The sequence below is a fragment of the Piliocolobus tephrosceles genome, chromosome 3 (assembly GCF_002776525.5).
Source record: "Piliocolobus tephrosceles isolate RC106 chromosome 3, ASM277652v3, whole genome shotgun sequence".
In the NCBI taxonomy this organism is placed as follows: Eukaryota; Metazoa; Chordata; class Mammalia; order Primates; family Cercopithecidae; genus Piliocolobus; species Piliocolobus tephrosceles.
This window is the reverse complement of record NC_045436.1, coordinates 60,812,371-60,956,549: the sequence shown is the minus strand read 5'-3', so window position 1 is coordinate 60,956,549 and position 144,179 is coordinate 60,812,371. Positions and strand designations below refer to the sequence as shown.

Genomic DNA, 144,179 nt, shown 5'->3' with positions numbered 1-144,179 from the left:
GGGCTATGATTGTACCATTGCACACCAGCCAGGGTGACAGAGTGAGACCCTAATTCTGAAACAACAACAACAAAAAATCATTTTGAATTGAACGGCTGGGTTTTGCCCTCTCATTTTGGATCTCATTCTTTTCTTCACTGAATATTTATTGACTGCCTATTATTTGCCAGTTCTGCTAAGTGCTGAGGACATTAAGATGATAAGGCACTGGCCCTTTCCTTCTAGGAGCTATCATGTGGATAGTAAGGGAGACAGACCTTGGGAAAAAGGATAATCAGACCACAACATCCTCCATGCCATCATTGAGGTATGAAGAGAATGCAGGGGGACCCAGAAGATGGAGTGACTAACTTGTCCTAGGAAAGTCAGGGAGGAGGGAACCCTGGGGCTGAGATTTAAGCATAAGGAGTTTACTCATGTACTGAAATTTTGTTTCCCAGATTTTAGTTTGATCACACTACCTCATAAATATTAGAAAACATCTTCTGGCCAAATATGGTCTCAGCATTTGTTCTTTTGGTTCTGCAATTAGTGACAGACCGTAGTAGCATCTCTGGAATGTTCTTCTGAGCCGAAGAATTTAAAAGATGTCATATATAATCAGAGATAAACTGCATCCTTGAGGCTTAGCAGATAAATGCTCCCATTTGTTAAGGAGTTTTATGGGAGACTTTTACTTCGGCCACCCAGTATTTACTTCCTGTGGCAATAATGCTATGTTAAATAAATTATGAATGGGAAAGATGATCATTCTGAAATGGGAATGTAGAAGCTCTAGGTCTGGGCCAGATGGATAGAAGCTGCTGTCACTTGGTGTTGGGAATGATCTAGACTCTGCACACACAGTTGGGATTCCCTTCAAGGTTATTGGACTACCTTAGACCAGAGGTTTGGCTTGATGGTGATGTCACCATCACCAGCGGGAAGGGCAGCATGGTGGCAGTGTCTCTCAGTGGCCTTCCCGAGCCCTCCAGTGTGGTTTCTGTTCATTTTTAAAGAAATAAAGTCTGATTTAGAGCTTTGTATTTCTTTCTTAGTGTTTGTTATAAAAGTGACCATTAAATACGAGGTTTTAGTGACTAAAACAGTTGGAGGCTACAGTTGGGCTGACAGCTTTAGCGCAGAGTTTATTTTCTTTCTTTTTTTCCCTCCTGCCTGGCTTCAGCTTTAAATTAGATTGTAATAATCATAACAAAGCTTCTCCCTGTCCTTAGTTGAAAGCACATTGCAGACCTGAACTCTTTCTGAGTATTTATGACAGAATCCCACACCATTTTAGAGCTTTCATCTTCCATGTGCTCAGCATTTTATGGGTCTCCGTTTTCTATAGCATTTCTGAAACTATGGTTCAAAACCATGTGAATTCTCTCAGGCACCAGAAAGATCTAGGAAGAGTGTATCCCGCTCTCCTCATTGTTTGCATAGATATGTTGACACTGTCATTGTGTTAACACTGGAATACACAGTAAAATGGGTTAGTTAAGGCTTTAACTAACTTTAACTAATATGGCTTTGCAGTCTTATTTTCTGGGTATATTCCCAACTTAGGTACTTACTAGCTGTGTGACCTTAGATACCTTAGCAAACATTTCTGTATTACATCTTCTTAGCTGTGAAGAGAGAACAATGGTAGCACTCACCTCCAAGAGTGGTTGCGAGGATTAAACTAGTACTTTCAGCACTTGGAACAATTCCTTGCAGCAGTAAGTGCTTAACAAATGTGAGTTGTTGGTATTATCCCAGAAGTTCATGAAGTTACATAACATAATTGATGAAACTGGATGGTCGTGTAGTCATAAAATAATCCCACTTTACTTGGTCTGCCTGTTTGTGCTTGCTAATGGTATGGTTAGAGGATTTTAAAAGTTAGGCAACCACAGTCAATTGGTGGCTACATTGAATTATCATTTCCTGGAGACAGCAGGAGGCAGTGTAGTTTAGCTATTAAGAGCATTGAGTTTGAAATCAGAAAGCGTAGTTGAACAGCAGTTCTGTTACTTACTTGGCCTCTTGGTGGCTCAGTTCCCTCATCTGTAAAATGGAGCTAATTCCTCACAAGACCTTTTGTAAGAACAATGTATGTGAATGTCTGGAGCACACATTAAATACTCAAAAAAGTTTTCAAGGGTGAGGGAAGGAGTGAGGAGAAGAGAGATTGATTTAAGGTTAGATCTGTTTATTTATCATGAGTTCCCTGGTAACAAGCAATGGAGATGGGAGTTTGCTCAGAGCAGTCAGCATCCAGCTGTGAAAGGGAAACACTCAGGCTCTTTTAACTTTAAGAATGTTGAAAGAAATTACAAAACCAAGAAGGACAAATGGCAATTTGCTGCTGTCAGTATTATAAACATCAGTGTGAGGGTGGACAGTTTAGCTCAGATGAGTCATTCTGGGTCTGTCCTGTCTTGTCCGGAAGCTTCACTTGCATAAGATGGGGTGCCATTGGCAGAGGAAAGAAGCGAGCTGAGGACCCAGTCTGTCTTCTTACTACTGGAAATAGTGGTAGTGGCTGGGCTGTCCCAGGGTTTATTCACTGTTAAAAGGTTCTGAAACTTTAGGGGTATAAAACTCAAGTAGGGAACTTGTTAAAAGGGCACCTTCCAAAGCCTCATTCACAAACATTTCAATTCAGTAGGTTGTTGGTAGTGCCCAGGAATCTGCTTGTTTTTGGGCTCTCTAGGTGCTTCTAACACAGGTGCTTAGAAACTACATGTTGAGAAAGACAATTGCGGTGAGATTGGGCAGAGTAAAGTTTCCGGTAGAAGGAGCTTCCTCCACCAGCCTTTTCCCTAGCATTATGGTTTGCTTCTAAAAAGGAAACAAATAAGCAGAAAATGAAACAAAAAATCCAAATTTGCTTTATTTTGAGGCAAAGCACTACTTAATAACTTGTGTCAATTGTTTCTCACAACACCGCATGAAAGACTTAATATTAATTCCATTCGACATTAGAGGAGTCAGGGACTTTTGGTGCAAGCTTGAATTACAGGCAAACATTGCACAGGTTCTTCAGTTTGTCTCCAGCCATCTGGGTATTGCTAAACACATCTGTTTCTTCTCTTGGAGAGGATGCTCCAGTGTTGTCACATGGTTTAAATTATGTCAAGAGTGGAGGTTCCGTTTGTCCACTTCCCTGGTTTGCAGGGATGGCTCGGGGGAGCCTTGGTTTGCCGTGATTGGCATTCATCCAGGGCCCGGGCATTTAACTCTGAATTTTGATTTGGGCATTTGCCTGGTGTGATATTCTGCCAGGGCCTTCCCAGTCTGTTCTCTGCTGTTTTGCTCCTAAAGATTTATGGCTAATGAAGGGATAAAGAAAGGTCGCGGCGAGAGGCGGCAGCATGTGGTGGTGACTCATGGTCTGGGCCTGGTGTGGAGCCAGTTTGGGTGGAACGTTCCACTGGCTGCTGCGCCTGTTTTCATGTGGCTGTTTGCCACAGCCCTGCAGGAGGCAGTTTCTTGCCTGTCTCTGGCCAGAGAGGCCTGGTGATTCTGCCTGTCCCCTGCTGTTATGGACTCAGGTCAGGGCACTAAAGCCTGGTGGCCTTTTGACAAACAATCTCACAAATGGGGGCTCAGGAAACAGTGGGATGGGCCAGTCCTGGGAAGGGTCAGGTTTTCCCCCAAAGCCACTCCAACTTGGGGGACACAGTAGCAACATGGGCCGAAGGAAGTCAAGTGAAGCTACTAGTAGGACAGGGTTTCTCAGCCTCAGCGCTGTTGACATTTTGGACGAGATAATTCTTTATTACGGGGCTGCACTGTGCATTGTAGGATGGTGAGCGGCATCCCTGGCCTCTGTTCACTAGATGTTAGTAGCCCCACAGCCCCTGTCAGTTAATGCAACCAGCAAAATCACCCCTGGTTGAGAACCACTGTGGTAGCTTGGGTTCCAGGCATGTGGCCAGGGTTAAGAAGATCCATCCTCCATCCTGTTTTTATTGGGCACTTACCACGTGGCAGGCATTCTTTGCATTCATTATCTCATTTAATCCTCATAACGACCCTAAGATGAAGGAACTCTATTGCTCCCATTTTCTGGATAAGAAAACTGAAGTTTACAAAAGTAACTTGCCCAAGGTCACATAGTGTGGGGCTCACATACCTGTCAGATGCCCCTTCCTCACCCTGTGGCCGTATGTAATGGAGCCATAATATGGAAGTCTGGGAGAAAGCTGCAATGCATGACAATAGCTGGCATGTAGTGTAAGGGGGGCTGCCTATTGAGCTCCAGGGCTGGGATTGAGGAGTCTAATTACAAACCCTGTGGAGATAGTTAAGGGCTTATGTGAACTTGAATACCAGGTGGATGATTCAAATAGAGATGCAGCTACTGGAAATGCCATGTAGGTTGGGTGTTGGTTGCAGGTAAACTTTTACCTATGCCCAACTGTTGTCCCTCACCTGTTCCTGACACTGGATTCCCTGAGATATGACTCTTGATGTGAGCCCAAATGTGCTTTTTCCACTTCAAATACTGCTCATTGGACTGGGGTCTCTCAACCCAACCTCCATTCCTTCCTTAGGGACCAGCCCTTCTCTTGCTTGAATCTTAGCCTCTTCCACTGACACCCCGCTGCCTTGGGTTGGGGCGTGCCTGAGCTATGACTTGTACGTTGAAATGACTAGCCGACGCGAGGTTGCTGGTCACCTCTGGCACAGTACCTGACAACTGAAGCTGGTGTGATCTCCAGTGCATGTAAAATACTTGTAGTTTATAGGAACTGATGATTCTGAATTGAATGCCAATCCTTGGGAAGGTTTGTCCATCAATAATTGCATTTTTAAAAGGAAAGATCAGAGTTTCTGATATTGTGGTTTCCTCAATATCAAAGGCACCAGGTGGAGGTGAGAAAGATGTTACCTGAAACCCAGGTGAGCTTCTTCAATGGGGTTTTTGGGAGTGCATGATTACTTTGTAGTCTGGCTGATACCTAGAACCAAATGGGCTTCAATTTGAAAAATGACATTAGCAGATAGCATTAGCTTGAATTACATGGATTTCTCCTCTATTTACACTCAATTAATTAGCACTTAAACACATGTGCAATGTGAAGACTGGGAATACCTTTGCAAAAAGGAAAGTTTTAACTGAGTTGCAAAGCCTGCGTGGGACCTGCAATTGTTTGGGGGGTCCTACTGCTCATGGACCTGATAGACGCTAATGTCCCACAGAGCCTTCTCAGTGTGACATTTTGCTCAGTACAGTCACTATGCAAGTTTTAGCATTTCTGCAAGACTGTGAAATCATCTCTGTGATTCCCCTATGTTCTTAATCCCTTTTGCACTTCTGTGGTGGTCTTGCCCTTTCTCAAGAATATTATCGTTGGTACTTGTTGGTTCAAGGGGGTGTCATTTGAAGGAACATCATAAAATAGCAAGACTGCTCTCTGGAAATTTTTTGCTTTTGCTCACTCTGTTTCTATCCTTAACTTATTTTAAATACTAGAAAAATAATATATGTTTATGGAAGATAAATTAGAAAACATAATCAACAAAAAAAGAGGAAAAAATTATCTTATAATTGTGCAACTCAGAGATAGCCACTGTTAACATTTTGGTTATGTACTTGTGTTTTTGTTTCACTTTTAACAAAAGGAGGGGATAGAAGAAATTATCAGAACACATGTGGCATTTTTTTTTTTTTTAGTAGAATTTAAAAAATGCTTCAAAAAACCTTTTGATTTATTGGCAAATAGGTCCTGATCACTGTGAATGATGTACACAGTTTTGGAAATATACTAAGAAATGCCATTATTTGTCTCCTTGCTGATAAAGGGTATATCTATAAGTGTGTGTGTGTGTGTGTGTGTGTGTGTGTGTGTGTGTGTGTGTATGTAAATGAACTGTCTGTGGCTCCTGAAAAAGAAATTCTGTTGCTGGATTTGGTGACTCACTGCCAAGCTCTGCTGCAGGCAGGGAGCAGATTCTAAGTTATTCAAGCCAAACATTTTGGCCCTCACGGTTTATTGGCTACTGTGACAGACTTCTCCTCACACCTCACCTCCTCACTGGCACGTGGACATATCAGGCATTTTGTTCATTTTGCTTCTCGATTTCCCCCTATTTCAGTCACTCCTTAGCATTTCTCGAATTTATACCAGTACCACCCCAACTCCCTAATATACAATGTTAGAAATACCCAGACACTTCCTTCTTGAGGTCACTGCAGGAATCCACCATGTCCCTCTAAGACTTTGTCTGTTCATGTGTGAGCCTCCTTAGGGCTCCTAAGCTGTCCTGAGGGAGCAGCTTCTCTCAGGGAGGGAGCACCACTCACCTTCATTCATTCACAGTCACTCAGAATAACACTGTTTCCTTTCCATGCCAACGTGAGATCAGGGTATATGACTGAACTCAAGGTTCATCACACCCCGAGGGGACAGGCTTGGGGAGATGAGGGAGAGTGAAGAACTGTGCTGCTTCAGTGGAGAACTCCTCACTCTACTGGGTAAAAGAGAATTTTGTACAGAGTGTCATGACCGGTAAGTTATTGCTGAGAAGATGCAACCTGGGATCATAGTTTTAAAAAGTTAAAAAAAGAAGTATTTAGCTCCAGTTGGCAAAAAACTAGAAACAGGAAAAGATAGTGTAGCCTGCTTTAAAGGATCACAGAGTGTGCCTGGATGGGTAAGGGCTTTATATGAAGAGCTTGCTTTCCAGCTCCATGGTGTTTCCCTCCTTCTGCTTTCAGTGTTTTTGGTGTGTTGTTTGAAATGTTTTGAAATGATCCTAAGTCAAAATGAGGCTAACAGTAATTGCTTTCTAAGTTCCAAGCGCTGTTGTAAGCACTGATCACGTAGTCACTAATTTAAATCCTACAACAACCTCAGGGGAGGACCCATCACCACTGTTTTACAGACATGAAAATGTAGTACAGGCTTCAAGAAACCTACCCAAGGTCACACAGCTGGTAAGCTGCAGAGCTAGGATTCCGGCCAGGAAACCACACTCTCTGCTCTGCCTCCTCTTGCAGTGAAAGTGGCCATAGGACTCTGAGTTCCGGTCAGAGCTCTGCTAATAATTTGCTGTGTTATATCTTTGGGCCTCAGTTTCATTATTTAGCTAAAAAATTATACAATCCTATAGATATGTTAATGCTATCCCCCTCTTGAATACATCTAGAGAGATAAATGCAATTTGCCTCAAAGGAAGTTCAGATTGAATTTTGCATCTAGCTCCTTCCTCTTTTGGTCTTAATTCCACTTTCTCTGCAGGAGAGAATTGCTGTACTGCAGTCAAGTCTCTGTTATAAGCAGAGACAGTTTCCTTGGAGCAGCTGACCTCATTGGGCCAGTCCTATTCAGTAATAAAGAGGGGTTAGTTATAGCTTTCCCATGAAAAGATTTAAGAGGGGGCAATCCAGAGAAATGGAAACATTCTTAATTAGCAAGCACATCATCTCAAGTTTCCAAGATTTTTTAATCCATAGAGCAGAGACATATTTAAAAGGAGAGACAATATGGTTTGAAGGACTAAGCACCAAACTGACTGAGGGAAATGCCTTTATCCTACTGATTCGCCACATGTTCCCAACAAGTCATTTGGCCATTTAGGCTTCTGTTTCCTTGGTGAGGTTGCTATGGTAAGGCCTGAAGAATCAGCTGTAAAACTCGCTGCAAATATTGACTTCTGATGATCTTGTTCAACCTTGGGAGGTGAAGTTTCTCAGCATCTCATCTGTTTGTATGTCTCCTGGAAGCCTTGTAGCCCTGACCCTACTGATAGAGCCCAGCTGTTGTCTGTTACCTGTTCATGACACCCACCTTCCTTGTTCTGTCTGATGATAGGCTCAACGGAGACTGAGGTGTTTGTAACAAGGGTGATAGCAAACATGGAGCATGGGACAATTGTGGTGACTTTGTACTGACTCATCGTCACCAACAAAATAACTTACTTCATGAGGAACTCTGCATATATTTCCTAACACCTAGTTCTGTTCTAGGGGTTATCATAAACTTGGGACCAACTTTCTAATTTTTTTTTTATCTCTCAAGGCGAAATGCATCCCTTTCTTCTTTATCCCATGCATAGGTAAACATTACCCATAGTCATATTCTAGCTTTTAGAAAAAAAAATAATTCGAGTCTGAATTTTCTCTCCCATTCTTTAACAGTGTCTTTGTTTTCTGGTTTTTGCTCCCTGTATTCCACAATTCACTCTTGTCTCTGCTTCTGACCTTTATTGATGCTGCCTCAAGACTCAGTTTCCATAAAGTGAGATCATTTGTTCCATATTTAACTGAATATTAAAAAGACAATAGGCCTAGGAGAAGAACAACTCTTTGCCGTAACATCAGAGAAGCTGACCACAAATATGGTGCTCAGGTGGAGGGGTAGGGGATGATGCCAGAAGGGAAAATCGGAATCAGACTGCAAAAAGTTCCCTATGTCACATTGAGGAGTTTCAATTTTAAGTTTCAAACAACCAGAAATTCATAGAAAACATATGTGTATATATATATGTGTGTGTGTGTGTGTATTCACATGAAATCAGATCTCTTGTTTAATGAGGTTCAGTTTGTAGTTCAACAGAAATGTTTGATAAGCACCAATTTTGTGTCAGGGTCTATGGTAGGTGCTTGGAATACAAAGATGGGTAAAGCATGCTCTTACTCTCAAGGAGGAGATGGAACTACAACATGACAAATAATAGTACATGAGGAGTTAAGAATAATTGCTCAGTCTTTATGCTAACAGAAGGTTTTAGGCAGAAGAAGGACAATGTTTAAAAGTTAAAGAAAAATAGCTCTGCTGGCTGGGCACAGTAGCTTACACCTGTAACCTCAGCATTTTGGGAGGCCAAGGTGGGAAGATCACATAAGTCCAGGAATTTGAGACCAGCCTGGGCAATATAGTGAGACCCTATCCTTATATTATTAAAATGATAATTTTTAAAAAAGTTCTATTGTCAGTGTGGAGGGTAAACTAGACAGTAAAAACAGGGAAAGTGTTGACTGTAAGTTTCCATTCAGTGTTAGTTGTCTTCATTATAATAATGATTATCATCAACTTTTGTCCTTTTGACATGTGAAATCATACTCTGGGGACTCTTACCTAATATATTTCTTTCTAAAATTTAGTAACTGGCACCCATTTGGACAGATAAAACACAATGATGGTACCAAGACAGCAAGTCAGTTGGTGAAGGCCAGATTTGCTTTACATACCAAGAGTTCTTGCCTGTTTCCAAATGTTTTAGGTGGATGTAGATTCTTTGGAAATTGTCCAGCTAAGGCTTCTTATGAATACAAAATATTGCTCTAATTAAAATTGTTCAGGCCCAAGTTACCTTTTTCCAATAATTCACTGTGATTTATAATTGGAGACATATACAATATCAAATTACCTAAGTGGGGAGGGGGAGGGAGGAAAAGAAAACTAAGCTCTGTTGTAAGAATCAGTTGTCAGAATACTGCTGACTTCATAAACGAAACCACTCAGGCTTTCTCCCAGGCAGCAGTTGATATATTTATAGCCTTGTAATTTGGTTACTTATCACTTAGCTTATAAGTGAGTCACCCATGAAATACATGCACAGAGACCAAACGTGCTAATTACAAAGGTAGAGTGCAGATGGGAGGGCCCTGTTAGGACCCCTGTTTAACAGCAGTGGCAAACTGTTGGGAAAGGATCATTTATCATGAAATGACATGAAGACTCAAATGGCAGAGCCTTCGAGTCTGGCTTTAAAGAGCTGTTCAGCTTTGCTGCTGTCAAGTGGGGCTCCCTGTCTCATCATCACTGCCTTCCAGTTTGATGTGCTCTGTTTGTTTCACAGAGGGGTAATGGGCGGACAGCAGAGAGGGAGAGCGGTGGGAAGGATGGTAAGGGAGGCTCAGGGCAGGGAATAGCTGAGCTATTTGAGAGAAAGCATTTGTGTTAACTTACTTTTTACTTCAGAAATGACATTCTGACAGACCTGTCAGAAATTACATTTATTTTTAAATTTCCACATTATTTTTTTCCTGAAATGATTTCCCATTCCAGACTCTACCTGGTGAAATCTTGTTCATCTCTCAAAACTCATTTCAAAAACGACTTCCTCCATGGGAACTCAAAGGCCTTAAATTTTCTTTCACGCATATTCCTAGCATATTACATTTAAATGGAAAGTGCTACATTTAGGTGTAAGAAAAATTTCAAGTTATCAGCCAACACATTGTCCTATATCAAACAAAGGTATATTTAAGGTTATTTCATCAATTATTTCCAAAGCTTTCTTTGTGACTAAAATTGTGGGTTCACCTAGCATTAAAAAGAATGAATCAGGCTGGGCATAGTGGCTCATGCCTGTAATCCCAGTACTTCGGGAGGCCGAGGTGGTTGGATCACCTGAGGTCAGGAGTTCAAGACCAGCCTGGCCAACGTGGCGAAACTGCACGTCTACTAAAAATACAAAAAGTAGCCTGTAATCTCAACTACTTGGGAGTCTGAGGCAGGAGAATCGCTTGAACCCAGGAGGCGGAGGTTACAGTGAGCTGAGCTGAGATTGCACTACTGCACTCCAGCCTGGGTAACAGCGAAATCCATCACAAACAAACAAATAAATAATCAAACAAACAAACAAACCTGAACAAAACCCAAGAAGAATTAATCAGTTACTTTCAGGACCAATGGCATTCTTTCCTCCCCCCAACCTGGTCCTTATTAAAAAAAAAAAAAAAAAAAAGAACCAAATATTGGGGAATTTTCTTAAGCAAAGTTATGTATTCAAAAACCAGCTAGACCTGGAAAATTAATTCACTCTGCTCTGAATTTGGATGCACTGTTTTATCTCTCGACTTAACTCTCTGAGTGGTCCATTTTATCTATGGAAATCTAGTTTCAAGATGTTCTGGCAGCAAAGAAACTCAAAGCCAGATTAGTTGCTAAATTACAAACAAGAAGCCACAGTACTTAAAAGCAAGCTTCACACAAAATAATGTTTTCATGTTGTTTAAAAGATATACTCCAAGTCTCCTTTTGGAGGTTGGATGGTTTAATAGATCCTAACACGTACAGAGGGAAAACTACCCGTCAGTACTTGGATGCTCTTGTGAAGCTAGAGTCATATCTGGGCACAGGGAGGATGACGTCTCTGTGGCCAGTGCTGAGCGTGGTTGCTGGCAGGTTTTGGTAACAGTGATTCAGAGGCTGCTGTTGATCACTGGGAGAGATCTAGAATTACCGCCAGTGCCTGACTTCAGGGCTCTTGGATTGGAAAGACTAAGGCACATCCAAAAAACTCACCCCACTGTACCCTCCTCCACCCACATTCCTTCATTGCACAAACAAAGACATCATTTGAGACTTAGGCTGACATTGAGATGTCATTTCTTCATTTATTAATTCATTCAAGAGATAGTTGTTGGATGTATATTGTATTCTGAATACTGTGTGAGGTGGAGAAAAAGAAAGATCTATTTCCACAAAGCTCCTCTCCTATCCAGGCTAGTGTAGCATGAATTATTCTTGGTGAGCATATAAGGGGTCTAGAGATAAATAGCAACTTTTTCTGAACTACTCATGTATCATTTGAAAAATGATGTTTTTTTGAATTTAAGTAATTCATAAACATGGTTTAAAGCATCATGTACTGCGGAAGGGCTTATATTGAAAAGAATCATTATTCTGTCCTACTCCTCCCTTCTCAGAAATCCTCACCTTTAACCAGTTCTACTTTTAATGCTTTTGGTAGTAATGCCTATACCTCTAAAAACATGCTTACTATGAATTCTTGGTTCATCCATTGTAGAAACTATTATAGATGAGAAGTTTGCTCATCTCTCTTCTTTTTTGTAATATCACTGTTTTTAGTTCTTCTAAAGTTAACTTTTGTAACTCAGAATAATGTACTTAAACCCTTCTTTTTTGTTCAATCAGCTATGAACATAATCTCTTGACCATCCACTTTGTAGGATAAGGGCATTCATATTCCTATCCTTTCTGCCAATTTTTATATGCCTCGTCACCTTCTCTTTTTTCTCAGCTGTAATTTTGCCTTCACTGTGTCAAGTTGATAATGTTTATGCTTTGTCTGTAACATAATTATTTTCAAAAGTCATATAAAATTATCCATTGTAGAATTTTCTGAGGACTTATGTCAAGCGCAGTGGATCATTATTTCTGGAAAGAGCAACTCTGAAAATTGGAGCAGTATTCTGGCCTTTCTTCTACAGATTGTGGTTCCTCACAAGGTTATTAATGATAGTCTGAGCTCAAACCTGGAAGTCTTTTTATTTCCTCGCATTAGAAATGTGTCTGGCTTAGAGTTTTGAGTTAAAGTTGCTTGATGATCTTTGCTATTTTCTCACCCAATCTTCTTAGACCTCATTTTCCTCCTAATATTTCCATACTTCAGACCATCCTTGGTGGAGAGGAAAGTTGCCAACTCCTTTTACCATCTTCTACTTCTGTTATAGTGATAACACTCTAACACTACCTCTGTTATAATGATAACACTGTGCCATATTCCCCAGAGGTACCCTTCCCTTCCTTACTCATCTTGTCCAAACACAACTTTTATTTTTTATTTGCTTTTTAAAAAATTGATCCAAATACTCGTTTTTGATTTTTGAGTTTAGGTTCATGGGGTACATGCACAGGTTCATTATAAGGGTATATTGTGTGATGCTAGGGTTTGGGCTTCTAATGATCTTTTTGCCCAAATAGTGAACATAGTACCTGATCGGTACTGTTTCAACCCTTTTTCCCCCCATCCCACTTTTGAGTTCCCAATGTCTATTGTTCCTGTTGTTATGTCTGAGTATACCCAATGCTTATCTACCACATATGAATGAGATCATGTGGTATTTGGTTTTCTGCTTATATGTTACTTCACTTAGGATAGTGGCCTCCAGCTGCATTCATGTTGCTGCAAAAAACATGATTTCATTCTTTTTATGTCTGTGGAGTAGTCCATGGTGTGTATGTACCACATTTTCTTTATCCCACTATTGATGGGCACCTGGGTTAATTCTGTGTCTTTGCTATTGTGAATAGTGCTGTAATGAACGTATGAGTGCGGGTGTCTTTTTGGTAGAATGATTTATTTTTCTTTTCGTGCATACCCGGTAATGGGATTGCTGGGTTGAATGGTAATTCTGTTTTTAGTTTTTGAGGAATCTCCAAATGCTTTCTACAGTGGCTGAACAGATTTACAGTCCCACCAACAGTATATAAGTGTTTCCTTTTCTCCATCACCTTGCCAACATCAGGGTTTTTTTAAATTTCAGTAGGTTTTTGGGGAACAGGTGGTGTTTTGTTACATGGATAAATTCTTTAGTGGTGATTTCTGAGATTTTGGAGCACCCATGACCTGAGCAGTGTATACTGTACCCAATGTGTAGTCTTTTATGCCTCACCACCCCCGCCACACTTCCTCCCGAATCCCCAAAGTCCGTTGCATCATTCTTATGCCTTTGCATCCTTATAGCTTAGCTCCCACTTATAAGTGAGAACATACAATATTTGGTTTTCCATTCTTGACTTACTTCACTTATAATAATAATGGTCTCCAATTCCATCCAGGTTGCTGCAAATGCCATTATTTTGTTCCTTTTTATGGCTGAGTAGTATTCCATGGTGTGTGTGTGTGTGTGTGTGTATATATATATGTATATATATATCACATTTTCTTCATCCACTCATTGATTGATGGGCATTTAGGTTGGTTCCGTATTTTTGCAATTACAAATTGTGCTGCTATAAACATGCATGTGCAAGTATCTTTTTCATATAACGACTTCTTTTCCTCTGGGTAGATACCTAGTAGTGGGATTGCTGAATCAAATCATGGGTCGTTCTTTAAGCAATCTCCATACTGTTTTCCATAGTGGTTGTATTAGTTTGCATTCCCATCAGCAGTGTAAAAGTGTTCCCTTCTCACCACATCCACACCAACATCTATTATTTTTTTATTTTTAAACTATTGCCATTCTTGGAGGAGTAAGATGGTATCTCATTGTGGTTTTGATTTGCATTTCCCTGATCATTAGTGATGTTGAGCATTTTTTTTTTATGTTTGTTGGCCATTTATATATCCTCTTTTGAGAAAGTTTCTTCATGTCCTTAGCCCACTCTTTTATGAGATTATTTGTTTTTCTTGCTGATTTCCTTATATGAGTTCCTTGTAGATTTTGGATATTAGTCCTTTGTCAGATGAATAGTTTGTGAAGATTTTCTCCCACTGTGGATTTTCTGTTTTTTAAAAACAATTTATTATTATTTTATTTTTCCATAAGTTGTTGGGGTACAGGTGGTATTTGGTTACATGAGTAAGTTCTTTAGTGGTGATTTGTGAGATTTTGGTGCACCCATCGCCCGAGCAGTATATACTGCACCATATTTGTAGTCTTTTATCCCTCACGCACATCCCATACTTCCCCCCAAGTCCCCAAAGTCCATTGTGTCATTCTTATGCCTTTCTGTCCTCATAGCTTAGCATCCACATATCAGTGAGAATATATGATGTTTGGGTTTCCATTCCTGAGTTACTTCACTTAGAATAAGAGTCTCCAGTCTCATCCAGGTCACTGCAAATGCTGTTAATTTATTCCTTTTTATGGTATAGTATTCTGTGTGTGTGTGTGTGTGTGTGTGTATATATACACCACAATTTCTTTATCCCCTTGTTGATTGATAGGCATTTGGGTTGGTTCCACGATTTTGCAATTATGAATTGTGTTGCTATAAACATGTGTGTGCAAGTATCTTTTTGGAATAATGACTTCTTTTCCTCTGGGTAGATACCCAGTAGTAGGATTGCTGGATCAAATGGTAGTTCTACTTTTAGTTCTTTGAGGAATCTCCACACTGTTTTCCATAGTGGCTGTACTAGTTTACATTCCCACCAGCCCTGTAGAAATGTTCCCTGTTCACTGCATCCATGCCAGCATCTACTGTTTTTTTATTTTGATTATGGTCATTCTTGCAGGAGAGGTGGTATTGCATTGTGGGTTTGATTTGCATTTCCCTGATCATTAGTGATGTTGAGCATTTTTTCATATGTTTGTTGGCCATTTGTATATCTTCTTTTGAGAATTGTCTATTCATGTCCTTAGCTCACTTTTTGATGGAATTGCTTGTTTTTTTTCTTACTGATTTGTTTAGTTCATTGTAGATTCTGGAGATTAGTCGTTTGTCAGATGTATAGATTGTGAAAAATTTTTCCCACTCTGTGGATTGTCTGTTTACTCTGCTAACTGTCCCTTTTGCTATGTAAAACTCTTTAGTTTAATTAGGTGCCATCTATCTACCTTTGTTTTTATTGCATTTGCTTCTGGGTTCTTGATCATGAAATCCTTGCCTAAGCCAACGTCTAGAAGGGTTTTTCCAATGTTATCTTCTAGAATTTTTATAGTTTCAGGTCTTAGGTTTAAGTCCTTAATTCATCTTGAGTTGACTTTTGTATAAGGTGAGAGATGAGGATCCAGTTTCATTCTCCTACATGTGGCTAACCAATTATCCCAGCACCATTTATTGCAAAGGGTATCCTTTCCCCATTTTATGTTTTTGTTTGCTTTGTTGAAGATCAGTTTGCTATAAGTATTTGGGTTTATTTCTGGGTTCTCTATTCTGTTCCATTGGTCTATGTGCCTATTTTAATACCAGTACCATACTGTTTTGGTTAATATGGCCTTATAGTATAGTTTGAAATTAGGTAGTGTAATGTCTCCAGATTTGTTCTTTTTGCTTAGCGTTGCTTTGGCTATGTGGGCTCTTTTTTGGTTCCATATGAATTTTAGAATTGTGTTTTCTAATTCTGTGAAGAGTGATGGTGGTATTTTGATGGGGATCGTGTTGAATTTGTAGATTGCTTTTGGCAGTATGGTCATTTTCACAATATTGATTCTACCCATTCGTATACATAGGATGTGTATCCATTTGTTTGTGTTGTCTAAGATTTATTTCAGCAGTATTTTGTAGTTTTCCTTGTAGAGGTCTTTCAACTCCTCCGTGGTTAGGTATATTCATAAGTATTTGTTTTTTCAGCTATTTTAAAAGTGGTTGAATTCTTTTTTTTTTTTTTTTTTTTTTTGAGACGGAGGCTCGCTCTGTCGCCCAGGCTGGAGTGCAGTGGCCGGATCTCAGCTCACTGCAAGCTCTGCCTCCCGGGTTTATGCCATTCTCCTGCCTCAGCCTCCCGAGTAGCTGGGACTACAGGCGCCCACCACCTCGCCCAGCTAGTTTTTTGTATTTTTTAGTAGAGACGGGGTTTCACCATGTTAGCCAGGATGGTCTCGATCTCCTGACCTCGTGATCCGCCCGTCTCAGCCTCCCAAAGTGCTGGGATTACAGGCTTGAGCCACCGCGCCCGGCTGAATTCTTGATTTAATTCTCTGCTTGGTCACTGTTGGTGTGTAGAAGAGCTACTGATTTATGTATATTAATCTTGTATCTGGAAACTTTGCTGAATTCTTTGATCAGTTTTAGGAGTTTTCTGGAGGAGTCTTTGGGGTTTTCAAGGTAAATGATCATATCGCCCTCAAACAGTGACAGTCTGACTTCCTCTTTACCTATTTGCCCTAAAGTTCTTTCTCTTATCTGATTGCTTCTGCCTAGGACTTCCAGTACTATGTTGAAGAGGAGTGGTTAGAGTGGGCATCCTTGTCTTGTTCCAGTTCTCAGAGGGAATGCTTTCAACTTTTCACCATTCAGTATTATGTTGGCTGTGGGTTTCTCATAGATGGCTTTTATTACATTAAAGTATGTCCCTTGTATTATGCTGATTTTACTGAGAGTTTTAATCATAATGGATATTGGATTTTGTTGAATGCTTTTTCTGCATCTGCTGAGATGATCATGTGATTTTTGTTTTGAATTTTGCTTATGTGGTGTATCCCATTTATTGACTTGAATATGTTAAACTATCCCTGCATCCCTTGTATGAAACCCACTTGATCATGGTGGATTATCTTTTTTATTATGTTGTTGGATTTGGTTAGCTAGTATTTTGTTAAGGATTTTAGCATCTATGTTCACCAAGGATATCAACCTGTAGTTTTCTTTTTTTGTTATGTCCTTTCCTGGTTTTGGTATTAGGGTGATGCTGGCTTCACAGAATATATTAGGGAGGGTTCCTTCTTTCTCTATCTTGTGAAATAGTGTCAAAAGGATTGGTACCAATTCTTTGGATGTCTGGTAGAATTCTGCTGTGAATACCTCTGGTCCTGCACTATTTTTTGTTGGTAATTTTAAAATTACCATTTCAATCTTGCAGCTTGTTATTGGTCTGTTCAGGGTATCTAATTCTTCCCAATTTAAGCTAGGAGGGTTGTATTTTCTCAGGAATTTATCCATCTTTTCTAGATTTTCTAGTTTATGTGAGTAAAGATATTCATAGTAGCCTTGAATGATCTTTTTTATTTCAGTGGTGTCAGCTGTAATGTCTCCTGTTTCATTTCTTAGTGAGGTTATTTGGATTTTCTCTCCTCTTTTCTTAGTTAATCTTGCAAATGGTCTATCAATTTTATTTATTCTTTCAAAGAACCCGGTTTTTGTTTAATTTATCTTCTGTATTTTTTTGTTTGTTTGTTTCAATTTCATTTAGTTCTGCTCTGATCTTGGTTATTTCCTTTCTTCTGCTGGGTTTGTGTTTGATTTGTTCTTGTTTCTCTAGTTCCTTGAGGTGTAACCTTAGAATGTGCTCTTTCAGTCTTTTTGATGTAGGTGTTTAGGACTATGAACTTTCCTCTTAACACCACCTTTGCTATATCCCGGAGGTTTTGTAGATTGTGTCATTATTGTCATTCGGTTCAAAGAATTTTTAATTTCCATCTTGATTTCATTTTTGACCCAATGCTCATTCAGGAGCAGGTTATTTAGTTTCCATGGTTTTGAAGGTTCCTTTTGGAGTTGATATCCAGTTTTATTCCACTGTAGTCTGAGAGAGTGCTTGATATAATTTCAATTTTCTTAAATTTATTGAGGCTCATTTTATGGCCTATCATATGGTCTATCTTGGAGAATGTTCCATGCACTGTTGAATAGAATGTATATTCTGCAGTTGTTGGATGAAATGTTCTATATATATCTGTTAAGTCCATTTGTTCCAAGGCATAGTTTAAATCCATTGTTTCTTTGTTGACTTTCTGTCTTGATGACCTGTCTAGTGCTGTCAGTAGTGTATTGAAGTTCCCCACTATTATTGTGTTGCTGTCTATCTCATTTTTTAGTAATTGTTTTATAAATTTGGGAGTCCAGTGTTAGGTGCCTATATGTTTAAGATTGTGATGTTTTCCTGTGGGACAAGGCCTTTTACCGTTATATAATGTCCCTTTTTGTCACTTTTAACTGCTCTTGCTTTAAAGTTTGTTTTGTCTGATATAAGAATAGTTATCCCTGTTCACTTTTGGTGTCCATTCGCCTGAAATGCCTTTTTCCATTCCTTTAAGTTTATGTGAGTCCTTATGTGTTGGGTGAGTCTCCTGAGGCAGCAGATTGGTTGGTGAATTCTTGTCCATTCTGTGGTTCTGCGTCTTTTAAGTGGAGCGTTTAGGCCGTTACATTCAATATTAGTATTGAAATGTGAGGTACCATTGCATTTATCATGTTCTTTGTTGCCTGTGTGGTTTGGTTTTTTTGTTTTTTGTTTTTGCTTTTTAACTTGTACTTTTGTTTTATAGGTCCTGTGTGATTTGTGCTTTAAAGAGGCTCTGTTTTGTTGTGTTTCCAGATTTAGAGCTCCTTTTAGCAGTTCTTGTAGTGGTGTTGGTAATGGTGAATTCTTTCAGCATTTGTTTGTCTGAAAATGACTATATTTTTCCTTCATATATGATGCTTCATTTTGCTAGATACAAAATCCTTGGCTGATAATTGTTTTGTTTGAGGAGGCTGAAGATAGAGACCCAATCCCTCCCAGCTTCTAAGGTTTCTGCTGAGGAATCTGCTGTTAATCTGATAGTTTTGTCAGGTTACCTGGTGCTTCTGTCTCACAGCTCTTAACAGTTTCCTTTGTCTTAACTTTGGTTAACATGATGACAATGTACCTAGGTGATGATCTTTTTGTGACTAATTTCCCAGGTGTTCTTTGTGCTTCTTGTATTTGAATGTCTAGGTCTCTAGCAAGGCTGGGGAAGTTTTCCTCGATTTTTCCCCCAAGTATATTTTCCAAGCTTTTTGAAGTCTCTTCTTCCTCAGGAACACCAATTATTCCTAGGTTTGATCATTTAACATAATCCCGGACTTCTTGGAGGCTTTGTTCATATTTTCTTATTCTTTTTTCTTTGTCTTCATTGGACTGGGTTAATTTGAAGACTTTTTCTTTGAGCTCTGAATTTCTTTCTTCTACTTGTTCAATTCTATTGCTGAGACTTTCCAGAGCATTTCACATTTCTAAAAGTGTCCAAAGTTTCCTGAAATTTTTATTGTTTTTTCTTTAAGCTATCTATTTCCATGAATATTGCTCCCTTCACTTCTTGTATCATTTTTTTGGATTTCCTTGCATTGGGCTTTGCCTTTTTCTCTAGTGCCTCCCTGATTAGTTTAATAACTAAACTGAATTCTTTTCCAGTAAATCATGGGTTTCTTCTTGGTTTGGATCCATTGCTGGTGAACTAGTGTGATTTTTTCAGGGTGTTGAAGAGCCTTGTTTTGTTATATTACCAGGGTTGGTTTTCTGGATCCTTCTCACTTGGGTAGTCTCTGTCAGAGGGAAGGTCTAGGGCTGAAGGCTGTTGTTCAGATTTTTTTGTCCCATGGGGTGTTCCCTTGATGTAGCACTCTCCCCGTTTTCCTATGGTTGTGGCTTCCTGTAAGTTGAACTGCAGTGATTGTTGTCTCTCTTCTGGGTCTAGCCACCCAACGAGTCTACCTGGCTCCGGGCTGGCACTGGGGGTTATAGAGGGACTGGCAGTGGGTGGGGTCCTAAAACTCCCAAGATTATATGCCTTTTGTCTTCTGCTACTAGGGTGGGTAGGGAAGGACCATCAGGTGCGGGCTGGGCTAGGCATATCTGAGCTGAGACTCTCCTTGGGTAGATCTTGCTGCTGCTGCTGCTGTTGGGGATGGAGGTGAGATTCCCAGGTCCCTGGAGTTGTGTACCTAGAAGGATTATGGCTGCCTCTGCGGAGTCATGCAGGTTGTCAGGAAAGTGGGGGAAAGCCAGCAGTCACAGGTCTCACCCAGCTCCCACTCAAACTGAAGGGCCAGTCTCACTCCAACTATGCCCCCACCCCCACAACAGCCCACAGCCCATTTCTAGGCAGTGAGGGAGAGGGGCTTGAAAGCTTGCCCCAGGCTACCTGCCTCCCAGATGGGGTTGGTTCTTCCCCCAGCTGTGAAATCTGCACACGGGATTCATGCCCTCTCCCGAGTTCTGGCCAGCAGGCTTCTTGCCCCATTCAAATTGTTACAAAGTTCAACTAGAGATTTCCTTGTCCCTATGGAATTTTACTCCCTGCTCCTCTGGCCGCCCTCCTGATGAATCCCTGTGTTGCTAGCAGGAATGGCCTGCTTGGGGACCCAGTGAGCTCTCAGGTCCTTTCTGCTGCTTCCTGTACCCCTGTATTTCACTCTACTCTCCAAATTGACTCAGCTCCAGGTAAAGTCAGAAACTTTTCCTGCAAACAGACTTTCAGTTTCTCTAGTGGGGGTGTGTATTTGGGAGAGGTGGGTCTCCCTTTCTCACTTCTGCAGTTGGGGCACTCACAGTATTTGGGGTGTCTCCTGGGTCCTGCAGGATCAGTCTGCTTCCTTCAGAGGGTATGTGTGTCCTCTCGGGTATGATGCTTTATTCTTGCAGTTAATTTGAAGCTAAAATTCACAGTGTGAGCCTCCTCACACTTATCTGTACAGAGCTGCAATCTAGCCCTGCCTCCCATCTGTCTTGATGATCAATATCTGGTTGTTTACTCTGCTGATTATTTCTTTTGCTGTGAAGAAGCTTTTTAGTTTAAGTTCCATCTATTTATCATTGCTTTTGTTGCATTTGCTTTTGGGTTCTTGGTCATGAAGTCTTTGCCTAAGCCAATGTCTAAAAGAGTTTTTCTGGATGTTGTCTTCTAGAATTTTTATGGCTTCAAGTCTTACGTTTAAGTCTTTGATCTATCTTGAATTGATTTTTGTGTAAGGTGAGAGATGAGGATCTAGTTCCATTCTTCTATTAAGTTGGTGCAAACATAATTGTGGTTTTTGCCAGTACTTTTTAATGGCAACAACTGCAATTACATTTGCACCAACCTAATACATGTGGCTTGCCAATTATCCCAGCACTATTTGTTGTATAGGGTATACTTTCCCCATTTTATGTTTCTGTTTGCTTTGTCAAAGATCAGTTGGCTGTAAGCATTTGGGTTCATTTCTGGGTTCTCTATTCTGTTCCATTGGTCTATGTGTGTATTTTTATATCACTACCATGCTGTTTTGGTGACTGTAGCCTTATAGTATAGTTTGAAGTCAGGAAATGTGATGCCTCCAGATTTGTTATTTTTCTTAGTCTTGCATTGGCTCTGCAGGTTCTTTTTTGGTTCCATATAAATTTTAGGATTGCTTTTCTAGTTCTGTGAAGAATGATGATGGTATAATATTTTGATGGGAATTGCATTGAATCAGAGATTGCCTTTGGCAGTATGGTCATTTTCACAATATTGATTCTACCCATCCATGAGCATGGGTTGTGTTTCCATTTGTTTGTGTCGTCTGTGATTTCCTTCAGCAGTGTTTTGTAGTTTTTCTTGTAGAATTATTTCACCTGCTTGTTAGGTATATTTCTAAGTATTTTATTTTTATTTTTATTTTTATTTTTGCAGCTATTGTAAAAGTGGTTGAGTTCTTGATTTGATTCTCAGTTTGGTCACTGTTGGTGTATAGCAGTGCTATGGATTTGTATACATTGATTTTGTGTTCTGAAACTTTAGTCAATTTATTTATCAGATCTAGGAGCTTTTTGGATAAGTTTTTAGGATTTTCTAGGTATATGATCATATCATCAGTGAACAGTGACAGTTTGACTTCCTCTTTACCAATTTGGATGCCCTTTATTTCTTTTTCTTGTCTGATTGCTTTGGCTAGGACTTCCAGTACTATGTTCAATAGAAGTGGTGAAAGTGGGAACCTTGTCTTGTTCCAGTTCTCAGGGGGAATGCTTTAAACTTTTCCCTATTCAGTATAATGTTGGTTTTGGATTTATTATAGATGGCTTTTATTAAGTTAAGATACATCCCTTCTATGCCAATTTTGCTGAGGGTTTTAATCACAAAGTGCTGTTGGATTTTGTCAAATGTTTTTTCTGCATCTATTGAGATGATCATGTGATTTGTTTTAAATTCTGTTTATTTGGTGTATCACATTTATTAACTTGTGTATGTTAAACTATCCCTGCACCCCTGGTATGAAACCCACTTGATCATGCTGGATTATCTTTTTGATATGCTGTTAGATTCAGTTAGCTAGTATTTTGTTGAGGATTTCTGTGTCTATGTTCATGAGGGATATCAGTCTGTAGTTTTCTTTTTTTGTTATGTCCTTTCCTGGTTTTGGTATTAGGGTGATACTGGCTTCATGAAACAATTTATCTTCTTTCTCTATTTTTTGGAGTAGTTTCAATACAATTGGTACCAATTGATCTTTGAATGTCTAATAGAATTCAGCTATGTATCCATCTGGTCCTGGACTTTTTTTTGTTGGTGATTTTTTTGTTACCATTTCAATCTTGCTGCTTGTTATTGGTCTGTTCAGAGTTTCTATTTCTTCCTGGTTTAATCTAGGAGGGTTGTATATTTCCAGGAATTTATCCATCTCTTCTAAGTTTTCTAGTTTGTGCATGTAAAGGTGTCTATGTAGCCTTGAATGATCTTTTGTATTTCTGTGGTATCGGTTGTAATATCTCCCATTTCGTTTCTAATTGAGCTTATTTTGATATTCTCTCTTGTTTGTTAATCTCACTAGTGGTCTATCAATTTTGTTTATCTTTTCAAATAACCAGCTTTTTGTTTCATTTATCTTTTGTATTTTCTTGTTTCAATTTCGTTAGTTCTGGTCTGATCTTGATTATTTTGTTTCTTCTGCTGGGTTTGGGTTTTGTTTGTTCTTGTTTCTCTAGTTCCTTGGGATATGACCTTAGATTGTCTGTTTGTGTTTGTTCAGACCTGTTGATGTAGGCATTTAATGATACCAGCTTTCCTCTTAGCACTGCTTTTTCTGTATTCCAGAGGTTTTGATAGGTTGTGTCACTGTTATCATTCAGTTCAAAGCATTTTATTTATTTATTTATTTTGAGACAGAGTCTTGCTGCGTCACCCAGGCTGGAGTGCAGTTGTGCTATCTCGGCTCACTGCAGGCTCTGCCTCCCAGATTCATAGCATTCTCCTGCCTCCTGAGTAGCTGAGACTACAGGTGCCTGCTGCCATGCCTGGCTAATTTTTTGTATTTTTAGTAGAGATGGGATTTCACCATGTTAGCCAGGATGGTTTCAATCTCCTGACCTTGTGATCTGCCTGCCTTGGCCTCCCAAAGTGCTGGGATTACAGGTGTGAGCCACCGTGCCTGGCCTCAAAGCATTTTTAAACTTCTATCTTGATTTCATTGTTAACTCAACTATCATTCAGGAATAGCTTACTTAATTTTCATGTATTTTCATGGTCTTGAGGGGTCCTTTTGGAGTTGATTTCCAATTTTATTCCACTGTGGTTTGGAGGAGTACTTGATATAATTTTGATTTTCTTAAATTTGTTAAAACTTGTTTTGTGGCTATCTTGGAGAATATTCCATGTGCTGATGAATAGAATGTATATCTTGTAGTTGTTGGGTAGAATGTCCTATAAATATTTGGTAAGTTCATTTGTTCTAGGGTATAGTTTAAGTCCGTTGTTTCTTTGTTGACTTTCTGTCTTGATGACCTGTCTAGTGCTGTCAGTTGAGTATTAAAGTCCCCCACTATTATTGTGTGGCCATCTATCTCATTTCTTAGGTCTAGTAGTAATTATTTTATAAATTTGGGAGCTCCAATGTTAGGTACATATATATTTAGGATTGTAATATTTTCCTGTTGTGCTAGTTCCTTTATCATTATATAATATCCCTCTTTGTCTTTTTCAACTGTTGTTGCTTTAAGGTCTGTTTGGTCTGATATAAGAATAGCTACCCCTGCTTGCTTTTGGTGTCCATTTGCATAGAATATCTTTTTCCACCCCTTTACCTTAAGTTTATATGAGTCTTTGTGTGTTAGGTGAGTCTCTTGAAGACAGCAGATACCTGGTTGGTGAGTTCTTACCCACTCTGCCATTCTGTGTGTTTTAAATGGAGCATTTAGGCCATTTACATTCAACATTAGTATTGAGATGTGAGGTACTATTCTATTCATTGTGCTAGTTGTTGCCTAAATACCTTTTTTTTCATTGTGTTATTGTTTGATAGGCCCTGTGAGATTTATGCTTTAAGGTTTTATTTTGGTGTATTTTGAAGTTTTATTTAGCAGCTCTTTTAGTGCTGGCTTGGTAGTGGCGAATTCTCTCAGCATTTGTTTGTCTGAAAAAGACTATCTTTCCTTAGTTTATGAAACTTAGTTTAACTGGATACAAAATTCGTGGCTGATAATTATTTTGTTTCATGAGGCTAAAGATAGGACCCCAATCCCTTATAACTTGTAGGGTTTCTGTTGATAAATCTGCTGTTGGTGTGATAGGTTTTCTTTTATAGGTTACCTGGTGCTTTTGCCTCACAGCTCTTAAGATTCTTTCCTTCATCTTGACTTTAGATAACCTGATGACTATGCACTTAAATGATGATCTTTTGCAGTATATTTCCTGGGTATTCTTTGAGTTTCTTGTATTTGGATGTCTAGATCTTTAGCAAGGCCAGGGAAGTTTTCCTTGATTAGTCTCTCAAATAAGTTTTCCAAACTTTTAGATTTCTCTTCTTCCTCAGGAACACCAATTATTCTGAGGTTCCGTTGTTGAACATAATCTCACACTTCTTGGCAGCTTCATTCATGTTTTAAAAATTCTTTTCTCTGTGTCATTGTCAGATTGGGTTATTTCAAAAGCCTTGCCTTTGAGCTCTAAAGTACTTTCTTCTATTGTTGAAACTTTCCATTGTACTTTGCATTTCCCTAAGTGTGTCTTTCATTTTCAGAAGTTGTAATTTTTTTCCTTATGCTATCTATTTCTTTTGAGATTTTTTTTCTTTCATATCATGTATTATTTTTTAAGTTTCTTTTTTCTTTTTTTGAAATGGAGTCTCGCTCTGTGGCCCAGGCTGGAGTGCAGTGGCCAGATCTCAGCTCACTGCAAGCTCTGCCTCCCGGGTTCACGCCATTCTCCTGCCTCAGCCTCCCGAGTAGCTGGGACTACAGGTGACTGCCACCTCGCCCGGCTAGTTTTTTGTATTTTTTAGTAGAGACGGGGTTTCACCATGTTAGCCAGGATGGTCTCGATCTCCTGACCTCGTGATCCGCCTGCCTTGGCCTCCCAAAGTGCTGGGATTACAGGCTTGAGCCACCACGCCCGGCCTTAAGTTTCTTTAAGTTGGTTTTCATCTTTCTTTGGTGCCTCCTTCAGTAGTTTAATAATCAATCTTCTAAATTCTTTATCTGGTAATTCAGAGATTGCTTCTTGGTTTGGATTTGCTGGTGAGCTAATGTAATCTTTTGGGAATGTTAAAGAACCTTGCTTTTTAATATTACCAGAATTATTTTACTGGTTCCTTCTCATTTGGGTAGACTATATCAGAGGAAAGATCTGGGGCTCAAAGGCTGCTATTCAGATTCTTTTGTCTCATAGGTTGATCCCTTGATGTGGTACTCTCCCCTTTCCCCCTAGGGATGGGGCTTCCTGAGAGCTGGACTGCAGTGGTTGTTATTGATCTTCTGGGTCTAGCCACCCAGCAGAACTACCAGGCTCTGGGCATGTACTGGGGAATGTCTGCAGAGTACTGTAATGTGATCAGCTTTCAGGTCTCTTAGCCATGGATACCATCACCTGCTCCAGTGTAGGTAGCAGGGGAGTGAAGCAGACTCTGTGTGGGTCCTTGGTTGTAGTTTTGTTTAGTATACTGGTTTTCCTGAATGCTGGTTGTGCTAGGAGTGAAGTTGTCCCGTGGGCAGACTCAGGACCTCTGGTTTGCCAGGATGCTATAGCCAGTGGAATTAGCTCTTGTTTTCTCCTTTCTTGGAACAGGGTTGCTCTTTTATGAGTTGCTGTAATGGCTTAAGTTGGTTGACTTCCAGTCAGAAAGTGGTGCTTTCAAGAGAGCATCAGCTGTAGTAGTATAGTGGGGATACAATTTTGCCCTGAGGTTGCCTGGATAAGTATTTAGGTTTTGGCTGGGCATGGTGACTCACACCTATAATCCCAGCACTTTGGGAGGCTGAGGCAGGCAGATCACCTGAGGTCGGGAGTTTGCGACCAGCCTGACCAACATGGAGAAACCCCGTCTCTACTAAAAATACAAAACTAGTCAGGTGTGGTGGTGAATGCCTGTAATCCCAGCTACTCAGGATGCTGAGGCAGGATCATTGCTTGAACCTGGGAGGCGGAAGTTGTGGTGAGCCGAGATTGCGCCATTGAACTCCTGCCTGGGCAACAAGAGGGAAACTCCATCTCAAAAAAAAAAACAAAACAAACAAACAAACAAAAAAGCCAGGTTTCTCAGGTAATGGGCAGGGCCATAGAACTTCCAAGAGATTATTTCTTTTGTCTTCAGCTACCAGGGTAGGTAGAGAAAGACCATCAAGTGGGGGCAGGGGTAGGCATGTCTGAGCTCTGACTCACCTTGCTGTGGCTCTCAGTGGGGGATGGGGTGTGGTTCTCAGGCCAATGGAGCTATGTTCCCAGGGGGATTATGTCTGCCTCTGCTGTAACATACAGGTCAACAGGAAAGTTGGAAAAAGCCAGCAGTGACAGGCCTTACCCAGCTCCCATGCAACCAGCTAGGACAGCCTCACCCCCACCATGCCCCACTAACAGTTTATATTCACGCAGCTCGTGAGTAGGGCTGATATCTTGCCCCAGGCTACAAGCCTCCCCACTGAAGAAGAAAGCAGGGCTTTCAGGACTCAGCTTCTGTTGCGGGAAGTCAGGGACCCCAAACGGAGGGACCGGCTGAAGCCACAGCAGAAGAACATAAATTGTGAAGATTTCATGGACATTTATTAGTTCCCCAAATTAATACTTTTATAATTTCTTACACCTGTCTTTACTGTAATCTCTGAACATAAATTGTGAAGATTTCGTGGACATTTATCACTTCCCCAATCAATACTCTTACAATTTCCTGTTCCTGTCTTTACTTTAATCTCTTAATCCCATCATCTTCATAAGCTGAGGATGTGTGTCGCCTCAGGACCCTGTGATGTTTGCCTTATCTGTGCAAATTGTTTGTAAAACATGTGTGTGTGAACAATATGAAATTTGGGCATCCTCAAAGAACAGGATAACAGCGATTTTCAGGGAACAAGGGAGATAGCCATAAGGTCTGACTGCCTGTGGGACCAGGCAGAACAGAGTCATATTTCCCTTGTTGCAAAAGCGAATAGGAGAAATATCACTGAATTCTTTTTCTCAGCAAGGAATAGTCCTGGGAAAAGAATGCATTCCAGGGGGAGGTCTCTAAAATGGCCTCTCTGGGAATGTCTGTCTTATGCAGTTGAAGATAAGGGATGAAATATGCCTTGGTCTCCTGCAGCACCATCAGGCTTGCTAGGATTAGGAAATTCCAGCCTGGCGAATTCTAGTCAGACCAGTTGTCTGCTCTCGAACTCTGTTTCCTGTTAAGATGTTTATCAATGACAGTGCGTGCACAGTGGGACATGAGCCTGAATCAACGTATTTTACAAATTGGCTTTGAGGGTTTCAGAAACAGGAAGTGACCAGCTTTTTTGAAATTAGAATGTTTGTCAGGTCGTACATTCTGTGTGCAGATGAGAATAATGTATATTCTGTGGTTGTTGGGTAGAGTATTCTGTAGAGTGTTCTCACTATTATGTCTGATTGTTCCAGTTTATATTTAAGTCCAGAATTTCTTTTTTAGTTTTCTGCCTCAATAATCTGTCTAATGCTGCTGGTGGAGTGTTGAAGTCCCTCACTATTATTGTGTGGCTGTGAAAGTCTTTTCTTAGGTCGAGAAGTAATTGTTTTTTAAATCTGGGTGCTTTAATGTTGGGTGCATACATATCTAGGATAGTTAAGTCTTCTTATTGAATTGAACCCTTTATTATTATGCAATGCCTTCTTTGTCCTTTTTTACTGTTGTTGGTTTAGGGTCTATTTTATCTGATACAAGAATAGTGATTTCTGCTCTTTTTTGTTTTCCGTTTGCATGATAGAAATTTCTCCATCTTTGACCTTATGGGTGTCATTACACCTGAGATAGCTCTCTTGAAGACAGTAGAAAGATAGAAAGATGGGTCTTATTTTTTAAATCCAATTTTCTACTCTGTGTCTTTTAAGTGGAGCATGTAGCCCATTTATGTTCAAGGTTAATATAGATATGTGAGTTTTTATTTTCCCTGTCATAGTATTGTTAGCTAGTGCTTTGTAGTCTTGATTGTGTAGTTGTTTTGTGGAGTTAATGGGCTATCTGCTTGTGTGTGCTTTTGAGGTGGCAAGTATCATTCTTTAATTTCCATGTTTAGAACTCCCTAAGCACCTCTTGTAGGGCCGGTCTGGTGGTGATGAATTTCCTTAGCAATTGCTTGTCTGGGAAATACTTTATTTATTTGTTGTTGTTTATGAAGCTTAGTTTGGCAGGATATAAAATTCTGTGCTGGCATGTCTTTTCTTTAAGAATACTAAAATAGAGCCCCCTATCTCTTCTGGCTTGTAATGTTTCTGATGAGAAGTCTGCTCTTTGTCTGATGGGTTTCCCTTTACAGGTAATATCAGCCTATATTATCCTTTTCTCCAGCTGCCTTTAAGATTTTTTTCTTTCATATTGACCTTGGACAGTCTGATGGCTATCTGCCTTGGAGGTTGTCATCTATAATATCTCACAGAAGTTCTCTGGATTTCTTGTATCTGCATGCTAACCTCTCTAGCAAGATTGGGGAAATTTTCTTGAGTTATATCCTCAAATACTTTTTCTAAGTTGCTCACTTTCTCTTCTTCTCTCTCAGGAATGCCAATACATCATAGATTTGATCACTTTATATAATCCCATGGTTATTGAAGGCTTTGTTTATATTTTGATTACTTTTAAACAAATTTTTGCCTGACTGGGTCAATTCAAAGGACCAGTCTTCAAGCTCTGAAATTTTTTCTTCACCTTGGTCTAGTCTGTTGTTAATGCTTCTAACTATGTTTTAAAATTCCTGAAGCAACATTTTCAATTCCATAAGATTCTGCTTGGTTCTTTCATAACATAGCTATGTTGTCTTCTAAATCTTGGATTATTTTTCTGTCTTCTTTGTGGTATATTTCAACTTTATCTCAGATCTCATTGAGTTTCTTTGCCGTCCACATTCTGAGTTCTGTATCTGTCATTTCAGACATTTCATTCTGGTTGGGACCCATTGCTTGGGAGCTAGTGGGATCCTTTGGAGATGTTAAAATACTCTGGCTGTTTTTATTGTCCGAGTACTTGCACTGATTCCTTCTCATCTGAGACAGCAGATGCTGCTGCTGCTGCTGCTCCTGCTGCTGCTCCCCCTCCATCTCCTTCTCCATCTCTGTCTCCGTCTCCATCTCTTTCTCCTTCTCCTTCTCCTTCTCCTCCTCCTCCTCCTGCTCCTTGTCCTTCTTTTTGAATTTGCTATTGTTTGGATTGGGCTCCTTGATTTTTTAATCTTTTTTATCCGTTGGGTGTATAGCTGTAGTATTTATTTTATATATATATATATAATTGATTGGCTGCATTTCTGGGTGCTTTAAGGGTCCTAGCTCTGTACAGGTTTCTTGGTTGCAGAGAGGTTCATACTGTGGCTTACTCAGATGTGGCTTGTTGTAGCAATGCAATTTTCTTTGGTGATGTAATTCAGGCTGCAGTCTAGTAGATGGAGCTTAAGAGTAAGGGCCAGCAGGTAAAGGTGGGAGCAGAGGAAACAGAGAAGCACAAAAAGTACTCACTACGAGTGCATATTAGCCTTCAGTGGAGTTGGAGCTACTAGAAAAGCCTGGGAAGCAGACTCTTTCAGCTCATGCTCCCTAGGCCCTGATGGGAATAGTTGCTGCTGAGTCTGTGACAGTGCACTGAGGAAGGTAGGGTGAGAGAAGATTCCTCTCCACATCTGTTTTTGGGCTATGGTGGTGCTGCCTCCAGTGTCTGGTGCTATGCTTATGTTTCTTTTGACCCAAGGGGGTGTTTGGTGGGCTGTGCTCTCTCACCCCTTAGGGGTAGTCTGTGCTAAGGATTAGATTTCCTCGGGAGTGGGATCTGTCTCCCTCCTGCTCCTTGTAGCTGGTAGGGCCCTGTCCCCCAAATGACCAAGGGAGCAGGTGGGGGAACCCAGCAGTGACACACTCAGACTGCTTGCAGATCACAAAGCTGTCTCCGATGCAAGTCTTGCAGGCTGGGAGAAACCTAGACTTCAGCAACTCTCCTCCCATTCCTGTCCTGCAACAGGAGAAAGCCTAATTCAGTGCCTACTGCTGGGGCACTCTCCACACTTGCCACTTAATTCTGGCTCTGTGGGTCCTTCCCCAGTTCCAGAGCAAGCGCTGGAAACTCTGGCACAAGACTACAGTGAATCTTGTGGCCACCACTGCCAGGTTGCCAAACAACATCTCTAAACTCCCCAGATGGTTCCAGGTGTGGACTTGTGACTAAAGACGGTGGGACCTCTCTCAGGTGAGCAGCATGGGCAGGAAGCTGTGCAGTCCACTAAATTCTCAGTCTCACAGCAGCCTATAGCAAGGCATTGGGTATTTTCCTAGATATATATAGGGGAGCCTGGCTTGCCTGCCCCTCCTTGGCTGGGTGGTGGCTGCATCCTCGTCGGCCTGAGCTCAGGTTGAGTGTAGGGTGCAGCCCAGGATTAAACTCTCAAAATGGCACCCGGGACCTGGGACTGGAGAGGGTGGGGAACCATCCAGACAGGCAGCATGAGCAAGAAGCTGAGGGGATTGTGGTCTGCTTGCATCTCAGTCTCAACAGCAGCTCACAGCAGGGTGGCAAGTACCCTTCCCGGGGCGCAAGGAGGTACCTGTCCTCTGGTCTCCCTCCTTGGAGCAGTGCAGTGGCTGTAGCTACATCTGTAAATCCCTGGTATCTAGGCTCAAATCAAAATGCCTCCCGGCTGAGGCTGCTCCAGGCTTGGATGCCTATAGGATTCTGTGTGGGTTCTCTTCCTGGAGCAACATCTCCGTGCAGTCTTTAGGCAGCTGTGTATGTATGTTAGGCACAAGGGCCTAGTGGGCAGAGGATTTCTCTCAGAGCCAAGGTCATAAAAGCCTGTTACAGAGCTCTGGAATTTCTCTTTTACTGTTTCCCCATGTCCAGGAGCCTCTCCCGGCTGTCAGTCAGTTCCTGGCTTGGCAAGCTGCCTCAGACTTTTTCCTAACTTGCTTCTGGCACTTCCTATCTCTTCTCTGATGAATTCAAGCATTCTCTACTAGATGTTATGTTTGAAAGGTGAGTATCATGCGGTGTTTGGTTTTCTCTTCTTGTGATAGTTTGCTAAGAATGATGGTTTCCAGCTGCATCCATGTCCCTACAAAGGACGCAAACTCATCCTTTTTTATGGCTGCATAGTATTCCATGGTGTATATGTGCCACATTTTCTTAATCCAGTCTGTCACTGATGGACATTTGGGTTGATTCCAAGTCTTTGCTATTGTGAATAGTGCTGCAATAAACATATGTGTGCATGTGTCTTTGTAGTAGAATAATTTATAATCCTTTGGGTATATACCCAGTAGTGGGATGGCTGAGTCATATGGTACATCTAGTTCTAGATCCTTGAGGAATTGCCATACTGTTTTCCATAATGGTTGAACTAGTTTACAATCCCACCAACAGTGTAAAAGTGTTCCTATTTCTCCACATCCTCTCCAACACCTGTTGTTTCCTGATTTTTTAATGATTGCCATTCTAACTGGTGTGAGATGGTATCTCATTGTGGTTTTGATTTGCATTTCTCTGATGGTGAGTGATGATGAGCATTTTTTCATGTGTCTGTTGGCTGTATGAATGTCTTCTTTTGAGAAATGTCTGTTCATATCCTTTCCCCACTTTTGGATGGGGTTGTTTGTTTTTTTCTTGTATATTTGCTTGAGTTCTTTGTAGATTCTGGAAATTAGCCCTTTGTCAGATGAGTAGATTGTAAAAATTTTCTCCCATTCTGTAGGTTGCCTGTTCACTCTGATGGTAGTTTCTTTTGCTGTGCAGAAGCTCTTTAGTTTAATGAGATCCCATTTGTCAATTTTGGCTTTTGCTGCCGTTGCTTTTGGTGTTTTAGACATGAAGTCCTTGCCCATGCCTATGTCCTGAATGGTACTAACTAGATTTTCTTCTAGGGTTTTTATGGTAATAGGTCTAACATTTAAGTCTCTAATCCATCTTGAATTAATCTTCGTATAAGGAGTAAGGAAAGGATCCAGTTTCAGCTTTCTACTTATGGCTAATAGGTGGGAACTGAACAATGAGTTCACTTGGACTCGGGAAGGGGAACATCACACACTGGGGCCTATCATGGGGAGGGGGGAGGGGGGAGGGATTGCACTGGGGAGTTATACCTGATATAAATGATGAATTGATGGGTGCTGATGAGTTGATGGGTGCAGCACACCAACATGGCACAGGTATACATATGTAACAAACCTGCATGTTATGCACATGTACCCTAGAACTTAAAGTATAATAAAAAAAAAAAAAAAAAGAAAGGTGAGTATCTACTTACTATTTTGGCTTTTATCCATGGAGCAGACATATGCTACCTGTGTCCCCTCCCATGAACACTTCAAACACAACTTAACATCCCTCATCTCAGGCCTTGGTTCTTTCCTGGTGAAAGTGAAGGCTCAGGGCAATTGTGTGTCAATAATGAGAAATTTGGGTTTGGGATTTTTATCTTGCTGGATTCATATGATGAAAATAACACTGTTAAAAAAATACTTGTTGATACAAAGTATTTTTCCTATACTATCTTATTTAAATCATACAACACTTGAGTACAGAGAGGTCAAGTAGCTTGAATAAGATTGCAGCTAATATGTGATAAAGCCAACCCAGCTCCTCAGACTTGGGACCTGACCCTACTCCCTTCTACTTGAACCTGCTATTTGTATAAGTTCTCATCACCAGGAACCTTTTGTAAGAAACCCAAATCCCACTTGCTGTAATATGAACCTATTTATTTTTGTTCTATCCTCAGTGAATTTAAAAAAGAATACTCAATCACCCCAAATTAGAGGTTTATTCCAAAGTGGTAGGTTTACCTCATATAGTATTAGGATAATAAGGCCCTAAGTAGAAAACATTGAAAGAGACCAACAAGTTTTAAAAGAGGCTTTACTCATGTGGTCACATTTCTCATTTCCAAGCCAAGTTGTGCACATGTGAGTGTTTGAGGCTGACATGATAGCCCTGTGATTGTCCCTTCTTCCACTTCTCTCCAACATGTAGAACATTTTCAATCTAAATTATAAAACTATAGTGAAGGATGTAAAAGTGCAAACCTGGGTGCTCACAGGTATCATAAGCTCCTGGAAGAAATATCATATATTTTCTATTTCTGTTCTGCTCGTGGATCACCCGCATGTCACCTTTTCTCCACTCTGTCCTTCATGATATGTGCTTTCTTGGGCTGAGCTCTGAGAATGAGGTGTGTGGGTTGAAATTGTACTGGGACTCTGGCCTGGCCTAGAAGAAAGTGCAGGAGTGAGTGTCAGTGTTGTGGTTTGGACTCAGTCTGAATGGAGAGTAAATAGTTGACTAATGGAAGGAGGCAAAGGCAAATCCTGAAACAGGCAGGCTTGGGAAGCAGGGAGGCCCTTAACCCAGAGGTAGGAGAGAAAAATCTTGATTTAAATGTTCGAAAAATGGACTGAAAATAAATCAGTCTCTTTTATTAGTATACAGCCTAAATTTACACTTCTAATGTCACCACCAAAGAATAACCCATTTGTTCTAAAAGGCTGAGGTCTTTAGTTGGCTTGGTTATCCAGTGAGGGAGATGTCTTTTCTGGGCAGACATCCTTGGTACATTGTCTGTGGATAATGCTGCACCTTCCAAGTGGGTTTACATCTTTTTGAGGAGCTCAGGTTTTCATTTCACCTTAACTTGGAGCAGGTAGATTATTTGGGGCTTGTGATTCTCTTCATTGTGGTTTTTGTCTTTGGGAATTTTGCAGTTCCTGGACTGGAAAGGGATTGGTTTTGCCAGGCTACTCTATGGAGAAAATATGACATGCCTTGATGCTCATTTCTCTGAGCCTGAATCAACGTATTTTACAAATTGGCTGTGAAGGTTTCAGAAACAGGAAGTGACCAACTTTTTTGAAATTAGAATGTTTGTCAGGTCATACCTGGTGAAGAAAATATCAGAAATATGAACACTAAAATGTAGAAATTACTTCAGAGTGAATGTTGGTTGATGGAGTCATTCATTGCATTAAACAGATATTGGTCTGTATCTCTGTTTTGGTACCAGTACCATGCTGTTTTGGTTACTGTAGCCTTGTAATATAGTTTGAAGTCAGGTAGCGTGATGCCTCCAGCTTTGTTCTTTTGACTTAGGATTGTCTTGGCAATGCGGGCTCTTTTTTGGTTCCATATGAACTTTAAAGCAGTCTTTTCCAATTCTGTGAAGAAAGTCATTGGTAGCTTGATGGGGATGGCATTGAATCTATAAATAACCTTGGGCAGTATGGCCATTTTCACGATATTGATTCTTCCTATCCATGAGCATGGTATGTTCTTCCATTTGTTTGTGTCCTCTTTTATTTCACTGAGCAGTGGTTTGTAGTTCTCCTTGAAGAGGTCCTTTACATCCTTTGTAAGCTGGATTCCTAGGTATTTTATTCTCTTTGAAGCAATTGTGAATGGAAGTTCATTCATGACTTGGCTCTCTGTTTGTCTGTTACTGGTGTATAAGAATGCTTGTGATTTTTGCACATTAATTTTGTATCCTGAGACTTTGCTGAAGTTGCTTATCAGCTTAAGCAGATTTTGGGCTGAGACAATTAGGGGTTTTCTAAATATACAATCATGTCATCTGCAAACAGGGACAATTTGACTTCTTCTTTTCCTAACTGGATACCCTTTATTTCTTTCTCTTGCCTGATTGCCGTAGCCAGAACTTCCAACACTATGTTGAATAGGCGTGGTGAGAGAGGGCATCCCTGTCTTGTGCCAGTTTTCAAAGGGAATTTTTCCAGTTTTTGCCCATTCAGTATGATATTGGCTGTGGGTTTGTCATAAATAGCTCTTATTATTTTGAGGTACGTTCCATCAATACCGAATTTATTGAGCGTTTTTAGCGTGAAGGGCTGTTGAATTTTGTCAAAAGCCTTTTCTGCATCTATTGAGATAATCATGTGGTTCTTGTCTTTGGTTCTGTTTATATGCTGGATTACATTTATTGATTTGCGAGTGTTGAACCAGCCTTGCATCCCAGGGATGAAGCCCACTTGATCATGGTGGATAAGCTTTTTGATGTGCTGCTGAATCCGGTTTGCCAGTATTTTATTGAGGATTTTTGCATCGATGTTCATCAGGGATATTGGTCTAAAATTTTCTTTTTTTGTTGTGTCTCTGCCAGGCTTTGGTATCAGGATGATGTTGGCCTCATAAAATGAGTTAGGGAGGATTCCCTCTTTTTCTATTGATTGGAATAGTTTCAGAAGGAATAGTACCAGCTCCTCCTTGTACCTCTGGTAGAATTGAGCTGTGAATCCATCTGGTCCTGGACTTTTTTTGGTTGGTAGGCTATTAATTATTGCCTCAATTTCAGAGCCTGCTATTGGTCTATTCAGGGATTCAACTTCTTCCTGGTTTAGTCTTGGAAGAGTGTAAGTGTCCAGGAAATTATCCATTTCTTCTAGATTTTCTAGTTGATTTGCGTAGAGGTGTTTATAGTACTCTCTGATGGTAGTTTGTATTTCTGTGGGGTCGGTGGTGATATCCCCTTTATTATTTTTTATTGCGTCTATTTGATTCTTCTCTCTTTTTTTCTTTGTTAGTCTTGCTAGCAGTCTGTCAATTTTGTTGATTTTTTCAAAAAACCAACTCCTGGATTCATTGATTTTTTGGAGGGTTTTTTGTGTCTCTATCTCCTTCAGTTCTTCTCTGATCTTAGTTATTTCTTGCCTTCTGCTAGCTTTTGAATGTGTTTGCTCTTGCCTCTCTAGTTCTTTTAATTGTGATGTTAGAGTGTCAATTTTAGATCTTTCCAGCTTTCTCTTGTGGGCATTTAGTGCTATAAATTTCTAGATGTACCATATGACCCAGCCATCCCACTACTGGGTATATACCCAAGGGTTATAAATCATGCTGCTATAAAGACACATGCACACGTATGTTTATTGCGGCACTATTCACAATAGCAAAGACTTGGAATCAACCCAAATGTCCATCTGTGACAGACTGGATTAAGAAATTGTGGCACATATACACCATGGAATATTATGCAGCCATAAAAAAGGATGAGTTTGCGTCCTTTGTAGGGACATGGATGCAGCTGGAAACCATCATTCTTAGCAAACTATCACAAGAACAGAAAACCAAACACTGCATGTTCTCACTCATAGGTGGGAACTGAACAATGAGATCACTTGGACTCGGGAAGGGGAACATCACACATCGGGGCCTATCACGGGGAGGGGGGAGGGGGGAAGGATTGCATTGGGAGTTATACCTGATATAAATGATGAATTGATGGGTGCTGACAAGTTGATGGGTGCAGTACACCAACATGGCACAAGTATACCTATGTAACAAACCTGCACGTTATGCACATGTACCCTAGAACTTAAAGTATAATAAAAACAAAACAAAACAAAACAAAACAAAAAACAGATATTTATTGAATGCCTGATACTGGGAACTGAATAATAAGAAAAAATAAGATGTTTTCTGTTTTCTTAAGAGGCCCACAGGAACTGAGGAGGCAGCCAGTTACTTGCAGAAAGCATGATAGGTACTATGGACCTTTTGCTTTGCGTTAGGAATTTCAGTACAAGGCTGCAGCCAAAGGTCTCTCTAACCAATATTGTCCTCTAAACAGGAGTATTTTTCATGAGCAATCTGATACGTTAGCCAAGGTTATGTTTGTTCCTTTAGGTCACCCATTTCACAGAGTGTAGTTGTTTTGATCTATGTCAAAAACAACCTACGTGCCCTATATCCCAAAAGACATTAAAACGGCTTGGCCTGTTTTCCCCACACAGGCCTTAGAGGCACCACAAATACTGTATATTGTTAAGTTTGAAATGCTAAAGAGAAAATTTTCAGTATAGAATTTAATCCACCAAACTTAATTTCTTCTGGAAGAGCTAAATATATAAGCTATTGTACAGTTTTAGATTTCTTTTCTGGGAAAAATAAAACCTTACTTTTTATTAATTAGCATGATAATTTTTTCAAAAGTGACCAGACAATTGTGTTAGGATAGCTCCTATTTAATATAGTTTCCAGGGGGAATATTTTCTCTGAGATGTGAGAGCTTCCTGTTTCTTACTGCAAGCCCAAATGAGAATTCAAAGTATGTATGTGTGTGATAGTGATGGTGGAGGCACCCATTACTTTCCAATACATCAGTATAACTTCTTATTCTTATTCATTATTATTCACTTGATTCCTCTTACAATATGAATAGAAGGATAAAAACATTTATAGATTACTTAAAACATTTTATGAGAAGAAAGGGAACAAATTAGCCCATTTGAATCACTAGCTTTGCAGAGGAGAATGGGCAAAAGATATATTTAATCTTTCATCAAACGCTTTATTCGAAATTACTAATACACAGTTCCACTCAGAACAGCGCTAAATGAGTTATTAGGACATTTGAACAAGATCATCTTTGTTTTTATTAGCAGTGTTATTCCTTACTCTTTTTGTTAGAAAAACACCCTGCAGTGTGTGCAGATCTGTTTAATTGCAATGCTTTTACATTTTCTTTCAAATGTAGTTGACTTATTTTATAAATATTTCAAGTACATAATTGCTATTTTGCTTTAATGAAATTACAAATGTATTTAGATAATCTAAGACATTAGAATACATTGCTGCTATGTCAGATTTGTAGAAGAGGTAAGAATGACTTATTGACTTTATTGACTATGATCCTGAGTGAGAGAGTCTTTCACCCTTATGATTCCCTTTGTAGTAAACATCTGTGGCATCGGATACACCTGGGCTTCAAGCCCAGTTCTTTAACTTACTAGTTAGTGTGATCTTAGGTGAGTTCTTTATCTTCTTTGAGCTTCCAGAATGTTCTGTAGATTTTATTGAGTATAATAATATGAACTTGCCAGACTGGTATGAGGATAAATAGATCATAAAGTACCTAAGAGAGGGCCAGGCAAATAGTAAGTACTCAATAAATGTTAATTTCTTTCCTTGTTACCTCCTTTTGATTAATAGAGGAGACTTGCTAAAGAGATTCTTGAGATTCTGATCCCAGTTGTCAGTAGAGATCCATCTTCTTTATTACTGAAGTTAAAAACTCTAGATTTAATCCAGGACCATCCCTTCTATGTGCTGTGCCAAAAAAAAAAAAAAAAAAAAAAAAAAAGCATGTCTTAGTCATTTCCATACTGTCTTTGTGGTTCAACAGTGATCACAATAGCAAACGTGAAGATACCGTGCTGATCTGGAATACAGGAAAGTGGAACAGATGTAGAATTTGGGGCTTGGCTAAGGCTGCTGGGAAATTTGCATTAGGTGGCCTAGCTGGGAATCCAGAAAAGCAGGTGTTTTTGCAAGGATATGGCCTGGGGTGGTGATGGTGGTAGCAGCATGGAGTGGTCCAGGAGGCCACAGGGCACAGGGCCTCTGCCCCCCTTTTACTGGGGCAGAGGCAGCTACCTACATCTACAAAGAATCCATTCCACAGCCAGTGATCACTGTTTACTCCTAGAAAATATCTAGAAAATTATCCATGTTCTTATCACTTAACCCTGCAACTCTGAGTCCACACAATGCTCACTGACACATTGAAATGAAACTGGTTGCTTCAGTTAATGATGCAATCCGGTCACTTCCCTTACAGGCACATCTTTCTTAAGGCCTCATGCTGGAGAAGATGGGTTGTCATGATCTTGTGGCTTTCATGTGATGCTGTCCTCCAGTGGGGCACAGGAATAACCTCGCCTTGAATGTATGACCTTGAAAATGTGTGATGTACAATGCATTTCCTGGTACTGCTGCCCAGAGAATGAGAAGAAAGTACTTAATGTGGTTGTTATTTGTCCCATGCTACTTCGCTGGGCACATTTCTGTTCTACCTTAGAGGTATGGTGGAAACAGAGGCAGCAAGGCCAAATCTTGACTGTCCATCAGTTGTTTCTGAGATTTGGAGCAACCAAAGACTGCCAAAGACTGACCTGGGCATTTCTGCTCATTCCAGGGTGAGCTTAGAGAATCACCAGGCCTTCCTGAGAATGGAAGTCTTTTCTGTACTTCTCACAGAGCCCAGAGTGTCATCTGTACCACAAAATAGTTGCTCACTATGGATGAACTTATTGGATGAATAAAAGTTTTCTGAGATAAGCCCTTTTTAGATTTGCCACTTATACTTGTGGACAGCTATGCTTTCCATTGTCATCATCATCAATATCGTTGTAATTTTCATTAAAAGGAAACATCTGCAAAGCAATATCCAAGGTGTTATGCAAAAAAGAATGAGAGACACAATCTAAATAGAACTTTCGAGGGCAATGACCAAGTCTTTTTTTGTTAACTTTTATTTTAAGTTCAGGGGTACACGTGCAAGATGTGCAGGTTTGTTACATAGGTAAATGTGTGTTATGGGGCTTCATTATTTCATCACTCAGGTATTAAGCTTAGTATTGGTTAGTGTTTTTCCTGACTCTTACCCTCCACTCTCCAATAGGCCCCAGTGTGTGTTGTTCCCATCTATATGTCCATGTGTTCTCATCATTTATCTCCCACTTATAACCGAGAACATGTGGTATTTGGTTTTCTGTTCTTGTGTTAGTTTGCTAAAGATAATAGCCTCCACCTCCATCCATGTCCCTGCAAAAGACATGATCTTGTTCTTTTCTGTGGCTGCGTAGTGTTCCATGGTGTATATGTACCACATTTTCTTTGTTCAGCTCTATCACTGATGGGCATTTGGATTGATTCCATGTCTTTGCTATTATGAATAGTGCTACAATGAACATACACATGCATGTATCTTTATAATAAAACAATTTATGTTCCTTTGTGTATATACCTAATAATGGGATTGCTGGGTCAAATGGTATTTCTCTCTTTAGGTGTTTGAGGAATCACCACACTGTCTAACACAGTGGTTGAACTAATTTACACTCCCACTAACAGTGTATATGCGTCCCTTTTTCTCCACAGTCTCTCCAGCATCTATTACTTTTTGACTCTTTACTAATAGCCATTCTGACTGGTGTGAGATGGTATCTCACTGTAGGTTTGATTTGCAGTTTTCTTTTCCTTTTTTGAGACAGAGTCTCGTTCTGTCGCCCAGGCTGGAGTACAGTGGCGCGATCTTGGCTCACTGAAATCTCTGCCTCCCAGGTTCAAGTGATTCTCTGCCTCAGCCTCCTGAATAGCTGGGATTACAGGCGTGTGCCACCACACCTGGCTAATTTGTGTAGTTTTAGTAGAGATGGGGTTTCACCATGTTAATCAGGCTGGTCTCGAACTCCTGACCTTGTGATCCACCCACCTTGACCTCCCAAAGTGCTGGGATTACAGACGTGAGCCACCGAGCCGGGCCCTTGATTTGCATTTTTCTAATGATCAATGATGTTGAGCTTTATTTCATATGCTTATTTGTCAAATGTATGTCTTCTTTTGAGAAGTGCCTGTTCATGTTCTTTGCCCCCTTTTTAATGGGGTTGTTTGCTTTTTGCTTATACATTTGTTTAGGTTCCTTATAGATGCTGGATAATAGAACTTTGTCAGATGGATACTTTGCAAAATTTTTCATCCATTCTGTAGGTTGTCTGTTTACTCTGTTGATAGTTTCTTTTGCTGTGCAGAAGCTCTTCAGTATAATTAGATTCCATTTGTCAATTTTTGCATTTCTTGCAATTGCTTTTGGCATCTTCATCATGAAATCTGCCTGTGCCTATGTCCTGAATGGTATTACCTAGGTTGTCTTTCAGAGTTTTTATAATTTTGGGTTTTACACTGAAGTTTTTAATCCATCTTGAGTTAATTTTTCTATAGACCAAATCTTAAATGACTTTTTATTTCTAGAGCTTAGCTCAGTGCCGGTTGCATAGTACTGGCACAATAAGTTGTTGAATGATGATACTTGAAAAAGTGAATGTGTGTGATAACAACAGATCGATAAAAGCTACAATAGCTGAAGAGCTATATCTTATACCCCATTTTCCCTTTTTTTAATCAAACCACCTCCCCAGCACCTCCCACCCCACATCTGAAATAACTCTTTTTCTTTCATTTGAGAAAGGACTGTATATTGTATCTCAGTGCTGTTACTTGGATCTATTAAGGGAAGCACAGGCTATAGTGCTGCTGTAATGCTAGGATTTTGGCTGCCTTGAAATTTAAGAGAATAATTCTTTCTAATACTAGAAATAGATCAATATCAAGCTCCTGCTTTTTCTTTGTGCCCAGAACACCCACTGAAGTCAGGAGGACCTGGAAGTGTGTGGGAACAGTGGAGTGGGGGCCTTTCTCTGTTAATTTGAGTTTCATTCTTCATTTCACTCCAAAGGTGATTCTGAAAAATAAATGCACTTATAAGGCTATTAATAACCATATTTTCCTCTTGATCATTATGATTAAGTCATTGGTACTGCCAGGTGCCTGCTGCTCCCGTCACAAAGCCCTGAACAATTTTGCTTTACCGTTTGACTACATTAAGTTACTCTATGTCGGAGGAGTTGCTGTTGAATTTTTCCTTCTCCTGTCAGTTGATTTAAATTCACACTGGAAATAGAGAATAAAGTTTAAAATAATATTCTAAATCATAGAAGTCATTCTTCAGTTAAGGAACAATAAGTCAGCTTTCCTTTTATTAGACTATTCCCAAGAAAGGTTTTATGGTGAAAATGTCACAGTTGGGTTTTTTCCACAATTTTTCTTCTTCCATCCTGAGTGTCTCATGATCCAGTCGTTCATGGAAGCCTGCAATCCCTGAATAAATATTCCCCTCATTGTATCTACTGCAAAAATGTTCCACATCTCCATGAATTTACTCCCCCCGACCTCAATATTCCAGTTCATGCTTTGCAGTGTCATGGAGAAGATCAGAGTACACACCCTGCCGAAAGATGCCCAGTTTTGAGCCCCAGCTCTGCCCATCTACTCGCTGTGAGATTACCAGCCTCACCAAGCCTTCGTTTCTTCTTATGAAAATTAGAATCATAATACTACCTACCTCCTCAGTTGGTGATGAAGAGTAAAACTTTCCTGGAATACTGACAGTGCTCAATAGGTGGTAGTTTTATTATTGTGAGAATGAGAAAAGCAGTTCCCAACATCCAGAAGCTGGATGGACAGCAAGAGTTCTTGGTGTTCTCCTGCTGAAATAAATATTTTCACAAAATATCAACATTAGACAAGGCCACTCTGTGATCATGAAGGATAAAGAAAAAAACCAAGACCATTGTGTAATTATGTTTTGACACAGATAAATTGTGGACATTTTCCAAGACACAAAACTGACCAAACATCCCTTTATTCTGGCTAATATGAGTGACTGCTGATTTTTTAAAACCAATTATGGCTTTAGCCTGGCTCTATTCATCCCTCTTTACACATAAGATTTATTATGATACTTAGTCATAGATGTACTCTTGATTCCTGACAGTATCCAATCAACAGCAAAGTTCACTTCCTTAAACCCTCCCCAAAAGTCACCTAGCAGGACCAACATTCTATACTAAATCCTTTCTAATACTTTCTTACTGAGACACCCCATGGTTCCTCACCGTGTGTGTTCTCTCTTGCCACAGCACATAATTCAACTACATGTGTATTTCTGGTAGTCTCTGTCTGCAGGGCATTGACAACTACTACTTTTGATAACCACAAGTCACAGGATTTAAAGTCATATAGCATGGAAAGGACATTTTGTGACCTTGAGTAAGTTATTTAATGTCTCTGTTGATTTTCCCACTTGTTAAAATTAGGGGACTGGGCTGGTGCATTCTATGATCCTTTTTAGCATTAACATGCTATGGGTATCTGTGTCAGACACTTACCAACATTAGGAGTGCTGTGGAACGGAAATATTTAACGCAGGAATGTCCTCAGATTCTGATCTTCCCTAGACTGCCAAAGAAAATCCCGTAATTCCAAATTCAATTTCTCCCCTCCTCCCACCTCTTTATGAAAAGGAGCTCTTTTTTTTGGGAGATAGGCTAATATGCTGAGAGTAGAGGAAGGAGAAGAAGGAAAGAAAACCATGCAGGCTGGGAATTGAGAAGGAGGTTTTCTGGGGATCACAGAGACTGGTAGAGACATAGAAACACCAGAGAGAAGTGGCTGAGAGGAAACAGGAACACAAAGCATTGTGTACATCATGTATTTGTATCCCTTTTATTGCCTTTAAAAAGTAGCAAGCAAATAATAGGATTGATTATTGAGTAATTTGGGTTGTTGAATAGTGTGTCCTGAAGAGAACACTAATCAATAATTGAATGTGAGTTTATAGGTTTTGGGGAATACATTTGTTATATAGTCAGAACACTCATCAAAGAAGGCCTGTTTCTCCTGGAGAGCTTGCCACTTTATAGTTAATAAAGGGAAGGAGAAGCTTCTTTTTCGAACATTTTCAGGATTTAACCATTCACAGCTTCTCCTGATCTCCACTCGGAAGGACCCATAGAGTCCAGCCCTCGTGTGGGCGATAATAAGAATGTGTTTACATGGAGCTGGGTGAAAGAGGCAAAAATCAGTGTCACTAGTTTAAAGATTCATAAGGCTTAATTAAAGCTTCTAATTTGCATGGGAACCCAAAGAAGCTAACCTTTGTCAGATCCAAACAGTAAGATGACTAGCCATTCTGGTTTTCCCATGATGATGAGGTTTCCTGAGATGGAGAGCTTGCAGTGCTAAAACCAGGACATTCCTAAGCAAACTGAGATCAACTTAGCATTCCTCTTCCTCACAGACTCAAGTTTTCTTCCATTTAAAATTCTGTTACAGACTGAGTGTTTCTTTCTGACATGTTCCCTGTGCATCAGATCTCTGCTAAATAATGGAGTCTTAGAACTGGAAGGGATGCTTAGATGTCATGAAGTCATCCACTGCCTTCCAGCAGGTTTCATTCAGCTGGGCTGTTTAGATCATCTGCTCCTAAAAAACGATGTGCTGGGAAAGAGAGTCCACAGATAGTGTAGAGTCTGATACTCAGTCCATCATTTTATAATCCTTACTATTTGCTATTTGAATTTCTTTCATCTTATGTGGTTTCTTTCTTTTTTCTTACACGTTATTATAGGATTGAGAGGTGTGGCTGCCCGTTTTTGCAGAGGAATTATGGAGGTTGAGTTTAGAAGTTCATGGTTCTAGCGATAGCCGCGGTTTGGGGGGGTAAATTACTGCTTTGTATTGGCAAATGTAAATATAAGTTTTCAGGAAATATGTGCCTAAATTTAGAGTTCAGTGTTTAGAGGGTTCCCCCAAACTGCTGTTAAAACTATACAGAGATTGGCTTGTCTCACTGATAAAGAAGAAAGTTGCTGATATTTTATTTCCTGGTTGTTTTGTTAATTCTTTATATTTGATATTCTCTTATATCCTTCTCAAATATGTGTATAGATCTCAATAATTCTAAAAGTTCAGGGAATGGAATTTATTTTTTTTGGTAAATATATTGCCCTTTTCTATCTCATTAGGGTAGACAATTTGTCTATCTCAATTGGCCAAACTGCTATTGAGTAGCAGTTACCTTAGCTTGGGTAAACTATAAAGAACTGGTTCACATACTCTATATGGAACTCTGTCTGTCAAATTCTGATTCCCAAACCTTGGCTCAGTTTAAGACTTCAAGACTTACACATAAATGTAAATAATTAATTAAAAGGATGTATATTTATTGTTGTCATTGTTATTGTTAGATTGTTTTGTCCCAAAGGTATAACCAGTATGTGGTCACTATAGTAAATATATAAATTACAGAAAAAGAATAGGAAGAAGAAGAAAATTACTCCGATTCCACCTAAAGATAGTGACTGATTTGGGGGTATTTCTTTTTGCTCTTTATTTCTATGTAGTGTTGTTTGTTTCACATATTATAATACTGCATCCTACCTTTTTCACTTATAAGCATTTTTTCCATTTCACCATGAACTCTTTTTAAATAACGTGTGTAATGCTTGCACAACATTCCATGGCGTGCTATAGCATTTCAGATAGAACATTGCTTGGTGGAGGAGACAACAGTATACACGTAGAGTAAGATTAGATTATGTTCTCAAATTAGTTAGGCAAGAATGTAAAATCTGATAGGCAGCAAGGTGTCCTCAGAGAGGGGGAGCAGATGCAGAATAAATCGGCATGGCTTCTCTTACTCTGTGCTGATCCTCATGAGGCAAGTGGCTGTAGCTGATATCCTTCATAGCAGGTTTCTGGATCTGGAAAGCTCCACAATCCTTTCACCACCCTTTTATATCCTTCTTGGAAGAATTTACACCAAAAAACTATGCATTTTTGTTGAAGATAATTATTACAGCATTGAACTTTTCTGGAACCAAATTCAGCAAAGAATAGGTGATGTTCTCATCTTGAAGGATGTATAGGGTATCAATTTATTGCCTCACAGCTACAAATTCACTCTTCATTGCCTGCTCTGAGAAAATGGATATGGGCCCTTTAAATATTTTTCTTTGCCAGATGGCACCATGTTTATCTTTGTCGGTAGAGGGTGCATGAGAGACATGATAGAAGGAAAGTGCTTTGCTTCCTGGTCTGACCTTTTTTATATACAAGCTCCTGGAATGCCTGTGGTTTCTCCAGCACCTGGGTCCTGCCAGCAACCAGCAGCACCCGGTGGCCAGCAGCATACTCTTTCACCTTTTCTTGGTTGACTTTGTGGAATGCTCCAAGGTGACGTCTCCCTGTGAACACCTTTCCTGACACCCTAAAAAGTGTCGGGAATTTCCAGCAAGTTCCAGAGAGCAGGTTTCCAGCAAGTTTGGTCAGTATGACACCACAGCAATTTCTCTGTCATTCATTGAACCTGGATTCTTCCCTCTTCAGTGAGGTGTGGATTTCAACCCTGGATTGGGAAGTGACTGGGGAGCCTTCCATGGGCACTGTATCCCAGCCCTGGGGGCAGTGACTGCTTCATATTCCCATATCCATTAGTGTTCTCTTCTTTTTTTTTTTTCAACTTTTATTTTAGGTTCAGGGGTACATGTGCAGGTTCGTTACGTGGGTAGACTGTGTGTGATGGGGGTTTGGTGTACAGATTATTTCATCACCCAGGTAATAACCATAGTACTTGACAGGTAGTTTTTCAGTCCTCACCCTCCTCTCACCCTCCACCCTCAAGTAGGCCCAGGTATTTATTGTTTCCTTCTTTCTGTCCATGTGTATTCAGTGTTTAGCTCCTACTTATAAGTGAGAATTTGAAGTATTTATTTTCTATTCTTTTGTTCATTTATTTAGGATACTGACCTCTAGCTCTATTCATGTTGCTGAAAAGGACAGCATTTCACTGTTTTTTTATGGTTGCATAGTATTCTGTGGTGTATATATACCACATGCTCATTATCCAGTCTCACATTGACAGGCATCTAAGTGGATTCCATGTCTTTGCTATTGTGAATAGTGCTGTGATGAACATATGCATGCATGTCTTTATGGTAGAATTATTTATGTTCCTTTGTGTATATACCCAGTAATGGGATTGCTGGGTCAAATGGCAGTTCTGTCTTAAATTCTTTGAGAAATCTCCAGACTGCTTTCCACAGTGGCTGAACTAATTTATGTTCCTAACAGCAGTGTATATGCATTCCCTTTGCTCCACAACCTCACCAGCATCTGTTATTTTTTGACTTTCTAGTAATAGCCATTCTGACTGGTGTGAGATGGTATCTCATTGTGGTTTTGATTTGCATTTCTGTAATGATTAGTGATATTGAGCTTTTTTTCATAGGCTTGTTGACTGCATGTATGTCTTCTTTTGAGAAGTGTCCGTTCATGTCCTTTGCCCATTTTTTAATGGCGTTGTTTGTTTTTTGCTTGTTAATTTATTTAAGTTCATTATAGATTCTGCATAGTAGACCTTTGGTGTATGGTTTGCAAATATTTTCTCCCATTCTGTAGGTTGTCTGTTTACTCTGTTGATAATTTCCTTTGCTGTGCAGAAGCTCTTTAGTTTAATTAGATCCCACTTGTCAATATTTGTTTTTGTTGCAATTGCTTTTGAAGTCTTTGTCATGAAATTTTTGCCAGGGTCTATGTCCAGAGGGTACTTACTACGTTTTCTTCTAGGGTTTTCATAGTTTTAGGTTTTACATTTAAGTATGTAATCCATCTTAATTTTTGTATATGGTATAAGGAAGGGGTCTAGTTTCCATTTTCTACATGTGGCTAGCCAGTTATTCTAGCACCATTTATAAAATAGAGAATCTTTTCCCCATTGCTTGTTTTCATTGACTTTGTTGATGATCAGTTGTAGGTTTCTGGCTTTATTTCTGAGTTCTCTAACTTGTTCCATTGGTCTATGTGTCTGTTTTTGTATCAGTATCATACTGTTTTGATTACTGTGGCCTTGTAGTATAGTTTGAAGTTAGGTAGTGTGATGCCTCCAGCTTTATACTTTTTGCTTAGGATTTCTTTGGCTATTTGGGCACTTTTCTGGTTCCATATGAGTTTTAGAATAGTTTTTCTAATTCTGTAAAAATTGTCATTGGTAGCTTGATAGGAATAGCATTGAATATATAAGTTTCTTTGGGCAGTATGGCCATTTTAACAATATTGATTCTTCCTATCCACGAGCATGGAATATTTTTCCATTTCTTTGTGTCATCTCTGATTTCTTTCAGCAGTATTTTGTAATTCTTGTTGTAGGGATCTTTTACCTCCCTGGTTAGCTCTATTGCTACGTATTTCTTTGTGTTGCTATTGTGAATGGGATTGCATTTAAAAAAATAATTTTAAAAATTTTGGGGGGTACATATTAGGTGTACATATTTATGAGGTACATGAGATGCTTTGGTATAGGTATGTAATACATAATAATCATGTCATACAAAATTGGCTATTTATCCCCTCAAGTATTTATCCTTTGTATTACTATTTTAGTTATTTTAAAATAACTAAAATTATACTCTTTTAGTTATTTTAAAATAACTAAAATTATACTCTTTTAGTTATTTTTAAATGTACAATTAAATCATTATTGACTATAGTCCCCCTATTATGCTGTCAAATACTAGGTCTTATTCTTTCTTTCTATTTTATTTTGTATCCATTAACCAACCCCACTTCTTCCCTGCCCTCCCACTACCCTTCCCAGCCTCTGGTAACTATCCTATTCTCTATCTCCATGAGTTCAATTGTTTTGATTTTTAGATTCCACAAATAAGTGAGAACATATGATGTTTGTCTTTATCTGCCTAGCTTATTTCATTTAACATAATGACAGCCAGTTCCATCCATATTGTTGCAAGTAACAGAATCTCATTCTTTTTTTATGGCTGAATAGTACTCCATTGTGTATAAGTGTGACATTTTCTTTATCCATTCTTCTGTTGATGGACACTTAGGTTGCTTCTAATCTTGGCTATTGTTAACAGTGATACAACAAACATGATAGTGCAGATATCTCTTCAATATACTGATTTTTTTTCTTTTGGTACATATCCAGAAGTGGGATTGCTGGATCATATAATAGCTCTATTTTTAGTCTTTCAAGGAACCTCCAAACTGTTTTCCATAGTGGTTGTACTAATTTACATTCCCACCAACAGTATATGAAGGTTCCCTTTTCTCCACATCCTTACCAGCCTTTGTTTTTGTCTGACTTTTGGATAAAAGCCATTTTAACCGGAGTGAGATGATATCTCATTATAATTTTGATTTGCATTTCTCTGATGATCAATGACGTTGAGCACTTTTTCATATGCCTGTTTGCCATTTGCATGTCTTCTTTTGAGAAATGTCTATTCAAATATTTTGCCCATTTTTAAATCAGATTATTAGATTTTTTTCGTATAGGGTTGTTTGAGCTCTTTATATATTCTGCTTATTAATCCCTTGTCAGATGGGTGTTGCAGATATTTTCACCCATTCTGTGGGTTGTCTCTTCACTTTGTTGATTGTTTCTTTTGCTGTGCAGAAGCTTTTTAACTTGATGTGATCCCATTTGTCCATTTTTTCTTTGGTTGCCTGGGCTTGTGGGGTACTACTCAAGAAATTTTTGCCCAGACCAATGTCCTGGAGAGTTTCCTCAATGTTTTCTTGTAGCAGTTTCATAATTTCAGGTCTTAGATTTAAGTCTTTAATCCATTTTTATTTGATTTTTATATAAGGCGAGAGATAGGGATCAGGTTTCACTCTTCTGCATATGGATATCCAGTTTTCCCAGCATCATTTATTGAAGAGACTGTCTTTTCCCCAGTGTGTGTTCTTGGCACCTTTGTTGAAACTGAGTTCATTGTAGGTGTGTGGATTTGTTTCTGGGTTCTGTACTGGTCTATGTGTCTGTCTTTATGCCAGTACCATGCTGTTTTGGTTACTCTAGCTCTGTAGTATAATTTAAAGTCAGGTAATGTGATTTTCCAGCTTTGTTTGTTATTGTTGTTGTTCAGAATAGCTTTGGCTATTCTGGGTCTTTTGTGATTCCATATAAGTTTTATGATTTTTTTTTCTATTTCTATGAAAATTTCATTGGTATTTTGATAGGGATTGCATTGAATCTGTAGATTGCTCATGGTAGTATGGACATTTTAGGAATATTGTTTTTTCCAGTCCACGAACATGGAATATCTTTTCATCTTTCTGTGTCCATTTCTTCCATCAGCGTTTTATACTGTTCATTGATTTACAATTTTCATTGTAGAGGTCTTTCATTTCTTTGGTTAATTCCTAGATATTTGGAATTGCATTTGTGATTTGGCGTTCAGCTTGAATGTTATTGGTATACAGAAATGCTACTGATTTTTGTACATTGTTTTTGTATCTTGAAGTTTTACTGGAGTTGTCTACCAGAACTAGAAGCTTTTGGGCGGAGACTATGGGGTTTTCTAGGATTAAATAATATCATCTGTGAAGAGAGATAGTTTGACTTCCTCTGTTTCTACTTGGATGCCTTTTAATTCTTTCTCTTGACTAATTGCTCTGGCTAGGACTTCCAGTATGCATTTAATATGAGTGGTGAGAGTTGGCATCCTTGTCTTGTTCTGGTTCTTAAGGGGAACACATTCAGCTTTTGCCTGTTCAGTATGATGTTGGCTGTGGGTTTGTCATAGATGGCTCTTATATTTTATGCATAATTTGTTGAGGATTTATAACATGAAGAGATGTTGGATTTTATTGATAGCCTTTTCTTTGTCTATCGAAATGATGATGTGGTTTTTATTTTTACTTCTCTTTATGTGATGAATCACATTTATTAATTTGTGTATGTTGAATCAACCTTGCATCCCAGGAATAAAGCCGACTTTATTATGGTGGATTAGCTTTTTGATGTGCTGCTGGATTCGATTTGATAGTATTTAGTTGAGGATTTTTGCATCTGTGTTCATCAGGGATATTGGCCTGATGTTTTGTGTCTGTGTGTATCTGCTAGGTTTTGATATCAGAATGGTGCTGACCTCAAAGAGTGAGTCAGGGAGGAGTCCTTTCTCTTCAATTTTTGGGAATAGTTTCAGTAGAATTGGTACTGGCTCTTCATTATACGTCTGGTAGAATTCAGCTGTGTAGCCATATGGGTCAGGGCTTTTTCTGATTGGTAGGTTTCTTATGACTGATTCAATTTTCGAACTCATTATTGGTCTGTTCAGGATTTTAATTTCTTCCTGGTTTAATCTGGGAGGTTGTATGTTTTCAGTATTTATTCATTTCTTCTAGGTTTTCTGGTATGTGTACATAGAGGTGTTTATAATAGTATCTGAGAAGTTTTTCTATTTCTGTGTGGTCAGTGCTAATTCCCCCTTTGTCCTTTCTGATTGTGCTTTTTTGAGTCTTCTCTCTTTTTTTCTATTAATTCTAACTAGTGGTCTATCAATCTTATTTATTATTTCAAATACCAACTTTAGGTTTTTTGACCTTTTGCATGTTTTTTCACATCTCAGTTTTATTCAGTTCAGCTCTGATTTTGTTTGTTTGTTTGTTTTTCTTTTGCTAGCTTTTTTTCTTCTTCTTGTTTTTCTGGTTCCTCTAAATGTGATGTTAGGTTGTTAATCTGAGATCTTTCTAACTTTCTGATGTGGTCATTTAGCACTATAAACTATCCTCTTAACACTTCTTCAGTTGTGTCCCAGAGATTCTGGTATGTTGTATCTTTGTTTTCATAAGTTTCATATAATTTTTTTATTTCTGCCTTAATTTCACTGTTTGCCCAAAAGTCATCTATGAGACAGTTGTTTAGTTTTCACATAATTGTATTGTTTTGAGAGATATTATTAGTATTGATTTCTATTTTTATTTTGCTGTCTTCCAAAGTCTTGGTTGGTATGATTTTGATTTTTCTTAATGTGTTAAGAATTGTTTTATGGCCAAGCATGTGGTTGATTTTAGAGTATGTGCCATGTGCAGATGAGAAGAATGTATATTTTGTTGTTGTTGGATGGAGTGTTTTGTAGATGTCTGTTAGGTCTATTTGGTCATGTTGTGTTTAGGTCCTAAATATTTTTGTTAGTTTTCTACCTCGATGTTCTATTACTGTCAGTGGGGTACTGTATTAGTCTGTTCTCACACTGCTGTAAAAAACTACCTGAGACTCGGTAATTTATGAAAAAAGGAGGTTAAATTGACTCACAGTTTGTAGGTTGTACAGGATGCATGACTGGGAGGGCTCAGAAATCTTATAATCATGGCAAAGGCAAAGGGGAAGCAAGCACATCTTACCATGGCAGAGCAGGAGAGAGAGAGAGAAGAGGAAAGTGCTACACACTTTCAAACAACCAGGTTTCTTGATAATTCACTCATGATCATGAGAATAGCAAGGGGGAAGTTTGCCCCTCGTGATACAATCACCTCCCACCAGGCCCCTCTTTCAACACTGTTAATTACAATTTGATATGAGACTTGGGTGGGGACACAGTGTCAAACCATATCTTTCCACCCCTAGCCCCTCACAAATCCCATTTCCTTCTCCCATTTCAAAGTACAATCATGCTTTCCCAACAGTCCCGCAAAGTCATAAATAATTCCAGCATTAACTCAAAAGTCCAAGTCCAAAGTCTCATCTGAGACAAGGCAAGTCCCTTCTGCCTCTGAGCCTTTAAAATCAAAAGCAAGTTAGTTACTTTCAATATATAATGGGGGTATAGGAATTTGGTCAATAGATGTGTTCTAAGAGGGAGAAATCAGCCAAAACAAGGAGGCTACAAGTCTAAAACCCAGCAGGGCAGTCATTAAATCTTAAAGTTCTAAAATAATCTCCTTTGACTCTATGTCTCACATCCAGGCCACACTGATGCAAGGGGTAGACTCCCAAGGCCATGGACAGTTCTGTCCCTGTGGCTCTGCAGTTCCCACAGCTGCTTTCATGGGCTGGCATTGAGTGCATGCAGCTTTTCCAGGCACATGGTGCAAGTTGTTGGTGGGCCTGCCATTCTGGGGTCTGGAGGATGGTGGCCATCTTCTCACCGCTCCATTAAGCAGAGCCCCAGTGGTGACTCTGTGCTGCCCTAGTTGAGGTTCTCCATGAGGGCTCTGCACCACAGCAGACTTCTGCCTAGACATCCAGGCATTTCCATACATCCTCTAAAACCTAGGCAGAGACTCCAAAACCTCAACTCTTAGCTTCTGCACACCTGCAGGCTCAGCACCACATGGAAGCCATCAAGGCTTCGAGCTTTCACCCTCTGAAGTAATGGCCTGAGCTGCACATTGGTCCCTTTTAGCCATGGCTGAACCTGGAGGGGCTCAGATGCAGGGCACCATGTTCTGAGGCTGCACAGAGCAGCAAGACCCTGGGCCTGACCTATGAAACAATTTTTTCCTCCTAGGTCTTCAGGCCTGTGATAAGAGGGGCTACCATGAAGGTCTCTGAAATGCCCTGGAGACATTTTCCCCATTGTCTTGGCAGTTAACATTCAGCTCCTCTTTACTTATGCAAATTTCTGCAGCCTTGAATTTCTTTTCTGAAAATGGGTTTCTTTTTATACTGCGTGGTTGGGCTGCAAAGTTTCCAAACTTTTTTTTTTTTTTTTTGAGACAGAGTCTCACTCTGTTGCCCAGGATGGAGTGCAGTGGTGAGATCTTGGCTCACTGCAATTTCTACCTCCTACATTCAAGTGATTCTCGTGCTTCAGCCTCCTGAGTAGCTGGGATTACAGGCATGCACCAACACACCTGGCTATTTTTATATTTTTAGTAGAAATGGAGTTTTGCCATGTTGGCCAGGCTGGACTCAAACTCCTAGCCTCAAATGATCTTCTGGACTTAGCCTCCCAAAGTGCTGGGATTATAGGCATAAGTCACCACACCCAGCCCAAATTTTCGAAACTTTTATGCTTGCTTCCATTTTAAATATAAGCTCTAGTTTTAGGTCATTTCTTTCTTTATGCAAATAAGCCTAGGCTTTTAGAAGCAGCCAGGTCATACCTGGAACACTTTCCTGCTTAGAAATTTCTTCCATCAGAAGAAATTTCATCTCTCTCAAGTCCAAAGTTCCACAGATCTCTAGGGCAGGGGCACAATGCCACTAGTCTTTTTGCTAAAGCATAGCAAGAGTGAAAAATAATTACTCCAGTTTCTAGTAAATTCCTCATCTCCATCAGAGACCACCTCAGCCTGGACTTCACTGTCCATATCACTATCTGCATTCAGGGCACAATTACTCAACAATCTCTAGGAAGTTCCAAACTTTCCCTCATCTTCCTGTCTTCTTCTGAGCCCTCCAAACTGTTCCAACCTCTGCCCATTACCCAGTTCCAAAGTCACTTCCACATTTTTGTGTATCTTTACAGTAATGCCCCACTTCTCTGGTACCAGTGGTGGAATGGCTTTTTGAAATCACAATCACAACACCAACTAGGTGTGACAATACTTTACAAGGCTGGGGCAAATTTCTCCACAAGGCTGTGTGTGCTCTGAATCAGCATCCAATATGTGGTACTGTTTTCCCCAGGATTCACGGGTTCAGGAATCAAGGGGTGGAAGTGGAAGTAGCACCATTCACCATCACCCCTAGTGACCCACTAGCAAAATTTTTACTTCCTTTTCCCATGACATTATCTTCTACTTCTAGAAGTCTTATTTCCAAAGGAAGGAATGCTGCCACCGGGAGACACAACAGTGATTCCATTAAACTGGAAGTTAAGATTGCCACCTGGCCACTCTGGCCTCCTCTTGCCTCTAAGTCAACAGGCTAAGAAGGGAGTTACAGTGCTGGCTGAAGTGATTGACCCAGACTATCAAGATGAAATAAGACTACTACTCTACAATGGAAGTAAGGAAAAGTATTTCTGGAATACAGGAGATCCCTTAGGGCGTGTCTTAGTATTACCATGCCCTGTGATTAAGGTCAATGGAAACTACCACAACCCAATTCAGGCAGGACTGCAACTGGCCAAGACCCCTCAGGAATGAAGGTTTTGGTCACTCTACTAGGTAAAAAAGCATGACCAGCCAAGGTGCTTGCTGAAGGCAAAGGGAATACAGAATGGGTAGTAGAAGAAGGTAGTTATGAATACCAGCTATGATCACATGACCAGTTACAGAAATGAGGATTGTAATTGTCATGACTATTTCCTCCTTATTTTGTTATAAATATGTTTGTGCATGCATACACCTGCACTGAGAAAATGTCTTCATTTTATTTCTCTTCTTTTGCCTTTATCATGTAATGTAAGACTTATTGACGTCATATCAGCATTTAAGTGTTTTTAACTGTATGTAATAGCATTTAGGTTGATTAGTGTGCTTCTTGTTGTATGAAGGATACTTTGTATTATGTTAGGCATAATTATAACCTGTTATTGTCTTTACTTGGAGATTAAGTATGAATTCAGGAGATGTGTATGAGTGCCAAGTTGACAAGGGGTTGACTTGTGGTGGTCAATATGAGGTGACAACTTGATTGGATTGAAGAATGCCTAGATATCTGGTAAAGTATTGTTTCTGGGTGTGTATGTGAGGATGTTGCCAGAGGAGACTGACATTTGAGTCAATGGACTAGAAGAGGAAGACCCACCCTCAATGTTCAGTGGGCACCATCCAGTTGGCTGCCAGTGCAGTTAGAATAAAAGCAGGAGGAAGAAGGTGGGATAAGTTGGCTTGCTGTGTCTTCTGGCTTTCATTTCTTTCCTGTGGTGGATACTTCCTTTTGTTTCTCCTGCCCTTGGCCATCAGACTCCAGGTTCTTTTTTTTTTTTTTGAGATGGAGTCTTGCTCATCACCCAGGCTGGAGTGCAGTGGCGTGATCTCAGCTCACTGCAAGCTCCGCCTCCCGGGTTCACGCCATTCTCCTGTCTCAGCCTCCCAAGTAGCTGGGACGATAGGCTCCTGCCAACGCGCCCGGCTAATTTTTTGTATTTTTAGCAGAGACAGGGTTTCACCGTCTTAGCCAGGTTGGTCTCGATCTCCTGACCTTGTGATCCACCCGCCTCGGCCTCCCAAAGTGCTGGGATTACAGGCGTGAGCCACCACGCCCGGCCTGGACTCCAGGTTCTTAAGCCTTTTGACTCTTAGACTTCTGCCAGTGGTTTGTGAGGAGCTCTTGGGCCTTCAACCACAGACTGAAGGCTGCACTGTTGACTTTCTTGCTTTTGAGGCTTTTGGACTCAGACTGAGCCACTACTGGCCTCTTTGAGCCAATTCTCCCTAATAAACTTCCTTTCATACATACATATATCCTGTTAGTTCTGTCCCTCTGGAGAACCCTGACTAATACAGGTACTGATGTCTTCCACTATTATTTTGTGGTTATCTGAGTCTCTTCCTAGGTCTTTTAAAATTTGTTTTATGGATCTGGGTTCTCCAGTGTTGGGTGCAAATATACTTAGGATAGTTAAGTCTTTTTGAATTGAACCCTTAATCATTATGTAATGCCTTTCTTTGTCCTTTTTGTCTTTTGTCAGTTTAAAGACTGTTTTGTCTGAAATTACAGTGGCAACCCCTGCTCTTTTTTCTTTTCCATTTGCTTGGTTGATTTTTTTTTCCAGCCCTTTACTTTGAGCCTAAGGATATCATTGTAGATGAGATGGATCTCTTGAAGGCAGCATACAGTTGGGTCTTACTTCTTTATTTAACTTGCCATTCTTTACCTTTTAAGTGGGGTGTTTGGCCCATTTATGTTCAAGTTTAATATTGATATGTACAGATTTGATTCTATCATTGTGTTCTTAGTTGGTTGTTATGCAGACTTGATTGTATAGTTGCTTTATGGTGTCAATTGTCTATGTACTGAAGTGTGTTTTTGTGATTGCTAGTAACAGTTTTTTGTTTCCATATTTAGCACTCCCTTAAGGACCTCTTATAAGGCAGGTCTGGTGGTAATGCATTCCCTTAGCATTTGCTTGTCTGAAAAGGATTTTTTTTTTTTCATTTATGAAGCTTAGTTTCACTGGGTATGAAATTCTTGGTTGGAATTTTTTTCCTTTGAGAATGCTAAATATAAGCCCCCAGTCTCTTCTGGCTTGTAGCATTTCTGCTGAAAGGCCCACTGTTAGCCTGATAGGGTCCCCTATGTCGGTGACCTATCCATTCTCTCTAACTACCTTTAATATTTTTTCTTTTACTTTGGCCTTGGGAATCTGATGACTATGAGTCTTGGGGATGGTAATCTTATATAGTATTTCACAGAAGTTCTCTGAATTTCCTGAATTTGAATGTTTACCTCTCTAGTAATGTTGGGGGAGTTTTCATGGACAATATCCTCAAATATGTTTTCCAAGTTGCTTGTTCCCACTCCCTCTTTTTCAGGGATGCCAGTGAGTCATAAGTTTAGTCTCTTTACATAATATCATATTTCTCAGAGGTGTTTTTTTTCTTTATTTTGTCTGACTAAATTTTTTTTAAGAACCAGTCTTTGATCTCTGAGATTCTTACCTCAGCTTGGTCTATTCTGCTGTTAATACTTTTGATTTTATTATGAAATTCTTGAAGTGAGTTTTTCAGATCTATCAGATAAGTTTGGTTCTTTCTTAAAATGTCTATTTTGTCTTTTAGATCTTGTATCATTTTATTGGATTTCTTGGATTGGGTTTTGGCTTTCTCCTGAATCTTGATGATCTTGTCTGCTATCCAGATTCTGAATTCCTTGTCTGTCATTTCAGTCATTTCAGTATGGTTAAAAACCATTGCTGGGGAGCAAGTGAAGTCATATGAAAGTAAGAAGACACTTTGGTTTTGTGAGTTGCCAGAGTTCTTGCACTGGTTCTTTCTCATCTATATGGGCTGATGTTCCTTTAATCTTTGAAGTTACTGTCGTTTGGATGGGGCTTTTTGCTTTCTTTGATGCTTTGAGGGTTGACTGTGGTATAAATTGGATTCAGTTAACTGGTTTCATTGCTGGAAGATTTCAGGGGGCCACAACTCAGTTCAGCACAACTGGGCTGTGTGCTATAATCCTAGGCAGCTGGTAGCAGATCCACAGCTTTATTCTTTGGTACTTCAAGGTTAAGCACCTACTGCACTAGAGGGGCTGAAGTGTTCCCGGCCTGTTGGCAACAACAATCTGATGAGGGATGCTGGCAAAAGTGCTTCGTTGGAGCATGGCAGCAAGGTCCTTGCATGTATGTGTGCACTGGTAGGGGCAGGGCAGCAGAGTCTGTGCACACATGCTTGTGTCAGCAGCAGCAGGGCAGTGGAGTGTGCATGCACATGCATGGGCAGGGTCTGTCTCACAGGGTTATTGTGAGAGTTAAAAAGAGATAATACGTATAAACTGAAACCGTGCCTGGCACATCATAAGTATTCAATAAATATTATGTTATTATAAGTTAATCTGAGTGGATCTGACATTGAGTTTGGTTGGAGGGCCACAAATACAAACATAGTGCCTGACAGGAGCATATGCTACAGTTTACTTTGCCATTCCTGCATGGCAGACATTTTGTTGCTTTTGATGTTTTACTGTAATAAACAATGCTATGATTAACATCTTTGTGTGCAAAACCCATGTACTTGGGAACTTTATTTATAGGGGGGAATGGAAAGTCATTTGTCTTTAAGGAGGTGCTTCATTAACCGACATAGGTTTTTGGCCTCACCCAATATGGCAAGTAGAATTATCATAAAGTATAGAATAAATCATGTTGAGGATCTCAGTGACTCAAATTTTGCCAACTTCTCAAGAACCTCTTCCTAACTGCTTCTTAACATGTGACAAAGCAAAGTTTTTCTTTTGAGGAAATAATAATATTCAATACACAGTAAGTAATCTTATTATAATTTTTAGAATGTTCTTTGGCTCTAAGTTAGGCACCTTGAAAATGCCCATTCTGAGTTAATTAGTTAATTAAGTTAATCAATACTTATTCAAATGTCAAATGGTTTAGAAATTAAACAATTTTGGGATGGGACTTCAGGAATGACTTAATAGTTATATGACCTTTGGCAAGTTATTTTAACCTCTTTGCGTTAAGCAATTATTTTGGCCTCTCTGAGACTCAATTTCCTCATAAGTATAATAAAAATAATAATGCTTATGTTAATTAATTATTTATGCAACAATTATATATTGAGTTTCTATTACATGACAAGTACTTTTCTAGGTGCTTGGGATGCATCAGTTAAAAATATCTCCCTGTTCCAAAGGACCTTACATTATAGTGGTAGCGAGAACAGATGATAAATGATAAACATAATACTTAAATAAATTATATAGCATGTTAGAAAATGGTAAATGCAATGGAAATGGAAAACATAGAGTTGGATAAGAAGGATCAGGAGTGCATGGAAGGATCACCATTTTTAAAAGTCCTGTTATGGTAGGTCTCACTGGGGTAATATTTGAATAAAGATTTGAAAGAGGTAAGGCAGTCAGCCATGCAGCTATGTGAGGGAGAAGTATTCCAGGTAGAGAGAAGCAAGTAGAAGACCCTTATGTGGGAGCATGACAGGCATATTTTAGGAATAGTAAGGACAGTGTGGCTGAAGCAGAGTGTGTGAGGGGGAAGATGGTTGGAGACAAAGTTAGTGAGGTAACAAGTCCCAGATCATGTTGGACCTTCTAGGCATTGTCAGAGCTTCAGATTTTGCTCTGAGTGAAATGGAAAGTCATGGAGGGTTCTGAACAGAGGAACAATTGAACTTATATTTTATCAGAATCATTCTGACTTCTGAGTGAGGATAAACTCTGAGGGTACAGCTGATATTGTCACTCCTCCTTCCTGTGCCCCTTCCCATGGAGGATACAGCCTGGCAGCTGAAAATGTGAGGCAGTGACGGAGTTTGGGCAGCCATGCAGGGGCATAGGCTGGGGTTGGGGAGCTGCAGGCTGTGGATCAGCAGCTGAGGGAGTGGTGTGGAGGTGGTAGGTGGAAGACACAACCAGCATGGCGGGTGGTAGAGCGGGGAGAGGGAGTTGGTTACATTGAGCAAATTAGTAAATTGATGGTGAATGTAAGAATAATGGGAGCCAAGTTTTTCACTGCTGGAGAAGGAATTTATAAACAGAAATGAGGAAGGCTAGAAGGAACTCTAAAGTTGGACTGGAATTGGAGGTATCAGTATGAACATATGATTGTCTGTCTAGCAAACTAATTATAGATGTTTAAATGTGTGCCGTGTATATACACAACATGTCCAAGCTCTGTTCATCGAGAGGGCTTAGTAGCAATAACACCTTAGCAACAATTAGTACAATGAGTACCCAGACATTGGTTTCTAAAAACCATCTTTCACTGGAAGATGCCAAGGCTCTTTGGAGTAATGGCTGATTCCAGGTTGGTTGGGGTGGGGAGACTTGGAAAGTGTAAGATGAGCCTGCAGCATCTTGTACTGGACAATAAGGAAAGGCTCAGTGAATGGTGGGAACATTTCAAAAGGACACATGGGCTCCTATTGGTCAAATCAGGGAGAATTTTTGCATTAAAGAATAATAATGGATTACAACTCATTGAATAAAATAGAAATCCGTGAATCCATTCTGATACAAATGAATAAATGAATGAAAAGGGAAAGCTTGACTTTACTATAAAGTGCCAACTAATAAATGTATAAAGAATAATGGAAATAGTAAGTCAGTGTTTAGCAGTTTTCACAGATGTAGTTGCTTTGGGCTAAAGTCATCAATGAAGTCTGACAGAGGATGGATGCTAAGGCTGAAAGGTGAAGGTTTCACGAGGAACAGGATATTTTGACATATTCTGAGAATACCTTCCCCTAACATATAAATCAATTACAAAGGAAAAATGGTGAATTTAAGTGGGGAAAGCTGGCAGACATCAACATGACCAGGAGACCAAGGTAAGATAGGTTGACATTGTGTCACTTCTGCTGTGATGCACTGAAAAGAGAATGGCACTGTTTCTGTGGAATTCTTGCCCTGGTGAAGTGCCTGAGTCTGATCATAAGGAACTATCATCCTACAGGGGGTGATCCTACAGAATGTAACACTTCCTACTGTGCCAAGTGCATGGAAGATGGTGAAAGACTGAGACACTTCCAGATCAAAGGATTCTGAAGAGATATAACAGCTAACTGTGATGTGTTCTTGAAAAACACCTGAACCACAGAGGGAAAAGAGACATTTTAGGGACAATTAGCAACATTTGAATGGAATTTGATGGTAGTGTATCGATGTTGATTTCCTGATTCAAAGGGTTGTATGCTGATTATATAGGAGAGTGTTGTTGCTTTTGGAAAATTCACACTGAAGAGTACTTTTGGGGTGACAGAACATACCCTCAAAAGTTTCTGATTATGTAGTTAAAATTATTTTAAAATACTTATATTTTTAAAAGAAGGCTGTTGGAAGTAGAGATGATGATGATTTAGATCAGGGAGGTGACGTGGCAGTGGTGGGAAATGGTCAGACTTGGGATATATTTTGAAGATAGAACCAATAGAACTTCCTGATGAATTGGATATAGGTTATGAAAGAAAAATAGGAGGCAAGAATGATTCCAAGGTTTTGGCCTGAGCATCTGGAATGATATGTAAACTGTGGGTGAGACAGGTTTTTGGAGGGGGTATCAAGAGTACCGTATTGGATGAGTTGAGTCTGAGACACTCATTAGACATCCTCCTGATGAACATGTCGAGGCAGTTAGAGACCAGAATTGGAAGTTCAGGAAGGGATTTATGCTGGAGATAGAAATTTGGGAGTTGTCAGAAAGCAGATGGTATTTAAAGTCATGAGGGGATGAGATCACCAGAAGAGGAAATGTAGAGAAGAGGGCATTCTCAGGACTGCTTGGCAGGGGTATTTTCAGCCTAGGTAAACTCTGAAAATTTACTGAAAAATGTCCAACTTTGTAAAAATCCATGGCTAAAGTCTTCAAAGAGGTAACAGTTTGACATATGCAAAGAGGATTAACAACATAAAAAACAAGATTATTATAAACATTAAAGTTTACGTTGTGTTTACTATGTGTCAGGCACAATGTTGCTTTATATAGATTATCACATTTAGTCTTCATCTCAATCTTGTGAGGGGTAATATCATTTCTATTTTTCATGTGAGGAAACTGAGGCTTAAAGGATTTAAATAATTTGTTAAAGGTCTTACAGCTAGTAAATAGTGAGCCTGGGATTCATATCCTTGTGATCTGCCTACACTGCCTTCCGTTCTAATGGCTGCACTATCCTGCCTCAAGTACTGGACGAGGACAGAAAGAAGCCAGAAAGAAGCCTGTTATGGGGCTCTAGATCCCTCTTAACTGCCCAAAACAACCACATCAAAGCAACATTTTCACACACACCACACCACACACACACACGCACACACATGCACACACAATCAAGAGCCGAAGCCTTAGAAGATGTAAGAACATTCCATCTTTCAGGCTGACTGCCCCTCACTTACTGCCATGTCAGCTCCCTGAGAGAAGTCCTAGAAACTTTGGTGTGATTGGGGAAGGACTTACAGTGGAGGAAACCCATGTTTCCAAGGACCATGGTCCAACAATAGGCAATGGAAAGAGTACCCCAGGCTCCAAAGAGCAACATCAGCATCTGGGTTATGAACACAACCAACCCTGTGTTTTTAAGAGCTCTGTCTTTCCTGAAATATCCTTCTTTTGGCTTGCTGTTATTTGCCACTTTTACAAGCTACTGAGCCACATCACTGGTGTGAACAGTTTCAAAGCTTACATATTTCTTCTTGTAATCAGTTTAGTCGATCTTGTAACTATAAAGAGTGAAATGGTAAATCCTGAGCTCTCATTCTGAGTCAGAATTTGTGACAAGAACAACGTGCTTGTGCCCAAACAGAACCATGCATGTATGGTAATACAGCACTTGAAATTTATGTACTTCCTTTTATCCAAGGAACAGAAAGTGCTTCTATAAAATGGATTAAGAGCCAACTGTCTACAGCAGGCAATGGGAACAGTTCAAAAAAGGACTGCTGAGAGAATCATTTAATTTCTGCAAGGCCAGGGTTTGCACTAGACAACCATGTGTCCCAGTGTTTCACAGAAATGGTTCCAGGAGACCACTGCCATTTCAACCCCTCCTCAACAGGGATGAATTCAACTGCATCTTTGCCCACCAGTTGTATATGAAGACATTCTTTCATCCCTGCGGTTTAGTGCTGGTTGCTGCACAGGACTAGCCCCTGGTATTAGCTGAGGAGATCACCAGCAGAATGGATCCTGTCATTCCTTTCCACTGACTAACTGGTTGGCTCTTCTCCTTAGTAAGGGAGAGCCTTTATGATTCACTGTGCTAGCATGAAAAAACTCTAGTCTTGTAGATAAGGCCACTATAATTTATAACCCCACTATAAAATAGGATGGCTTCTCTATATCACACACTTTAAAATGTACATGCTGCAGTCGGTCCTTGTATTAGTTACCTATCGCTACATAACAAATTATTCAGAACTTAGTGCCTTAAAACGTTTATTATGTCCCAGTGTCTGTGGGTCAGGAATCCTGGCATGGCTTGACTGAGTCTTCTGCTTCAAGGCCTCTCTCAAGATCTTAGCCAGGGCTGTAGTCATCTCCAGGCTAGACTAGGGGAGGATTTGCTTCCAATAATGAGGTATTTGGCATGATTCAATTCTTTGAGGGCTATGAGACTAAGGCCCCAGTTTCTCACAGGCTGTTGGTTGGAGGTCTTCTTCATTCCCAAGAGAGAGCACCAGCACGAATGAAGTCACAGTCTTTTGTAACCTAATCACAGAAGTGACATCTCATCACCTTTGCCATATTCTATTTGTAGAAGCATGTCACCAGTTCACATTTAAGGGGAGGGACTTACCCAGGGCATGAAAACCAGAAGGCAAGGATCACTGGGAGCCACTTTGGAAGCTGCCTACCACTGTCCGACGTACATTGTCACACTTGTCCTTATAATGATCCTCCAATGCATTGTTAGTCCTCTCATTTCACAGATAGGGCAAGTTCTCAGACTTCAGTACTTGCACCTACTGACACTGACATTTATCTTTAGTGACTCATAGTGTTCATTCATGTATGCATTTATTCCATGACTATGATGTGAAAGTACAAAATATTAGGTATGCTACTGTACTAGGTGCCAGTAAGTTTTTATTCTTGGTAAAATATAGGTGTGTACAGCATCCTAGTAGTTCTTCAATGAATATTTCTTGAGAGTAAGAACTGTTCATAATATATATATATATATATGTATATAATAGTGCCTAATTTATTGTGTTACACCAATAGTAGGTGGTAGTAGTAATTGGTATTTATATTATTAGATATAAAAATTATATCATATATTATTACAAGAATATAATAATTCTCATGAGTTGTTAATCTATTTTTATAGTTTTGACATATATAACTGGGAGTCCTTTTCTGGTTTTTGAGGGTCTAGGATTCAATAACTTCTATTTCAGAGATGAATAAATACAGTTGAATAGTGGTTACGATATAGACGACACCCCAGAAACTGAAATGGAAAATTTCATTCTAGTCCTATTTATAGCCCAAACTCTATGTACAAACTACATGGGAAAAGCTCACATGTAACTTGAGTCAGCTCCACGTTAAACACACATTGAGTACCTGCCATAGGCATTAGCAAGGCTCATCATTGTATTGCTGGTGAGATCATGTACAAAAATAATTTTGCAAATTGAAAAGTACACATAAATATAAAAGAATTTTTTAAATTGTTTGTGCTGCTTCCTTAACTCAGGGAAGCCTACAAGGTGCCAAGTGCTGTGGTAAGTGCTTCTTAAAATGTTACTTAATCCTTCTTACAGCTGCTCTGAAAGGTAAGGTCAGAGCTCCTGGTTGCTGGTAGTTCAAAAAGGGTTCATTTCTGTCTGCTGAGAGGGCTCTGTGATCTGTGAGTCCGTGGTGGCCAAACACAGGGAGACTTCCAAGTGAAACCCTCCTTGATGACATAGTGAAACTGCGAGTTTATTGAAGTAGGAATACGCCCCCTCCTAACTTACCCCACACAGAAATAGATCTGTGCAAACATGCTTGTCCTTTTTAGGATGATACAATAACTTTTGAGATAATAGAAGATACTCTGGAATCTTGTGAGTCAGTGAGAGGAACTACTGGCATAGTAGTTCTTGACTAACAGAAAGGCAGGAGTTCTCACAGACTAGGTGTAGCCTAGAGACAGAGATTTGGCCATCTCTGACCTATGCAATTACTCAGGGGCCAAAAGGAAAGACAAGCCCAGTTTAATAAAACCCAACAGCAGGGATGTAGAGAATCAATAAATGTTGGTTGATGTCCACAGGGCAGCTTGGAAGCAACTGGAAGACCTTTTGCAGCTGGTTATTTTTGAACAACAATCTAAGATGTGTAAAAGCAGAAATAAAAATAACCGAAGAAAGGAGCCCTGACTTGCTGCCTTGAAATCTTGAGTGTGCTGTGGTTGATTTGTAGCTTTTTGCAGTATGGTCAAGATGATCCCTGACTCAATACCTCCTTTTCCTACCACCTGCCTCCCTGGGTAGGGGAGGGGAAAACCGTGCTAAAATATTCTATAGAACCAGTACTCTAAGAAGCAGCCTCTATAGCAACCAAGCAGGTAGGAGGTAGCTGCTGTAGTTTCTGTCTTTTACCTTTTTCCTCCAAATATCCAGATTTCTAAGGGGTGAGAAAACACAAACACCAAAAACATCATTAGAATTTTGGATTAAGCTATCTGCCTTGTCTCATTTGTGATACACCAGCTGATAATTGGGCTATATCTGAGTCTAAAAATAACACATAGTACATTAAAATAATATTCCTTGGCTACATTTCCAAAGTGGTATTCTGGGATTTCTGTGCATTAATCCTGTAACAATAACAGGATTTGGGCTTTTAACTCCCCTGGTGTAGCTTCGAAAATCTAGCCTAAAGCAGCTAATGTTGCCGTTTAAATCATCCTCTCACTATCCTTAGGGAAATGTGAAGATTAAAAAAATGACAGCCCAACTACTCAAATGACCTATACCTGGGAGAATAAGAGAAACAACCTATTTCCTCTCAGGAACTGGGCCGATCAATAGAAATATTTCAAAAGGACCATCATGCAATAAAGGCCTTGGAATTTGTATCCTACATCAGAGCACCCTAGATATTTCCAACATAGACCTATCAGGTTTTCCACGAGGGAGGGAGACACTGTAACAGTTGAATAACTGGAACTGAACTGGGTTGCACGTGTGTGAGCCTCTGTGTGTGTGTGTGTGTTTGTGTGTTTAGGAAAGGAAGGGAAAGGAGGCCATTATTATTGTGTATGTTTCTGGTAAACATTCTTTTTTCCCCACTGGAACTTGGGCGTATCTCAGAAATTAGGTGCTATTAATTGTTAATCGTGTCAGCTAAAAAAAAAAAAAAAAAAAAAAAGCATGTTCTAAAATATGCACACAGTTCTAAATTGAAGCTCTAAATAGCTCCAAATTGAAGTGGCAGGAATTTTTCAATGATACCATTAATTGCATTTCATTAATTGGGAAAAAGAGCTTTTGTGTAGCTGTGGTTATGATGGGCTGGATTTAATCAGCGTAGGTACCACTAACAGGCTGGCACTGCTTTTGGCCTGCAATGCCTTTGAAATTCTAAAACGGAAAAGGAGGCCAACACACTGAGCAATTATTTCAGAACAGATTGCCCGTTAACATTTCATAATATCACCGAAATACATCCTTTCTGGGACAGAGACTTGCTTTGGCTATGAACATCCAAGAGGTGGCAGCACCCCATGCTCCGTCGGCTTTCTGCATCCCTCCAGATGAGAGCTCACCGCAGAGGTCTCATCATTGCGTCACCTGAAAGCCAGTTTGGAGGACGGAGGTGGGGGGAGGTGATGGAGGCAAGATGTAGCATTTTGTATTTCAGTTCTTCTGGAAGAGTTCAGGAAACAGCTGCATGGATTGTTTTAAATGGACTTGAAAAGGTTTTTCTTTTCTTTTCCTCCCTGAAATCTACTGCCCTGTGCAATATCTTCCTATGAAGGCCACATGAGTGTACTTACGTGTTCTCTGGTTCACTCCCTGAGGGAGGAAGGAAGAGTTTCAATTGCCTGGGATCCCCTGAGACTCATTTTCGATTCCCTGCACTTGTCTTTTATAAACACAGGAAGGTGGGATGAAGATGGCATTACTGACAATTATTTTTTGAGCATGTATGTGTGCAGGGCACTGAACACATCATCAAGAATGTGATACAGTTGCCTGCTAGGATACTTCTCTTCTTCCCTAACCGTTCCTCCAGGTCCCCCCATACACACAGAAATCCCATGCTAAAAATATTTTACACAACAAATAGCTGTTGAGATGACATCAAACCCTGAACAATAAGGAGCAGTATAACCTTACGTGCTAGGTGTCATGTGCCTGATAGGAAAAGCATCTGGTGACACGGGTGAAGGAGCATCAGAGCTGGTCTAGCCTGGCCAGTGTCCAACTATCTGTGGAAACTGGCCCTCGTCATGCTAGGAAGCATGAGGGCAAGAGCTGGAATACACTGAGGCAACCTTGCTGTTGGGGGTGATTGGCAGCTATTGGGGGTTAGAGACAGGACTATCATGGGAAAGTAGTGTGCAAAATGCCACAGGAGGCTGGAGCTGGGCTCAGCAACAGTCTGGGGTCCAGCACAGCTCAGCCGTGGGCCTACCGCCATCCTATCCAGCATAGGGACTTTGCCTCTGTGTACACCACTACTACTGCTTGGCCTCACCTTCAACTCTGTGTACCTTTTCCTTAACTCATTTCTTCAGCTTAGTCTTGACCTTGACACCCTCGTACCCTCTGTCCCGTAGCTTTCCTACATGGCACCTGCTCTCTGGGTACATCTTTTTAGCTTCTGGTCCCACTAACAATTCAGTGACTATTTTCCCTGTATTTCCTGGTTAATTTTGAGGGAAGCGTGGAGGGGGAAGGGAAGGAGGAAGGGAAGAGAGACTCATTGGCTGAGTTAATTGCATTCTCCCTGTCTGAAAAGAGCTTTGGAGGCCAGGCCACCTCCCAGGGGATGAGTTAGGCTCTGCTTGACCACCTTTGAGTCACTTTGAGACCTGTGCAGGGCTGTTCCCCAGCCTGGGCTGTGGGCATGGTTGTTCCCTTCAGGGGGACTGTGGATGTGGTGGACGCCAGTTTTGACGTATTGCCCCTTTCTCCATACAAAGGAAGGCTCAACGATGCTGGATATCCTGGTGTCAGGGTACTACCCTAGGTACTCTAGGTACTTCCTAGAGTTGCTCAGATTCTAGGAAGAGAGAAAGAAACCTCTTTTCTTCTTTACAAGAAAGCAGTCATGAAGCTTGGAGAATACACTTGAGAGTGATAATTTACACTCAATCTTCAATGATTCCAGAAACTTGGGGAAAGAGATACAGATGCTTCATTTGAACAATGATGCCATGTATTTTGTATAGCACAGCTTGGTTTGGACTAGGCTGAGGGAGGGGAGTGGCTGAATTAGATACCAGTCTCCTTGTTATAGTCAAGTCTTCCTTAATAAGGTCTCAAGCTTGCATTTTAATCCAAAGACAGATTCGCGAGTGCTACCTCTTGGTGCTACTTCTAGGCGCCATGACATATGCAGCAATGAGCTCCTCACCTGTTGCCCAGTGCATTGGCAGCATCCCTGGTTGATGCAGCCAAGCCATCTGGAGCAGGGCAAGGAGGGGCACACAGAGTATGACAGCCAGATAGCTGCCAGATGCTGCATTTTCTTGGCCTTCCTCTAGTCCTTTCACTGTTATGCTGAGGGCATGTGGCAAAACAAGGCAGGCCCCATGAGGCAGCTTATTTGCTTTTGGCTACCTCCAATTGAACCACCAAGAACTTGAGGAGCTTTTTCTTCTTCAGCTATTTTTCTCGAGAGCCTGAACATCCCCTCCATCTCTTCCACTTGTAGCACTTGTAGTCAGTCTCAGCCATAAGCCACTGACAAGAGTGTATTAACTGCAGCAGGTGTGAGGATGAAGCAAGGGGGAAACCACGGTTAGTATTCAGAGGCGACTGAGCCCCTTCAACACATAGATAGGGATTTCTATATATGGTGAATTTTGTCACTAAGTGCTCTATTTTATGGCATCCTATTTATCAGTATTTGAAGCTTTTATTTAACAATTTTATTATGTGGTCCTCTCTGGTGTTGAGTTTTGAGCTCACTAATTAGATCATTAATTTCCTTGAAAGAAAGACAGGGCTTCTATACTCCTAAGCATTTCCTGCAATGTGTAGCACAGTGTTGTCATTTTATAAGGAATTGGCACTCAGTGGGTATTTGTTAAATTGATTTGACCCAATCTCAATTTCATGTTCAGCTCCGGAGATTTCTTATTAAGCTCCAAGGAGTCTAGATCCTTTCTGGTCATCTATACATGAAGGTATAAATTCATTCTGACCAATTTTCCAACTTTAACTTTCTACTCCACACTTCAGGAAGAACAGCACCCGAGACATGACTTCTTCAGGGACTTGGAATTCCAGATTTCCCATGGGATTCAAGGCATCTGGGAGTTTGACTTCCTAATTTTTACTTTTCATCTCTGTCCCCTTGAAGTTAAGCATGGTCATGTGACTTACTTTGGCTAATGAAATATCAGATGTAATGTGTGATAACCTCCTTTGCCAAACTAATCTCTTTTCCCAGAAGGATAGGTGAAGTTATGCAGTGGTAACAACAGCTTCCAAAACTTAGTCGAGATTCTGTTTGACAGAGTGGCTCGGGGACCCAACTGACAGTCTGTCCTCTCAGTGTGTGCTGTCGGGATCACTGTGGCAGGGGAAGCTGGCATGGATAATCGTTCACCAACTCTTCACTAACTCTTCCACCCTGAAGTGACACACATTACAACAGATAGTTCATTAGCCAAAGTAAGCCACATGGCCATGCTTAACTTCAAGAGGATGGAGAAGTGCAGTCCTTCCCTGGCTCTGGAAAAAACCCAAAACCAAAACTACTGGTGACCTCTGTAGAACTGACCACACCTCCTCAGAGAGCCCAGAAGTTGCTGTCTTTCAATTCATTCTTTAATAAGGCATGGGATGACCCTTGGGAATAATATAAATACTTTATCTTTTGAGGTTCACAGGAGTTATGAAACAAACCCGTAGTAAAGATGATTTATGTATTAATAATTAAAAATTAGATTTTTAAATATTATGTAAATATCAGGCTTTTTTTCCCCAAATCAGTGATCAGCGGTAATCAGTTGTAGCGCTCTCCAAATGCCATCTAAACAGATGGCTGATGGAAGTGATTGGAGGTGTTTAGAGTTGCCAGCCCTTCTTATGCTTCTGATGCATCTTACTCCTCACAGTCACTCAAAGGCCCAGTAGCTCAGACTTTCTCCATCATCAGAGCCACTTCAGACTCCTGGGCTCTGGGGATCTGATCTTTATTCCCTGCCCTGTGATTGACTCTGTCAGTCACAAAGCAAGGCTCCAGGTTCTTCAAAAGCAAGCAGGGAGTCATCCAGACTCACTCAGTCGTCCTGTGTTCTACACTCACTCCATAACTTCCCTCCTTCCAAAGATACAATTCTAGGCCAGGTTCAGTGGTTCATGCCTATAATCCCAGCCAGGGCAGGGGAGTCATTTGAGGTCAGGAGTTTGAGACCAGCCTGGCCCACATGGTGATACCTGTCTCTACTAAAGATATAAAAATTAGCCAGGCGTGGTAGTGCATGTCTGTAGTCCCAGCTACTTGGGAGGCTGAGGTGCGAGAATTGCCTGAACCCAGGAGGTGGTGGTTGCAGTGAGCCAAGATCGCGTCACTGGGCGACAGAGTAAGACTCTCTCAAAAACAAACAAACAAAAAACCAAAAACAAAGATACAATTCTAACCATAAGAACCAGGAGTATATTCACAAGTGTAATGAATTTGGTAGCCAATGCTCTTTTAACCCAAGTCAATGGACTATTACTCTGACATGCCAAGAGCCAACCATGATATGATTGAAAGAGCTTTTGCATTATAATATAAAGACTGGTTCAACTCCCAGCTCTGCCATGTTCTAGCTGTGTTACCTTGGAAAAATCACTTGGCCTCTCTAAATCTTCATTGGTAAAATTAGGATAATTACACTTACCTTCTAGGATGGAGTTTCCTATTGATAAAATGTAAATTATAATGCCTACCTCTTGGGGTCATGGAGATTTAAATTATTTTGACAAAGAGAATTTATGGGAAAAATATATACGTATAAGTATGTATATCCCAAGCTGGGAACTTCTTCCCTCCTTTTTTGCTTGCTAATTAAGAGTCATAAATAAAATGCTGATGAGCTGCAGTCTGCCGTCTGTGCTGTAGCTGGAGGGCTGTTTTGACTTAGCCTGACAAATGGCTAACCAGCCGCTCCCACTATGCCCAACTCAAGTGTTCAGCACTGAGAAATCCAGCTACTGCCAACAGCATCTTATAAACTTGTCACTATTTACTTACTTGGTGACAGTGTTTTTGTTCAGTGATCATCCCTGAGATTTTACTCGTCAGGGTGTGTCTGTTTCTCTCAAAATGCCAAAATGCCATTTAAATATAATGCTTTCTCAAACCACATGAAAATAGTGAAGGTCTCTAAATGAGATTTGATGCCCTTGTAGTTCATCCCCATTGCAGTGCAGTTGGGATGGGATGTTGTCTTTACAAAGCAGTAGCTGCATGTGCACAGGGCTTTATTAAATGGACACAAACTTCAGAGCTGCTTCGATAAGCTACTAGTCGGGATTTCCAGGTAACCTGTTGAGTGGTGTGCTAGAGACAGCTCATACAAGCTTGGAAGAACTGATAGTTACATTTTCAGGAATTTTGCAAGGTGGTTGAAATCATGTTGGTAGAGTGAAATTGGCCATGGTGAGAGTGTTTACACCATGGAAATTAGCAAACACTACAAAATCAGGCATTTTCTCCCAGAGGGCTGGTTGCTAAACATTTATCAGCTCAGCACTCTACAGTATAACCAAATCTTTGTGCACCTGGGTAAAATGCAGATGTGACTGAGAATGGGAGAAGGGGCATCCCAAATCAGAAGTATAAATAAAACCATGATGCAGGACTCACTTTTCTTGAGTCCCTGCTGTGTGCCAGGTTCTATGCTAGCCTAGATTGAGACTGACATATATCAGGAGGTACCTAGCAAATTAACGATGTGGGGCCTACCAAAAATGTATTCATATGAAGGACAGAGAGCCTCCTAGGAGTTTGACTGCAATTTGGTCATGGGAAGGAGGGAATAATGCTAGTTATAACATGGTACTTGTCACTCAGGTTTAGAGCTAGGCCTAGCTGAGATTTGTAGAGGAAGGGTTGGGGAAAGCTTTAAGTAAAAAACAGAAAAGGTTGCTTTGGGAAAACTCTGTAGGACAAGATGGCATTATTTGGATTTGGCATCTTGTTTGTTCCAGGACCTCAGCTGCAGTAGTTTTGGGACAGCAGAGGCTTGGCTGACCCACAGAGTGCAGTGGGGTGGGCTCCCTTGCGAGCTCTTTTGCAAGAGCACTTTGTGGAGGACACAGTGTGAATAAAGAGGGGGAAAAGGACAGTAGAATTTATTTTGATGACCCCATATGTACTGGTAAGGCAAAGGGGTAACTGGTTGCACATACATTTTGTCAACTTATCCTCACGACACCCTTACGAGAAAAGCATTATCATATCCTCTTTGTAGGCGAAGAAACTGAGGCTTGGAGGGTCCGAATAACTTGCTCAGTATCACAGAAAGTAAGTGGCAGAGCTGGGATTCACACATGGGGCTGACTGCAAACCCTTCATGGAGCCTCTGTGACCACCCTGAATTCATGTCTGCATGTTCATTTATCTTTTTCTTCTAATTTTTGGGGAAGAAGTCTCTCTCTTCTTTCCAAGGTCAACCTTTCCACTCCTGCCTGTACCTGCCTGAATTCTGTACCTTCCTAATTCCTGCTCCAGAGTCTTTGTAAAGCACCCATTTGCTCTATTGTGCATCGTTAGCTTTTCTTCTGTCAGTTTATTCATTAATCTTTGCCATCTATTAACAGAAATGAGTGACTGTATGGGGACTTTCTTAGCCTTCTCTGTTAGCCTTTCTGTTGTACTGAACACAGAACACATTCTCCTTTATTCTTGAAACTCTCTACTTTCCAGCTTCTGTGATTGGTTTTTCTCTTCCTTCTCTGGTTATTCTTCTGATCACTTCTGGCTCTTCTCCCTTTCCCAACTCATGAAATGGAAGCATTACTCCAAGAGTCTGGTGTTGGCTGTCTTCTCCTTCTTGTGGTCCCCATGACCTCAGCACTTTATGCAGACAAATATATGAATATATCTACAGCTCTAGTTAGGAAATGAGCAGAAGTAATCCAACTGGGTCCCCAGGACCAAGAGCAGTCTCTGGCGTGCAGTGGGTACTCAATAAACAGTAGGGATTTCAGGTGAAGAGAACATTGTGAACAGAGGCTGTGCATGTATGTATTGATTTATTTGGAGGATACCCCTTTCAGGCTGTTGAACTCCTCAAACTCAGGAACTGTGCCTTTTCCTGATTTTTAATTTCCTGATCCAGCATAGTACATAGTAGCTGTTCAATAAATGTTTGCTGAATGAATGAATGAGTCCAAGGTTGAAGATAAATTGATGCAAAATTGCGGCAGTCCTTATATAGGAATTTATGCTTTACTGTATGTGCAGTGGGCTTGCAGCCATGCAAGGCTTTTTCTCATTTGAGTAACTCAGTTGAAGCTGAGCTTCAGGATCTGGCTGCCATCAGCATTGAAACCTTGTGCCATCTTCCTCCCTTGCCCTTGCTGTTCCATCTCTAATCAGTGGCCCAATCTTGTTGATTTTACTTCCACGTGTGGCTTTATGGCTTGCATTTGTGTTTTTGTTTCTGTTCTCACGGCCACCTCCCAAGGTCAGCTCTAATTACCTCTTGTCTGGATGTCAGCATAGGTCACTCCCAACTCTGGTCGCTGTTGATCCCTTTTCTGTAAGCCACGGGCTTGGCTATGCTACTGATGACTGGCTCTGTTTGAAAAAAAGAAAACAGAACAAAGCAGAATTGGTTCTGGGAAAGCAAGGATAAAGAGGGCTAAAGTAACACTCCATTATCTGCCTCTAATCCCACAGGCCCTTAAAGCTGTTGCCTGCTTTGGGTTTTACCCTTGAGTTGCTTGAGTGGGCTTATCCCCTCATTGCTCCTTATAACAAAGAGTAGGATCCATTCTCACAATAAAGTTAAATTGTAGGGAAAGAAAGCAGACCAATGGGAAGCTTGTGCTTGACTATGTTGTTGAAAAGAGGCAAAGGAAATGGAAGAACAATCCTTTAGAGAAGGGAGAACAAGAGAAGGGAAAATGTAAAAGAGGAGACAGGAGAAGGCCATTAAGATAATAATTCTAGAGGGAAGGAAGAAAAAAAGGAGAGAAGACCAGAGCTGAGCTCCTGCCATTTTTCATAGCTAATTATGATTAAATGGGCCGTTTCTGAAAATGCTCAATAAATGTGCACTATTACCTTAAGGTTTGCTCTATTGCTGTGCATTGCATGGGCATTGCATGAACTTTATCAGGCCAGAATTTTACCTAATAAAGCAGTGAGCTAATGGACTTTAGGGGGCCTCTCTGGGGACTCTTGAGCTTAAGCAATTTAGGTCAGTGTTATGCAAAGTGTGATCTGCCTTCTGCAAGGAGGTAAGTACAGAAATCCACAGTCTGTATTTAGAAAGTTTATAGCATTGCACATTGCTACAATGATGTGCAGGAGGTGGGTGGTACCAGTTGAGAGAGCCAGAGCCAGAGAGATCGTGGGCATTTCTTCCCATTTTTGCAGCTCAGTAACTTCACTGTGGTAGCTTGAAATCAGCCATAATGGGAGGTATTTTTATCATGCAAATTGACAAATGCTACAAATCAGGACTCCTCCCACCCTTAAGAACCGGGTGCTAAACATTTGCGGCACGCCACTGCTTGGCTGAGAAGTCCAAGCATCTGATGAGGAAATACTATGGAACGGCATGTTGTTCCACTTTCTTGGTGAGTTACTTGTGACTGGAGCTGCCTACCCAGACATGCAAGGTAGGATCACCTGTCTGTCAACAAAGGAATAGAGGAAATTGGTCCTTCACCATAGGGAGTTTGAAATGCACTGCCCTAGATCACCTTCAGCTTGTTCTGAGATACAACAGAGTATTTCAACAGAGGTCTTCATGATAACCAAATGGAATAGCCCACTGGTTTAGAAACCTCCTACTCCAGATTTTGAGTCCTATAAGACAGTTAGGATCAAGGGTAGCTGTGGCAGACCCAGATGGGGCAGAGAAGCCAAATGTGAAATAGCAGAAGGTATGTGTATTAGTCTGTTAGGGCTGCCATGAAAAATACCAAAGAATTGGTGGTATAAACAACAGAACTTTTTTTTTTTTTTTTTTTTTTTTTTCACAGCTCTGGAGGCTGTAAGTCCAAGATCAAGGTGATGGCAGACTTAGTTTCTCTTGAGGCCACTCTCCTTGCTCTGCAGATGGCCGCCTTCTTGCTGTGTCCTCACATGGTCTTTTCTCATTTGCATGCAAATATAGAAACCCTGGTGTCTCCTCCTCTTCTTACAAGGATACCAATCCTCACCCTTATTACCTCATTTAACTACAATGATCACTTAAAGGCTCTATCTTGAAATACAGTCACCTTGGGGGTTGGGACTTTATACAAAATTTGGGAGGACACAACCCAGTCTGTGTCAGTGTGTCCCTGTGCTTTACCTGTCAGAGCTCACTCTGCATTCCAATGAAGCACAGTGTAGTGGGTCACAAGACTGGAGACAAGGAAGCTTGACCTGACTCCAAGGTCTGCCTTCCCATTGGCTGTGTGTCTTCGGGCACCCTAATCTTTCTTATCCTGCATTATTCATCTGTAAGATGAATATAATACAAGGGCTTCCCTCACAGTGTCGTTATGAAGATCAAGTGAAGTCACGGAGGTAAGCTTTTAGCACAGTGTCTGGCCCATGATAGGTGCTTAATAAATGTATACTTTTAATTTATGGTTTTGCTCTATTGCTGTGCATTTCATATGCAGTATATTTTTAGGTCACAGAGGAGGTCTAGGTGTGGAGAGCTGATGCAAAGAGTCTTCTGTCTTATTTTTAGATCCCCAATCTATGGTCCTTATCTTCAGTATCACGGGTAAGAAAAGGCCAAGGTTTTTCTGACACCCCCTGTTTTACACATTCCCTCTGAACTTGCTAAGGCCGACTTTGGGTGGAGAGCCACGATTTCTTGAAGATCAGTAATGCCAAAGAATCCAAAGGCATCACTTGTAAACCAATGCCCTAGTGGCCTGGCCTGCAGTGGGGTGAGAGGCATCAGAAAACACACAGGAACTGAGAGTCAATGCACTGGGAAGAGAACCAGCTCCCTCGAAGGGGCTAATTTTCCCAGCATGTGAATAAATTATGTAAATAAATATCTGTACATATTTATAAACTCTGCTTCTGAAAGATCCACCTAGGTGAATTTATTTGACTTTTACCCACTAGAAGAAGTTTGTTTAAACAGTATTACCAAGAAAAATCATGTAGTCAAATTGTTAGACTTTAAAGACAAAATGGGCAATTTTATACATGAGGAAACTAATATGTTTTAAAAAATCTCCTGGTGTATTAATTTGAAGACGAAAAGTTTTAAATTAAAAACACAAAAATAAGATTCTTAGATGAAAAATAAAGTATATTATACCTCGTTCAATATTCTTTTGGATAATTCAAATTTTGGTGATCAGAAAAAAAGATGCATAGGCTTTTACTGCATAAGAGCTTGCCAACATGCTATACCCTTTACTGCCTGGCATTGATTTTCCCTCTCACCCACTCCAGGCATTCTCACTTCTGTTGGATGCCCCTTCCACTTTCTAGCAATCTCCAGCCTCATGAAGGGCTATCCCTCTTTCAGTTCCCACCTGAAGTCCTGTCTCTCTGATCTTGTCTTCCCTGACTACTCCTGCTTGGAAAGAAATCTTCCTCACCCGAATCACTCTAGCACGTTTACTAGGTATTGTTAATTTGCCAACTAATCTCATCCACGTTTGCAATGCCTTTCATGATATCACCTTGAATTGCATGGTTTTAGGGCTTGTCTATCTTTTTAAGCTGCAGGTACCCTGAGAAAGGGACCTCATCTTACTCTTTGACACTCCTCCCCCGTTTAGTGATAATTAGCTGTGTGCCTTTTATAGAGTAGGATGTCACTGAATGTCACAGAGTTGATCTGCTTTTTCCTGAAATGGTTAAGATCATTTATGTTAATAAGTGTGTGTCTAGTCAAACTTGTATCAGGAAGCACTGAGGCTTTTTCCTTTTTTAATTGTAGATACCAAGCTGGAATTCTCTAGTAAATGCTCCTGGAATGTAATCTGGGGGTGCCATTGTTCCAGTGAGTTACAGTAATTTTTAAATCTAACTCTGGTGTGAAAGAGACCTGGGTTGAATTCTAGTTTTCTTGGTTACCAGCTCTCTCACCTTGGGTAAATTACTACCTCTCTGTGATGGTTAATTTTAGGTGTCAACTTAACTAGGTTAAGGGATTCCCAGAAAGTTGGTAAAGCATTATTTCTGGGTAAGTCTGTGAAGTGGTTTCTGGGAGAGATTGACATTTGAGTCAGTGGACTGAGAAAGGAAGATCTGCTCTCACCCAGTGTGGATGGGCACCATTAAATCAGCTGAGGGCCTGGAGAGAACCAAAAGGCAGGGAAAAGGGGAATTTGCTCTCTCTTCCGGAGCTTCTCCTGCCTTGTACATGAGGACTTCAGGGTCTCTGGCCTTCAGACTCTGGGACTTTTGAACAGGCAGCCCCGAGGTTCTCAGGCCTTTGGCCTCTGACCAAGAGTTACATCAGTGTCTTCACTGGTTCTGAGGCCTTGCGACTTGGACTGAGCTATACCACTGACTCCTCTGGTTCTCCAGCTTGCAGACTACCTATCATGGGCTTCTCAGCACATGAGCCAGTTTCCATAATAACCCTGCTCTTGTCTGTCTGTCTGTCTATCTATCTATCTATCTATCTATCTATCTATCTATCTATCTATCCCTTCTATTGGTTCTGTTTCTCTGGAGAACTTTGACTAATATACTCTCTGAAGCCCAGTTTCTTCATCTGTTAAGTGTGAGTAATAATAACACCTTATCTCATAAGGTGGTGGCAAAGGAGTAAAATAGAAATAGTAGCACTCAATGAATATTAGATTTTTTATCATTAATATTACTGTGATACACAGAGATCAAAAAGTAGAAAATGTACCCATGGCTGTCAGTCTCCATTCATCTGAACCAAGGGTAAAGAGTAAGACCGGGCCGGGCGTGGTGGCTCATGCCTGTAATCCCAGCACTTTGGGAGGCTGAGACAGGTGGACCACAGGGTGAAGAGATCGAGACCATCCTGGCCAGCATGGTGAAACGTCATCTCTACTAAAAATACAAAAAATAATAATAATAATAATTAGCTGGGCATGGTAGTGCATGCCTGTAGTTTCAACTACTCTGGAGGCTGAGTCAGGAGAATTGCTCGAACCCTTGAACCCAGGAGGCAGAGGTTGCAGTTAGCTGGGATCATGCCACTGCACTCTAGCCTGGCAATGGAGCGAGACTCCATCTCAAAAAAAAAAAAAAAAAAAAGGTAAGACTGGCACACCATTGGCGAGTTGGCCATGCTGGAGCTGGGTCTTCGCTTTCCTGTGCCCAGGGCTGCTGGATAAGGAATATAATATTTCCTGTGCAGAATTCAGAAGGAAGACTTTCCCGTCTAGGAAGAGTTGAATTGTGAACCACCTTTGACCTCATGCTGTCATCACCTCCCCACATCCCACTTCCCTTTGTAAAGCATAAAACATTTTAATACCTACAAAACACTGTATTTTGTGTTGTTACTCTGGAGTTGGGCAGGTTGCACTGTCAGTATAATCTTATTCATTAAAGATAAGTCAGCAGGACATTTGGCCTGGAATAAATGATGGAACAAAGTCAAACCATATTCAGTGTTTTCTCAGAGATGTTCAAGAAAAACAACAACTTTAGTAGAAGAAGAAGACAGGAGCCCAGGTCCTGTGTTTCACCAGGACAGCCGTGCAAAGCAGAGGCTGCCAAAAAGGTGCAAAGTGGTTTGTCAGCTCTTCTGCATGTTCTAACAAATTAGACATGCATCCCAAAAGGTATACTACAATATTAAAGCTTATTTATACACACTGTAAAGTTTGCCCTGAGTGTCCTGGTAGGCACGTGCACGGCTGGGCAGTATCCGTGGACTGATTCCTTTGTGAATTACATGGAGCTGACAGGGCTGAAACCCACAGCTGACTTGGAGGAGGATGGAAGCTTGTGCTGGGCGAGGGACTAGGCCCCTCTGTGTAAGTCATATTAATCTCCTCTGAGCAGAGTGGTACAAAATTACTAAAGCTGCTTCTTGAAGACACTTCTAATGCAGTACCTAATGAAAATGTCAGGTGTGATGAGTTATTAGCTGCTGCACTGCTGTTCTGAAGTCCCAGGTATTTCTCTACCTGTTATCTGTGAACGTGAGTTTTGTGGGGAAGGCAGTCACAGGCTGAGGAAAGCATCAGCAGTTGTGTGTGTTGACAGGCCTGTAAAGTGAGTAAGGACAATGAAGCTGGTTGAAGTGCCCCAGGAAATGGCCAGACTTCCACAGTGGAGGTGAGGTGAAGAAGTGAGCCCTGGCAGAGGTGTGTGGGGAGAAGAAGCTGCCTGGTGTATGATGCTGAGTAATGATATAACCCAAATCATCTGACTCTGCAGATTTGAAAGTTGCTATTATTATTAAGAATTCAGATGGGAAAATAAATATGGTTTGGGTTATTTCCGTAGTCATTCCAGAAATCCAGGCTCAGTTTGGCATTTATTGACATAACTGTTTATTTTGGATCCGTGTGGAAGTTTGTGTCTTTCTGACTTGCGTGATACTTCAGCCTTTCCTTGGAGTCTCTGCAGCTTTTCTTCCTCCCTTGCTCACGTTCAGTCATTGTCAAATGGTTCTGTGCAAGTTAGTCTTTCTCGACCTCCATTTTTTTGGATCCTGCCTTTGTTCGATCTCGTTTCTCTTTGCCGCCCTCCTTGCCTGTACTCTGTCCAGTCCAGGCCCTCTGGACCTCTTGCCTGGACCTCCAAGCTCTCCCTCCTCCCATCTCTTCCCTTTCAATCTTCCTACCCAGAACACAGCAGTAGTAACAGCTAACACCATTTAATAGGAACCCTTTCTATGCCAGGCGCTGGGGTTGCTATGTCACATACGTTATTTGTAATGTTTGCAATAACCCTGGAAATGGCATTATTACCTCCATTGTACAGTTTAGAAGGCACCAAAAGGAGGTGAATAATGTGCCCACATTCATGCCAGCTAATGAGGGGCAAAACTGGAATGAGAACCCAGGGCCGCTGGGTCCCTCAGTTCCTGCTATTCCCTAACCACGCTGCTCTCTCCACTCAGAATCCTTCAGTGGCTCCCATTGCCTAATAGATCAAGTCTGGGCTCCTTATCTTGGCTTCCAGATCCTCTAAAATGTAGACTGCTAGGTTTCCAGGCTTTCCTCTCCACCCCTCACACATCCTGCTCTTTAGCCAAGAAAACAGACAAAAGCCCCAAAACAAAAAAACCATTTTTATTATACACATGCTTTCCTTCCTAAGTGCTTTTATATGTGCTATTTCTCCTGCCGGGAGCAGAGACTGTCACGCTTTCCTCTGCATAAGTAAATGTTGCCCAAGAAAACATTGAACAGAGTTGGGCTAGAGATCCATTTATTTTCTGGTTCACAAAGGGCATATTGGATCTTTATTAAATAGTCTAAAATGTCCTTTCAATAGTGTTTTTCTTTAATATCTTTTTAAAAGACATTTAAAGTGAATCAGAAAGCAATTAAATGATTAATTGCTGCGGCTGGATTCTGCTGCCCTCAGCCTCTGTGGATGCTATCTGACCGATTAACCTCCATTTCTGAGCTCTGTCTGATTGAGGGAGGCAATGACGGAAAACGCTTGGCCTGTCACATGACTGATCCTTGCTGTCATGAGCCATCGTTTTCTAACTGCAAGCTTTCATTTTCAAAGCCCTGGCATGATTTCAGGAGCTGTAAACCCTCATGTGAGTAAGTGAGCAGTAAGAACTGGCAGTTTTTCAATCTTAAGTCTCTCCAGCTTTAAACCCACATTTAGCTGTGATTCTTTTTTTCTCCTTAAATTGGACATTTTTTTAAGTGAATACCTTTTTGATAAATAAAGTGGGGTGAAGGTGAAATTGACTGAGACAGATATGGATTGGTCCATTTAGGGCTGACCCTGAAAAAAAAAAATCATATCAGTCTTGACATTAATTCCGTAGTCAGAGTAGGTGAGAGAGGAGTGGATGAGTATACAGGGTTCCCAGCTTTCCCAGTACAACCATGGATTCTCGAGTTGGGGACATTAAAAATGTACATGAAGTTTATGATTTAACTGGTAGAGATGGCCCACAATGCCAATTTGGACAGGCGTTACTCTAAATGTCTTGGGGAAGGTCAGGAGACATCTACTCCAAGGCGTAACTTCTAGGACAGTTTGTGGGGTATCAGGGAAGGATATATCATTGGAAAGATTTCTAGTTGCCGTACATAAATAATTGGGCTTCAGTTTTAATGCAGAATTAACTCTTCTCAGTGTGTTGTTAGCTGGACAATGCAATTATTACTTTATTTACGTTAGTGTTTATAGGTAATCTGAAAACAAAAATGTGAATATAATATGAACTACCTCAAAGATTTGTCTCTGCTTGATAGTTTTATTTCAAATTTATATATCAAATGTTCCATTACCCTTTTTTCATTTTATTTTTTAGCTTTCAAAACAAATTAGCTAGAGGAGGAAAGAGGAGAGGGAGAAACTGTGCACACCACCAGAATGTTATAATAGGCAATATCATGAAACAATGTTGGAACTTTATACTCAGGTTTTGATTGTGCATCTGTCTCTTTGCTGTCTTCTCCTTTATCTTCATCTTTACCAAGTAATTATTGACCATCAAATGCCATTATGATACCGTCTTAAGAAATGGATGTAAAGAATTCTACAGGAAAAAAACCACATTGTTAGTGTATGAAATTTATTTAGAAGACAGTGACAGACACATATAAAAATGATAGCAGCTTATGTTTACGAAGCACTCACTATACGCCAAGCACTTTCTATTAGCTAATAATAATATTTGCTCATTTAATATTAGCTCAAATAGTAATATTAATATTATTAGCTCATTTAATCCTCTCGACAACTGTATAGGGTAGGTACTATTATCCCTATTTTATGGATAAGGAAATTAAGTCAAAAAGAGATGAAATAATTTGTTTACAGTCACATAGCTAGGAAGTGGTAGAGTCACAGCTTGAACTCAGGCAGTCTGAATCTGGAATAATAATAATAATAATAAAAGGTATAACCAGGGTGAAAACTTATTTTGCTCTTTTCAGGTTTCCTAGACTTTCCATCACCACCAGTGAATTCCGAGTGACAGTAGTATGGAATTTGGAGGAATGGAAGAGAAACTTAAGTAGAGAGATGGTGAAAGAGAAGAAAAAAATGAAGAAAGATGCTTGCAAAAATACTGCCGTGGGTCCTGAGATGAAGATTCTGGGATGGTAGGTGTGGCAATATCTCCCGTTCTGTGCTTACCTCGGCCTCAGCTGGTACCAGCAGGCAGGCATGGGCAGTTAGTTAAGGAGTGTGGCTGGTGACTGGTGTGTCATGCATCGCACTGGTTTCCTGGTCCTCAGGCTGAAATGGATGCCCCTGACAGCTCCCTTTGAGTTCCTGTTCATCTGAAGTACACCATCCTTCTAGATCTGCTGTCACTTTCCTTCTGCAGAGCCACAGTGGGGTCCTGTCTTCTCAGACCTCTTCTGACCTCAAATCACTTAGGACACGGCCGCCAGACAGGTTTGGGATTTCAGAACTTTGCAGATGTTAGAAAGGTAAAATGGTATATAGTGCATATGTAGTATTTCTAGTAGAGTCTGGGTCAGCACCTCATAAGCAAATACATTAATATTTTGATCGCAACATATATGAATCGTCATCCTCAGGTCAGTAGTGACTATGCAGAACCTCATGTCAGAAAGGTCAGATTTTGGCCACCTATGGAGTTTTTATGTCAAATATATGAAAAACTTTTGGTTGCAGGGCTTTTGGGATTTTGGAACTGAGGATAAGGTGTCATGGACCATATCATTACCAGTTCCTTCCTCTTTCATCAAGGTCATGTGCATGCAGATGCTGACAAAGCTGTTCCTACACTTCCTGTGCTGGCTGGGAAGGGATCTGATTCAGGCTGAGCCTTAAGAATCACAGTTCCAAGCTTTCTTCTCATTCCAGATTTTAGTCGGGAAAGTAGGCATTCTGGAAGTAGAGTCCATATCCACACTTTATACATTCCCTGTAGGTTTGATGAGCAAAAAGTAATAAAGGAAACACAAACTCAGAAAAGAAAAGGTTTTTCTAGGAAAGATCTATTTACCCTACTTAGGCCTCTACCCTTCTTCCCTTGGGAGTTTCTTAGCTTAACTTGCAGGATCACAGATTAAAGTACAATATAGCAAGTATTATTAAAAACAACCTGTAAAACTGCATCATCCCAAAGATTTAGCAGCTAATTTTCTGTTGCCTTTAATTCTCACATCATTTTTTTTTCAGGGTATAACCTTCTTTAAATTTTACGGCCTGCTCTCAAATTCCTTCTGGGTTTAATGACTAATCTCTTTATTTGTGTTTACCCTGGTGAAGCCTGTAGAAAGAAAATCATAAATTAATGGCATATATTTGCAGCTATGAACAGGGGACAGATTCAGAAACATACAAACATGCCTGTAACCTATTTCCTGGAATTACAATGCTCAACTCCCAATTAACCTTAGATTTACAAGTCTAATCAAATGGCCCAGTCCATTTCCATTGAAAAGCTGTGCACTGTGTATAATCTTTCACTTTACCTAAATCTGTAGTAAACTTTGGAAAATAAACTCCTTTGTGGAGTCAGTCATTCTGTTGGATGAAGTCAATGTCCCTTTTTAGGACCTTGAGCTACCACTTTATGTATTCTAAGACACAGTTTGCAAAGGGCCAGTCTGCTACACCCCATGTAGGAGGAGAACTGTGCTAACTCCCACCACAGGGTGTGTTCTTTGGTAATGGAAGACTGTGCTGAGTCACTTACACTGTGTCCCTGGGTCTTCCTTAAGGACAGTGTATGGTTTTAGAAGATAATAAGCAAACATTTATCTACCACCTCTCTAGACCAGCTAGGCATTCTTTTTTTTTTTTTTTTTTGACACAGAGTCTCACTTTGCTGGCCAGGCTGGAGTGTAGTGGCGTGATGATCTCGGCTCACTGCAGCCTCTGTCTCCCGGGCTCAAGCAATTCTCCTGCCTCAGCCTCCCAAGTAGCCGGGATTACAGGCGTGTGCCACCATGCCCAGCTAATTTTTGTAATTTTCGTAGAGATGAGGTTTTACCATGTTGACCAGGCTGGTCTCAAACTCCTGACCTCAGGTAATCTGCCCACCTCAGCCTCCCAAAGTGCTGGGATTACAGGCGTGAGCCACTGCGCCTGGCCGGGTATTCTTCTAAGCCCTTTCTGCTGTGAACTCATTTAATATTCTTAACAAACAAAGGGGCAGGAACCATTATAATCACTGTTCAATAGATGAGAAAACTCAGGCACAGAGAGGTTAAGTAAATTGTCCAATCAGCCTTAGCTAGTGACTGGGGGAATGGGGTTTTGAACCTGTCAGTCTTTCCTAGGATCTATCCACATAACCAATGAAAGCAATGAAGTCACATTGCTTTCTGGGATATTGCATAGCCTATGGCAAAACCTGAATGGTGTGGAGCTTGCCATATGGGCTTCATTAGAATGTACCCTCCCCCGGTTGCAGTGAGCTGAGATCGCGCCACTGCACTCCAACCTGGGCAACAAGAGTGAAACTCTGTCTCAAAAAAAAAAAAAAAAAAAAAAGAATGTACCCTTCCCCAGTGCTCTTCAAACCTTGGGGCTCTGCAGAATCCCTAAGTGTCATGGGAACAAGAGGCAAAGGAGGCTCTGGACTTCTACATCCACATCAGCCAGAACCAGTCAGCGTTTTAAATGTTATTTGCTAGCACTAAGAGTTTATCTGAGTAAGGGGTTCTGCAGCTCACAAGAAGCTTAAGAACTATGGCTCTAAACAATCAAGCCAGTTAACTCATATAGGGATAGTACCAGTTGCAAAGAGAAATGAGATGTAGAAACCCTGACCCCAGTGCTGTGTGTTGCTGTCATACTCTTTTTACTATAGTCAATGTCATAGTTGTCAGTGTGCATTTTGGTGATGACATTTCAGGGTAAACTAGAGGCTGCTGCCTGGGTACCACAGGGTGGTGACCAGATCAGGTGCTTTCACAGTAGAAGATGAAAAAGGCCAGCCAATGCTAGAGCCTGGTCTAGGGAGGGGTAGGAGAGATGAGGCAAAAATGCTCAACATGGTAGGAAAGGCATGAAATTAAAGAAAGTGGTGAACAGAGCCAAGGGCAGGTGCTGAAATGAGGGTCCATACTCTGTGAATTAGATTGTTGAAAGTAGGGCTGGGAAGTAGGTCTGTGAATTAGATTGTTGAAAGTAGCAGAAGAGGAACCAGTTGAAGGTGGCAAGATGAGAAAGACAGGACGGAAACTTCCCAAGGAAATTGTGGACCACAGAGGACCCCAGGAAAGAGACTTTTGAGTCAAGAGAAATAAAAAGCTAGGCAGAACATTTTTTTGTTAAATTTTATGAGATTGGTATATCAGAGTAAAACAAAGGATTACCACAAAGCATTTTACCAAGTATCTCATCATGCCCTTGATTAGGTGGATTCAAAACTGGCTAAGTGAATTTTATCCAAAGGTGCTGCCTACTGGGCTACAGACCATCCTGGAGGGCAAGTATGGCTCTGTACTCTTCAGCCTTGTTTTATAAAGCAAATGCTGTAGGGCTGGCACGTTGGCTCATACCTGTAATCCCAGTGCTTTGGAAAGCCAAGGTGGGCTTGAGCCCACGAATTTGAGGTCAGCATGGACAACATGGGGAAACCCCCATCTCTACAAAAAATTTAAAAAATTAGTCAGACGTGGAGGTGTACACGTGTAGCCCCAGCTACTTGGGAGGCTGAAGTGGGAGAATCTCTGAGGCCAGGAGTTTGAAGCTGTAGTGAGCTGTGATTGTGCCACTGTACTCCAGCCTGGGTGATAGAGTGAGACCTTGTCTCTCTCAGAATAAACAAATAAATGCAAATGCTCTGACAAGGCTCTGACACTATATGTTACTAAAGAATGATGTTCTCTGATTTGTCCTATGTGTGTCTGTTTCCTCATTGTTTATAGTTGTTAGTATGGGATTTCTGGATGAGCCTAGAGGGCCCATGAGTCCTCTGAGATTATTATACTAGGAGTATCTACTTACTTTTCTGTCTGTCTTGCTAGAACAGGAGCCACTTGTGGAAGTGAAGCAAGTCGGAACTGACAAAAGAAAAGCGGTGTACATATTGATCCATGGTTGAGCTATAATTGATTCATGCAATACTTATTGAGTATCTCAAACATGCTTGCAGTTGAGTACTAGGCACACAGGAAGAGGGATATGAAAAAATTAACAAACAGCAAAATAAGCATTATTGTTGTAATGTGCTGTGATAGAGGAAACACACCTGAAAGGCACCTGCTCTAGCCTGAAGAATGAGAGTTGTCTTTCTGAAGAGGAAACATCAGCTGTTTGTAGACACATGAGAGTTGGGTGTCCTATAGGAGGCAAGGAGAAGGGGTTCCAAGACAGAGTTGAGAAATAGCATAGTGTATGTGCTAAAATGCAAGTTGTTTGGGATGGGGATGGTGAAGGGCACCTGTGAGGGCCGAGGTAGACAGGTCCAGGTGGAACAGGCTTTGATACCATATTAAGAATTTAGATTTTTATCCCCAATTTAGATTTTAATGGCCCCAAAACCACTGGGGTCATTAAAAGATTGAAAGTAGGGAGTGGCATGTTGGAATTTCTATTTTTGAAAAATTATTCAGGCAACAGTGTGAAAGATGCAATAGGAAGGGGCAAGATCATGGACCGGAGAATGTTGTAGAAGGCCTCTACAGAAACTGGGGTGAAAGACTGTGTTGCTGTGCTGTCACTTATGGCTTCCATGGGTGCTGTCACTCTGTGTAGCTGCTGCTGCTATGATCACTGCTTCTATTACCATGGGGATGGTCAAGGGGGAGCAGGATCATCTTAGACCATGAGGGAGGATGAGCTGGAAGAACGAAGAGAGAAGTGGCCTGATGAGGAGGTGGAGGTGTGAGAAGTGACGAAGAGTCTGTGAGGAGAATGAGAAAGGCCAACCAGAGAAATCAAGAAAAATTAGGAGACAGATCTCCTAGAAGCCAAGAAGATGGTGGTGAACTAATAAGTGATGGGAGCAGTGAAGGAAAAAAAAAAAAAAAACAACTCGGAGTATGTTTATATTGGTGGCAAAGAATTTGCTTTCAAGTGCCTTGTTAGCACACCTGTGATCTGACTAAGTTACATCAGTGGGAGGCAGAGGATGAAAGGATGCCGGCCTCTGAGACCGACTTCAGTTCTTTGAGTGTTTGAGAAACACTTCAAGTCTTAGCCAATGGCTTTGGTCATGTTGAGGATGATGCCCTGAGGGCTTTCACCGCAGAGACAAGCCGACTTGTTCAAATCCATTCTGAAATAGTAAAACACAGGCAAAGGTAAAACATGCAGAACTACTGCACCATGATCAAAACATGTACTCTGTCACATCTCATGGCTTCAGGCACCCCTTGAACTTTTGAGTTAGCAAAAATGGGCAAATAAAGATGAAACTTGTCTTTCAGTTCTCCTTATGTGTTTTTTAATTGTTTCCTCCTTGGTTCCTCTGCAACAGCCCTGTGGTCTCTGCATGTTTAGTGGCATGTGGGGTGACCCACACTTGTCTCAGCATCTTCAGGGGAGTTGAGAACAGCTGCCCCCAGCCTTCTGTACTTGTCAGGCATATGGTAGGGGAGACATAGCCCTGGCATGCCAATCTCTTCCCTGATTTAAAGTGTCCAAGCATTTTGGAATTCCGGTCTTGGTGTTAAAAACTCTCCATGAACTCTGATAGGCTTCAGTGGTAGTCACTACCTTAGGATGCTGACGAGGAACAACTGCTAGCCTGCCTATGGTGATGACCTTCGAAAAGCCCATGAACAAAACTATTATGAATCATGAGTAAGAAGATTAGGGAAAAGCCGGACGCAGTGGCTCACGCCTGTAATCCCAGCACTTTGGGAGGCCGACATGGGCGGATCACGAGGTCAGGAGATCGAGACCATCTTGGCTAACAAGATGAAACCCTGTCTCTACTAAAAATACAAAAAATTAGCCGGGCATGGTGGCAGGTGCCTGTAGTCCCAGCTACTCGGAAGGCTGAGGCAGGAGAATGGCGTGAACTCCGGGAGGCTGAGCTTGCAGTGAACGGAGAACCAGCCACTGCACTCCAGCCTGGGCGACAGAGTGAGACTCTGTCTCAAAAAAAAAAAAAAAAAAAAAAAAAAAAAAGAAGAAGAAGAAGATTAGGGAAAAACTAATCTCTGCTATTTGCTTATTCTCTGTCAGAGACATAAGAATTTGTATGCATCTTTTCAACCTCTCCCTGATCTTCTTGCAGCTATTTAAAGTATTTTACAAAGGAGACGTTCCAAGAAGGAGCTGTGACTAAAAGGTATCCATAAAATTCAGATGTCTTTTGGTACAGCCATTACAGAAAACAGTATGGAGGTTTCTAAAGAAATTAAAAATAGAACTACCATATGATCCAGCAATTCCTCTTCTGGGTATATACCCAAAGGAGATGAAATCACTACCTCGTAAATATATCTGTACTCTCATGTTCATTGCAGCATTATTCACGGTAGCCAAGATGTGGAAACAACCCAAACACCCAAAGATGGACGAAAGGATAAAGGAATTACAATGTATATACATATATATATAAACACATACACCACAGATGCACCACAATATAAATGTATACATACCATTAACAGAAGCATATATATATACACACACACACACACACCATAATACAAACTTTAGTGTGTATGTGTGTAAATAAATAATATTGCATTGTGTGTATATATATGTGTGTATGTATACAATGGAATATTATTTGTTTTTGGAATATTATTCAATCTTTAAAAAGAGGTCCTGCCATTTGCCACAATATGGTTGAAGCTTGAGGACATTATGCTAAGTAAAATAAGCCAGACACAGAAAGAAAAATATTGCATGCTCTATTTTATATGTGAAACAAAAAAAAAAGAGAAGCTCAAACTGAAATATACAGAGATAGAGAATGAAACAGCAATTACCATGGGTGAGGGGTGGGGAGAATGTAGAGATACAGGTCAAAGGATACAAAATAGCAGATACATAGGATGAACAAGTCTAGAGATCATGTGATACATGAGGACTATAGTTAATAAAATTGTATTAGGGATTTTTTTTAAATAAGTAGATTTTAGCTGCTTTTGTCACACACATGCAGAGTAACTACGTGAGATGATATATATGTATTGGTTTCACTATAGTAACAATTTCACTATCTATATGTGTCCCATAATATATCCTAAGCCCCAAATATACATAATGAAATTTATTAAAAAAGAAACAACAACACATTCAGAGTTTTTTGTTTGTTTGTTTTTCTGCTGTAAAGTTCAGGGGGCTCTCCTGGCATTGACAAATACCTAAATAACAAATGTTTTCTCCTCACTTCCTGTCATTGCTGTAAAGGAAACAGTTCCAGCATGAGAGGAACCTTTCTTAGTGTTCTCTGAAGGGTCATTTGTCAGTTGAGAGTAAGGCACATGCTTGAAGAAGTTTCAAGTAATTCTTGTTTGCACTACTTATCTTTAGTCAATCTGGGGATTAACTGAAGATTAGAGATAGGCCTGCCCTGGCTGAGCCCCCAGCTGATGCCTGCCAGCCACGTACATGAACCACTTTAGAGCGGCGTCCTCAGGCCCAGGAGAGTCACCCCAGCTGATGGTCAATGCTACAGGAGCAGAGATGACAGGTCCCTGCTGAGCCCTGCTTAAATTGCAGATTTCTGAATAAAATAAATGGTGGTTATTTTTAGATAAAAATTTTAATCGACAAATAATATTTAGGGAGCACAACTGTGATGTTTTGGTATATGTATACATTATAGATTAAATCAAGCTAATTAACATATCTATCATCTCATGTATTTATTTTTTTGGTGGTATGAACATTTAAAATCTATTCTCTTAGCAATTTTCAAGAATACAATACATTATTATTAACTATAGTGGTCATGTTGCACAATAGACCTCCAGAACATATTCCTTCTGTATAACTGATACTTGGTACCCTTTGACTGGCAGCTCCATTTCCCCTCTCTCCACCCCCTGCCTCTGGTAACCACCATTGTGCTCTTCTACTTCTATGAGTTTGATTTTTTTAGATTCCACATATACATGACATCAAGCAGCATTTGTCTTTCTGTGCCTGGCTTATTTCATCTAGCATAATGTCCTCTGGTTTCATCCATGTTGTTGCAAATGACAGGATTTCCTTCTTTTTAAAGGCTGAATAGTATTCCATTGTGTCTATGTACCACATTTTCTTTATCCATTCATCTACTGATGGACATTTAGGTTGATTCCATAATTTGGTTAGTGTGAATAGTGCCGCGATGAACGTGAGAGTGCAGGTATCTCTTTGACATCCTGATTTCAATCCCTTTGGATATAAACCCAGAAGTTGGATTGCTGGATCATATGGCAGTTCTACTTTTAGTTTTTTGAGGAATCTCTATACTGTGTATAATTGTTATATTTTTAAGCCATAGATTTTTGGGGGTGTGTTATGCAGCAACAGACAATCGGGACACTTGATTTCCAGGATAGCATGCTCCTGGTTTTCTTCCTGTTTCAATGGTGCTCTTTCTTGGCCTTCTTTGATAGTTCCTCCTCATCCCTCTGTCTTTGTTTTTCTCCTGTCATTATGCAAAATTTTAGCCATACACATATTAGACAGCAAAGTATAATGAAACTCCTTGTGCCCATTTCCCAGCTTCAGTATTTATCTACTCAGAGCCAACCTTACTCATCTATTCTCCTACCTACTTCCCTCCATCCACTCCATATTACTTTTAAACAAATTCCTCAGACTCTCTTTTCTCTGTTATATTCCCTTGGTGATCTCACCTGGACTCATAACTAAATATCATTCACATGCTAAAGACTCCTAAGTTTATTAATATTACCTGTGCTGTAGCATTGTAGCTCAAAGCATGCATTCTGGTACTTATATTCCTGCATTCAAATCATGGCTCTTCCACAAACTATTCTTGTGACCTCAGGTAAGTTCCTTAACCTCTATGTGGTTCAGTTTCCCAACCTGTGAAATAAGAGATGATAATATTTCCTGCTACCTCTTGGGGTTGTTGTGAGGATTAAATAAGTTACCCATGTAGAATGCTTAGCACAGTGCCTGCACATATGCAATTACTGCATTTTTTATCTTATCTTCAGGCCAGACCTGCCTGAACTGCGGGTGTATATATCCAGCTGCTTACTTGGCATTCTCACTTAGATGCCAAATAGACATCTCAAGCTTATTATTCTAAAACCAAACTCCTGACCCCCCTGCAAACTCCATATAGCTCTTCTCTCAGTCTCCCATTTCAACTAATGGCAGTGTGTTCCATCTTTTCTTTCCTTAGCCCCAAGTGCCATGATGTTATCTTTGACTTCTCTCTTGCTCTCATATCCTACATCAAATCCTGTTGGATCTGCTTTCAAAATATATTATAACAGAGTCATTCACCCTTATTACCCTTGTAGAAACCTCCATCACCTCTTGCCTGCAATATAGCTTCCTAACTGGGCCACCTACTTCTACCCTTCCTTCTCCCTCTCCATCCCCTCCTCCAATAATCTATTCCCAAACTCCTGACCTCAAGTGATCCTCCCCCTTGGCCTCCCAAAGTGCTAGAATTACAGGAATGAGCCACCACACCTGGCCAATAATCTACTTTCAGTACAACAGAGTGGTCTTTTTAAACACTTAAGTCAGATTATGTCACTCCTCTGTTCAAAAACTTCCAATGTTGTCTCATGATACAAAGTGAATACCAAAGTCCTTGCAATCCTCTCTGATCCCATTACTGTCTACAGTGGCTCATTTTGTTCCAACCTCACTGGCCTCCTTTCTGTTTCTGGAACATGATGGTAGGGCTCCTACCACATATCTTCAATTCAGCCATACCTCTTAAAATTCTCTGTGCTCAGATCTTCATGGCCAACTCCCTTCTTCTTCTTGGCTTAAGTGTTATCTTCTCATTTAATGAACTTTCTGATCAATAAATCTGAGTCCTGGCCAGCCATCCCCCTCCCCGCATGAACACTCTCAATCCCTCTTACTCTGCTCTACTTTTTCCTTTTTCCATAATGTTTATCACCTTCTAACATATTTTCATAATGTACTCATTTACTTTGTATATCATTTATTCTTCGTCTCCCTCTACTAAAATTTAAGCTTCATGAGGGCATCTTTATCTGTTTTGTTTATTGCTGAATCTCAAACACCTAGGACAGTGCCTGGCACAAAGTAGATAACAGATAGACATATGGATAAGCCTGTTTTAGAAAGATCACTTAAAAAACAATATACAGGATAGTTAGAAGGGGAGAGAGAATGGAAGTTTTTAAGATCTGTGCAATAATCCTTGCAAGAAATAATTATAAGAGCTTGAGCTGGAAAAGAAACAAGAGGAGAGATGAGTGGGAATTTTGTTGGTAGAACCAATAGAAATGGATGACATTCTGATTATGGGGTGGGGGGAAGAGAGAGAGAGAAGTCAGTGTGACTTTCCGCTTTCTGGCTTGGGGGTGTCATATGGAACAAATTTTAGGAAAAGTCACATGTGAAAGTATCATGTTGGAAGAGTGTGGAAGAAAATATAGACCTGGAATTAGAAATGGATCTTTATAATTAAGCACTTAATTGCATACTTTAAAAAATTATATTTCAATGAACGTATGTGAATAGTCTTTTCTATTTATATTACCACCTCATTTTTTTGTTTCTTCTACTCACAATGCTGAGCTAATAGCAGGACTTTGAAAAAGAGTTGTGATTGACTGATAGGCTAAAACATATATTTTTAAAAACTTAGTTAACTACTTCGTCCCCAATATTTGCTAGAATTACAGATTTGACACACTGTTAGATGATTTACAAATTCATTTTCCCCTTCTTACAGAGTAATAGAATTTTGTCTGGACACATGATTACTCAGCTAAAACTATATTTTCCAGGTACGCTTTTAATTGGATGTGGCCATGTCACTGAGGTCAGGCCAAGCAATGATAGTGGAAGCAGTATGTGCCATTTCCACACCTTAGCCTAAAAAACAGGACAGTGCTCCCATTTGATCTAGTCTGAAGTGAAACAGAGCCCTTTTGAGACCCAGCTTTGACATGAAGATTAAGTAAAATGCCTTGGGGCATAGTAGAGAAATGAGATGGAAGGAACCTGAATCCTTGAATGACCTAGTGGAGCAGAGCTGCCCTGCCAAGATAGGCTTGCCCGACTATTATTTAGGAGTGGAAGAAATATGTACCCTATTTAAACCTCTGTATTTTGGGAGTTATTTGTTTTAAAAACAACCTTCATTCTGACTCACAATAGGATAAATGCCATCGATGTCTTTGTTTCTTAGTGTCCTCTGTTATTCAAAGGAAAGACGAATATATTGAATTGAGTTTTTAAACATTAATAAAATATTCCTAATTCTGCTTTTTGTGTTGCTGCATAGTTCTTTTCTAAATGTAACATGGAATTACAGAGCCATAAAATGGAAGCAGAGTTAAACTCAGACATGTGGGCACTCAAGGTAGGTAAATATTCTGGTATTCATGACAGGTTAGTCATTTGACACACCAACAAACTGATCATCTTAACTTTCTCCCCATAGTATTCAGTATTTTTCTTATAGTTTTAACTCATTCCTCTCTTTAATCTTTAAAAACATTCTTATTTTATAGACTGTTCCACATTATTTTACTATCTCAACTCTTTGGGCCTGCTAATTCTCCCAATTTTTAAGTCTGTTGACTCATTCTCTGTCAATGTAGATTATTTCTGCATGTGCTTTGTGAACTCATCTTCAGCAGGGTTGTTTTCTATAAAGTCTGTGTGCCCTAGAGAATGGTTTGGATTTGCTTCTGCTATGTGCCAGTCTGGAACCAGTTTTTGTATTAATTTCTAGCATCTTTTGGCATAAATTTGGACTCCCAACCTGGGCAAAGCACGGGCCTGGGTTTTTGATTTTTCATCCAAAATCCCTAGGAAGAGACACACTCCTTGCTTATGTGTCACTTCCCTGGTCTGATGCACAGATGCTTTAGTCCCTTTCGTTGTGGGTATGTAACTTTGACATATCGGCTTTATTTAGGAGTTTCAGTTCTGGCTCTCTATTTCACATAAGCCCAAGGCCATGTCTCTTGACACTCATCATACTAAAAACCTACCACTTAACAGATGAGGCCCTGTGGTTATTCCAGTCTCCTCCCTGGGCCACTGTTACCACTTCAGTTTTACGTTTCGTTTGCATTTCTGATACCTGGGATAGCCTGTCTTTCAATTTCAACCGTTTTGAAAACATTGCTGGTTATATTATGTCGGTCATTTTTAGTCTATAACATGAAGGGCATTGTGCATTTTGCTTAGTTGGGGGCCATGAGATAAGTTTAAGTCTTTTTCGATATTTATATTTATTTAGCATAAATATCTCAATAAAGCTGGAAAAAAAATGTGAAAACCTCAAAAAAAAAAAAACAAAAAAAAAAACAGACTGAGGTCCTTTTTTTGTCGTTTTGTGCACTGCTTTATCCCCAGTACCTCAAATAGAACATATATTAATAGTAATCACTCAAAACATATGTGTTGACTGAATGAATGAATGAATGAATGAATGAATGAATGAATGAATGAGTGAACAAATGCTGGGTGACAGTGCTCAGCCTGTCCTGTGTAGTCCAGCTCTGGATCCAAATATACAGACCTCACCCTACCAAAGAAGAGCCCTGTTGTCATCCTGACCTTACCTCTTTAGAACACAGTTGAGGGCTCATCAGCCATAACATTATCACACCCTTTGGCAGTCTCTTTCTCTTATGCCAAGAAGATTATTAAAACATCCCTTTCCACCGCATACACTCCCTGAGAGGAGGCCTGATAAATATAATTTTCTACACTCTCAGGTTATATTTCCAGTGGAATTTGAGCTTCCAATCATGCTATAGTACTCAGAAAAGGCTGGAGTCCTGGGCCACTCACTGCCCAGCTGGTCTGTTGCCTGTCCACCTCTGAATGGTGGAGGCCATCGTCTTTCCATGCCTTTGTCCATGCACAGTTCTAGGAAAAGAGGATTAATTTGTAGTCAGCAGGTTTAGTGCTTTCTGTATGACTATAAGGGATAAATCAAAAATCTCCCAACCAGGTGATTAGGAGCTTTCTGCAATGAGGAAGGGATCAGTCTGATCCTTAAGACTTTATGCAACCCCAGAGTATTGCAGCCACCTGCATGCCGAAGGTGTCAGTGTTCTCACTGCTGCCTATAGGAGGGTCTTCAGCCTCCAGTGATCCAAAGTACCAGGTAAAATATTTAAGCCAGCAGAAAGAACGTGTTTTATTGTGTCTTGTATGTCATAAAGTATTCTCTGTCATGAGATATCATTCTGTATTGGTGAGACAGGTTTGAATTTCTGTCTTGGCTCTGCCACTGACTAGCTTTATTCATTAGGCTAACCTGGTGGAATCTCAGTTTTCTCACTGTAAAGTGAGGATAATTATCCTTATTTTATGAGGATAGTTATGAAAATTAAATAACATAATGGTTGCAAAACACTTAGCACAGCACTAAGACACAAAATAGACAATAAATGTTAGTTACCTTTATTCCTGTCCCCTTTCCTATCCAGGCAAAGGCTCAGTATAAGGACAAATATTGTTTAGAACTTCTTTTTAAACCTATGAACATTACCTTTCAAGAACCACAGATTTGTTCCTGAAAGTTACCTGTGTAGTGAAGGTTTTATAAATCAAATTTTATTTTCAATGTACAGAGAAGCTTTGACAGAGTCCCTTTTCCTGAGAAGTCATTGTGGGTTTGGCATCCTGTTCAGCCTGGCTGCGGCCAGGGGAGCTGAACTGTAATGACAAGCAGATGTACTATTGTTCTATGAAAATAGTGTCTGGCTCCAGATGGGGTTTAGGAAAACGTAGTGATGATTTCTGTTGAGGAGGATGGGAATTCTGACCCACTGAGCTAGCTGGGGAAGAAGGAGAGTAAGACATGTGGTAAATGCAGGCTAAGAGAAAGGACCTCTAGATCAACTGAAAGCCTACTAGAAGAACATTAAAAGCAGATAAGAAAACAAGGAAGCAAGCAAACAAAACTGGACAAGAGAAAGATGAGACCTTTAGGAAACATCCAGGATAATTGCTATCATCATTAAAGCTCCCATTTGTTAATCTGTTACATATGAGGCCCAACACTGGATGGTTTACCAACATTTAAACTAACCTCCCACTTTGCAATGAGTTGGATATTGTCACCCCCATTATTAATGGAAAAATGGGAGCTCTAGAATATTGAAGTCACTTGGCTATTAAGTGGTGGATCCAGGCTTGGGATTCAGAATCCAACACTCATATTCTTTCCATGAGGTGTAGACTCCATTGAGAAGAAGGTATGTACCTAACACCATGAGAAAGTCTTGGCCCTGGTAATGCTGGTGAGGCCACTGACTGAGAAAAGAATACCTCTTACCTAAGGCTGAGAACAGAAGACCCAAGGTTGTGGAAAACTGACAATGGTGCCCTTCCTCACACAGAGTGCAAAGATTGGTAGCTTACCTGCTTCAGACTCTTGGACGTGCTCTTAAATGCAGATCCTGGCAGTCAGAGAGGAAAGACTGAGAAAAGTTCACTCTTTGCCAAAGTAATAAATCCTTTTCTTTGATCCCTCAAAAGCTGACAGAAGAAAACTCCTCAAAGCACGTAGGGGTAGGAACCCCATTTGAGAGTCGTGCGTTCTCCATTTCATCACAGGGATTTGCTGTGAAGGAATCCTGTGGTAAACTCCATAAGAAAATGTAAATAACATCCCCTCTCCAATTTATCCTTTCTGTAAATCTGGCTTTTCATATATTAGGTTTCTTTACAGTAAATTGAAACCTTAAGAACAGATTTCAAAACATTTAGGAAATGGCCTATTTATTTTGAATGATATTCAACACCATTAAACTAGAGTGTTGGGAGAATATTTGGACATTCCATAATGATTTGACTTGTAACTGAATATAACAGAACTAAAAACAAAAACCACATGATCATCTCAATAGATGCAGAAAGGCTTTTGATACAATTCAACTTCCCTTCATGTTAAAAACCCTTAACAAACAAGACATCACAGAAATATACCTCAAAATAATGAGAGCCATCTATGACAAATCCACAGCCAACATCACACTGAATGGGCAAAAGCTGGAAGTATTCCTCTTGAGAACCAGAACAAGGTAAGAATGTGTCCTCTTCAACATAGTACTGGAAGTCCTAGCCAGAGCAATCAGGTAAGAGAAAGAAAAGGCATCTAAACAGGAAGAGAGGAAATTAAACTCCTTCTGTGAAGATGACATGATTTGATACCTAGAAAACCCCACAGTCTCTGCCCAAAGGCTCCTAGACCTATAAACAACTTTAGCAAAGTTTCAGGATACAAAATCAATGCACAAAAATCAGTTGCATCTCTATATACCAACAGTGTTCAAGATGAGAGCCAAGTCAGGAACACAATCTCATTCACCATAGCCACAAAAAAAATAAAATGCCTAGGAATACAGCTAATCAGAGAGGTAAAAGATCTCTACGAGAATTGCAAAACACTGGTGAAAGAAATCGAGAGAAGACAAACAAATGGAAAAGCATTTCATGCTCATGGATAGGAAGAATCAATGTTGTTAAATGGCCACACTGCCCAAAGCAATTTACAGATTCGGTGCTATTTCTATCAAACTACCAATGATATTTTTTATAGAATAAAAAAAAAAAAACTATTCTAAAATTCATGTGGAACCAAAAGGAGCCTGAACACCAAAGCAATTCTGAGCAAAATAAACGGACAAAAACAAAAAACCCAAACAACAACAAAACCAGAGGCACACTACCCAACTTCAGACTGTACTACAAGGCTGTAGTACCCAAAGCAGCATGGTACTGGTACATAAACACATAGACCAACAGGTTAAAGAATCTAGAAATAAAACTGTACACCTAACTAACTGATCTTCAACAAGGTCAATGAAAACAACCAATAGGGAAAGGACTTTCTATTCAATATATGATGCTGGGATAACTGGCTAGCCATATACAGAAGATTGAAACTGGATCCCTCCCTTTTACCATATGCAAAAATTAAACCAAGATGTTAAAGACTTAAATGTAAAACCTAAAACTATAAAAACCCTATAAGAAAACCTAGGAAATACCATTCTGGGAATAGACCCTGGCAAAGATTTCATGACAAAGACTCCAAAAGCAGTTGCAACAACAACAACAAAAAATAGATAAATGGGACCTAATTAAACTAAAGAGCTTCTGCATATCAAAAGAAATTATCAACTGAGTAAACAGACAACCTACAGAATGGGAGAAAATATTTACAAATTATGTGCCCAACAAAGGTCTACTATCCAGAATCTGTAGGGAACTTAAATAAATTAACAAGCAAAAAACAAACAACCCCAATAAAAAAAATGCGCAAAGGACATGAATAGGCACTTCTCAAAGGAAGACATACATGTGGCCAATAAGCCTATGAAAAAATGCCCAACATCACTAATCATTAGAGAAATGCAAATCAAAACCACAGTGAGACACCATTTCACACCAGCCAGAAAGGCTATTATTAAAAAACAAAGACATAACAGATGCTGGTGAGGTAGTGGAGGAAAGGGAATGCTTATACCCTGCTGTTGGGAATGTAAATTAGTTCAGCTACTGTGGAAAGCAGTTTGGAGATGTCTCAAAGAACTTACAACAGAACTACCATTTGACCCAGCAATCCCATTACTAGGTATATACCCAAAGGAATATAAATTGTTTTACCATAAAGACACATGCACATCGCAACACTATTCACAATAACAAAGACATGGAATTGATCTAAATGCCCATCAGTGGTAGACTGGATAAAGAAAATGCATTACATATACATGAAGGAATACTATGCAGCCATAAAAAGGAATGAAATCCTGTTCTTTGTAGCAACATGGGTGGAGTTGGAGGCCATTATCATAAATGAATTAATGCAGGAATAGAAAAATAAATACTGAATGTTCTAACTTATAAGTGGGAGCTAAATGATGAATATACATGGACACAAGAAGGAAACAATAAACACTGGAGCCTGTTTGAGGGTGGAGTGCAGGAGTGGGTGAGGACTGAAAAACTACCTATTGAGTACTTTGCTCATTACTTGGGTGATGAAATAATCTGTACACCAAACCCCCATGACACACAATTTACCCATGTAACAAACCTGCACATGTACCCTCTGAACCTAAAATAAAAGTTGGAAAGAAAAACAAAAATTCCAAAAAAACCAAAATGAACCTCTGTGACAATATTATAAAGATTAGCACATTCAAACCATGTAAATTTTCAAAGTGTAGCTAAAATATTTAACCTTTTAGATATGTTGTCAACTAGATATAATTACCCCATTTTATAGCCAGTGTTATGGACATCCAAGGGCAATGTCAATTTTGCTAATAAACAGTGCATCAAATAAGTGCATGGGAAAAAATAAAAAGTTGATACATTAAAAAAAATTTTTTCGTATGTCACTTTTATTTTGAAAACTTGAAATAAATTGCCATTGTGAATTTGGCAGCTTTTACCTTGGCATGCCTAGAAAGAATGTGATATATATTTAATCATGAAGAATGCCACCCAGTGATAACAGTGGTACTGGGGTTATGATTATGTTTTAATTTGTTTTGTGCTAAAAGGCATGACCATTTACAGAGCTGTCCTATGAAATATACTATGCACTAGTCACCTCATGTTATCAGCATGCTCCTGGAGGGATAGACAATGGATTTTTTTCACCAGTTTGCACTGTGCAATCTCTTCCTCATGTGTGTGAACTTTGTGGGATGTCAAGTACCCCATTAAAAATGAATGAAGTGTTTGAGGGGCTCCCACAAACCCTCTAGTGATCTTATTTCAACAAACAGCATTTTATTATATAAATTAGAAAAACAATGCAGAGTCTGGCATAAAGAGGATGGAAAACTGGCATTACACCAAGAAAGAACCTGAACTTCAGTCTTTGACCCCAGGCGACATCAAAGTATTACAACAGAATTATTTTGTTTATTTACATGGAAACCCTGATGGACCAGGAAATTCTTTACAATGTGGAGTCTGGTGCTAAGTCTTACTTTCAGGTGAACCCAAATGAAGATTATTGTACTCACTGTTGAATCTCATCCCCTGTTTGTTTAATAGCAGTAAGACCCCTCTTGGTCAGTCACAATATGGGAAAACTCCTCAGCAGCTGCTGTTATCCCTAATATTATTGATATCATTACTACTTGCTCTTGCTATGTTTGTTTCTTTTCAGCAGAGCTTTCACAGTACTCTAAAAAGTAGAGGCTCTTAACATTAAAAGTTTCCTTAGAAAACAGAATACCCTCTTCAATAGCCCTTTCCTAGTTGCCTATGCTGGTGGCAGCCTCAACCTGAACCTGAGTGAATTTGTTTTTCTGACCTGAGCTTTGCTGAGACTGTTAAGGGTTAGACTGTCTATGTGTGTTTCTTTTATGTGAGATAAAACAGCACAATTTAGTAAATATCTTCTGATTCTTAGACAGGATCCCAAGGGTGGAGCTACTCCAGGGCTCATTGATTTTCATGGCTTTTTGGCTATTTGAAAAAGAGCCTCCTTTGACATCATGTGGGTTTTTGCTATTTCTTTTTAAGGGTGTATCTTACATATCAGATATTATTGCTGTTTTAGTTTTAGACAGCAAGTGATATGAGCAAACAACAAAGCTTTCATGCTGTGAAATTATGCATTTATTAAAACTATCAATTGGCACTTAGCTTTGAATTATTTATATTTTTTGTATAAACTGTTGACAATCATAACCAGAACCATAGGTTCATACAGGAAGGTGATTTACTCATCTGCCTTTCTTGCCCTTAGGAGGAGCTGCAGACAGAGTATTATTATTATTATTATTATTATTTTTGAGACAAAGTCTTGCTCTGTTGCCCAGGCTGGAGTGCAGTGGCACAATCTCTGCTCACTGCAACCTCTACCTCCCAGGACCATGCCTGGCTAATTTTTGTATTTTCAATTGAGATGGGGTTTCACCATATTGGCCAGCCTGGTCTCAAACTCCTGCCCTCAGGTGATCCACCTGACTTGGCCCCCCAAAGTGCTGGGATTACAGGTATGAGCCACCATGCCCAGCCCAGAGCATTATCTTTATCATGACTTTTTCCTTTATATGTATTGGCTATTTGCAGGTGCATCACAACTACAGGAGACACAAAGGGAAGCGGTATACTTCCTTCTGCATGCCTTGTGTTTAAAGCATGCCTAGATTCTGATAAAGTCCTGCCTGACAGAAAAGACAGAATGCCAGGGGTCTATCCCAAGATACTGAGTCATTCCCTGTAGCCTTAAATGCCAAAGAGGTAGGATCAATACACCAGACCTAAAACCTCACAGTATAAGTTATTACACTTAATCTCCACCAGACTCAACTTGTATCTCAACTTCTCACTAATCTCCTATTTCTTATTCACTCATTGGTACCTTCAGCTTATTCTCTGTTTTCTCCTTTGTTTGTCAGGTTTTGGCATGATATCTCAGACACGTTTTTTCTCCTCTGCTTCATTCAGCCAGCCCCAGGTGATTTGCCTTCCCAGACCACTGGCTTTTCCTGAAAAGAGAAGACACAATTGACTTCTGATCTTCCTTGCTCTCCATACTACATAGATTGTTATTCCAAAGCTTGGTCCAGGCTGAGTTCTTGGACAGTGCTTGAAATGAGTGGCCCTTGACCAGAAGGGAGATCTAGAAACAAACACAATTTTCCTGGGGAAGCTGAGGCATTGTGTTTGAGGCCCGTGTATCTTTGTACTCCTTCCATCCTATGATCCAGAAGTCTACTTATGCCAGTCTTGTTTCAACCCTTCTCACAATTGCAAGGGAAAAAAATCTATTGAAGGGAGAGAACATTTCAGCTAGGGGATATAACTTAAGGTGAGAAATAAAAGTGAAACCAATAAGATATGTTTGGTGAACTGGTTTGACCAGAACTCATGTTTCAAGTTGGAAATGTTCAAATAGGAGGAAGATAATTAAGGTAAAAATATTAAAGACTACTATTAAAAATTTGGAACTCAGTAAACACCACTATTAGAGATATTTTTATGACATTACTGATATTAGGATTGTCATTTACTGAGAAAAGTGTGTAACAATCTCCCACTATGATTGATAGTAGAATGTTTATTTTCCTTTAAGTTATTTCAATTATTACTTTATATATTTTTGAGACTGTGTTATTCATTGCATACAAGTTGAGGATTTTTGCATCTTCCTCATGAATTGACTTTTGTCATCATATAATGACTTTCTTACCTGGGACAATGCATTTTACCTTTAGGTCTACTTTGTATGATATTAATGCTTTATCACCAGCTTTCTTTGGGTTAATGTTTGCCCTATAGTAAAATATTCTCTTGGCTTTTGGAACATCTTGGAATTTTTCCTCCTGCCTTTCTAACCTATCTTCACTGTGTCCTTCTATTTCTTCTTTTTTTCCTCCTACTCCTCATTACCCCCCAAACCCAGGCCTTGAACATAGGGGTATATCTGTGTGTGTACATAGATGCACATGCCAACTTTTTTTATCTCAAGACTTTAACTGTTACTCTATCGTTGAAGCTACATTTCACACCTCTTTAGTCTCAAATTCTTTCCTTTCCTTGCCTATATCTCTACTCCATTCTCTTTTTCTCTTGGACTTGCAGCCTTGGAGTCAACCTTTTTTCCACTTTATGCTCTATATTAAGGGGTAATAAATGTCATGACCTTTGCTGAAATGCCTAACAGATTTTCAGCAGTAAGCTCACAGGGAAAGGGCAAAACCAGGAGTGCAGGACAAGGGGAGGATCAGTGGCAGCCATCCTGTAGATTGTCTACTGAAATTCTTTCCCTTCCTTTGAATTTCTGCTCCTTTGAAGCCCTGGATTATAATAATTATCTTGGAAAGGTTTTCAGTCCGAGATCCAAAAATTCTTAATTGGGACCTCTTGAGTGAAAATGACATTCAGTGAAAATCCCTGGCAACATTTTGCTAGATGAGAAAAAGAATTAGGAATCAGATGAAGACGTGAGAAAGCCATGACTTTCACAATGTGTAAAGCATGTGCTGATAGCTTGTGGAAGGGTGTCTTAGGAGGTGCCTGTCTCAATGAGGATAACTTCTTCTTAATCAGAATCTTATTTCCAAGTTCTCCCTCAACTCCAGGATAAACTTTAAAAAGGAAAAAAAAATCCTTGCTAGAAAGTTTTCCATCATTTTTCTCTTTTCTGTATGAGTAGCATGGATGAAAGAGTTCTGTGACTGAGTTGAGGTTTGTATCTGACTATTGAGTCATGGCAAAAAATATTAAGCATCATCACTATTGGTTGTCATATAAGGAATTTAGTGGGGTTTGAGGTTTTAAATGTTATTGTTTTTCTGTATAGTAATATCCCTTCAATTCCCTTGGTTATCTTCCTAGAGCGATATAAAATGCCCTGACTCCTGTGAGAAGTCTTTAGCTTTTGGAAATCCTCACCTAGGTTTCTTTCACCTAGAGAATTGGTTTCTGAGAAAATGCTCCTTCCTTTTACTGAACAGTGAACTGGGAGCCTTTAAATGGAGTGGAGGGAGATGGAAGTGAGGCAGGTAGAATTTGTCATTCTGTCCCCCTGGGAGAATGAGGAAATTAGCATCCAGTTCTCTAGAACCTAGAGTTTCAGTGATCTATTTGAGTGGGAAAAAGCATTCCTTGTTTTTTTGTGACCTACTTAAACATTCTGTGCAAGTTGTAATCATTTGAGGTTTTCTAAGAAAAGAAAAAAAAAAGTCTAAATATAATCCTAAAAGGGAGCTAACCTAACAACAAAGAACACCCGGTTGCAGAGATTATTTCTCTGGAAATTGGGAAAAAGAGATAAAAATCTTCCCTGGCCATTACTGGCTATACCTGCTGCTACACCTTATTTCATGCTCTTTCTTCCTGGCAGCACTATTGGCCTTCTCCAACGTGGGCTTCTCCAAACTTCACACCCAGGGGCACACATATCCTATTTCTCCCATCTGGAAAGCTCTGCTCACTTCTCCCCAAGCCCGCTTCCCACCTGCCTTTGAAATGCAGCTAAAGACCGCTTCACAGAGATTCCCTCAATGCCGGCTCTTTCATTATGTCCTTCATTCTTTCTCTCAAACCCCTGGAACTCTTAGAACCTGTTAACAGTGTATGACATCCTATATGCTCTAATGCAGGGACAGCAGAGAATGCAGTCCAGGCTCCTGGTCCAGTAGTGGGGATGGATTGTGCTGGTCCACCCACATGCTGCCATTTGGTCAGCTTTATCATGAGCACTTCCCATTTGCCAGCAGGGGCTAATGGTGCAGGCCAACCATGGAAGAATGTGAAGCTCATCTCAGTTTAGCTGACCGGATGCAGCCTGCAGCATGTGTTGTTTCATTCATTCCTGTCTTTGTTCTGTGTGCACATTTGAATTTCATCTTTTCTTCCTAGTGGCAGACGTTCCCATAGACTTTGTGCTTGCATATATTAAGGAATATTTCATTGTCGAGAGGTAATAATAAGAGCAGCTAAAAATTATTGAGAACACATGATGTAGGCACTTTTTAAAGCATTTTTTATGTGCATTTAATCCTTGCAACAATACTATGAGGTACTTATTATCCCATTTTATGGATGAAAAAAATACAGCACTGAGAGGTTATGTTACTTTCCCAAGGCCACATGGCTAGTAAATTCTAAAGCCCAAGCTGTTGACCTTGAGTCTATGCTCACTCCAGGCTTTGGAGTTATAGGAGATGTACAAGGCTTAATGAACACTGGGTGAACTTATGAGGCAGTTCAGTCATCTGACATCTTCATTAAATCTGATTTGAAAAAATGACAGAGAGAAAGTTGATAGAGCTTAGAAATTTAGTTCTAGGTGAGATCTTAAAAGTCATGTCACCAAGGAATATGAGACCTTCAAGAGGTTAGATGAGGGTCCTCTGTGTGTCATCTCCTCCTGACCTGTATCTCAATGTCAAAGCTGCCAACAAAAATGAACAAGGAGCAGAGCATAGTTTGTATGATGTATTCATAATTTTGGGTGCCAAACAGAAGTCTTATGACGTGGTATTTTTGCCCAGCTGGGTTTTCTATACTAGGTCATGATCATGGTTTTAATAGCTTTATTTATTAAAGTTATTAGAAGACAAATATGCACAATCATTGAAACTTTTCTTATTTTACATGAAAGGGAAACTTTAAAAACTTAGATTTAGCAACTAACTTTTATTTAGAACTGCCATATGATCTGATATAAAGTTTTCTTACAATCTGAATCTGAAACATTCAGGATTATTTTACTCAGATCTGAAAAGGTAATTTGACATACTGATCTATAAAAGTGTGAATTACTCTGGGGATTAGGAGGTGAGTTTCTGTAGTAATTAGGTATGCCAAAAATAATTTTTTACCCTCCTCCCCCTCTTCCTTCTTTCTTTTCTGCATTTACGTGCATTGCTCTTGGTCTCTCATGTCATTCTTTCAGGATTTTCTAATGTAATGAATTTCTCTTTCTCTACCCTAGAGAGTACCATTATTTCCATTCTTTCGTGGAACTGTAAGTGTGTGCAATTTGTTGACCTTGTGGTATTTCAAAGAACTGTAAAATCTCAATTATCAGGAATGCCCAGGGAAAGGGGATTTTAATGGAGTGGATTTTTCTATTGAACTGAAGGTTAATCAGGACTCTTTTCTCCACCCTTTTTCAAATTTATTGGTTGCAAGTTTTTTCCCTAATACATGAATGCACTTTCTGGGCTTTATTGAAATGGAAGGTTATCTCATTGACTAGCAATCATAAGCCCTATGTTTAAGTCCACATTCTTCCACTTGCTAGCTCTATGGTTTGGGGAAGTTATGACACTGAGCCATTTGAAAAATGGAGATGGCAACACTTGTCCTACCTATGTCACCTGGGCTGTTTAATGTATCAAATTATATAAAGACAGTGGACTTGCTTTGTACAAGTCTTCAGTTTTATTTTAATGAATGATGACAACTACCAAGTTCTGAGTGTCCAGGGGCCAGGTGCTCCATACACATGATTGTTATTTCCACAATAAACCTACTATATATATAGATGTATATAGGTGAGAAAAGTAAGGCTCGGGAGATAAGCGATTTGCCTAAGATTATGTAAATAACAGTGGAACTAAATTTCTTTACAGCAAATTGATACCTTGATTAATCAAAAGCCTTTATTCTAAGTGCCGTTTCTTGTGGATAAAGAGAGTGTAGAAGATTGCCTAGAAGCATACTGACCTTAGGATGCATTGTTTTGCTTAGGGTTCTTTTAGTTATAACGAACAGCGATGTTAGGTTTCAGAGAGATTTCAGACAAACCCAATGACAGAAATTGAGTTATAGTTGGGTCTTAAGGAAGCTGTCATGAATCAAGCCTACTCTTGCCTCTCCTCTTTCTTCTCTTCTCCTTCCTTCTTCTCATTCTCTCTTTGTCCACACAGGCAAAATCTTTCTTACATATGTGGCCTTCACTGTCTTTTGTCTATTAACTGGCTTCCTCATAACTATAGCTTGCATATGGTTCACAATATGGTTTGGGTCTGTGTCCCCACCCAAATATCATATTCAATTGTAATCCCCAGTGTTGGAGGATGAGGCTGGTGGGAGGTGATTGGATCATGGGGATGGTCCTTCATGAATGGTTTAGTACCATTCCCTTGGTGCTGTTCTTGTGATAGTGAGTGAGTTATCATGAGATCTGGTTGTTTTAAAGTATGTGGCACCTTCCCTGTCTCTTTCTTCCTCCTGCTCCAGCCATGTGAAGTGCCTTGCTTCCCTTTTGCCTTCTGCCATGACTGGAAGTTCCTTGAGACCTCCCCAGAAGCTGATGGCTCCGTGACTCCTGTATAGCCTGCAGAACCATGAGCCAATTAAACCTCTTTTCTTTATAAATTACCCAGTCTCAGGTATTTCTCTATAGCAATGTAAGAACAGACTAATACAGACTATAGTAGGGACTCTACACCTCCCTATAGCATAGTATCTCTTGATCTGTCCATTTAGCTTTTGCCTTGTTGCTTATTGGAAATTCTCTAGGTCTTGTGGTTCAGATTCCTGAAGGAGGACTCTTATTGACCCAGCTCATCTATTCTAGTCAGATCCTAGGTCACTGACTGCTACAAGCTCATGGATTGCCTGCCTTTGCATCAGGTGTTGCATTGCATTTGGTGCTGCCCACTTAGCAAGGCTAAGGGAAGTCTAGGAAAAAAAAGAATGTGACAGCTCTGTCTATTATCACTGTTAAAGAAGGCATATGTATCATGATATATTTGTTTTTGTAAAAATCCTTAATATTTTATTGTTATCTTTTAGTTCTTATTATCTTCTTTTCATTTGAAAGACTAGTCCCTCGTCTTTCTAAAATATTTCTCGGTAACTGGGTTCCTGTTGACTCAAATTTTATGACACAGAACCTTGTTTATAACCTCCTAACTTACCGTTACTAATATCAGTTCTATAGTCACATATATCACAATTTTATATGTTTTTGAAGGAGGTAGTAGGAAAACATGTCATAGTTTTAAGTTTCATACTAAGCATAAGTCATGTCATAGTAGAAGTCTTTTTTCTATTAACAGAAGATGTCATGTCGCAAGGTTGTTGTTGAAATACCTCTAATTAATTTTTTTAATCCTTAAAATAGGAGAATCGAGGGTTTCTGAGTAGTGTGAATACATGAAAAGTGAAAAAAATGGATAATCTTCTAGGAAGGCCTGCAGAACTTAAAACTGAGAACAGGCCTTAGACTTGCTTTCCTTTCCTGGCACTTCCTGGGTTTTGTTTTTCTCCCTGCTGGTAGGTTTTGATGGGAAGGTATTTTATTTCTGTTTATCTGAATATCTATTTTACTCACAAACTTTTTTCTTTTATCATAGCTGATATGAAGTGAAAACATGTATCACTTGGCTCAGCATGAACTGCTGTGTGGTAGGAAGTCCTGGTATCAACCATGAACTGGAAATAGAACAGGGACCTAATTAATATTTATGCTGACCTTGTTGACTGTTGTAAAATAAACTACCATACATCTAAAACCTCACCACACTGGGTAGGATAGCTGAAACTTCTATACTATTCATGGCTTAACTTCTGAGATTTATATGCCTCTTGTAGAGAAAGTACTCATCACTGCTGAAAGTTTAACTCTCTAGTTTTGTTATGGCCTCCATTACGTTTCCAAATATTTCTTTACTTAATTTTATCCATAAACTGGAAGCCTTCACTTTCTTAGTGAGACACCAGATTCTTTAGATATAAATTTGACTGTATTGGAAAGCCTGGGTTCATGTGTCTTTATTCCTTAACTCTCCAGTCCTTGTAGATTTCCTTGTATATAAGTACTTTAACTGAGTTATAGAACCTCTTCCTTTGTGAGCTGGTGTCAGGCTCTGGTGGTAGGTCCTCTTCCTAGTCTACATGCTGCCTACCCTCTTATATGGAAAAAGATTAACTGTTTTCCTCACACTCAGCACAAAACACTTCTGGTCACCAAAACGTGTGGGTTTCTCCCACACAAAGCAATTCTCTGACACCAGCTGGATATCCTACAATTCAGTTCAATTCTGTGCTAACTGGAGTTGGCACAGACTCCACATGTTAAGGGTTCAGCCCCACAAGACTGTCCCTGGCTTCAGATGTCAGTCACTAGTGGTAGTTTCCCATGTTACCCATGACTTGTGTCGGACTTGGGGTCCCAAAGCCCCCTTCTCTGGTTTGATCACTTGTTAGAACAGCTCACAGAATGAGGAAAGTGCTTTACCTATTATTAGCCATTGATTATAAGATGATATAAGCCAGGAACTGTCAGAAAGAAGAGATGCACAGGTGAAGGTATGTAGGATGGGGTGTGAACTTCTGTGCCCTTTCTGGGACTACCACTCTCCAGGTACCTCCTCCTGTTTGGCATCCCAGTTATGGAGGCTTCATTACATAAGCATGATTGATTAAATCATGGCCACTAGTGATTTTTTAAAAATTTTTAATTAATACCTAATAATTGTACATCTTTATGGGGTGCAATGTGATATTACAATTTATGTATACATGTGTAATAATCAAATCAGGGTAATTAGCATATCCATCACTTCCAACATTTACAATTTCTTTGTATTGGGAACATTCAAAACCTCTCTTCTAGCTACTTGAAAATATGTGATAAATTAATGTGAACTATAGTCATCCTACAGTACTAATAGAACACTAAAACTTTTTCCTCCCATTTAGCTGTAATTTTGTATCTGTTAACTAACCTCTCCCTCTTCCCTACTTCCCCCTACACTTTCCAGGCTCTAGTAACTACTATTCTACTCTCTATTTATATAAGATCAACTTTTTCAGCTCTCACAAATGAGTAAGAACATGTGGTATTTTTCTTTCTGTGCCTGGCTTATTTCACTTAACATAATGTCTCCCAGCTCATCCATGTTGCTGCGAATGACAAGATTTTGTTCTTTTTTATGGCCGATTAGTATTTCATTGTGTACATATACCACATTTTCTTTATCCATTCATCTGTTGATGGACACTAAGGCTGATTCCATATTTTGTCTAGTGTGAATAGTGCTGCAATAAACATGGGAGTGTAGATATCTCTTCAACATACTGATTTCCTTTCCTTTCGATATATAACCACTAGTGGGATTACTGGATCATATGGTAGTTCTATTTTTAGTTTTTTTTTTAAGAATCTCCATACTGCTTCCCATAATGGCTGTACTAATTTACATTTCCACCAACAGGATATAAGAATTCCCTTTTCTCCACATCTTCACCAGCATTTGTTATTTTTTGTCTTTTTATAATAACCATTCTAACTGAGGTGAGATGGTATCTCACTGTAGTTTTGATTTGAATTTCCCTAATGGTTAGCAATATTGAGCATTTTTCACACACTTGTTGGTTGTTTGTATGTCTTCCTTTAAGAAACGTCTATTCAGATCATTTGCCCATTTTAAAATTGGGTTATATGGTTTTTTTGCTGTTTGCTGTTTGAGTTCTTTGTGTATTCTGGATCTTAATTCCTTGTCAGATAAATGGTTTGGAATTATTTTCTCCTGTTCTACAGGTTGTCTCCTCACTCTGTTGATTGTTTTCTTTGCTGTGCAGAAGCTTTATAGTTTGATATAATCCCATTTGTCTCTTTTTGCTTTTGTTGCCTGTACTTTTGAGGCCTTATCCATAAAATCTTTGCCCAGAACAATGTCCTAAAGTGGTTCCCCTATGTTTTCTTTGAGTAGTTTCATAGTTTTTGCCCTTACTTTTAAATCTTTAATAAATTTTAGGTTGATTTTATATATGATGAGAGATAGGGGTCTAGTTTTATTCTTCTGAGTATGAATATCCAATTTTCCCATCACCATTTACTGAAAAGGATGTTTTTTCTTCAGTGTATGTTTTCAGTGCCTTTGTCAAAAATCAATTGGCTGTAAATACATGAATTTATTTCTGGTGCAATTGGTCTGTGTGTCTGTTTTTATGCCAGTATCCTGTTGTTTTGGTTACTATAGCTTTGTAGTATATTTTGAAGTCAGGTAGTGTTATACTTCCACCTTCATTCTTTTTCCTCAGGATTACTTTCACTAGTTGAGGTATTTTGTAGTTCCATACACATTTTAGGACTTTTTTTTCCTACTTCAGTGAAGAATGTTAAAGGTATTTTGATAGGAATTGCATTGAGTAAATAGATTGCTTTAAGTAGTATGATAATTTTAACAGCATTAGTTTTTCCAATCAATAATCGTGGGATGTCTTCCCATTTCTTTGTGTCTTCTTCAATTTCTTTCTGAAGTGTTTTACAGTTTTATAGTTTTCGATGCAGAGATATTTCACCTTCTTGGTTAAATTTGTTCAATTTTTTATAGTTATTATGAATGGGATTGCCTTCTTGTATTAGTTTGTTTTCACACGGCTATAAATAACTGCCTGAGACTGGGTAATTTATAAAGAAAAGAAGTTTAACTGACTCACAGTTCCACATGGCTAGGGAGGCCTCAAGAATACAATCATGGCAGAAGGTGAAGGAGGAGCAAGGCACGTCTTACATGGTGGCAGAAGAGAGTGTGTAGGGGAAACTACCACTTTTAAACCAATGAATCTCATGAGAACTCCCTCACTATCATGAAAATAGCATGGGGGAAACTGCCCCCATGATCCAATCACCCCCTACTAGGTCCCTCCTTCAACACGTAGGGATTACAATTCAAGATGAAATTTGGGAGAAGACACAGAGCCAAACCATACCACTTTTTGATTTCTTTTTCAGCTAGTTAATTGGAGTATAGAAACACTATTGATTTTGGTATGTTGATCTTATAATACAATTTCACAGAATTTGTTTCTTTTCTAAGAGATTTTTGATGGAATCTTTCGATGGAGGTTTTTCCGTATGTAAGAATATGTCCTCAGCAAACAGGGACAATTTTACTTCCATCTTTCCAATTTGGATGCCCTTTATTTCATTCTCTTGCCTAATTGTGCTGTGGCTAAGGCTTTTAGTATTATGTTGAATAAGAGTGGTGAAAGTGAGCATCGTGTCTTATTCCAGTTCTTAGAAGAACTCCCCCCAACCACCATTCAATATGATGTTAGCTGTGGGTTTGTCATATATGGCCTCTATTGTGTTGAGTTATATTAGTTCTGTACCTAATTTATTGAGAGTTCTTGTCATGAAAAGATTTTTGAATTGTAGCACATACTTATTCTGTGAATATTGAGAGGATTATATTAGTTTTTATTCTTCATTCTGTTGATGTGATGTATGATGTATATTGATTTGCTTATTTGAACCATCCTTGCATCCTTGAGATAAACCCCACTTGATCATGGGGCATAATTCTTTTGATGTGCTATTGAATTTCTTTTGCTAGTATTTTGTTGTAGATTTTTGCATCTATGTTCATCAAATATACTGGTCTGTAGTTTTCTTTCTTTGTTGTGTTCTTTTCTGGTTTTGGTGTGAGAATAATTCTGGGCTCATAGATTAAGTTTGGAAGAATTCCACTCCCCACCTCCATTTTTTGGAATAGTTTGAGATGAATTGGTGTTAGTTCTTGTTTAAAAGTTTGGGGAGTAACATTAGCATAATGTTAGAGGTGCCTAGTGTTCATTCTCCTTACAAGAAAAGACCAAGGCAATGAATACACAGCTAAGATTTGACTGGAGTATGGGAAGGAGCACATTGGAAGGCAGCAAAGGAGTGGAGATGCACTTGTGGTAAATGGAAGTCCAGGGCGGCAGCATACAGGCACCCAGCCTCTGAAACACATCTGCCCCACCCAGATTGGATACGTCTGAAGTCAGGAGACACTTCCTGTTCTGGCAAAAATCTAAGTAGAAGATCCCTGCCAGCTTCCATTGCCACTGCCAATACCTACAGTCCTTATAACAAGAGAATTCCACAATTCTGTCAAGCCATGAGTCCAACTGGGAGAACTGTGGGGATTATACTAAATTAGCAGTACAAGGTGTGCATTCTCCACCCCCTGCCCACTCCCTATGAGCCAGGCTGCTGCAGCATGGTGCCATCTTGAGACCAGAGTCACCTCTGGTGTGCATCCTGCTCTGGGAGCCACTAGCCACTGTGCCTCACAAGCACTGGGACTCCATCTTCATCCCACCAAGCCCATAGGTCATTGAACCCCACAACCTCATCTGTGCAGAGCCTGGGCCCAAGATCAGCTACAACTCCTGCACTACAGGGAAACCAACTCCTGCTGCCTTACCTCCAGCTGAAGGAACAATCTGATTGTTTCATCCATGGTGAATCCCCCCTTAAGCTGGCCAAAACACTACATGCCATCCTTCAAACTGGAAGCTTTCAAGCTTCCATGTAGCTGATATATCCTTGGGTCATTGGAATGACCATGGGCCATACTCAGAACCTGAGAAACAATGTAGCAATGCTGCTGCCCCCAGCAGACACACCCCTGGTCTGCCCAATGGCCCTAATAATATGGACAGGAGACAGCAAAATACTGGGTAGAAGAGTGTGGTTCCCTGGCAAAGGCCCCACCCTCAAGCCTGGAAACCTATGGCCCTAAATGGGAACAGGCATTCCTGTTTTTGCACCCAAAAGTTCCCTTTTGGCCCACCACACTCTGCGTACTGAACCCATATAAACCCCAAATCCCAGGCTCCATGAGCAGATGAATGGAAGAGCAGAAGAGCAGCAGAGAAGGAGAGAAGAGAAGGAGCACCTGAACGTTGAGAGGAGTTCAGCTGGGGATGGTTGGAGATGAGATCAGCCACTGAATGGCCAAACTCCAGGGGAAGATCATCTTCCCACTCCATCCCCTTTCCAGTTCCCCATCCATCCTGTTGAGAGCCACCTCCACCAATGAACAAAACCCTGGCATTCACCATCCTTCAAGTCCGTGTGTGACCTGGTTTTTCCTGGATGCTGGACAAGAGCTCAGGATACAGAAAGCCCTTGCAAAAAAGCAGAGGATTTACTGAGCTGTTTAACACTTAAGCTGTCCATGGTCAGTAAAGCTAAAAGAGTACACTGTAACATATGCTCATTGGGACTTCAGGAGTCATAGACATCCACCCCTAGATGCTATTGTGGGGCCAGAGCCCAAAAGCCCTCACACCAGCTTCTGCACCTGCCCATCTGCACACTCCCCCTCCTGTAAGAGGTTTGAGTGCCAGTAAGCCATCAATAGTTTTGTCCAATATGTGACCTACCTTGAGTCTTTCCTTTCTTTCTTTCTTTTTAAAAAAATTTCTTGGCCAACACACTTAAAGAGAACTGGTCAGTTATTTATAGAGTATCCCTTAATTTGGAATGGTCTTTTTTATTATTAGTACATTGAGGTTGGCCATTTTGGCAAGAATGCCACTGAAGTGATGTGCCCATCTTAGCACATCATATCAGTGGGCACATGATGTCGACATGCCTGATTACTGGTGATGTTAGCCTGTATCACTCAGTTAAGGTGATGTCTGCCAGGTTTCTCAATTATGAAGTCACTATTTTTCCCTTGACAATCAATGAATATCTTCTGGGGAGATACTTGAAGACTATGCAAATATTTCATTTCTTGCCATACTTTTGCACACTAATTTGAGCAGCCATTGATTGTTGTTGCCTGCAACATTTATTACTGTGCTGCTGCTTAATGGCTGTTTTTTATTTTTCCTAATTTCTTCTAAATTTATTCAATGGCAATCCATTGTCAGAAGTTGCCCCTTCTCCCTCATTTACTTTTTTATTCAATTATTTATTTATATTAGCATGAACTCATGGGTCATCATTTGATACTATCATGACTTACTTTGTTGCTCAAATTTGTCTAGCTCTGGTCATTGGGAGATCCTTTATGTTGCTTCTCTGTCTTTTCAACATGTCCCCAGATTTTTCTCACTTGGCAACACAAGTTTTTCCTGAATTGTCTTTTATTTCCCTTACCCTAGCTGTGGAATCACCATTTCCCTGGAGTTAATTCTGTAGCCTTGATTTCTTTTATTCAGGAATGGTATTTACAGCCAAGATCTGGGCAGATATGCTATTGCTATAGGGTGTTATTGAAACAAGAAATCTTCCCTGACCCCTTCACAGGACTTGTGAAGGGGGGTAGCTCATTTACTGAGCCCACAGCTCTCAATCCCTCATGGGACAGGGAGCACGCAGGTGAGTGGGTACAGGGGCTGGCATGAGTGCTTCTGAGCACTGGCAGGAACAGAACTTCCTGTGGCTCCACAGCAGTATCTGCGGGGGGTACCTGTGAGACCCATGGAGCCTCCGAAGGTGTATGTTACAGTTGTGCTCTTTTAGCTTTGCCCTCTGCTGATGGCTTAAGTGTTTAACAGCTCAGCATGACAGCCCTCTGTATCCTCAGCTCTTGTTCGGCATCCAGGAAGAATCAGGTGGCATGAACGAACTGAGGATGGTAAATGCAGGGGATTTCATTGCCAATCAAAGTGGCTGAGGATGGTAAATGCAGGGGATTTCGTTGCCAATCAAAGTGGCTGTCAGCATAATGGAGAGCTGGAAAGGGGATGAACTGGGAAGGTGGTTTTCCTTGTAGTTCAGCCATCCTGGGCCAAACTCTTCTCCGAGGTCCCACCATCAAGCCATCCCTCTGAAATCAAGCTGCTTCTCCTCAACATCAAGCTGCTTTTTCTCTTCTTTCCTTTGCTGCTGCCCCGCTGCCAGTGGAGCCTAGGGTTTTTATGGTTACATGATAGGGGGTGGGGCAGGCCAGGGTGATTTTGGAAAAGGCAACATTAAAGAGGGAAAACACGAATGCATGTTCTCACTTTGGGCTGAGGGTCCAGGCTTGAGGGTGGGGCTTTGCCAGGGACCCCACCCTCCTCTACACAGTATTTCCCCTGCCTCCTGTCCATACCATTATTGTCTCTAGTCCTGCTCAGTCAGCAGAAGTAGGATATATATACATCCATATTTATTTGTACATCTATCCGTAAGTATACATATTAAAAATTATGCATTTATACCTCTGATTCCAACCCCACACTGCTGGTTTCATTCTAGCCTTTCTCTTCTTTGTTGCTTCTTTTGCTGATAGTGAGAAACTAACTCATTATATTTACTTAAGTTTTGATCCTAGTATATACACAAACTGGTTTTGGAATAATCAGCCTACATTAGCCTAGAATACAGAATTTGGGTACAATTTTTTTTTGGTCATTAGTCTTACAGTATTCATGCAAAATACTGTTTTCCAAAGATATTTAGATTAGCTCTTTCTTCACCAGTCTCTTCACTTTGATTATGTTAGTTATTTGTGATATAGTTAGGTTCATTTGTCACTATTTATCTTCCATTTGAGGTTCCCATCACATCCTGGTTTATTTTTAATTATTTATTTTGTGTGTGTGTGTGAACCATTACCATGGTTCTAAGAATCAGAACTGTGAAAAAAAAAAGTATTCCCAGAGAAGCATTGCTTCCTCATTCAGCCTTGTCCTATTATTCTTTCCACCCTATTCTCACTCACCCTCTCTAGGTAACCAATCTCATTAACTTCTGGTTTATCTTTCCTGTATTTCTTTTGTATTTGTACAAATGAGCAGATATGTGTATAATTTCTTACACTCCTTTTATGCACAAAGGTTAGTACTATAGATACTCTTTTTTACTTTGCTTTTTTGTAAAAAAAAAAAAAAATAATAACAGTATATGCTGGAAATCACAGACATTTTCCACATTCCTTTTTACTGCTGCATAGTGCTCCATTGTATGAAGGTAACTTCATTTATCCAACAACTGTTCTTTGTATAATTTTGGTTGCTTCCAATTATTTTGCAATTACAAACAATGCTGCAATGACTAACCTTGGACATACGTGTGTGTGTGTGTGTGTGTGTATGTGTGTATGATTGGGGGTGTATCTGCAGGATAGATTCCTAGAAGTGAGATTGCAGGCCCAAAAGATAAGTGTGTATGTAGTTTTGTTAGGTTTTGCCAAAATTCCCTCCGGAAAGCTTCTACCAGTTTGCATTGTATGAAATTATCTGTTTTCTTATAGTCTCCCGACAGAATACGTCCTCACACTTTTTTATTTTTTCTGATATAAGAAGTACAACGTGGTATCACAGTATTGTTTTGATTTTATTTCTGTAATTATGGGTGAATTTGAACGTTTTAACCTTTTAAAAAAATTTCTGTTCATGTATTTTGCCATCTTGCTATGAGGTTTTTGTCCTTTGTCCCATAACACTGATATATTTTCTCCCAGTTTGTCTGTTGTCATTTGACTCTATTTATTCTTGATATGTAATCTTAAGAACATTTTTTGTAGTCAAATTTTTATTTTTAAAAATTTTATTGCTTCTGGATTTTGAATTATAGTTAGAAAGTCTTTCTCATAGTTAGGTTGAAAAGGAATCGCCCGTGCTTTTTTCTAGGATTTTTATGGCTCCTTTCCTTTTATTCTATTTAGATTCCTAATCCTCTTGGAGCACATTTTTGCTTATGGTTGGTGTAAGTTACAGATCCAATTTTATCTTTTTTCCCCAGTGGATGCCCAATTGTTTGAGCACCATTTATTATAACAAAGTCCATCTTTGAGGTCAGGTGCAGTGGCTCACACGTGTAATCTCAGCATTTTGGGAGGCCAAGGTTTAAGGATTGCCTGAGTCCAGGAGTTCAAGACCAGCCTGGGCAACATGGTGAAACCCCGTCTCTACTAAAATACAAAAATTAGGTGGGTGTCATGGTGCAGGCCTGTAATCCTAGCTACTCAGGAGGTGGAGCTAGGCACCATCGCTTGAACCTGGGAGGCAGAGGTTTCAGTGAGCTGAGATGGTGCCACTGAACTCCAGCCTGGGCAACAGAGTGATACTCTGTCTCAAAATAAAAAAATTAAAAATAAATAAAATAAAATAAAATAAAGTCCATCTTTGTACCAGTCATTTGAGATCCCACCTTTATCACATATTACATTTCCAGATGAACTTGTGTCTATTTCTAAGCTTTCTATTCTATTCCACTGGTCTATTTGTCTATTCTTGTACTAGCACCATGCTTTTAATTATAGAGAATTTATAGTATGTTTTAATGACTGATATATGACTCATCCCTGAAACTGATTTTTCTTTTGAGTGTGTCTTGGCTATTGTTACATGTTTGTTTTTCTATATAAACTATAATATTAGCTTATCTAACTTCATGAAGAAGCTTGTTGGTATTTTCATTGAGATTGTCCTAAATATATAAATTAATTTAGGGAGAGCTGACATGTTTATAATATTGAGTTGCATTGTCCAAGAACAGAAGATGTCTTTCCATTTGTTCAAGTCTACCTGTCTATTCTTGATACTTCATGTCTTTCAAAAATGCTTCTTGTCTATTCTTGACTCTTTACTTTTCCATATGCATTAGAATTAACTTGGCAAGTTCTGTTAAAAACTTGTTGATTGAAATTGCATTAAATTTATAGATTAACTTGATAATAATTAAGATCTTTATGATTTCAAACTTTCTAATTCATGAATAAATATATATCTTCATTTATTTCACTTTTCTTTTAGTCTTAGAATATATTTTTATAATTTTCCTTCACAGAGTCGTGTATATCTATTGTTAGATTATTCCTAGGTCCTTATTTGCATTTGTTTTTTGTTGTTGCTGTTGTAAATGGAATCTATTTTAAAATTACATTTTCCTAATTGTGGCTGATGTATAAGAATATTATTTATATATGCATGTTGATATTTTAATCCATCACCATTGCTGAACTCACATCACCTACGAATAATTACAGTCCTGTTTCTTTCTTCCCAATCCTTTACTCCTTTTATGCCTTGTCTTATTGTACTGTTTAATATCCTTTACAACAAAATTAACCAGAGGTGATTATAATGGGTATTCATCCTTTGTTCAGAACTTAAACAGGAGTATTTCTGAATTTCATCATGGAGTATAATATTTGCTGTACAGTTTTGGTTGATAACCTTTATTAGTTTAAGAAAGTTCCCTTCTTTTTTTGTTAGCTATCAGTTTAATCATGAAAAGGTTATTGAAGTCTACAAAATATTTGTTCATGTATTGAAATGTGTGTATATTTTCTCTATATAAAGTTGTATTTTTAAATAACAATATATTATAATTGTATGTTATTAATAATTTTAAATATATTAATAAATATTAATGTAATTAAATACAATGCTGGAATCCATTTACTAATATTTTATTTAAAGTTTTTTGTATTTGCTTGGGAATGTGATTGACCTTTCAATTTTGTCTGTTTGTTAGAATCAAGGTATATCTGCCTCATGAAAGGTATGTGTTTGTTTTTCCTTTCTATTCTCTGAAAGATTTTTGGATTATCTATTTCTTTAGCATATGGTAGAACAATCCTAAAAAACTTTTGGGCTGGTGTTTTTAATGGGTAGATTTTAATTACTGATTCAGTTTCTTCGGTTGTTCAATAGTTTATTCAGATTTTCTGTTTCTTTTTTGAGTTAGTTTTGCTTCTACATTTGTTTTGAAGAAATTATCTGTTTTATGTATTTTCTAATTAATTTGTAATATAGTTGTTCAAAGTGTTATTTTATGAATGTTAAATATCCACTATATTTGTAACTATGTCTTTCTTTGTTCACAGCACCTTTTTTTTTTTGTCTGAGTCCCACTCTGTCACCCATGCTGGAGAGCAGTGGTGCGATCTCAGCTCACTGCAAACTCCACCTCCTGGGTTCAAGCGATTCTCTTGCCTCAGCCTCCTGAGTAGCTGTTCACAGAACCTTTTATTCTTACTCTTCATTAAAAATCTTGCTAAAAGTTTGTCAATTTTCCACGAAACAAATTTAGGATTGTGATACTTTCTATTGTTTCATTGTCTTTAGTTTATTAATTTTCAGTCATATCTTTATCATTTTCTTCCCTCTATTCAACTTGCCTATCATAGATAGGTTTTTTTTTTCCTTCTAATTTCTTGGGTTGTATGTTTGGTTCATTAATTTTCAACTCATTTATGTCAAATGCCTGTATTTAAGACAATGAATTTTCCTTTAACTGTAACGATAGCTGCACCTCACACATTTTTACAAATAGTTTTAGTTATAACTCAGTACTAAATATTTTTTAATGTCTGTTATCATTTATTTCCTGTTTGATTAATGATATACCTAAAAACATTTTCAAAAACTTATTGCCATAAATGTATTCAGTCTTTTTATTTGGCTAATAGCTTGAAACGAAGTTGAATAAGATCTTGACTAGAGAAAAAGCATGTTTTTAAATCCCCAAATTTATGGAGTTCTTTTTGCTTTTTAAAAGATTATTGATTTATAACTTAATAGCATTATGGTTGATGACTTGGTGCATATGATATCAGTTCTTTGCTATGTGTTGAGATGTGCTTTGTGGCCTAAAGTGTAGTCAGTTTCTGCAAATGTACAATGTGCACTGAAACAGAACATACATTCTGTTTTTGTTAGGTGTGGAAATCCATATATGTCAATTTATATAAGTGGTTCTAATCCTTTTAATGCCATCACATATATAGAAAATTCTAATATTTGTACAGCACAGTAGCATAAGTTGGAGTTTATTTGAAGGTGTCTTGCAGGGCTTACTAAAATATTTATTGTACCTTTTAAAATTTTATATAATTATAAGGAAAAATAAGTATTAGATAAGATATTGTTAAATTTTTGTAAGCCTAAATAAAACATTTTCAGAATTTTACTTGAGAAACTTGAGTTTGCTTTCTTGAACATAACTATTTTAATCAGATTTTATGTTTGAAATAGCTATAGATCATTCCTGATTAAGATGTTTTAATAATGACCTTTTCTAATCTCTTCAAATTCATGGTGTTGAAAACCCAATGAAAATATTTGTCCAGATAAATTACCAAAATAATTTTACAACGTTTTAAAAACAAGTCAAACTGTTGATATTATATAGGAAGCATCTAAAGCTCTTCCTTAATTTCACTAAAAAAAAGTAATTTGAAATTTCTTGTGATAGGGCATGGTAGCTCTATAACGTGCCCACTTGGCTAGTTGGACTGTGTCTCCCAGAAGCCCTTTCCCTATGTGTTTTCAGTCAGGATGGGCTTCAGCAGGCATTTTTGCATGAGATTTGGAGGGTAGAAGTGAAGCAGAAGCCATTCTGTTTTGTATGCTGGGAAGGTTGGAGCAGGAGTGTTTTAAGGCTCACATGTGTTGCTTTATCTGTCGGCTCATCTCATTTGCTTAGGGTAGCATCTGGGCCTGGAACTGCTGCACCTTCCCCTGAATCTTCCTTTAGCTTCTCCAATTCCTGAGCCAAGTGTGTGTTTATGTGTTTAGCTCTGGGACAAAGGGCATTAGCATCTCCTGCAGGACACTCACTTCATCAAGGCTGGAGACAGCAAGAACTGACACTGGTTGCAGGCCATCCTTGTAGCTTACATCTTGACCTTAATCTCTCCTATTTATATGCACCTTGCCTGCTCTTGGGTTTCAAATCCAGCACTAGACACAAAAATAATAGCTTAATAGAAACTGTTCAACCATGGCAAAGCGCGGTGGCTCATGCCTGTAATCTCAGCACTTTTGGAGGCCGAAGTAGGTGGATCTTGACCGAGGTGGTCAAGAGTTCAAGACCAGCCTGGCTAACATGGGGAAACCCCATCTCTTTACTAAAAATACAAAAAATTAGCTGGGCCTGGTGGTGGGCGCCTATAGCCCCAGCTACTCAGGAGGCTGAGACAAGATAATCGCTTGAACCTCGGAGGCAGAGGTTGCAGTGAGCAGAGTTCGCACCACTGCACCCTATTTAGCCTGGGGAACAAGAGCAAAAGTCCGTCTCAAATAAAAAAAGAGAGAGACTGTTTAATCAGCTTCCACAGTTGCATAAGGTGAAATCCTTGTCTATCTAACTATCTATCTATCTATCATCTATTAATCATCTATCTTTTTCTCTAGCTGTCTATTTGGATGTTGGCCATCTTATCCCCAAAATGTTCTTCTTCTCTGTCTGAACCCTGACTTATACATAGAACAAATAAATTTCAAATCCAAATAAAATTTCACATACCAAGTATTTTAAAATTCTAGTGAAATTTTACTGTGAAAATCTACTATTAGAACAGTTACCTCTAGCTTGCAGGCCATTCAAATGCATATTAGTCACAAACAGACAAAAGCATCAATGGTGGATTAAAGACAACTGCAAATTCTTTGATATTTCTCCCATTTAGAGGTGGGGTCTACTTTCCCTTTTCTTGAATCCAGGCTGGCCTGTGACTGCTTTGGCTAATTTAACAGGGAAGAGAGATGCTGTACTGTTTCCAGGCCTGTTCTTTAAAAGGACTTGGAAGCTTCTGCCTTGGCCTCTTGGTGCCTGAGTTGCTGTACAAGAATCTGACTACCTTGTTGGAGAGACCTTGTGGAGAAGACATGACCTTATATGTAGAGGTAGAGGAGCCCTGGTTAGTCCAGCCATCTAGCCATCCTGTCAAAATAGCAGGTATGTGAGAAAAGCTGTCTTGATTCCTCCAGCCCAGCCCAGCCACCAACTGAATAATACCAAGTATATGTACCTCAAATGGAGCAAAAGAACTGCTCAGCTAAGTCCTGCCCAATGTCTCAATGACTCAGAAGATAATGAGAGATAATGAAATCATTGTTGTTTTAAGCCACTGTGTTTTGAGGTAGTTTATTACACAGCAATGGATAACAGAACATTATTTAATATATACATATGTAAAGACAGGTATTTGGGACCAGTGCCTGGATTAGCACTTACCAGGAGTCCCCTTTCCCCATCTCTCCACCCCATGCTGCAGTTTGGGTTGTATTCCTTTCTCCTTAGTCACCTGGAGCATCCATTCCCCAGGAGCTCCACGAGCCCTTTGGACTCAGAGAGCAGGGGTTTGCCCTGCAGTGCCTGCTGAAGTACATCTCCAGGAAGTAGAGCACCTTGGCCATGCACAGTGCATCTGGCAGAGCAGTGAGGGCTCCATTTTGCTCATTGCACTCAAGATCTCCAGGGACTGTGGGGTCCCCTGTCAGACCTTACTCTGCTCCATCCTCTCTACAAGGAGCCTTGGATAAGGCTTCTAACATCCTGGAGGCTCCAGGCAGCCAGGCCCTGCCAGACTGCCCTGAGGGCCAAAGGGATTAATATCTCACAGCACATCTGTAAGTGATTCTTGGCATTCCAGGGAGTCTGGCACAACTGTGAGCAGCTCTGAATTAAATCAAGCTTCTTAATATGTGCAGCTCAATTTTTTTTTTTTTTTTTGAGACGGAGTCTCGCTCTGTCGCCCAGGCTGGAGTGCAGTGGCGTGATCTTGGCTCACTGCAAGCTCCACCTCCCAGGTTCACGCCATTCTCCTGCCTCAGTCTCTCGAGTAGCTGGAACTACAGGCGCCCGCCACCACGCCCGGCTAATTTTTTGTATTTTTAGTAGAGATGGGGTTTCACTGTGGTCTCAATTGCCTGACCTTGTGATCCACCTGCCTCGGCCTCCCAAAGTGCTGGGATTACAGGCATGAGCCATGGCGCCCAGCCAGCTCAAATTTTTAAAATTCTTACTAATTTTTTATTTGCTAGATCACCCCCTTTCTGTCTTGTCTTTTATTATCTATTTAATCCTATCCTTTTTTGGAAACCCTAACTTAGTAATTATTGTTGTGCTAATCAGCTACCTTTGCTTTCAGATCCATTTCCTGCCCTTGTCTTACTCTACTCTGTATTACAGCCAACTACATTTCCAGGCTCCCTTGTCCTCTGCTATCTAGGTGAGTTTTGTCAGTGGAAGACATTGGTGGATGGTTGGATGCTTCTTCTAGCATCTCTGGTGGTGTCTGTGTCTCTTCCATGACTTCAGCTCCCACTGGGTGTCACTCACTTCGTGGTTTTAGTGCTTGCCCAATGGTCTGGCTTCTGAGCCCTGCTTCTGCAGCCCAGGGAGAGTAGCAGCAGCCTGCTGTTTCAGTTGCCACTCTATTCCTGTTTGACTTCTCTGTGCTTCCATGACCCATGTAAGTCATTAAATTCCCTCTGTCAGAAAGACTTAGGTTCCTGTTTCATGACTGGATGCTGACTGATAATGTTATTACCATTGTAACTATTATCATTGTTATTGTTTCTATTATTTTATACTGTCAATGCCTGTTTAAATTTACCCAGGTGTTTTCAAATTACTTTGATCACCTTGCATTTTGCATTCCACTTCTTTACTTTTGGTTAAAGTTTTCTTCTTTTTGCAACATATCCTTAGTATTTATTTCTGTAAGGGTGAGTGTTTTAGATAACTTACAGATTCAAAATTTTAAAATATGACTTTTTGTCATTTACTTAAGATCTGTATGCAAGAAGAAATGAAAAAGATGAACAGGTAGAGGCAAGGACTACCTACCACAACTCAGGTCAATATTAATTTTATGATTTAATTAATTCCATAAATTCTCTTTTCTATATGAGGTTCCTCCCTCCCTGTACTCACACATCTACCTCTTTTAGAAGTTGCCTTGGTATCCACAAAGAAGTTGAGGTGGTCCAGTACTCATAAACCAACAAACTTCAAAGGAGAGTCAAATGTACATTTTCAAAACAAGAGTATTGAAGAGTTGAAATAAACACACGAAAAGAGATTCAAATGTACATCTTAAAAGGAGGAGGAGATTCTTTGAAGAAGTAGGGGAATGTGACGTTGAAAGTCTCTGAAGAGGTTATGATAGTAGTTTAAGGGAGTAGAATATTAAAACATTTTTGTCTGTTCAATCTTAGTTTTTAAAAATGATAGCATAGATTTTGGCCAATTATGGAGGGGCAGATTTCATCATTATCAATGAGCAGTAAGCTTCCTTGGTCTTTTATTTGGGAAGTATATTTATTTTACTTTCATTTTGAATGAGACTTAGCTGATGCAATGGACTGAATTGTGTTCCTCCAGAGTTTGTATGTTGAAGCTCTAATGGCAAATGTGATAGTATTTGGAGACAGGGCCTTTAAAGAGGTAATTAAGGTTAACTAAGGTCATAAGGATAGGGCCTAACCCAATATCACTGTCCTTATAAGAAGAGAAACCTGGCCGGCACCATGGCTCACGCCTGTAATCCCAGCACTTTGGGAGGCCGAGGCGGGCGGATCATGAGGTCAGGAGATCCAGAACGTCCTGACTAGCACAGTGAAACCCCGTCTCTACTAAAAATACAAAAAATTGGACGGGCGTGCTGGTGGGCGCCTGTAGTCCCCGCTGCTGGGGAGGCTGAGGCGGGAGAATGGCATGGGCACGGGAGGCGGAGCTTGCAGTGAGCCGAGATCGTACCACTGCACTCTAGCCTGGGCGACAGAGAAAGACTCCGTCTTAAAAAAAAAAAAACAAAAAACAAAACAAAAAAGAGACACCCGGGATGCATTTGCACAGAGAAAAGGCCACAGGAAGACACTGCAAGAAGAGGGTGCTCTGCAAGTCAAGGAGAAACCAAACCTAACACTTTGATCTTTGACTTCTGGGCTCCATAACTGAAAAATAAGCTTCTGTTGTTTAAGCCACCTAGTTTGAGGTATTTTGTTATGGTAGCCCTAGAAAACTAAATACAGCTGGGTATAGAATTCTAGGTTGATGATTTTGCTTTTATAGTATTTTTATAGTATTTTGAGATGTGTGTCTTTCAAGTTCTGCAGTTGCATTATATTGTGGCTTGCTTTGGATTTGTTTCGTTTAAGCTTTATTTATCCTTCCTGGAATTCGTTACAATTTTTGAACTTCAGGATTCAAGTGTTTTAATCATGGATGAAAACATTTCAACCATTATCTCTTCAAGTATTGCCCCTGTCTTATTTTCCTCTATTTCGCATTCTTGGAATTAAATCTGTTGGTCCTCCTCATTCCGTCTTCCATGTCCCTTAAGCTTCCATGTTTTCCAGATCTTTATATCTCTGTGCCTATTGAGTAATGTCCTAAAATCTGTTTTCCAGTTTATAAATTCTCTTGCTGTATCTACTCATTTAAGTTTTTAATTTCCTTGACATATACCTATGTGAATGGGTGGGTTTTTACTTAGACTACCTTTTCATGTAGAATATGTTGACTACCTTTTCATGTAGAACATAGCTTCTGTGCAAGATTCTCAATTCCAGTTTCCTGCCCACTTGGGCCAAATGCTTACTTCATGTTTCTACATGAGCATGAAATCCCAAGCCCTTGGGTGAACGGAATCAATAATCACCGGTCCGGCACGGTGACTCACGCCTGTAAACTCAGCACTTTGGGAGGCTGAGACCAGCCTGGCCAACATGGTGAAATCTTGTCTCTACTAAAAATACAAAAAAAAAAAAAAAAAGTAAATACATAAAATTAGCCCAGCGTGGTGGCATGCGCCTGTAATCCCAGCTACTTGCGAGGCTGAGGCAAGAGAACCGCTTGAACCCAGCAGGTGGAGGTTGCAGTGAGCCGAGATTGCCCCACTGCACTCCAACGTGGGTGACAAAGCGAGACTCCATCTCAAAAAAAAACAATAAATAATAATAATCACCCCTCCATCTCCATAGCACAGCTACGTCATGAACTGACACCTTGAAACTTTGTTCTGTTTTCAATTATCTCTTGGTTTCTGGTGCCTGGGCATTTCTTTTTATTTCTTGAGAGCTTAAGCATGAATATAAAACATTTCAAATTTTATATTTTATCCAGTATTTCTAGTTTTTTAATAGTGAGATTTATCTTACTCTCCTATTTTATTAAAACAGAAAGTCTTGAGTAACATTTTAATACTGAGAAAAAAAGTCTCATTATTAGTTTTAGAAAAAGTGAGACAATCTGTGTTGTTCTGGAACCAAGACAAAGTTCTAGAAGATTCTCTCTTGATCCTTAAACAGCATAGAAAAACCAGGTAAGTTGACTATGTTCATGTTTAGGTGTATGATGGCCAATGGATCCAAAACCTATCCTATATCTACATCTTGGTGGCCACATTAATCTGACATCTGACAGCAAGAGTAATGATTGGGTTCACTGGAAATCTTTGTGAAGTACAAGTGAAGTCCTTGTGAATTCAGAGTGAGTGTCAGAACTTTGAGTTCTAGTCGTGGCTCTAGACTGATTCAAAAGGTCAGGTCCTAATCAATTTACTCATTAACTTACAATCATAATTAATTAGATTTTATTAATACTAGAATGAAAGAATTGTCCAGCACCTACTAAGCCAAATCCTAGTGATATGGAGAAGCAGATAAAAGTTGCTGCTCTCAAAGAACACAGTTCAGTAATAGGAGACGGGCTTGGAATCATCTATCCTACAAGTGAAATTTTGATGGATTTTTGTTGAGGTGCAAAGGATGGAGCGGTCAGTTGAATCTTGCAGGGGGAACTATAATCAGAAAGTTCCAAGAGTAGTAAATGAGAATTCTGGAGGCCTAAGTTCTTGCAATCAGATTTGTGGAAGAATATTTAAGGTGTGCAGGCTCCTCCATGAGTAGCCCCAATGCCTTGGGTGGAATGGATACAAAGGTACAGACTTTTTGCATCCTTCCCAGGATATCAGGAGGCTTAGAGCAATATCTGCAAAATGTTGGCAATTGCTGAAATGCAGCCCTACAGCATCCATGGGGTCTTGCCCTTCTTCAACCATTCAGTAAATAGCACTCAGTAGAGATTCTGGCTGAGGATACTTGTTTTCAAAACAACAGCCCTGAGCCAACCTTCTTAAGTAGTTCCATATGCTTTTATGGAGAGTTTATGGATTGTGGCCTTTGGAATTCTTTTGTTTATCACTGGGAATTCAAGTCCTGAAAGCTGCTAACTAACCATGAGGTCTGCTGGTTATACAAGCTATTGGACCTCTTAAAGACTTTGACATAAGGACCACTTTCTGTGAAATAAGAATTAGTGGTTTAAAAAGAGTGTACTTAACAGTATCATGTAAGTATCAGTTTCTGTATGTCATTACTAGCCAGGGTTTTTTTTTAAAAACTGGACTGTGCTGCCTTGTGTGTACATTTAAATGAGGCCCTTAAAGGGAAATCTGAGCAATGTCTTCAAACAAAGACTTATAATCAGAGGGGTCTTTTTTTAAAAAAATGAATAACTATCTTCAGCAGACCTAAAACCAGGATGGAAAGGTGGGTACTTCCCCACCTGGGCCCCAAAGCAGGGCCCTTCAAAATACTGAAGGTCCAGCATTCCCCAGGCAATTCTTCCTCCATCTCTGTCCTCCCCACCCTTGTAGTGATATTCTTTTACCCTTTACTAATCTAATGCCAAACACATGTAGGTTCTATCCTGTTTCCAGGAAAGAGGTTTCCATGAATTGCCTCATCAGCCTTACTAATAGCTACAATATATGGAGCACTTTGTGCCCAGCACTCGATTCCTTTTATACTTGATGTCTTTTCATCCTTTCTTCACAATAGCCTCATGAGGTGGGTGCTATAATTATTTCTCATTTTACAGATAAGGAAACCAAAGCTCAAAGAGTCTGAGCAATTTGCTTAAAGTTACTTAACAGCTATATTAGCCTACTACTTATAATTCGACTACCTGTGTCCAAGTCTACATACATTCAGGTCGCCCGACTCAAAGCTCTTATTCAACATGCTAGCCTCCTTCTCACTCTCTCATAGGAAAGATCTATATGTTTCTTATGAGATCTAGCTTGATCTCTAAGTCTCCATTCCAGCTTGGAAGAACTATGGTTCTTCTCCAATGTCAGTTGTGTTGCTGTTCATGCTGTTTTCATGTAAAACAACATAAGAAAGAGGCTGATAATCTCCCTCCATGAAACAGTTCTTCACACATTTAAAATCATCCATGGCTGACCATAAATGCTTCTCCAGAGAGTGAACGGTCATGGCTGGTGCGGAAAGGGTAACACTCTGCAAAGGCGGATGTGAGACCTGGCAGCTCTGCCTGTGTACATATAGCTTAGGGCTGACAAGTGAGTCAGCAGAAGTGAGCAGACAATACTGCATTGAGTTTTAACATGATGAGTCAGCCTTGCTATCTGGCCAGCTTCAGTGCAGCCCCCTGAAGTTTTAACAGAATATTAATTGCCTTTTCACTTCCCGTTCCACACAGCTGGGTGGGATTGCTACCAGCCACACTGTTGAGAAGTTACACATTTTAGCCCAGCCTAGAAAGGTTTCCTGTGGTGGGTGAAATGACAACATGCACAAAGGTCAAACTCCAGATGTGGGAATCTGACCTTTCCTCCTCTCGGGGAAAACATTGCCTCATTATAATCTCAAAAGATTTTTGTACAGGTTTAAGGCTAGAGTCTACTGAAAGATCCAAACTCCTCTAACATAGAGGATGCCAGCCTGTTTCATGTAAATTTATCCAATACTTTGAGGCCACCTACAAAATTCCTGAGCCAAGGGACCAGAGGATGTAGGTGAATGTTTAGGCATTTCTGAAGCAGGGAGCTAGACCTAGAAGTTGCTGCTTGCTCCTAGAAGTTGGAAGGCATTTCAAAATGAGGAATGAGTTGTTTCTGGATTGATGCCTTCACTGGCTAGAAATGCCAGTGGGCGGTGGGAAGAGTACATGGCAGGATGATAAGGAGTTTCACATTAAGTCATTCATTTATTCATCTGTGTATTCATTTTATAAAAATTCATATCAGATTTGCAAAATTCACTCACAATATACTCAGAGATGATAAAAAATGTAACTTAATTCTTTTTATTAACTGGTGGAATATCTCTCTCAAATTTCCACCACTGGACCCCAGAGTAGGAATTAAATTTTAGCCCAATCTCATAAACTTAGTTCCAATGTAATTATCTAGGTTGAGCTAAAAGTTTCTTTTCATCTTTCAGGTTTCCTCTCCACACCTCTACTCCTATGCAATTTGACCTCTGAGTATGCAGCTGGTGATAGATGGAAACCCTTGTTCATAAACTTTGTGGCACTGTTGGCAGGATGAGGGGACTTCTGGATCCTCACTGGTCACTGTGGCAGAGTGGCTGGTGTTGTCTGCTCCCTAGACAGAAACCCACTGAAGAATCTGACATTTTTTGATATGCTGGCATTCATTGTTACAACCCATCACCATCCCAGCCATCAATCCAGGCCATGGGGTCTATGTCCATGGTGGGAAGGAGGAGGAGGAAGCTGGCTTTGTTCTGACCTTGGGCTTCTGCTGCTCCACCCGTACTTTCTGTGGGGGAAATAGGTAATGAAATGGCTGTTCAGAGGAGAAGATGTGTCAGTAAACTTTTGCTACAGTGATGCTGCAAAACAAACCGTCAGTGACTTTCAGTGGCACATAGCAATAAACATTTATTTAGCTCAGGGATTGACAATCTTTTTTTTTGAAAAGGGCCAAATAGTAAATATTTTAGATGTTTCAGGCCATACAGTCTCTGAACTGTGGCCCTGTAGCACAATAGTAGCCTTAGATGCTATGCAAATGGAGGAGCATGACTGTGTTCCAATAAAACTTTATTTATGGACACTAAAATTGGAATTTCATGGAATTTTTATATGTTAAGAAATATTACTCTTTGATTTTTTTCAACCACGAAGTTGAATGGTCTGTGAGTTTTTTTCACAAGTCATACAAAAACAGATGGTGGGCCAGACTTGGCCCATGGTCATAGTTGGCTGAACCTTGATTTAGCTCATGAATCTGTTCTGGGTTGGGCTAGGCTGCTCTGCGCTGCACTCATCTGCAGTCAGCTGTGAGTTGGCTAGGCAGCTCTGCTGGTGGTGCCAGGGCTTATTCACATGTATGGGGATTGTTTGCCATTGGCTGATCCACAGTAGCCTTGGCTGGGATGGCTGCGGCACGTCGGATCTGCCGTGTGAGTAGCCAGCAGGTCAGCTTGAGCATGTTCTCTTAGCAGTGGTGGAGACACGTGAGTCTAAGTGGAAATGTGCAAGCACTTTCAGAAACCTCTGCCTGAATTATGTTTGCCAACATCCCACGAGACAAAAATCAGTCACCAGACTAAAGTCACAGTCAGGTGATTTGGGGCAGAATGCCCCTCCCAGAGTGAGAGGGCACTGCCAAGGTACATGGCAAAAGTGATGGATGTGCTGAAGCCATTAAGACACTCAATCCACCAAACGACCTAAATTGGGGATAATTTTTGTTTGTTTGTTTGTTTGAGACAGGGTTTTACTCTGTCACCCAGGATGGAGTGCAGTGGTATGAACATGACTCACTGCAGCCTCAACTTCCCAGGTTCAAGTGATCCTCCTGCTTCAGCCTCCCAAAGTGCTGGGATTATCAGCATAAGCCACCACACCCAGCCAGTTATTTTATATTTTACTTTTTGTTTTCTTAGAGATAAGGTCTTTGTCACCTGGACAGGAGTGCAGCAGCACCATATTAGCTCACTGCAGCCTCAAAATTCAGGACTCAAGTGATCCTCCTGCCTCATCCTCCTCAGTAGCTGGGACTACAGGTATGTGCTACCACACCAGCTCAGTTTTTAAATGTTTTGTAGAGTTGGGGGTCTCACTATTTGCCCAGGCTGATCTCAAACTCCTAGGCTCCAGTGATCCTCGCACCTCAACCTCCCACAGTGCTAAGATTACAGATGTTAGTCACGTTGCCCAGCCGAAAATTTAAAAAATATTCTACTTGTGATCCTTTCTCATGGTGTGACTGGCTGTTAGACTGTCTACTTGTGATCCTTTCTCATGGTGTGACATGCTAGACTGGCTGCGGTATGATTGTGAAGCATGTAAGTGGGGAACACAGACATGGTGAAACAAATAAGTGTGATCAGAGAGAGGGGAGTGTGTGTGCAAAGGCACAGAGGCAAGAAAGAGCTCTTTGGTGAGACAGTGCTAGGTGGAGTGAGTATAATGATTGGAGAGGAGAGTAGGGAAAAGCGCGCAGACTTCAGAGTGGATCTGATAAAACTCAGTAATATTTTGGATGCAATGGGCTAGATAGTATCCAAAGAAGCAGCCATTTGAGAGTGAGCAAAAATGATCCTGGTTTAAACACCTTAGCAATAGTGTGGCCTTGTGGTGGAGATGTGCAAGGCACTGGGCTGTCTGCCTCCTTTTTCTGTTCGGTGAAGGAAGGGGTGAGGAAGAGCACTCAGAGTGCACAGATGGATTCTCAATTCAGGGTGAAACAGGATTTTAGATCCAGTTTCCTGTTATGGTGGTTTCAGAGCAAAGAATCAGGGTCTCTGCTATTTTCTGGTATAAAATGAGAGCAGCCATATACTTCCTATGCCCTTGAATCAAGATCAGACAATTCCAGGGAAGAGCTAAGCTTTAACCTTTGACCTCTAGGGGTAAAGTTTTTCTTTCCTTTCTCCCTCCCTCTTTTCCTCCTTCCTCTCTTCCTCTCCACCCCCTCTTTTTTATTTACGTTTTGAGCTGAGTAAGAGGGGAAAATGGGGCCTGATATACTACAAACTCCAATAGAGTCCTTGGCATCATGGAAAATTCCTTGACTTGTTTTGCAAAGGTTGGGTGCACCCTGAGATTCCATTGTTTCAAAGTGGAGTCATGTATATGACATAGGTTTTGCATTAGGACTCTGGGGGATTTTGCTTATGAAACAAAATGTTCAATCTGCTTAGTTTCCCAGTGTCAAAGCAGAAAACTAGGTCTATTTGTTATAGAACTTTAGGCTTCAGTTTTCCCTCATAATTACAGGTGCGCCTTTGAAGCTCACTGCAACAAATTCAGTGAGACCTTATAGTTTAAAATGAAAATAAAATACTTTTAGAATGAAGCATCATAGGTTTAAGAATAGAATATTTTAAAAACGCAAAAAACAAGAAGTTCAATGTGTATGTTACCTAAATGTTAATGGGTTTCCCTTTTCCTTATCTCCTAAGTCCTGCTGTCCAAGATCCCTTAATTCTTTGCCTAGAATCAATGATGTCATTCAAAGGGAATGTTTGGAGGCACTGTCCTAGCTCACCCCAGCATTTCAGATGTCATTAGCATCACTAGGAAAACAGACTTGAAACCAGGTTGAAGAAGAATAATGATTTGCATTTTGCTTTTATAGTTTGCTGTCTTCCCCTCTAGATTATCTAGTTTAAAAAGGAACTTTCATCATCCTTGAAATTCTATGTTGATCAGATATTTTGTCTCTATTATTTCCTCTTTCTTCACATTACATCAATGAGAGAGTCGAGAATAGGTGTGAAAGAAGTCAGGTTATGAGCTAACAGGATACTGGGGAGTGATACATTAACTCTAGAGGTGGTCAATTCTGTGGAAGATGCTATTGATGCTGAGTGCGTCTGCCTAGGTGGTCTCATCCAGAGCTTTCCATACCACAAATATGCTGCTGACTCCTCAGTTGCTATTTCTTCTTATGCCTTAGATCTCTATATTCCAACCATTGCCTGACATCATGAGACTGCATGTCTAACAGTCAACCTCAAACTCTTTGTGGCTAAAAGAGGTTCTGCACTCACCTGACCCCATCTTTACCCTCCCCAGATTAGTAAATAGCACCACCATCCACTCAGCTACTTGCTGGAAATCCTTGGAGTCACCTCCATCCCCTCTTCCCTTCATCCCTTCATTTCATACCTCTCCTGCAATCCATCAGCAGGTCCTGCAGCTGCACACGGTATCCCAAGCTGATGACTTCTCAGCACCTTCTGCCTGCAGCCCAGCCGAGGCATGTAGCATCATTCTCACTCGCCTCTCTGCTTCGCCCATAGCCAATCTTCGGACCGCAGCTGGAAACTTTTTTCAATGAGTGAAAATCAACCTACTTCCCTGCTTCAGCTCCTTTTATGTTTTCTTTTTCTCACTTAGAATGTAAGCTTCTTACCCAGGGCTACAAGGACACACAACTCAATCTTCCTCCCGTTCCCCACTCAGCCTCTATCTCTACTAACACTCTCTGTTCCTTGACCTTCCAAATGTACCCTGTCTCAGGGATTTTGCTCTTGCTGCTTGAAATGTTCTTTGAGAAGGTACCTGCCTTTTTTCTCAGCATTCAGGTGCCAGCTCAAATATCAGATCCTCAGAGAGTCCTTCTCAGATTATCCTAGCAGGAGCAATAATATTGTCTCTCCTCCACTCTCTGTTTGTTTCTTGTTTGTTTTCTTTTGCTTTTTGGTTTTGTTTTTGTTTTTGAGATGGAGTCTCTCTCTGTCACCCAGACTGGACTGCAGTGGGGCGATCTCGGCTCATTGCAACCTCTGCCTCCAGGATTCAAGTGATTCTCCTGCCTCGACCTCCTGAGTAGCTGGGATTACAGGTGCACACCACTGCTCCTGGCTAATTTTTGTATTTTTAGTAGAGACAGGGTTTCACCATGTTGGCCAGGCTGGTCTCAAACTCCTGACCTCAGGTGATCTGCCCACCTCAGCCTCCCAAAGTGCTGGGATTACGGGTGTGAGCCACTGCACCCGGCGTCTGTCTGCTTTAATGATTATTTTCTTCTTCACACTAAAAATTCTTCAAAATACCTGCGTGTTTATTGTCTGTCTTCCCTACTAGAATGGAAACTTCTTGCAGACATGGATTTTTGTCTTGTTCATTTTGGTGTGCCTCGCAGCTAGACAGTGCTTAGTACAACACAGGTACTCAATAAATGTTTGCTGAATTAATGAAAAAACACTAATAAGGTAGGATTTACCTTGATAATCTGGTTTTTTAAAAGCCTGCAGTAAGTGTTGAATTCCACCAGGTGCAGCTACCCTTCTTCCATTTCTAGCTCATGAGGCCCAGGCCCATGTTGCCGAGCGCTGGTTCCTTCTGGTCTGTACTCTCATCATCCCCTCTGGGTCAGCACTACCTCCACCAAATACTTGTCCAGCTCCTATTATATGACAGGCATTGTTCTGAGCCTCAGGAGATGGAACTGAATAAAATGCACACAAGTATCTGCTTTCACAGAGCTTATATTCTACCTTTTGGCCCCATTCTACCTTTGTGCCACACAAACATGATAGAATCAGCTCCGCATCAGGATGGCCTTGATGGGAATTGGTTCAGACAGTTTACCAGTTTCTCCTATTTGTCAAAAATGTAAGGGATTCCTCAACTGGATTGCTAGGTTGTCCCATAAAAGAAAAGTGAAGCAGAGCCTGGCCTAAGATAATGCCAGGATGGCCTTAAGAATGGAGTACAAGGCTGGGCGCAGTGGCTCAAGCCTGTAATCCCAGCACTTTGGGGAGGCCGAGACGGGCGGATCACGAGGTCAGGAGTTCGAGACCATCCTAACATGGTGAAACCCCGTCTCTACTAAAAAATACAAAAAACTAGCCGGGCGAGGTGGCGGGCGCCTGTAGTCCCAGCTACTCAGCTACTTGGGAGGCTGAGGCAGGAGAATGGCCTAAACCCGGGAGGCGGAGCTTGCAGTGAGCTGAGATCCGGCCACTGTACTCCAGCCCGGGCGACAGAGCGAGACTCCGTCTCAAAAAAAAAAAAAAAAAAAAAAAAGAATGGAGTACAAATAGCAAAGAAATGGAATCAACCTAGGTGCCCATCAACAGTGAATTAGATAAAGAAAATGTAGTATATACATGTGTCATAGAATACTGCACAGCCATCAAAAAGAATGAAATCATGTTCTTTGAAGCAACATGGATGGAACTGGAAGCCATTATTCTAAGCCAATTAGTGCAAGAATAGAAAACCAAATAACATGTTCTCATTTATACGAGGAAGCTAGACACTGAATACATATAGACATAAAGATGGGAACAGTAGACACTGGAGACTGCTGGATGAGGCGGGAGGGAAGAGGACATAGGCTGAAAAGTATTGTGTTGGGTACTATGCTCACTACATGGATGATGGCTCATTTGTACCCCAAACCTCAGCATCATGCAATATACCCATGTAATATACCCCTTAATCTATAATAAAAGTTGAAAATTTTTTTAAAAAAAGAAAGAATGGGGCACAAGCAGGAGAACAACAAGGTCTGCTTGGCACCCACTCAGGGCCTCGCCCTGCTAGCAGCTGAGTCAGTCCTGTTTAAGAGTTATGGGTGGACCTAATGCAGTGACCCAGGCATAGGCATTCCAGCGTCTACTTCCTGACTGGAGAAGGAGGGCCTTGGCTGGCCCAGGCTGGTTAAAGCTGGCTGTCCTGGGTTTGTCTTGGCTGTCTGTGGGCAAAGCTACATTTTAAACTGGAAATAATGGTAAATTCACTAGTAACATTGTTAGAGACAATTTTTAATTCGAAAACTCCTGGGCAGTCCAACTAAATTAAATTATGAGGATAAAGTTTCCATCTCAAAGAACAACTAAGTGCTAGGTTGGCTTCCAACTTAAAAAAAAAAAGAAAAAAAAAGTACATTCACCATATTTAGTATAACTTCATTGTCTGAAAGAGTCAACTTTTTCCTGCAAAACAAGACATTCACTTGACAATATCCTTTGAGACCACCAGTCTAGGGAACCTGAGTTGATAGAGTGGCAGAGTCCTCGGAAGTCACCCCCTTTTCACCTGCACAGGCTGACTGTTCCATGGGCCCTACCCCATGACCAACCCCTCCTTGTAACTTCACTGTCTGGCAAGTTAAGTGTGATCCTAAGGGCTGGGGGAAGTTCTGGAATTTAGGGTGAATGAGAAGTGTATTCCCAGATAAGCTGCTCCTTGTAAGTGATCAAGCTTCCTAATATTTTAAGTATTTGCCAGGTGCGGTGGCTCAAGCCTGTAATCCCAACGCTTTGGGAGGCCAAGACGGGAGGATCACTTGAGGTCAGGAGTTCGAGACCAGCCTGGCCAACATGGTAAAACCCCATCTCTACTAAAAATACAAAAAATTAGCTGGGTGTGGTGGCACACGCCTGTAATTCCAGCTACTCAGGAGATTGAAGCAGGAGAATCACTTGAACCCCGGAGGCAAAGGTCAGCCGAGCTTGCCACACTGCACTCCAGCCTGGGTGACAGAGTGAGACTTTGTCTCAAAAAAAAAAAAAAAAAAAAATTAAATATTTGTCATCTCCCTTGAGACAGAGCAGATTAATAATGGAAAAGGGATTTTTTTTCTCTCTACTTCCTGCAGCTACGGTCAGAGACCTTCCTCTATATTTGCCATGTCACAGCCACTTGCACATAGAAGCCCCAGTTGTCCTGAATACCACTGTGCCCTTCTCAACCTTAGGTTTGAGATACTGGTGTCTGCTGTAGGCTCTTTCACCTTTACTTTGGTAGGTTACCTCTGAATAGTCCATTATAAGTATAACAAAAGGAACACTACCTGTGGTGGCTCTAGTTTTAGAAGGAGGGCAGATTCATGGCTTACACTTGGAGATGCTAGATTTCCTTAAGTTGGTTGTGCTTTTGAGTAATTGCTGAAATGTCTCACATGGAGGCTAAATTCAGTCACTATATTACTGAGTGCCTAAAAATTTGGCTTTATGCCTTATTTTTAAATCATAGCAATGTATAATTTTGGTTACATCATATCCGTGTAAAAGTCTCCTTTTCTCTTTGTAGATGTCTTTTAAGGCCTCTTTCAGTTCTAAACATTTGGAGATTCCAAATAGTTTGCATTTGGGGTTTGTTTGGACTATCTTCAAGCTGTGGAAATCCTGAGGAGCAAGAATGGCTTGTTTCTTTGTTTACCTTTAAGGTGATTTGCCTCCTGGGTGCCTGTTCGCCTCCTGAGGAGGGAAAATTGGGTTATCTCTATGTTATTTAAGGCTGCTCACCTTGAGGGTACTCCTTTAAATAGGTCATTATTCCACATCCGTCATCTGTACTAAAACAAAAGTAAATTCTCACACTGACTTCAGAGTAGGGGTTTGCTCAACTGCTTCTTATCAAAGTTTCTAAGAACTGAGTTTTTTTCAGTTATTTCTTGAGTTTACACATTCGTTTTATTTAATCAAAGGAACTGTGTGGGAAAACAACAGTGTAGAAAATATTCATTCACAGCAGTCATAGTGCAAAATAGCAGCTGCTTCCCTGAGCACATGGTGGTGAGAACACAATTAAAATTTCAACACACTTTGTGAAAGACTTTTCTATACAGCTCAGCTTTCAAAGTCATGAGGGAATGTATACAGTGCTTAAGTGTAAACTCCTACTTGGAGTCCTGTTGGTGGTTTAATGATGAAAAATATCTTTTCTTTGACTAATTCAAATATATTGACCCTATATGTATTTTGATCGCTGCTAAAACTCGTAGGGTTATTCTCAAGGTAGACCTTCAGAATATAAATGCAAAGATTCTGAAAATGTCATGTGCATAAGAAACAACCAGTAAATTTGTTAAAAAGGCAGATTTGGATCAATTGTTGATAGACTTTTAGGTAGTACCAGGTTTTGGGCTATTTTGTGTCTTGTTGGTGAACATATGTGTTTCTGTTGGGCATCTAGGAGTAGAATTTCTGCATTTAAGGTAGCCATATATTCAGCACTAGTAAATACTGCCAAAAGTGTTCCAAGATTATTTTATCAACTTATAGTCCCACTCTACTGTTAGTGTTTAAGAGTTTCTGTGGATCCACGTTCTTACCAACACTTGGTGTTTTCTGTTTTTATTTTAGCCATTCTATTGGTTATACAGAGGTACAGTCATGTGTCATCAAATGATGTTTTGGTCAACAATGAACCATGCAGACAATGGTGGTCCCATAAGATTATAATATATTTTTACTGTATCTTTTCTATATTTAAGTATATTTATATACACAAATACTTCCCATTGTGTTACAACTACCTACAATATTTAAGACAATAACATGCTGTACAGGTTCGTAGCTTAGGAGCAATAGGCCATACCATATAGTCTAGGTGTGTAGGAGATTATACCATCTAGGTTTGTGTAAATACACTCTGTGATGTTCACATAATGACAATATTGCCTAATGATGCATTTCTCAGAATATATCCCTATCATTAAGTGATGCATGACTGTATTTCATTATAATTTAGATTTAAATTGAATGGATACATTTTGGTATAATCATACAATGCAATACCATTAAGCCAAAGAGAGTGAACAGTCTATAACGACATACAACAATGTGGATGAGTCTCACAATCTGTGAAAAAAGCCAGACACAAAATAATGTAGACTGCACGAGTCCATTTATAGACAGTACCAAAAAATCCAGGTGAAAATAATCTATGGTATTAGCAATTAAGATACAGGTTTGCCTTGGGGAGAGTGATAGACTGTGCCTGGAGAGAGCAGAGGGGCTTCTGGGATATCAATGATATTCTTGTTCTTGATCTGAGTGCTGGCTTTGCAGATGGGTTTAGTTGTGAAACTCCAGCAAGCTGTCCACTTTATGCTACGTGCACTTTTCAGTATGTATATTATTCCTTATTTAAAGAATTTTTTTAGAGTACAGATTTCTAGGCCTTTACTGTGAGATGTGGTCCTTTGATGGGACCTGGGACTTTACATGTTTGACAAGCACTCAGGTGATTGGGATGCAGGTGGCCTTAAAGTGCACTTTGAGAAACATTGGTAATTACATTCAGTGCAGAGATTTTTAAAGCATTCATCAGCTCTTCAAAATAATTTAATCAGCTGCTTTGTATACTGCAGCTATTTTCAGTCATTTCAGAGCTGGTTTCATTCATCACACCCCCATTCCCACTTTCACCTTCCGAGAGTGAATCAATCCTGGAAAATGAAAACCCCAAGTGAGCCCCACGTTGGAAAGAGCCACGGCTTATACTCAATGAAGAAAGGACAATCAAGTGAGAAACAAATCCATTAGGTAGGGAAAAACCCCATCAAGTGTGGGAATCATAGAAACCCTCTCTGGGAGGAGAACTGATCTTTTCTGATGAAAACTCATTTCATTTATTTAGCTATGAGTGACAGAGTGTGTCTGGGTCTGAGGCATTTGATGGAGGCTCTGTAAAAACTAGGTTAAGGACTGAATGAAAATCTCTTCCAATTACATGAAGGAGGAAGCTAAGAATGCAAATAACTGTAAAACTATTGCTTGTTGTGACTAAAAGTCCTCCACATAGTAAGGCCTAAATCAGCTTTCATTTTATTGCTGTGGGGAAGGACAGAGCTACCTGGCACAGTTATACAGGCAAGTTTTTAAGGGAACAAAAACAGTGAAAAAAAAAAAATCACTCAATGCTTGTTTAGAGCTTGCTCTATCTGGCCAAGTGCTGAGAAAGAAAGTGTTCTCAAAAGTCAAGAGGGAAAGAGTTCTTACTCGATAAAAAAACTGTTGGCTTTTAAAAGGTCAGTTATTCTCCTTGAAGACACAATAGGTATGTACCTGATTTACCTATAGGCAGGCTAGTCTTGATTTCCCTGGTATGTCTACACCAATGATTAAAAAATCTGAAATAATTTTGTACTTGTTGGAAAACAGCCCCAGCGCAGGGCTCCTTGAGAATCCCCCATTCATTGTCCACATTGCTTGGCCCTCCTCTGGGATTCCTCGGAACTCCCGACAGTACAGCAACTAAAGGGTTAATGTCCAGCAATTGAGAGACCTCCAACCCTGTCCAGCCACAAGCTATCTTAGAGGTCGTTGCTCTGTGGTGATACCTGTGAAGGGGAGAAGTGGCCTTTTTGAGTCAGCTGCGGAACCCTATTCATGTTCTTCTCTTACTCGACAGCTTTTCACTACCCTCCCCCAAGAGTACCCCAATTCTACTTCTCTTGTAATTTCTCATTCTTTGGTAATTTCTCATTCAAGGCAATGAAAGATCTGTAATTAAATGTAGATGTTTTGTCATTAGATTGACCTTTTAGTCTGTCACTCCTAAACATCCAAGGACTTCCAGAGGCGCTCTGATTCATCGGCTCCTTCACTCTGTCATTCAGCAAACATCTCTGGAATGCCCACTACATGCCATCACTGTGCTTACTGGTAAGACTCCATCCCCCTCAGCTTAAATGAGAGATCACAGTCTGGTGGGAATGACCAACCTGTAAATAGACAATTCTGGTGCAATCACGGAGCTACTGAAGAGTATAATGGGATCATAAAGGCTGGCAAAAGTAGATCATGGTGAGTCAGGGAAGACTTCCTGGAGGAAGTGGTTTGAGCTTAGCCTTTTTTCTTTCTTCTTTCCTTTCATAGATTTAGAGAGTACAAGTGCAGTTTTGTTACAGGGATATATTGTGTAGTGGTGAAGTCTGGGCTTTTAGTGTCCCCATCACCCAAAGAGTGAACAATGTACCCAACAGGTAAATTTTCAGCTCTCACCATTCCCCCTTTTTATCTCTCCTTTCTTGGAGTGCCCATTGTCTGTTATTTCCCTCTCTGTGTTCATGTGTATCCATTGTTTAGCTCTCACTTATAAGTGAGAACATGTGGTATTTGACTTTCTGAGTTATTACACTTAGGATAATGGCCTCTAGCTCTATCTATGTTGCTGCAAAAGACATGATCTCATTCTTTTTTTGTTTGTTTTTCTTTTCTTTTTTAAATGTTTTAAAAAATTATACTTTAAGTTCTGGGGTACATGTGCAGAACGTGCAGTTTTGTTGCATAGGTATACATGTGCCATGGTGGTTTGCTGCACCCATCACCCGTCACCTACATTAGGTATTTCTCCTAATGTGATCCCTCCCCTAGCCCCCCACCCCCTGACAGGCCCTGGTGTGTGATGTTCCCCTCCCTGGGTCCATGTGTTCTCCTTGTTCAACTCCCACTTATGAGTGAGAACATGTCATGTTTGGTTTTCTGTTCTTGTGATAGTTTGCTGAGAATGATGGTTTTGAGCTTCATCCATGTCCCTGCAAAGGACATGAACTCATCCTTTTTTATGGCTGCAAAATATTCCACATTTTCTTTATCCAGTCTATCATTGATGGGCATTTGGGTTGGTTCCAAGTCTTTGCTATTGTGAATAGTGCCACAATAAACATATGTGTGCATGTGTCTTTATAGTAGAATGATTTATAATCCTTTGGGTATATACCCAGTAATGGGATTGCTGGGTCAAATGATATTTCTAGTTTTAGATCCTTGAGGAATCGCCACACTGTCTTCCACAATTGTTGAACTAATTTACATTCCCACCAGCAGTGTACAAGCGTTCCTATTTCTCCACATCCTCTCCAGCACCTGTTTCCTGACTTTTTAATGATCACCATTCTAACAGGCGTGAGATAGTGTCTCATTGTGGTTTTGATTTGCATTTCTCTAATGACCAGTGATGATGAGCATGTTTTCATGTTTGTTGGCTGCATAAATGTTTTCTTTTGAGAAGTGTCTGTTCATATCTTTTGTCCACTTTTTCATGGAGTTGTTTGTTTTTTTCTTGTAAATTTGTTTAAGTTCTTTGTAGATTCTGGATATTAGCCATTTGTCAGTTGGGTAGATTGCAAAAATTTTCTCACATTCTGTAGGTTGCCTATTCACTCTGATGATAGTTTATTTTGCTGTGCAGAAGCTCTTTAGTTTAATTAGATCCCATTTATCAATTTTGGTTTTTGTTGCCATTGCTTTTGGTGTTTTAGATATGAAGTCTTTGCCCATGCCTGTGTCCTGAATGGTATTGCTCAGGTTTTCTTCTAGCATTTTTATGGTTTTAGGTCTTACATTTAAGTCTTTAATCCATCTTGAGTTGATTTTTGTATAAGGTGTAAGGAAGGGATCCAGTTTCAGTTTTCTACGTATGGCTAGCCAGTTTTCCCCACACAATTTATTAAATAGGGAATCTTTCCCCCATTGCTTGTTTGTTTCAGGTTTGTCAAAAATCAGATGGTTTTAGATGTGTGGTGTTATTTCTGAGGCCTCTGTTCTGTTCCATTGGTCTATATATCTGTTTTGGTACCAGTACCATGCTGTTTTGGTTACTGTAGCCTTGCAGTATAGTTTGAGGTCAGGTAGCATGATGCCTCCAGCTTTGTTCTTTTTGCTTAGGATTGTCTTGGCTATGCAGGCTCTTTTTTGGTTCCATATGAAATTTAAAGTAGTTTTTTCTAGTTCTGTGAAGAAAGTTAGTGGTAGTTTGATGGAGATAGCATTGAATCTATAAATTACTTTGGGCAGTATGGCCATTTTCACAAAATTAATTCTTCCTGTCCATGAGCATGGAATGTTTTTCCATTTGTTTGCATCCTCTCTTATTTCCTTGAGCAGTGGTTTGTAGTTCTCCTTGAAGAGGTCCTTCACATCCCTTGTAAGTTGGATTCCTAGATATTTTATTCTCTTTGTAGCAATTGTGAATGGGAGTTCACTCATGGTTTGGCTGTTTGTCTGTTATTGGTGTATTGGGATGCTTGTGATTTTTGCACATTGATTTTGTATCCTGAGACTTTGCTGAAGTTGCTTATCAGCTTAAGGAGATTTTGGGTTGAGACGATGGGGTTTTCTAAATATACAATCATGCCATCTGCAAACAGAGACAATTTGACTTCCTCTGTTCCTATTTGAATTTTGAATATCCTTTATTTCTTTCTCTTGCCTGATTGCCCTGACCAGAACTTCCAATACTGTGTTGAATAGGAGTGGTGAGAGAGGGCATCCCTTTCTTGTGCTGGCTTTCAAAGGGACTGTTTCCAGTTTTGGCCCATTCAGTATGATATTGGTTGTAGGTTTGTCATACACAGCTCTTATTATTTTGATATATGTTCCATAGATACCTAGTTTATTGAGTTTTTAGCATGAAGGGGTGTTGAAGGTCTTTTCCACATCTTTGAGATAATCATGTGGTTTTTGTCATTGGTTCTGTTTATGTGATGGATTACGTTTATTGATTTGTGTATGTTAAACCAGCCTTGCTTCCCAGGTATGAAGCCAACTTGATCATGGTGGATAAGCTTTTTGATGGGCTGCTGGATTCAGTTTGCCAGTATTTTATTGAGGATTTTCGCATTGATGTTCATCTGGGATATTGGCCTGAAATGTTCCTTTTTTGTTGTGTCTCTGCCAGGTTTTGGTATCAGGATGACACTAGCCTCATAGAATGAATTAGGGAGGATTCTCTCTTCTACTCTGTGGAATAGTTTCAGAAGGAATGGTACCAGTTCCTCTTTGTACCTCTGGTAGAATTCGGCTGTGAATCCATCCGGTCCTGGACTTTTTTGGTAGGCTATTAATTACTGCCTGAATTTCAGAACCTGTTATTGGTCTATTCAGGGATTCGACTTCTTCCTGGTTTAGACTTGGGATGCTGTATGTGTTCAGGAATTTATCCATTTCCTCAAGGTTTTCTAGTTTATTTGCATAGAGGTGTTTATAGTATTCTCTGATGGTAGTTTGTATTTCTGTGGGATCAATGGTGATATACCCTGTATCATTTTTTATTGCGTCTATTTGATTCTTCTCTCTTTTCTTATTAGTCTGGCTAGTAGTCTATCTATTTTGTTGATCTTTTCAAAAAACCAGCTCCTGGATTCAGTGATTTTTTGAAGGGATTTTTTTGTCTCTATCTCCGTCAGTTCTGCTCTGTTCTTAGTTATTTCTTGTCTTCTGCTAGCTTTTGAATTTGTTTGCTGTTGCTTCTCTAGTTCTTTTAATTTTGATGTTAGGGTGTCAATTTTAGATCTTTCCTGCTTTCTCTTGTGGGCATTTAGTGCTATAAATTTCCCTCTACACACTGCTTTAAATGTGTCCCAGAGATTCTGGTACATTGTGTCTTCGTTCTCATTGGTTTCAAAGAACATCTTTATTTCTG

General features: G+C 40.0%; 1 long non-coding RNA gene across 1 annotated transcript; it reads left to right on the top strand.

The window, feature by feature from the left end:
- Nucleotides 1-45,956: 45,956 nt before the first annotated feature.
- Nucleotides 45,957-130,119, top strand: LOC111546293. Its single transcript, XR_002732716.2, has 9 exons — nt 45,957-46,239; nt 78,706-78,867; nt 82,168-82,335; nt 82,471-82,668; nt 93,588-93,665; nt 95,274-95,429; nt 121,940-122,174; nt 126,575-126,716; nt 129,476-130,119. It is a non-coding gene; the product is annotated as an uncharacterized LOC111546293 (long non-coding RNA).
- The last annotated feature ends 14,060 nt before the right edge of the window (nt 130,120-144,179 follow it).